At 41.3% G+C, this 116769-nt stretch overlaps 8 protein-coding genes and 1 long non-coding RNA gene across 10 annotated transcripts; 3 read left to right on the forward strand and 6 right to left on the reverse strand.

Moving 5' to 3' along the window:
- The first annotated feature begins 9010 nt into the window (after window positions 1-9010).
- LOC128502554 (caveolin-2-like) lies at window positions 9011-10994 on the forward strand. Its single transcript, XM_053472372.1, has 3 exons — window positions 9011-9350; window positions 10239-10426; window positions 10697-10994. Exons 1-3 carry the CDS (start codon window positions 9201-9203, stop codon window positions 10851-10853), a joined length of 495 nt encoding a protein of 164 aa, XP_053328347.1. The 5' UTR covers window positions 9011-9200; the 3' UTR covers window positions 10854-10994.
- A 2751-nt stretch (window positions 10995-13745) lies between these two features.
- Window positions 13746-19250, forward strand: LOC128502555 (caveolin-3-like). Its single transcript, XM_053472373.1, has 2 exons — window positions 13746-13918; window positions 17682-19250. Exons 1-2 carry the CDS (start codon window positions 13799-13801, stop codon window positions 18021-18023), a joined length of 462 nt encoding a protein of 153 aa, XP_053328348.1. The 5' UTR covers window positions 13746-13798; the 3' UTR covers window positions 18024-19250.
- A 1748-nt stretch (window positions 19251-20998) lies between these two features.
- ARHGAP4 (Rho GTPase activating protein 4) lies at window positions 20999-61588 on the reverse strand. 2 transcript variants are annotated; one of them, XM_053472371.1, is made up of 23 exons: window positions 61273-61588; window positions 35387-35582; window positions 34995-35157; window positions 34585-34647; window positions 32919-33101; window positions 32485-32613; window positions 32080-32301; window positions 31864-31965; window positions 31209-31403; window positions 30807-30891; window positions 30254-30281; window positions 28177-28279; window positions 26570-26630; window positions 26128-26205; window positions 25441-25575; window positions 24843-24948; window positions 24209-24442; window positions 23813-23889; window positions 23527-23707; window positions 23115-23207; window positions 21948-22100; window positions 21734-21830; window positions 20999-21642 (listed from the first exon to the last, which is right to left on the reverse strand). In XM_053472371.1, the coding sequence occupies exons 1-23, from the start codon at window positions 61331-61333 to the stop codon at window positions 21430-21432; spliced, it is 2958 nt and encodes a 985-aa protein (XP_053328346.1). In that variant the 5' UTR covers window positions 61334-61588; the 3' UTR covers window positions 20999-21429. The 2 variants fall into 2 exon arrangements, with proteins under 2 accessions (XP_053328346.1, XP_053328345.1); XM_053472370.1 differs by lacking the exons at window positions 20999-21642; window positions 21734-21830; window positions 21948-22100; ... (5 more) ...; window positions 25441-25575; window positions 28177-28279 and adding an exon at window positions 26974-27001 and having other exon boundaries at window positions 26084-26205; window positions 61273-61580.
- On the forward strand, window positions 61039-63421 carry LOC128502556 (uncharacterized). The gene is made up of 2 exons (XR_008355150.1): window positions 61039-61130; window positions 62967-63421. It is a non-coding gene; the product is annotated as an uncharacterized LOC128502556 (long non-coding RNA).
- Window positions 63422-66963: 3542 nt separating this feature from the next.
- On the reverse strand, window positions 66964-68788 carry NUDT16 (nudix hydrolase 16). Its single transcript, XM_053473047.1, has 3 exons — window positions 68586-68788; window positions 67624-67896; window positions 66964-67453 (listed from the first exon to the last, which is right to left on the reverse strand). The coding sequence occupies exons 1-3, from the start codon at window positions 68760-68762 to the stop codon at window positions 67265-67267; spliced, it is 639 nt and encodes a 212-aa protein (XP_053329022.1). The 5' UTR covers window positions 68763-68788; the 3' UTR covers window positions 66964-67264.
- Window positions 68789-70444: 1656 nt separating this feature from the next.
- Window positions 70445-74328, reverse strand: NAA10 (N-alpha-acetyltransferase 10, NatA catalytic subunit). Its single transcript, XM_053472951.1, has 8 exons — window positions 74224-74328; window positions 72413-72511; window positions 72192-72254; window positions 71808-71849; window positions 71557-71672; window positions 71431-71475; window positions 71226-71310; window positions 70445-70937 (listed from the first exon to the last, which is right to left on the reverse strand). The coding sequence occupies exons 5-8, from the start codon at window positions 71625-71627 to the stop codon at window positions 70692-70694; spliced, it is 447 nt and encodes a 148-aa protein (XP_053328926.1). The 5' UTR covers window positions 71628-71672; window positions 71808-71849; window positions 72192-72254; window positions 72413-72511; window positions 74224-74328; the 3' UTR covers window positions 70445-70691.
- A 1171-nt stretch (window positions 74329-75499) lies between these two features.
- Window positions 75500-81174, reverse strand: RENBP (renin binding protein). Its single transcript, XM_053473287.1, has 10 exons — window positions 80914-81174; window positions 79869-79944; window positions 79171-79246; window positions 78301-78473; window positions 77612-77836; window positions 77211-77292; window positions 76952-77127; window positions 76527-76658; window positions 76300-76387; window positions 75500-75898 (listed from the first exon to the last, which is right to left on the reverse strand). Exons 1-10 carry the CDS (start codon window positions 81018-81020, stop codon window positions 75819-75821), a joined length of 1215 nt encoding a protein of 404 aa, XP_053329262.1. The 5' UTR covers window positions 81021-81174; the 3' UTR covers window positions 75500-75818.
- Window positions 81175-81862: 688 nt separating this feature from the next.
- Window positions 81863-84136, reverse strand: LOC128502659 (actin-associated protein FAM107A-like). Its single transcript, XM_053472535.1, has 4 exons — window positions 84041-84136; window positions 83191-83338; window positions 82755-82896; window positions 81863-82126 (listed from the first exon to the last, which is right to left on the reverse strand). The coding sequence occupies exons 1-4, from the start codon at window positions 84117-84119 to the stop codon at window positions 82007-82009; spliced, it is 489 nt and encodes a 162-aa protein (XP_053328510.1). The 5' UTR covers window positions 84120-84136; the 3' UTR covers window positions 81863-82006.
- Window positions 84137-92885: 8749 nt separating this feature from the next.
- Window positions 92886-111241, reverse strand: NT5DC2 (5'-nucleotidase domain containing 2). The gene is made up of 14 exons (XM_053472765.1): window positions 110937-111241; window positions 106300-106484; window positions 105767-105841; window positions 104584-104639; window positions 104202-104295; window positions 103274-103402; window positions 99280-99340; window positions 98320-98422; window positions 97971-98072; window positions 96396-96477; window positions 94611-94697; window positions 94386-94526; window positions 93807-93871; window positions 92886-93448 (listed from the first exon to the last, which is right to left on the reverse strand). The coding sequence occupies exons 1-14, from the start codon at window positions 111214-111216 to the stop codon at window positions 93187-93189; spliced, it is 1722 nt and encodes a 573-aa protein (XP_053328740.1). The 5' UTR covers window positions 111217-111241; the 3' UTR covers window positions 92886-93186.
- Window positions 111242-116769: the final 5528 nt, after the last annotated feature.

Genomic DNA, 116769 nt, shown 5'->3' on the forward strand with positions numbered 1-116769 from the left:
TTCAATCTGTATAAACAAGACAAGGGTTTTGGACAACTCCACGGAGAAGATTTTCCAAAATATATTATTTTAAGGCCAGGGTCTCCGTGTATATGGATTGTGAAAGGAAGAGACATGGGATACGGTATAATGCCAAAGGCACTGTTCAGTGACCTACGTAGATGTGAAGGCAATTAATCAAGACTTGTCACACGTACTAAGATATTTTAATGGAAAAAGAGGAATAGCTAGAGATTGTCCGAGATGATTGTTTAATACTGGACAGGAAACTCAAAAACAACTGTCATAAAAGGGATTATTGGTACAATGTATTGTTCAGTGTCAGCTCAATAGATGCTAGTAATATGACTAACATGGTTTCATTGAGAAGACCTTCATTACATATGACAGGGTTCTATAATTGTATAATTATGGTGTTGGGGAATTCCGTCTATCATGTAGGCGAGAAGAGGCAGAAGATTATTATCATCTGAACGGGTCAGGATAGATGGGCCGATGGGTTCTTATATGCCGTCAAATTCTGTCTTGCACTAAAACACTTAAGAAAAGATTGCATGAGAGCCAAATCAATTGTACTTAAGTACTTTATAATATACTATATATAAAGTACTGTAATTACTATGACTGAGGTTAAGAAATACAAAAAAAAGTACAAAAATAAGTATTGCGAAGCAGAACGACACATGTTTCTAATAGATAGATAGATAGATAGATAGATAGATAGATAGATAGATAGATAGATAGATTTCAGCCAAAGGGTTAATGAATCCATGATGTGCCCCTTTTGCCCAATAATAAGTTCAGTTGCTACTGTCAACAGAAACTATGTAAAGTGATTCAACAAAGTAAGCTGCATTACAAAAATAATTACTTTAAAAATATAATAAATCCTTGTAATTCATTTGTGATCCTAATTCCCATTTCATCAAAATCTTTCGAGCAAATATTGTACATTTCTTTGCCTCGACTAAAACGAGCTAAACAGAAGAGAACGACGTCTGTCAGTTGACAGGGTATGTTTGCCACAAAAATTAAAAGCATTTTGAGCAGGCATTTGTCTCACGCTAAAACAATATAAAGTCCTGGGAATAAGAGTGCCAGACAAACCAGTTATTGTTTACAGTAAAAATAAGACTCAAGGAGAGATACTGGCAGAGAGTCAACTGAAATCGCTGATGAATCCAAAGATAGATTCTGCCACTTGGTCATTCTCCAAACCAGATGGCTTCTTCAAAAGTGGGAACAAAAAATGGCGCCACTTGTTTTGGAGGAGCACACACGTTATACACCTCTGACCAACCCGTGCCCATTCCTTTATACCAGGGGTAGTCAACAGGTGGCACTCCAACTCCCACTGAACTCTAACTCATAAACCTCACCCAGCCTACGCTAAGGACGTTGGACGTTACCATTCAGCTGGGGTGGAACACCAAACGTTTAATGGCCTTCTTGTCTACTCCTTTCTGGGGACTGTAGTCACCATCATGATGTTGTTGGGGAAGGCGCTCTAGATCTGTTTCAGCTGTGAAGATATCTGCAGTTAGTTATACGCTCCTGGGGACGGAATTCTAATGTTTCCCCAGAAGTCTCGCGTGTCCAATGAAGCTGACCTTTGGCTCCTTCACACCTTTGCTAATTGAATAGCATTGACTCGAACACTCCTAATCAACACCCTCAGGTACACGTGTCCAACAGATGCATCAAACAAAGCCAGTCGTGTAACGTATGTCTCCTGGCCATATTTTATCTCAAAGAGAGGTGAACCTTGTGAAGCCTCTGCGAGAATATTTGTGGTTGGATGTTGTGTCTGCATTGTTTACCTAGGGGCCCAAGTGCCTTATGCATTTCATACCACAAATCTCTTTCTAAAAGGCTTTGGCCACAACTAACTCCGCGTGTAAATCAAGCAGCCAAATGCTTTAGTCGTCCAGAAATCCATCTAAACTCTGAATGCCTCCATAGGAATCCAGATAAATAAATTACTTAGTAGTATTAAATTATCAAGGTACTCCAGAGGAGGGATTAGCCTTCAAATGCCTAAAGTTAATAATAATAAACGATACTCTTAGGACATTTAGCAGAACAGGGAGTCTATTGTTTGGGACCCAACACAGAAGGCCCTTTATTAGGGTTATTAAAAGAAAAAAGTAAACCAGTATTCATAAAACTCCATAGAGGATTTCAGAGATCTCCCCTGAAGTCTAGGCATGTTTTGGATTCTAGTATGGAGTGCCGAAGTATGGCTTCAAGAAGCCTGGGCCCTCGTGGGATGATAGGCCTGGGTCAGGCGTAGGGCAGTGGCCCCTGAACTCCAGGCATAGACTTTGCAGGGCATGAATTCAGGATTGGGATCCAATTAGTTTTATAACTTGAGCCACAAGTTAGAAACAATATAAATGACGGGTCTGGCTTAATGTAAACGCCTCGATATAGGAAGAATGTACATTTATTTATTTGGGGATATAAATAGAGTTAAATGAATAGCTGGGTCATGGGAAGTTAATAGGAACAACCCAAGTCATGTAAATATGCAAACTCCTTCCCAAATTAAACAAATTGGAGGAACGCTGCATAGTACTTACGCATTATTTATCAAGGGTTCTGGCTATACAGACCACAAACAATTATAAATAGTAGAATACTGAAGAAAGATGTGAAGGATGATATTCCTGGAAAATCTGATAAAATCTATATTTTCCTAATTCTAAAAAGTTGCATTTGTAAAACTCCAAATATACTTGTTGACACTGTGTAAAATAAGCAATTTATTCATGTACAAATAGCCATTCTTGGGAACTTCCAGGTATGGGAAACGTCTGGAGATGTAATGCCAGGTCACGCAGGGCTATCCATATGGCGGTGTGGCTTATCACAGGTGGGAAGGAAACAGAAGCTCTAAAAATTAGGGTCCCTGGGCCAGTCCTGTCAAGTAATATACCTGTATGCGTTCAAGGGAAGCAATGCCACAAAAAAGAACCCTGACATCATAACACAACATTCATTCCTGCTAACCTGTATTTGAGAAATCAAAGGACAGATCTGTGTATTGGGAGAGGGAGAAAGAAGAAAGACTGAAGAATGGGTTAAGGGACAGAGACGGGAAGGAGTACAGAGAGAGAAAACTTTGAAGGAAGATGGTATAAGAGAAGAAAGAGTCAATAGAAGAGTGATGAGGAAAGGTATGTTTAGGGAGTGGGAGAAGAAAAAGTGATAGTACTAGAGATGGCTGCAGGTTTCAGCACAAGTTATTTTCACCTTATAATTCTCTCTATTGTCAAGAGATATGGTGAGTTTGTCCAAAAAATCCCTAAAGACAGGTGGCAGCCACCTGAGTTAACCCTGTTTTTATTATTTGAGTTGGCTAGGCCCACACGTTTGGCCGGTTGACAGGCAGCCGCCCACCTTAAGAATGACATCATAGAAATATCATGATCCAAAGAAGCATATGTTCATGTAAAGAGTAAATATAAAGTTATGACTTTCAAATTCTGTGACTATTGATGAAACTATTAATTCCAGTTTTCGTAGTAACTTCAAAACATTTTCCTGTCCGGAATTAACTTGGACTGAAAATGGAGGTCACCATGGCTTTTCAAATCAGTTTATTAAACCAAGAGTAAGTAGCAAGTATTACCACAACATACTTACTACTGTTGGAGTCCTTTGGCCAACTACCTTGTTATACATTGTCTTGGTTGGCCCAGCCTGTGAAGATGTTCTAAAGAGAGGGTGATGTCACCAAAAATGCTCCGTTACACTCAAAAAGTCAGTGAGCATTTAGTGACTCTGCTCATTGCAGCTTTCTCTTGAGCCTTCCCAAAATCCAATAGCAGGAGAAATCAGTGGCGTAGACGTGCCAGCACCCGCACAGACCACTAGCAGGTACAGCCTGCCTAGGGACTACTGGGTTAGGTTTGCCTACTGACACCTAACGTCGGTGCTTACTGTCTTTTATTAGTTGTAGTAAATTCACAGCTGCCCACCAGGTGACCTGGAAGTCATCAACGACTCTTCTAGAAGAACGGATAGCGATATGTGTATATAAACTTAGAGAGAGAGAAGAGGTAGGAGCCACATGTGCTTTCACTACGTTCCCACCAGCCCGCTTGGCTTTATCCTTTTATTGAGTGGATCTTGACAATTCCCTCTTAATGCCCTCATCCATCACAAATAAGAATGCCGGATGCCAATCGGAATGGGCTACTCTTGTAAAGAAACACTCGAAAGAGGACTCTATTAAAGTTTCAAGAAGAAGCTGTGAGGAAATCCAGAGGGTGGTAGATAAGAACAAGTGGAGGCCAAAACAGTGAGGGAACCTGTGTTATTTCATCCTGTCTCCATCAAACACATTGGTTGGCCATTCCACAACAAACGGTGATGGTCCTCTCTGGACCAATTGGTCTGGGACCAATATGGCGATCTACATTTTTATGTTTTAGCTTTGAAAAGATAATCAAGTCCAGGTATATGTTAGCAGTGTTAAGAAGGAAGCATAAGTACATTAAAATCATGTTTAATGCACGCTGCGAGGGTAATTCAGCATGGAGTGATGCGCTTATTCCATACATCAAAGCATATCTCTCATGAAATGAAAACCGGGAATGCAGTCAGCCAGGAGATATAGAAGGAGGCAGCAGTAACAAAGCTACTAATGCAACGGGTCAAACCAGGGAACACCAGTAACGTATCACGTTGGGACATCTGGAACGCTTGTCAGCGATGCATATTTTGTTTTAGTGAAAGGGGGAAAAAATCCATATTTTACATTTTTTTCTCCTTTTTTTACCATAGGAACATGATGATGTAAGCAGTGCATTCAGCCCCCACTGTCATAACATACAGACTTTGTGGATCTCGGTTTGCTTTGAGACGGTCTATCGATGGATTTATTTGCCTTCAAACTAGTTATTCACGTCTGCCGCAAATCTTAAGGATGCCAACATCTGGGTGAGCTTAATGGATCCAAAATGTAATGCTTTTCTTGGGATCTTGCAAAAGCGTCACTGCAGGAGGTGGAATTTCTGAGGTTGTTTGTAGAATTGAATTGACAGTAGGGCAACAGATTTACATACTAATATACATGTGTTGAAGTTTTCAAGAAGTCATAAAAATCCTCTTCATTTTACACGAATAAGGTTTGCTTTATCATGCAGCTTATATCATCATGACATCCTACATAACTGCTATGGGGCATTGTTGAGTACAGAGCTTGACAGGTAAAGGACATCATCCATATACCTGTATTATCGTACCTGTTACATTATTATTAGGGTTAGATGTTATAAATGTATACATTTTAGATATTGTTCTATTTATTGTTTTAAACAAAAGAAAACAGAAGTCTAATCACAAGACTCTTTGCAGTCATTGGTCTCCCTGCTCCAGGAGTTCTCCTGGGGACGGAAATTTGCCTTTGGAGGTCAATGAAGACCAATGAAGGAGCTCCCTGCCGGCGACCAATAGAGTCGCTCGTACAGACCTTTAACTCCTGACGCTGAAACTTGGCCTGGGGAGGGAACCAATTGGTTGCTGCCAGAGGAGGCTCCTGCAGGGGACCAATAGAGTCGCTTGCATGGACCTTTAACTCCTCGCGCGATCCTATGGATTTCCGCTCCCGTTAACCCCTGCGATTCTGTGTAGATAAGGTAGGCTAAAGGGGGAAGAGGCAGGACAGAAGGACAGCGCCCCGTAGCTGGTTGGTTTAAATACTTTGGACCTTCTATTAACACCTGGAATTTTATGTATAGCTCAATAAGCATCCCAAACACTAATATATCCAAGATAAAAGAAAGCATTCCTTTTTTATACAGATCTAGTTTTAGGGTTGGAGAATAGTGGCCAGATAATCTTATTGCTTATATTATTAAAACCAAAGATTTAATCCAACAGGTCACAGACCATTTTCTTTCACAGCATGATGAAAAGGAACAGATATTTGTTGGTCTGAATGCAGTGTTTTCAAGCGCTTTGGCATTAAATTAAAATGAAAATTATAAGTATTGGATTCGATCAGTTTTTACTCAAAACCTAGCATATCCTTAAGTCCCCTCTAGCGTTTAAGCTTGGGAACAAATCCTTTACAAACCAACCGTGCTATTTTAATCTCATTAGAAATTGTGGAATTTTGTCATTGACCTTAAAAATGTATTACTAAACATAAATGACTCTCCCGGGAGCTAAGAACACAAAGTGTGTCCCTTTGGAACAGCAGCCACAGCCAACTAATGGTCATGCCTAATAACGCGCCGTAGAATTCCTTCCTGCCTTTTAATGTGGGCAGAAACGTTGACGCACTTGAGGACGGAGAAAGCAAAGCCGGTAAACAATGGACTGTGCGACATTAACCTCTATGCTGCCATTGAAGTGTTTCATTGTAGAACGTTAATAGGTGGGGGGTGTCAGGAAATGTAACTAAATGAATGGCCGTGGACTACAATTCAATTGCTTGAGCACATTAGTCCAGTTGAAGTGTACCTGGACTACCTTTTGGCATGCTGCAGGCGTTCCTCTTTGTACCTGTGCTTGACGTACGTCTCCCTACCCTGTATTTACGTCAGGCACTGCTCATGACCTGACATAGGGCAGCACCCCCTGCTCACAAAGCATATATATGTCCCTTAAAGTATTAATTGTGCTGCTATATATTCAGAATTGAAGATGAATTGTTTCAGGCTCCTGTAAGCGATCCTTGGATTATTTGAATTATGTTCCTTCAAAACCTCAACTTTTCAACCACTCTATGTAAACTATTTTTTTTATGAGTGTAGTTCATACAAATATCCACAAGAGGGCAGCAGATTATCATATTCCTTTGCACTATGAAGTCCATCATTGCAATCGCTAATGGGATTCTTTGGAGAAGACAATATAAACCAAGTTTTAATAATGCTTTTTGAAATTATCCCTGTTTAATAATATGAATCATCAAAATGCTATATCACATCGCATACAAATAGCAAACTTACTGGTATGAGTATGATATATAAATACACATCAGGGGATGTGAACCCTGCCTGTGAGCTGCCGTCTAGTCTTGTGATACTTTTATACAAAGTTTCAAGAATGGTGGGCTTTTGAGGCCCCCGCTCAAGAGCTTACAATCTAAAGTAGGGGAATAGGAGGGGTGAAAAGAGGGAGTAGTAGCTCTCTTGCAGCAGTAATTAGGGGTAAGTGGTTTTAGCATGCAACAGAAGCAAGAACGGGTTGGTGCTTGGCTTGAGATGGTAGTAAGCAGGCTGTTTGTTATGGTGCAGGAAAGCTACAAGAGGATAAAGAGAGAAACTTTAAAGTTAAAAAGAGGAGGAATTATGGCTTTAGGAGACCAGAAACTGGAGGGGATCAGGACAAAGGAATGTGCAAAAATGTAAGTACCAACATTTGGCCAAAAAAGAAACAATCTCCCCAAAATAATATTTAGTACATATACAGGAAAACAAGCAGAATTATACTAAATAAGAATTAATAAAACTTGCTCGCAGATAGTGGTCCAAATGAGTTTGAATACCTTTTGTATTTTGCAAGCGCTTGGCTTGAGTTGGTAGTAAGCGGGCTGTTTGTTATGGCGCAGGAAAGCTTTTCTGTCGTGCAAGAACTTGGCCTGAGATAGTAGTAAGCAGGCTGTTTGTTGTGATGCATGAAAGCTACAAGAAGAAAAAGATGCCAAGAAATCTCCTGTATTCCTGCACGGAAGACTCGCAAACCAATCAGCAACAAGAGAGCAGGTGCCTGTATTAATTCATTGTGTTCTAAGAGTCAGAAAATATAATAAATGACCGTTCTGCACTCATTTTATCATTCATTTAACATGAATATACATATACATTTTATGGAAGGGTGTTGACTGTTGTAGCATCGATCTTCCGGGCTAGGCTTACTCCCCCCTTAAAAAACCCCAATAATGACACCACACCATAGAATATGGATAGAAAAGGCCACAGCCAATTTTATTTATTAGAGTCATTGTCACGCCAAAACCTGAAACAAAACATAGGTGCGTTAACAAGGACAATGACTCAAACACCAACATGTAAATATTTACAATAAACACTCAAGCTTGCCAAGTAATCCAGGTAGCATAACCCAATACCACTTAAGGAAGGGACATACCGAGATGCCCCCACCCTGACCTGAGGTTCCCAGCACTGACAGCCAAGAACCTACCACCAGATGTTACCAACCATTCACTTACCACCACATTAACCCCCTGGATACCTGGCAAGCTGCCGCCCCACAGACTGTGACAAACGACACCAACCCTCAAACAAAAGAAAAAAGGGGAGGGAGGGTGGGACACGCAACCAGGTAAGCTAACCACAAAAATGGTTCCTGAGCCCGGGAAAGCAGGCACTTATATAATCTACCCCTAACTCCACCCCCGAAATTCCCGCCAAAAAAGCCTACCCCTCCTCCGCACAACAGTCAAGGCCCACTATAGCCCATGCTGGCCCCCCCGTGGGCATCATTCCTATCCTAAGTAATCTTGTATTGATTTCCCCAATACATGATGTGTTCGGCCGACACATCTCTTGCCATGCAAGATACTTACCCCCGGTCAATTCTAGCGCTGGCTTGGTGACCATCATGGGTGGGGCGTCTCATTAGGCCCTTTTTGGGCATATATGAAAGTGATCGCATTGATGTCAATGGCAGCACTTTCTTGCCACTTATTCTCTGCTTGAATTGGTGAAATGACACCATAGAGGAGCTGGAGAGCTGCAGCTTCTCCATAAGGTAAGAACTTTTAATAATTTTTTAAGCGTGTTAAAGTAGTCACAAAGTTTTTAAATATTTATTCCCCTTTGGCTGCGCCGTCTGTGATATGAAACTGAATTATACGCGGCCCCCAATAGTGATACCGCAATCTCCCCTGGGTCTGCAGAGGCAGTTAATCCAGCACAGCTGGGGTGCGAGCGACGTATTGCAAATAGCGGTTGCCATATTTATATCCCAGTGACAGTTGGGTCTGGCATGTCACAGAAAAGTGTTATGGCTCCAAGAGAGGGTCTGAAACTGTATCCACAGCACTTCTCAAAGGGAGAGGCACACACAGCCAGAAATAGCGAGAGATTTACAGCGTTATAGCGACCAACTGGGGAGAACCACGCACACTAACAAAGACAGGGATATACAAATCCTGCCTTTTGCGTCCTCGCCGAGGGAACAATTCAGCGCAAGCAGAACACAACTGTGAAACTGACAACATGATTCAAGACCAGTATCTAATAGAATGTCCGATGGACGCTGACTATGATCAGAAATATCTGCAGAATCCTCAAAACACCGCACTCTATACAGAAGTCCCCCCAAGACAAGACACACGGGACCCCCGGGGCATCAACAAGCACTTGAAGGTAACATCACACGCACGTTGCACTGCTTACAGTAATGATGGAGGAGAGTTTGCTTAATTTGTGATTAAGATCTTAGGTGCTAGAAGTATACTTTATGTTGCCATGCTGGTGGGTAGAGGGCTTCACACGCTCTTGATAATTTTATATGGATGGCCTCCTAAAATCTTTGATATACATCCAGCCTCCAAGTTGGGTTATCCCCTTAAATAGAACTCATAGAGTGTTGTTTTTTTATGAATGAAGCCTGGCTTAAAGTTGTCCTGTGGGCTCGTCCTCATTTCTTGACACCCTAATAAAGCATTTAAAAAACTTATAGAGAGGTGCGTGGAATCCATTAGAGTCAAAGAAGCTCCATGTGATGACCAGAAGAGCTTAGGGGCAACTCCCTATGGCACAGCCTTTGGGACGAGATGGAAAGGGACAATAGTGGAGAAAACTGGAGCGGTGTGGTTTCTGTTGTGTTTCTGTTGTGTTTCTGTTGTGTTGTACATGAGCTCCTGTTTATCTTCTCTTAGATATCTAGAGATTAACATTAAAATTAAGTAAAAATAATTAAATGTAAGTAAATTGAACCTTTCATGTTACCTTTTTATCCATATATATATAACAAACAAAAAATATACAAACAAAGGCATAAATATTTGGGATTCCATCACACTATGTTGCCATATGATGCCTAGCTGACCACAAAGTAAACTTTGTGTACTTTGATGTAGTAGCGGGCTAAGCAATATATCGCCATACAGTGTGAAGGAATCCCCAATTCGCTGGGTATGCGCTGAATTCTTGCTTTGTTTTATGTATGTGTATATATATATATTTATTTATTTATTTTTATTTATTTTTTTACGCTGGGAGTTATTCTCTGTAACCTTTTTTTTAATGCAGGTGGACTTCTCAGATGTCTTGGCAGAGCCTAGCTCATTTCACAGTTTTGACAAGGTCTGGACCTGGAGTGACATCTTGTTCGAGTCGTCAAAGCTGTGGTGCTACCGAATCATATCCCTCCTGTGCGCCGTGCCAGTTTCTCTGATTTCCGGCATCCTCTTCGCGTTCCTGGGATGTCTGCACATATGGTAACCCTGATCACATTGTTTTAGCAATAGGCTTATTAACAAGAGTAATGACAGTAATGATGGAGTCCATTGCACCGTCCATCAACAGAGAGATCTGTGTTGAGTCGGGTACCCAATGCACCAAGGAAATAGGAAAAAAGCTAATTTCTTAAATAAATTTTGTAAATTGTAAAAATTCTGATTAAACCACCTTTTATACAGTAATACAATAAAGCTAAAGTGTCAAGGAAGCTGACCGGGAACTTATTAGATTTCTCGTATTTTCTACAGGTGTGCCATGCCGTGTATCCAGCTCTGCAATGTCTGCATGCCCCCCATTCGGACCCTGTGGGCCAGTGTGTTGGACATATTCCTTGCCCCTCTCTGTGCCAGCTTGGGACGCTGCTGCAGTTCCATTTACATACATTTTGCCAAGCAGCGGGAATAGCTGAGCAGAGATCAACGTACACGGGACACGAGAATGGCAGAAAGCCGGTTACTTGTCAGGCTGCGCATTCTGGCATGTTTATAATTTCTATAAAGTGCTGCGCGAAAGGAGCAAATGCAATAAAACGGCTTTGGATTTTCATCTTTTTTTCTCTTCATTGATAGGCATTGTGTCGGTGTGACACAGTAACGCAGGCTGTACATTCTATCTTGGAGGAGCCGTTGTATGACATCACCCTGAAAACAATGGCAAAATAATATTGCGCTAATCAAGATATGAAGCTGGTAGCTCATAATATACCTGGTTTTTTTTTACCCTGCCACTCCTTAACTCTTTCATGAACAAATCACATAGATTATATTGCAGTAACGATGGAAACGGAAGGGTTCTAAAAATGGTCCTTCTAACTGGCTTGTAAACATATTCTGAATGAATTCACCTGTATTCAAGGAGGGCTTTGTGAGGGGCATAGACTGTGATGCTCAGATACTATTAGAGTAGATTATGAGTTTTAGAATGTGTGCCCATTTACCCAGTACCTGGGACTGGGGTTAAACCCCTGAGACTCCGAGGTAGACTCTGATAGACCTAAAGCTGCCATTGTCACAATATCAAGGTCTCTATGCTGGGTTTCATTAGGTCAGGGTTTTAGGGGTTTTTATACCTCACCCCTCTTCTTCCCGGCAGAAGAAAGCACGCTTTGCCAACCAATATTTACCGGTCAGAGAAACATACTTTTCCAGCGAGGAAATAAGAGGACCCATATAAACGCTTGCAGATGGGCCCCAGACTTTTATCCTCACCACTGCTCATGACTGCCATAATCCCATTAAATAATATACTATTCAATGAATTATCCACCTTTTAAGCATACAATCAACCCTCTATTAAGGGAAACGTCGGAGGCAAACCATAGCTGTAATCAATATGAACAGTAGACATTAGAAGTAAGCACTCACTACTCACTTCGGGCACAGGCGTAGTCTTCCCTGAACCCCAACATAATCCATGGGACGTTGTATGCACTCCACAACATCAAACCTTCCCAGCTAGAGATACTAGTAGATCTACGATACTCCGAGTTACCAGGAAAAACGTTCCATGCTACCCTTTTGTGTGACTTTTGTGCAACCCAGAATTTCCTGAAAATCCTGACAGTCCCAGGAAAAGCTGAGGAAAACCATATTTGCCGGCTGGAATGATAATACAGATGGGCATGACGTCCGTGGCCATAGCCGCTTGTGTACCTCGGCTCCCGTTTGTAGAAGTGATGATTCTTTTTAAATTAAAACATATACTAATGCTGACACTTCCCTTTATCAGAAGCATATGCCTTCTTTCAGCATATATTAAAAAATAATTTAACAACTGGTGGGTAATTCAATCAAAACCATATGCATGGTTTGCCTACAATGAAAACAGTTACAGTTTTTTAACATACATCTACTGCTCAAAGCGTTAAGGGTCCAAAGCCGTGTCGGAACTATGGACATCACCTCAGAATGATGGTAAAGGAGGTGATCATCAAGCGTCTCATACCAATGTTACTTAATGATCAACGTGAATGATGTGAACAATGTCAATTATTACTAGTGACAGTGATTTTATATGGGTTGGAAATCGGTATTTGTGTGATAAGAAAATGAAAATGACAAGGGGCATATAGGAAATGTCCTTAAACGTTCTCATAGGGGGTACCATATACAGGTGGGCAAGGGAGGGCAGGCACCTTCTGGCTCAGGAGGGCAAGTAAAGCCAACTGGCCCCATCAGCCCCTTGTGCGTAACCCCCCCTAACTCATATGCACTGGCACACAAATTTACACACACTCTTACACATACACACCCACGCTAACACTCAAAAACACACACACTCTGACACCAGCACACATACACTCATGCTAACACACACTTCCACACTCCATCTCACAACAGTTACACATACACATTTATGCTAACATACAAACACTTACACATGCACATTCATGCTAACACACACATACAAACTTATTAATTCTGAGAAGAGCAATTAGACCCCCAACAGCACCCATGGAGCTGTCTGTTGGGGCCCATCACTGATCCAGAGGCCGATCCCAAGTCAGCAATGTCGCATGAGAGTGAAGAATTCAAACCATTCCACGAGAGGTGGAGAGCAATGAGACAAGGCTCACATTTCACGTGGGAAGACCAGGGCTAAATAAAGCAGATAGCCGCAGATAATCCAAATAATTAATAATATAATGCAGTAGCTTCTGCTACAAGTGTCATACAGAAAGGTTTACTTTCACTGCACCACGTATATCACTACTAGGATCAATAGTAGAAACCTGTAAATGTGTTCCCCTATAGAGATCAACCACCTTCTACAAAGTATAGGTATTTAAACCTTCTTCTGATGACATCATTAGTTAGAGCGATGGATAATGGGGATATGATATATGATATATGTATTACTATTAATGTTTTTTATCTCCGTATTTTTCAATATAGTCTATTTTTGTAAGTTTGAAAATTGAAACATTGGCTGAATTTGTTATTCAACGATTTAACCAAAATGTATCTATTTTCATTTAAATGTAGATATTGAACCATGCTTATTTTTATTGGTTTGTTAACAAAAGAACAAACACTCCCAAAAGGGGCCAGTCAGAAATATGGTTTTTTTTCCAACGTTCCTGGGCATAAATTGTGATCTTTTTATAGATTTATAGTGCAAAATAGAAACATAGATAAACATTAAAATAATGTACGATAAATTAATATGTACGCCTTGAACCCCTCAACACTCACACACTTCTCTTTTTTGAGGACAAGAAGGGGTTAAATAGAGAGGGAGGTTCATTTTGGATATTACCAGCCCCCTGGTCAGCTACACATAGAGGGAAGCAAGTAGCAGAAGAGTGACAGAGAGAGTGGAGACTGCGAAGACGAAGAAGGACACAGGACATGGCCCAAATCCAGCAGCCCGAGCCGGCGAAGGTGGATAAGTCCCAGGCAGACACCCTGACAAAGGAGATTGACCTGGTGCAGAGAGATCCAAAGAAGATCAACCAGGATGTGGTCCAGGTGAGGTGGGCATGCAAGAGGGGCGCCACTCTTTTACCATTGTAATATAAAGCTAAGATATTTGGTGAATTGTATGTGTGGACTGGATTTGAAGGGCTGTGGACAAGCCACGTTGAGATATTAAAGTTGAGTTAGTGGATAGATTGCCTGCTAATTTGAGAAATCCTAAAGCTCTTGTAGAACTTAGAACCAACAAACCAAAGAACATGTTTCCTTACTGCAGATACTCTACTCATGTTCATGGTTGGAACGGAGCAAAATCCTCAACCTCATTGACAGCTCTAGAGCCAGTAAACGTAAGAATAGTGCGTCAGAATGTCAACACCAGCCCTAAGTTCTGATAGATGGTGGACTAAAGGTTGGTGTCACTGGTGGCCATAGGAAATATCTTCTCCTGCCTAATTCTAGATCACCCATATGTGTGAGCTTAGGCATTATGGAAAACTCATCATCGCAGGTCCCAAACAATGCCTGAAAGGGATCCAAAGGTTTCATAACACGTATGAGACAATCAACCGTCTAATCCCTACAATTCTGCCCCTAAGCTGTACTGTAATAAAGTCTAAGTGAAAAAAAAAAAGGTCTTCAGGCTGCCTTTGGGATCCAAACGTTTTCAGGTTTCCATCACACCTTAACTATGATGACTGCCTGCCTTATAAAGGTAATTACACAATAATATTTTAAAGAGCTGATTGACTGTCTAAATACTTTCACGCTAAAGGATGAGATTCAAAAATTTGACAAGGCCTCCGTTTGGAAGCTATGGACATGAAACAGCAGTGTTTTTAAGTTTTGTGTAATTAGACAAAATATTAGATAACATGAACGCATTGGTCTGTGCGCTATACAAGGAGACATCCCGGTGTGTAAGTTAACACATATATGTAAATTATTTACGCCTCTAACGTTCATCAGCGAAATGGTATTTTGCACGTCCATGGCATCAGAATATCGGGGACCTTCCCCAAGTAAACATTTGTCAGAAGATGCTGAGGGTACAGAATGTCCAATGGTATATTTAACCCTTTTTTCATTGGATTGCGCAGGTGAGATACGCACGTTTGGACTTCCTTATCCATTTTCCAGAGACATGATGGCGCCATATAGATTAATAAATAATAATAATAATAAAATTAAAGGGACCATAACTGGTATAGAAACTAGTCACGAAACATGTTTAATATTAATATAGTGCATGTTTGTTAATGTGAGAATTTTACAGACTAAGCATAAAACACTTGTGTTTTATACATTTTAATAAACTAGTGAATTTTTTTAAGATACTTAAATTATATTACAATATTTCACCATAACTTCTGTAAGCACATTATAATAGAATCATTTTCTCCCGGAAAGTTTGGTAGGTCAGAGCTTTCCTCCCTTCTTCTGCCCGACTGTCCACTTGGACATCTTTTTTGTCATCTCTCACACATGATATTCTTCACTCTCCTCTCAGGCTCTCATTCACTTCATTCACACACAGTACCTAATTCACTGCTAGACAGGTACAAAGCAGTGGTAGAAAGGCCATCTCTCTGGACAACTTATCAGCAGGACACAAGTGTGGCTTCCTGGCCAGTCCCAACCAAATCTTTACTATTCACACCTATGTTCTTTGGCATTAATCAGAATATATGATTTCTGTAGTTACTACAACCATATGGCGACAATTTGTAACATTGCCCCTGTCGCTGTATCTTCTGCAGTCCATGAAATGTCATCAGGCATTTGTGAGAGGGGGCAGCCTTAACAAAAGGAATGGATTTTAAAAGTCCATTATAAAAAGTGCATCAGGTCCTGGGGGTGGCAGCTTCTATGCTTACATACTGGGGAACTTCTGAGAGCGAGCCACCAGGAGCTTTCCCTCTTCACATGGAGGCAAGGCATGGGGCGCGGTGGGCCTAGCCCCAGTATGTCTTAAGTGCACAGAGAGTAGCAGCCGAGGTGGGATGGGTATGGGCATGGCCAAATGCCGGTCCCATGCCCGTAGAAAGAGGAAACAGGGCTTTTTTCCCAGAGACTCCAGGTAAAAGGTATCCCTTTTCCCCTTATAACCTTCTATGGTGGTAGTCTACGTGAGGTAGGTCCTGGAAGCAGGCTGGGGTGCCGCCTTGGGTTAGGCTTAGCACCGCTCCCCACATAACTACACCACTGGTCACGCTACATTTTGGGCAACATACCCCTACAAAGCAAGTAATAACCCTAATAACTTTGTTACCTAACGGGAAAAAAGCCAATAAATTTTAACCTTCCTAAGGCATCACAAAATAAGTTGATCCAAATGACAAAAACAAAACCCCACCTAGACGTGCCAAGAATCCTACCTAATTTCATGGACAGTCACAATCATATGATCGTCCTTTATAACAAGTAACATATTTTAACCCGTTTATTTCCCATTTTGCGTAATGAGCTGATGATTGTAGTGTCCGAAGAGTGAACGTCCCTTTTCCCGGAGCATTGTGTGGCGTATTTTAACCCTTTACACGGAATAAGGTTCAGATCCACGAGAAGCTGGTGAGAGGCAATGTAACTTTAGCTTAGGAGGGAATGTTAGACTGTCAAGCACGACAGAGTAGAGTAGACAGCTGGGGCTTGTGCATTTATCCGCCTCTGCTTGTGGTAATAAATACATGGAGGGAATTAATGTTATCCCAATTTAAATGCGGAGGAATTTCTCCTCTAAAAAACCGTAATAGCCTCTCTTCGATTGTTTTGTTATGCCCCACTTTTTTTTTGTGGCCCTCCAATTCTTACACTCCTATTCACAGAAGATCAAGTAGAAAGTAACAAATTCTTAATTTACAGCCTTAAAATCACGCCCAGTAAAAAAAACACTTATTTTACGGAAAGAAAGGTATCGATGGGGCAGGGTATTACGGCTCCTTTGGCCTGGTGAAATATAATGAAATATAATATGGTGAAATATAATGTTACAGAATGTACTGCTATTTGAAATGGCAGTCTAGAGTCCCATGCAGCCACACCAATAAATAATGCATATTAAAGTACTTTGTAAGTGCTTTAATGGGACATTCCAGATATTATATGCCCGTAACCCATCTGATAGCTGAGCAGTCCCTTAAAATGTATGTGGTGTCCTCTTTGCATGAATGGAAATTCGTGGGACTGCTATAAGGTATTAAAGTATCGCTTTAAAAGACATGTGGAAGTTCTGAAAGGTCATGTTTCCCTCCAAAGAGCAACCAAGTACCGAAATCGAACCTAATAGCAACCACATACCATATCACACCGACTACGAAGCAGGTATTGATGTATCCTCTGGCTGTTTACATGCCACAAGTAGAGCAGCTATGATATTGGGACATATAGTTTGTACTTTCTCTAACTCCGTGTTAAACAGCTCTTAGTCCAATAAACCAGACTGACTACAGCAACACATGTTTTAGGGGCGAGGTGGGGACTACAATATAGAGGACTAAATTCAAGATGTCTGCCAGGTTCCATTAATGCCCCAACCAACCCTTTATGCACCGCCTGCTTGTTTATGCCTTGTCCTGGCCCCGTCTTACCCCAGTCTACCAAGTCTTACTGTAATCTTTCAGCTTAGGATGCCATTTGTGTTCTAAATCTGGATATTTTTACACAAAGCCACCCAAAGTGTACAGGACTTCTCGACTATGAACAAGAAGAAGTCTTCATTAAAGAAACCTAATTAAAGTTTTTTTCTTGTGCTGTTGCTGAGGAACCCTATAATGCGCCTTCTGGCTCCTTCTGACCTGGTTTTGTGTTTGCCTTGCAGGTGGATTTTGAGGATGTGATCGCTGAACCGGATGGCACTCACAGCTTCGACGGGGTGTGGAAAGCCAGCAGCACCACTTTCACAGTCACAAAGTACTGGTGCTACCGCATCCTTTCTGCAGTTCTTGGCCTGCCTCTTGCGTTGCTCTGGGGCTTCTTGTTTGCTTGCCTATCGTTCTGCCACATCTGGGCGGTGGTTCCCTGCGTTAAGAGCTATCTGATGGAGGTGCAGTGCGTGGGCCAGTTCTATTCTCTTTGCGTCCGTACGTTCTGTGACCCTATTTTCGAGGCTGTGGGAAAGGCACTAAGCGGGATACGAGTGGCACTGAGGAAAGAAGCCTGAAGACAGAGGATCCCAGTTATTTCCTAATCGGTGTCCAATCCCTGAGGTGTTGTACTATGTCCACTGAAGGTGGCTTCTCTGATCATCCCCAGAGGGACCAGCAATGCATTCATCTTCAAAGCATTGCCGCTCCCTCTGGCACCATAAGGCCATGGACATTGAAGCCCCTTGGATTAGGCTCACCGGTTGCCTTCACCATTACTCGGTTGTGAGAGCATCGTCTCTTCACCAGTGATACAAATAAAGACTTGGTCAACAATAAGATACAAATACCACATTTTATTTGCACGGCTCTGTGTGCACCAGTAGCTGCATTTCGATGAGAATTGGATCTGTATTAAAGAACACACGGCCTTTTATCAGATCGTTTTACAATGGCAGAAATTCCAAGGAAGCAGCGATCAGCTTAGAATGGGTTTAAGTTCCCCCCAAATCTTTACAGAGCCAGTAGGCCCAAATGTATATGCCCTTCTTCTCAACGTTATCCACACTCATCAAGTTCATGAGAAGGAAAGACAACTGAAATACACGGCTTTTCTCCTTTGATACAGAGAGATAGGGTCGCACGCAGCAGGGGGTTACGTGTCTCACGGTGAGCAGGTAACCCAAGTGCTGGGGTGCTTCTGAATAACTCAACATATAGCAGTGACAAAAGGGATGCAGCACGGACACGGAGACAGCAGAAGAAACAGCAAAATATTTATTACGAAAGCAGAGGGTTGACGCAAGCCACAAGAGCAGACAAACATGTAAGATCTGCGGGAAGCTCGGTTGCCTTTTGTGCCATTAAAGTGGTAAAATAAGCTGCCCCGCGGACCTCATTCCTCTAAAAACAAACAACTATTCTTAAGATGTTGCTGGTGATGTTGCGGTGACCCCTTCTGGACAAATGGTGCATTACATCTTCGTAAAAAGGTGAAGACGTTCACAATTCCATTGGGGGGGGCAGAATTTAATAACCTTAAAGGACCAAGATCCATTCATGTGTGACGAGCCTATGATCCATATTTATATGTTTAAGCAAATCTCATACCAAATGCTAGAATTCAGTAAAATATTATTCTTTTTCTCCCCAGAGTTGTTACACGTTATCTACTTATGTCCATCAAACTTTTCTTTTTCTTAGTAAATGTGATCAATGCCTTTTTATCGACTCCAGGTTTCTTTAATCTAGACCTAGCTATGGTTTAAAACAACTTAACTAGCAATGCGTATCCATCATAAGTTTTTTCCCAACTCTTTAACTTCATTAAAGGTGCCGTTCCATTTAGACATAACATTAAATGATAAGTATGATAAGCCAAATAGCATGCCTGTGGTTTTATTCTTTCCCTTAAAGGTTGTTTAGTTACACAAAAACGACAAGAAGACTTTTAGGAATTATTGGTCAATTACTATGGCAACAGCCTATAAAATCTTGCCTTTTTGTTCACGTTGACAGGACATGTCTTTTTCCCTCAACCCATTTAGAGTTCAGTGTGCACGGATCAACTGGAGCCCTGGCAAAGCTTAAAAGCATCTCCAAACGGGTCAGGGCCACCCTTACACCTCAAGCCCTATATGTGTCCCCAGTGCTGCTGCTTACTACTCTCCCCCTCACACTTGCGGCGTTCGCATTGCTGAATGAAGCACAGCATAAGACATGACATCATACTCCAATGCTCCGTTTCACTCAGTGCTTAGCACTAAGCACGAGGTAGATAAGACCCCATGTGCCCCTTCCTAAGGACAGAAGCCCTGCAAAGCCAATATGTTGCAAACAGAACAATCGCACAAGTATTTTGGGTTCTAAAACACACATTGAGACAGAGTACATTACAAATGGGCAATGCAGCTGAACCATGTCATGAGGCCACTTAGACCCTGGACTGGCGCACAATGTTGGCACACAGGTTGAGGTAGCCTTTAACTAATAATGTATAACCAGGAAGTAATGGTGTGAGGATAGTCAGCGTTCAATGACTAAGTCGTTTATTGTCGGACATCTCTTCCAGCAACTTAAGTCACATGGAATATTTCCGTTGCCGAGTACCAAAGAGTTGCATTCAGGATATCACTAAAAGTGCTTAGTGGAAGGATATGAATGGGCATTCACCATTCTGTGTTAAATTGTAGCAAATATAGTTGTTATCACGTATTCAGGGAGGGGGTATGTATGTTTGTATGTATAATTGTATGTGAGCATTAATGTCTATGTATAAGTGTATGTGAACATGAATGTGTATGTATGTGTGTGTTATCATGAATCTGTGTGTAAAAGCGTTTGTATGCATGAGCATGAATGTGTGTTGGCATGAGTGTGTGTTTGTGTGTAAGCACGAATGTGTATATATAAATGGTGTGAGAGGGAGTGTGTACAAGTGTATGTGTAGGTATGTGTATTTGTGCTGGCATGTGTAAATTTGTGTAAGTATGGTTACGTATATGAGTGTATGTTGCGAGGGCAAAAGAAGGCACAAGCAAGCTGTTTGGGGGCAATGATAGCACAGACAAGCTGTTTGGAGGTCAATGATGGCACAAACAAGCTGTTTGGGGCAAGAATGGCACACATGCTGCTCTTTGAGGACAATGACGGCACAGACCAGCTGTTTGGGGCAAAGATGGCACAGGAAGGGTGTTTGGGAGTTAAGGTGGCACATATAAGCTGTGGTTTCTGGTTATGCCCCTGCCTGTCAGCTATCTATTTTCCTTATAGGAAATTACTCCTGGAGTTAGGTAAAAATTTAACCCTGGGGAGTTCCTTCGCCCATTGCTCAAATAAGCTGAAAAGTATTCCAAACTCCTTCTACAGATACATAGTGGGTATCTAGTATGTTGCATCCATGTTGAGCTTCCTATGCTGGCTTTAAGGCGATCCCCACCCACAGGGCGTTGTGCTTTTGATGTTGGATACCTTGTTGGGTTCACTCTTCATTCTACGCAGCAGTCAAGGTCAAAAGCTTGTAGGAAATGAACAGAAGTAGAACAAAAGATGGATGCTTAATGAATTGGCTATTTAAATGATGTTCAACACTTACGTGTACAGCAATCAACAAGTATTTTTTTTTAATAAGGACACCTGTACCCTTCACTCTCAGATTGGCTAGGCCAAAGGCCTCTGCTGGTTCCTTTGACATAAAGAGGAAGGATAAGGAGCCCCAGCTGGCGTCATACAGCTGTGCTTATATTTATGACAATAACAAACACGGACACATAATAACAAAGGACGTGTTAGGGGAGCTCGGGGAACACCGAATCCTTTACAGCGCGAATGTTCAGTACGCGTCCTAATATCGTCAGCGCGGTTAAAACTCTTGACCACAAAACCATTGTGCTCTAGGCCGAAGGAGAGAAAAGTGGGGTCCCACGGAGAATTAATCTGTTGGGGGCTCATTTGTATCCCAGGCTCAAGACAAGAAGTTTAAATTCATTTCCTGGCCCCAAAACCACTTCTTCCCTGAGCCCCTTTTTTCCCAGCTGGGCTCCCACGAACTGGCTCACAGGAGCTGGGTGCCGGGGGTTTAGTTTCCCGTGGCTTCCCTGCTTTTGTGGGATCTGCATGTTCCTCCAGTCCCACCTGCCTTTGAATCGTTTTTCCCAACAGCTCCTTGAAGACACTGTCCATGTTTTTTGTTACATCCTACAAGAATAGAATAGGACAAAATAAACGTCTTCTGGTCGTTTCCCTTACATCAACAGCGTACACGTTCTGATATTCTGTCATCTCTTACCCTATCCACTTCTATACCCGGACGGTCGCTTTGCCAGGATTTTGTCCCCTTTTGCGTGCCGTCTGTGTTCCTCTTTTCCCCTGCTGCGCTGGAAATCCTATGGAATCAAAACAGAGTCATTTTTTTTCATCACCTCCACTGAAATTGTACTATTTTTATTATATTTATAACCTGAAGCTCCCATTGGGACTTCAGAACCTCCGCTCTCACTTACCTTTCCATGTGCCCCAGGAACCGTATGGGTCCAGGGTGACTGATGGCGAATGGAAGACGAGCCGGTTCTATGATTTGGTAGTTCAATTTCCTGATTGGGCTTCCCTCGCTGCGTTTTCGGGGAGAGCAGGCGCTGTCTGAGTTTACGCGTACCCTGAGAATTTAATCAAATGTTATTCAGTATCCGTTGACCAATGCTGTTTATTGTATACGGTTTTTAAAGATGGAGATTCTGGCTATGTTATCATCTGCATCATGAAAAGTTGAAAGCCTTAATGTTTCTGGGAGTGGAGCAGTATCTTAACACTCAACACTCAACAAAAAAGGGCCGGATGACCCAATTTTCTAAATTCTATCTTTAGAATTTAACAGGAGAAAAAATAGATTTTTTCACCTGTATAAGAAGACACATTTCTAGTCACCTGAGTTCTATAAAGTGTTCGTTATGTGACAGTGTGAACCCCAGGGAGATGATTAGCATGGCATCTGAGTACAGCTGCTATGCAGATTATACATATGGGTCCCTGGGGTGGAGCAATTGGAGAGCAGGGTGGGCCAATGCTCCATTTCCCCATTTTGTGGAAACTCCATGCCGGGTTTTCCATGAGGCAAGAAGTCCACAGGATCCGGTCCGGGATTTCTATTAGGCTGACATCAGGCACAGGTGCTGGACATTAAAAACCCCTGGAGCCTGATACTCAGGAAGACTGTTGGGGGAAGAGGACGTTTCCCAGGGCAAGGAGAGGCCCTGAACAAGATCATCCCTGAGCCAAGTGAGGCAATACCTGCCTGGACTCTTTTGTGTGCTGTCTGGGGGAGGTTTTCCAGAGCCTGGCGTAGCTGGGTCTGGCTGGGAGGTTGAGTTAGTGGGTGATTAGGCTGGTCAGTCTGGACCAGCGTAGTTTAGTTAGAGAGGGCTCCAATTGGGAGCTAGGTTTTCGTTTTATGATTTGGTTTTGGGGTTTGAGCGATTAAAAATAAAGCGCTATTTTGTTCACAGCTGCTGTTCCTAAAAAGTGACATGTGTGGCCCTCATGCTACAGGGTTTGTCACAGTATGTAAAGAAGGTTGAAGCTTTTCAATCTAGAGCTACCTTTCTTAGCCATTATACTAAAAACCGCCACTCAATTTGATCCACTTGCTGGCTCCCTGTCTATCCCCATCTTACCTGCTCGGCTCTACAGTCGGCTCATCTGGGGTATGTGGTGGGCCAGGCTCTCCATCCTTCTTCAACCCTCGTTGCTCCAGTCGCCTCTCTGCCCTACAATTAGGTCACAGAATCACCGTGTGAATTTTTGTGAAATCAGTTCTCTTCCAAAATCAACAAACTGTCTGTTTAGCCCCTTCCTAGCCTGAGCCCCGCTTTGTACCCCTTCCAGTTCAGAGCGTACTTTTAACCCATAGCACCCGTGTCAGACCATTCGAGAGCCTCACTTTTTTGGTACACTATTATCCTGTAGTTAACCCAGTGACCCCCTCACTATTGGAACATAGGTTTTCCATTTTTTGTAAGGTACCTTGGTGTGACCTTGTGACCCTTGGTGTGACTCTCTGCAAATTGAATTAAGTTTTCCACTCACCCTTCAGGGACATTGATGTACTTGTGGGGAATGAGACCTCGATTCCCAGCTGCCTCTCCTCTCCACCAGTCACCAGATGGTTTGCCGTGGAGAATCAATGTGTCCCCCTTTTTAAATGACAGTTCCTGGGGGGTCCGAGCTGTGTAGTCAAACCTTGCAATTCCTTCCAAGAAATCCAAGTCTGGGAAATATACAGGAAACAAGAGAGCTAAGATGAGTTTGGAGAAAACAATCAGCTATAGCTTATAGCATGCATGGCTAAACATGAGTGTAAAACGTTTCCGACCTTCCTCTCCTCCAGCTGCGTCATGATGGACCTCTTGGTCGCACTCCTCGATTGTGGGATCCAGGGCTAGAGCCTCACTAATAGTATAAAGACAAAGGGTAACTTCAGTGATCAAACCTGTGCAGAATAGTTAGACAGTGACACTTAAGGGATTTTGAAACCAATGACATCAATCCTTACACACTCAACATATTTAACAAAACCCAAGAAAAAATTCTAAATATCCAGACAAAATGCATCTAAGAGCATTTGATGAGGTATATGTAGCCAATGGCAGATTTGCAGCCATTATATGACCAAACTGGTCCCATAAAGCCACTTGGATTTCGAGCAGTTCTTAATATGTGGAATCTCACAGCGACAAGGACCTTTCCATCATATGTTGCTTTGCCTCACCAGTACTCCTCATCTTCCTCCACAGTCATGCACTTCTCGTATACCGGACCCTCCAGTTCTGCGGGCCCGGGGAAAATCCGCTCCTGGTAAATGATGATGGTCTTCACAACCTCGTTCACACGGGCCTGGACAGAAACAGGGTCCTGTCCTTCAGGGATGGAAACCAGGGTTGGACCAAAACACACAGCCAGATTATAAGGGTCCATCATGTTCTCGTCACTGTAGTGGGACAGACTGGGAGAACACAGTGTGAAGGTTTAGAACATCGGCCATTAAAGCTCGACCGGTATCAACAGATAACTGCGGAATTCAATACAACGTTACAGGCTAAAGTGAAATGATCAGACTTTGCGTCCTTATTCATGCGTTTCTGCTTAGAACCCTCAAAGTGCACTGGAAAATTAGCAAGTTTTGGATTTTAAAGCAAGATTCGTATGGAAATACCTATAGAGGCGTTTGTGTATTTTTTTGCATGCCACATCTTATAGGGAAGAACACATCTCTCTAGCACAAGAAGATAACGTAGCATGTTATTTAAGATTTTTTTTACGTGTCTGAATACACTATTATACCAAAAAAATGAGTATGAGAGTCTCTCAATACAATGATGTCAACAGATCCATATATTACTCACTGATTTAAGAAGGCAAAGAGGTATCTGAGAACTAAAGTGACGGAGTGAGGGAGCTGAGCGACCAGTTTCTTGAGGAGTAACACTCTCTCCTGCGCAGTCTCCAGCTCTGTGGAAAAGATGAAAAAAAGTTAATATACTTGGCAAAGATGCAGTAAGGGAAATGTACAAAACATATACCATTCCTAGAATTAATCACGGTCCTTTTTTTTTTTGCTTCTGTTAGTTTGTTCACAAAGTAGCGCAAAAGTTAAAATGGCAACATTATTTAGACTGTAGCAGTAACACTATGGATACGTTGGCATAAACCTTTAAATGTGATACAACATAAAAAAGAGGATTGTCACCCTTTTTAAAATGTATTAATTTATTAAAAATAACAAACAGGAGTTTTCAGGACAATGCCTGATGCCCTCCAAGCATTGTTAAGGGGCAGCTCAACACATTTTATTTTATAGATCTCCCAACCGTTCTGGACTTATCAGTACAGTAGACGTATGTATGTTAAATACTAATTCAGCCATTGAGTTATTTCACTAGCACGATGTATAGAACATACGGCTTGCTCTATAGTATAGCGAAGCCGCGTCTGTGTACTTACGGATACAGGATAGCAGGTCGTTAAACATTTCATTTGGGAAGAGTGGCTTCTCTAGACCTCTGAAATAAAGCTTCAGAACCCCAGCCACAGAATCCACATCGTGCCCAGAATAGCTGTCATCCAGCGGATCCTCACCTACAGGACAGAGCGACTGCAAATTACACCTCCTTAACTGCCTCTGCTTTTATTCTCCTGGGTCATATACACTTTGAGAAAAATGTTGCATTATACACACACATACACACACACACATACTTACACAGTATACACACGCAAACACCCACACTTATTCCCAATGCAAGTCATCATCTATTCAACCAGCAGAGGGCACCAAAGCGCAGAGAAATATATATTTTATATCATATTTATATATATAATATGTGACTTATAAAGACAAAGATCTCCAGTTTATAAGTGGGCATACAATAAAGTTCACTGCCTCAGTGTTCTATCATGTTTATTGCATCATATATTTATAATGCAACATGGCAATCCATCATCCAATTCTCTTGCCAAACCTATTAATGTAATGGACCCAGCTGTTTGTTACACTCAATGAGGGTTATAAATAAAGGACGGATCTGGCAGTTGTTTTCTGGTTGCTATGGTAATAGCGCCTCTTCTACCGTCCTGTACCATAAATTTTGTATGGGAACCCCTATATATTTAAGTAAATAATATACTCGCCTTTCTCAAACGCACTGCGGATTTCATTCACCTGGGCTTGCGATCCGGGAACACGGAAAATACCCTCATGCTGTAAACCTGCAATTCAGAGGACGTGGTTTTTAATAACAGAGTTGATCCGAAAACCCAGTTCCAAAGGAGATGTTTTTCTACAATGCTGGTCTACGACATCTTATTCTCTAAGGAGCCCCATATGTGATGATCCTTTTATTCTTTCTATTAAATAATTATTTATTGTTTTATAAAGTGCCATCATTCCGCAGCGCTGTACAATGGGTAAACGCGACATAAGAAGTAGCATATAACATAACAATTTGATTTTGATGCCTATGGGCATTCGGTCTACCGCCAAAGCTTGTTGACGTTAATCTCTGATCTGTTAAATCTCGCAATCTCAGAAGGGAACGCAAAGACCCCGAGTCACATCACTATACCTACTCACCATGGAGATTGATAAATCGGATACAGCTGGACACAACCCGGGGAATAGATTCTCCAGAACTCTGTGGGGGACAGAGACAAATGATCTGCTAAATATACCCCATGCTCTTATGCCACTCCAATTCAGATATATACAAAGGGACATGTCCTATCATGTTTACTCATAAGGGCAAATAAAGAAAACCTAATGTGACAATACATTCATTGTATATGTTACGCTATGCTATATCAAAAAGTATTTAATATTATAAAAAATATTTATTTTTTAATGGGAAATTCCTTTACCGATCATTCATCTTAAAAGGGTTGGCGATCCAGTAGTTAAACGTTGGTGTACCTTTCCAAACTAGGTAGCTAATGAGGTTATATTGCACAATTTGCATTAAAAGAACCATTGAATTGTACCTGAGCACGGGAAAGATACCGCCGTCTCCTGGCAGCATTGAAGAGGAGCCAAACACAAAAAGACAAAACGAGAAGGGTCTATAAGGGTGGACAAGCAAGCAAACGCAGCAGGGCCAGGCCTGGCCAGAGAAGTAACACAGGGGGCACAGAGGAGCAAAAGCCGGAATTGGTTTCTAGAAGTAAGCATGGTCAGTAGTAATGGTTAATGCGGAGTTGTGCAAAAGTCTTGAGTAGGTCCACAAAACTTTGAGAAAAATGTCTCTCGGTACGTGATGTTCACCAAAGTTCTAGCGTGTCTTAAAAAAATGCAACTCAAGAAAAGGAGTAAAGGAGATGAAGAACATCTAGAACAAAACAAGAACTGAAATACAAATTAAGATGAGAGGCTAGTCAACATCAGAAGATGAGAGAGGGGAGTATGAGAGCCCTTATGGGAAAACTCAGGTGAGTGCTGACTTCTTGCTCTGTTTTGTGTACATATAGGAAAACTATAGAATGAGACAATGGGAGAAAGACAAAAGATTAATTAGGACCTACTGTGCCTACAGAGCTAAATAAATGCAAAGGTTCTTCTTTTTGTCAGTCAAGGAAACAAATGTTACCGGGTACCTGAGCTCCTGGGCCCACATGGAAGTAAATGGGGGCTCAACTCTGGACACGTCAGAGCCATGGATTGGGAGATTAATGAGTATTCTAATTTCAGGATGTGAATTCCGTTCCAAGTTCAACAATAACTGTTGTGGCAATAGCCCGGCAATCATATCCCAAGTATTCACAAAGCTCAACAAACTAAAAAGCACATCAGACATAAAATGGGGCTAAGATGTGCTTTATGGGATCAAAGTTCAAAATGGGTTGTTTGGTGAATAGACTTATACACAGAGGTTCTGGAAGGTAGAACAGAGAGCGTAAAAATAATTTAATCAAAATTGTTGGGAACCTTGGAGATGTTTGCACAACTCTAGTCAGAATAATTATTTGAGAAGCAAAGTGTGAGGCTTACAGTATAATCAGAACATCGTGAAAACATAGAAAGCAGAACAGATTGTAAGTTCTTCTGGCACCAGGGTGAATTCCTACAGCTTGTCGTTAGTATTTACACATCAGAGGCTTCCGGGGAAGGAAAAACACTGCGAATTGTGTCACCAATTCATCTCAAGCCAGCTCAGAAAGCAAGGGAAGGGGCAGCACACGGTGAGGTACCTGAATAAACTCCTCCAAATCCCCGTTAAACAGTTTGTAGTTATACTGGGATGACGACCGCTGCCTTTTCACACGCTGAGACTTACTGGTGCTTGACTGCAGCCTGAAACCAACCGTGTGACACACAATTCACACAAAACCCAGTTCTGCTTTAGTAATGCTTTAATAACGGCGATCTGAAGTTTGCATTTGAGACATTTCAACCCCCTGACCCCACGAAGGTTCAACCTTGGTGAGCTTCACCAGCAAGAAGGGCTAAGGAGACGAGGAGATGGGATATTTCATCTCTATGCATTGCGCAGGGGCACTTTTTGCATAAGATTAGTAGGATCAGTCCTTCATAATAGTGATGTCAGGGAGGTGAAATGTTCTTCCGTAATCTTCTAGGATAGTAAATAATATAACTTGTTCTCCTCTTTGGAAAACATTAGGCAGTTCAAGATATTTAACAGGACAATCAAGTGGTGCGTAGAAACCTTGGTAAGATCTATGTAGTAAGAAAATGACATGATTAAGTATAAACACGGAAATAATGTGCCAATAAAACCATTCTAAAAACTAAACAGTGTCGTATCACCCATTCCACCCTTCTATCTTTTTTTTAACTATTACTATCAGAAGCACAAGCCCATTAGAAAAATATTTCTCTGTTTACATCAAATTTGAGCCTATTCTTATTTTCGTACGGGATGCTTAATTATATCTTACAGTCATGTGGCACAAAAGGAATGCACTGATAGGTTCGGCTTTGTTGCATAGAACAGAAAGGATTTCTTCGGTTGAGTTTTGTTGCCATGGGAACAGAAACGGTTGCTATGTGATTATTTTGAAAGAATATATCGACAGCTATGGCTCGGTTTCTTTGTCTATCAATCACAATTTGATCCAACAAATGAATTCTTGTTGTAACGGTCAAAACAGGAGATGAGTAGAGTCCTCAGGGGCCTCAGTATAAACACAATAATAAACCAGGGTTGGATTTACAATTATGGTGCTCCAAGGCAAATAAAACCCCACAGGAGCCATCTACTCCCCCCAAAAAATAAAATGTGTCGGTTGGTCATATGCTTGAAAACATGAGAAGTTTGAAAAATGATTTGAGATAAGTAGAGCCACCATGTATCCCACCCATTTGGCCTCCATGGGCATGACTTGTTTCATCCATTTCCCCCACGAGCCACACATTTTCCCCAACGAGGGAACAAACTAGAAAGTCGAAGATCAAATAAAATTATTATTATATAAGGGACGGACACTCACCACTTTTACAGAGTTATCTCTATCTCTCCTCTCACCCTCTCTATCTCTCTCTCTCTCTTTGCTTATTTGTCACATGATATTAAATTATTCTTTGAAATGATCATTTAATTTATTTAAAGCTAAACGATTAATCAAAACCTACTGCATATGATGTATACTCATGTGAAAAAAGTTATTGACCCATAAACCTCATAACTGGAATTCCACCCTTGGCGACAACAAAAGGCAATGAAAGGTTTGTAATAACCGGCAATGACCCTTTTACTTCGCTGTGGAGGAATTATGTCCCACTCTTCTCGGTACAATTGTTTTAATTCAGCCACATTGGAGGGTTTGTGCGCATGAACTGCCTTTTTGAGGTCATGCCGCAGCATCTCAATCAGCTTCAAGTCAGGACTTTGAATAGACCACCCCAAAACCTACACTTTGTTTCTTTTGAGCCATTCAGAGGCGGACCTGATTGTGTTCTGCGGATCATTGTCCTTCTGCATAACCCAACTGAGCTTGAGCTTTAGGTCACAAACTTTTCACATAGGGCCAGACAGAGCTGCATAGCTTTTTGTACATAAAACCGTCATTTTAAAGCTGCAATTTGTGTTTACTCTGGTTAATATTAAAAGTAATTTGATGACCTGAAACATTTAATTTGATGACCTGAGACATTTAAGTGTGACAAATATGCAAAAAAAGAAGAAATTGGGAAGGGAGAAATACTTTTTTCAACGCAATATATATATATATATATATATACACACACACACACATATACATACATACGTCATCAAGATCTACTCCCCCCATCCCAGGAGGTACATACCCTGATACATTACTCTCCGATATTGCTGCTGTAGAGGAACAGAAAGAAGGATGTCAGCATTAAACGTGCACGCGATTAACGCGATTAAACAGTTACACCATATCAAATGGACCCTATTTTGTCTGGACATGTATGCTATAGGCAAAGTGTAATATTCACTTGACTCCAAAGTATTTAATCTGAACATTCTGCTTTGTTTAGGCATTACAAAGGCATAGCCAAAACATGAGAGTTGCCCTTCACGATGCAGATACAATAATCTAAGCATGAAGAAGCAGAGGAAAGGAGCCAAACTCTTCTATTTTAACTTCGAGAGTTCCATGTTATGGTCGAAAGTTAGCAAGGCTTCATACTAAATGATGCTTCGGTTGAATAGTTTTGATATGCGAGTCTGTGATGTAAGAGTTGTTGGTATTGGATATACACAATTCATGCACATTGACAGGATTTCCTTTGTATAAAAGAGTTTCCATGGCGTATCGAAAAGTAAATGTGCACGGTGCAGGCATTTTTAAACACTAAAACAACCTAAGATATTCTGTACTAAACTGACCTTTGTCTATGGCCTCCTTCAGTTGGTCGCGCTTTGCCTGCAATTTGCAGATGGTGCTTCTCCCAGCGAGATATTTCTGGAATTTCTAAAGGAGGAAAATGATATAATTTGCATTAAGGGATATTTAATGTATGATGGATGAAAAGACTCAAAAACACATCCCAGTCCATTCTAACCAAACCACTGTGCATTCTGCTCTTACTACATTCAGTGGTCACAATGTCCAACTCACATACTACCTAACAGAGGCTATAGTCTACCCCGCTGTGCTACATTGTGTCTTCTTCTTCTCCGGGATTCTCTTGTACTCTTTATGGTTCTCTCCCACATTATTTGGCGTGCACTATACTCCATCGCACACACACGTTCATACTGTTCCCTGCTAGAACACAATTTTCTCACAGTGACATAGAAGTTTTCTGTGTCTTGCTGGTTGGCTCGTCGCTTTGCTGTGCTCGTTTTACTGCTGGTGTCCGATCCTGTTGACTTAAGCGATTCCGTAGACTGACTAGACTGAAAAGCATCCAGCACATCAAAATCATCAGCTCCAATAATGTCCAGCAGGGCTTGAAGGGTAGCCTTAAGTGTCTTGTTCACCTGGTAATAAGACAACAGAACAGCTATACTGAAAACAGTCAACAGAGTGCAGCAAAGTTCCAAGTCTAATGGAGACTGCAGGGTGGAAATGGCTATATTGGTCATAGCAATAAAGGGTGACGGGCAATACAGTGGAACATCGTCTTAAGTGTCAATAGCTAAAGGCCAGGCTCTGGATTTCTTGATAGGGCTTAAGCCTCATATCCAACCACGTAATGCATAACAGACTGATGTGGCCATGGGATAAGGTGTGGGAACTGTTTATGAGCAGTTACATGTGAAATTTGTTCTAGGGAGAAATGTCTTCCCTTAACCTGGGTGCTTTGAAAGGTTCCTTTTCCTCACAGGTGCCCCTGCCTTGCACTAAATTCGATTTCACAGCTTAAAAGTGAGTGAGGTCCGAATTCTTGCTATTTGTTGCTGCCATTAATAGTAGTGAGGCTAAAGCCTCAAATGTCACCTCTTCAGTTTCCAGGTTTTCACTTGACAATCTGGACTGAATGTGCTGGAAGCGAGTAACTAACTCTTGGTGTAGCAAAGGTTCCGATCGCACTTCGGACACCTGGGGAAAAGAACAGAATGTGGAAAAATTATATGTTTATATATAAACTCCAAGATTTAGACCTTTAACCTCTAGACTTTAAAGATAATTAACAAAAACAAAATCCTCCCGTACCTCATCCCCTTCGTGTGGCTGGAATTCAAAGCGTGGTGGGGGACAAAACACATCACTGCGCATTTCCATCATCTTGTTTTTATCTGCCTGGGCATCAAGGTTATCAACAGCCCCCTCAATGGACTGCAAGCCCTGCTGCCGTGAGGCCTGGACGCGTTCCTCAGCCTGGAGGTAGATGCGCAGGGTCTTGCCCATGGAGAGATGGAAGCCAAGATCACAACACTGCAGTAGAAAAAAAAGAGATATATCACTGAGGAACCATGCCATTAGCTGGACATATAATTAGGATAAGCAACTTCTTCTAACACCTGTCATCATACTAAGGTTGTAGGTTGGTGAAGTGCCAAACAGTTGAAGGTTGCCTACTCTTGCCACAAAGCCATATGGAACGTAAAGTTCACTTACATCAATAAGGTCACTGACGTCATTTATATAGTAATTATTGATGTTGGCGTTGACAGTGTTCAGGTTGATGAGATATTCGTTTCTTGCCTTGCTGCACTTCTGGCTATTCTCCAAATATTTCTTCAGTCTCTGAGAACAGAACATAATTTGTAAGGGTTCAAACACTTTACCTTCCGTCTAATTAATGGGTTTCAGATCACATTAACATTCTATGTGACATAACCACTTTTGGGTTAACTTTTGTTGAGAACAGAGGTATTCCCATTGGAAGTTCCTTGCAGAAAGAGGAATTCCCCAAATATTCTCCTTCTCCGTGCCGGTGGGTTCCCCAAACGTGCCACGTCTTTATCTTAAGCTAAGCTTATGTACATTTTCAGCTTTTTTAGAGTATAGCAGATCCAACTGAAACATAAAACTGTATCCACAGGCCTTACCTTCTCTACAAGTCTCTCAGTCTTCTTTAGGGAGCTGCGCCTCTGTCCTCTATCAGCGACTGGGGAGCTTGCAGTCTGCTCGCTGACTCTTCCTGTCCTCTTTTCTTCTTGCTTTTCTGCTTCCTTTAACTTATGTTCAGAATTCAAGCAGTCGTTGTGATACAACTGGTACGTCTTCATCGCCTGGGGATGGATGGGAAATAAGGGAATGTAAGGAAGGAACATGATGGTTGGACCATCTACTTCCCAGGCGTAGGCAAAGTGCTCGTACGAAGACACTAGTGTCAGTCACAAGTCATGCATTTACCATCCATCTTAAAGCCTGTTGGTGCCTACTCATTTCCCGCTCTTTTAGTGGCTCCACAATTTCACTTTGGTCCTCCCCAGGAAGGCATACCTTTCTCAACATCTTTAATGTCCAAAGAGGGACACTTTTAGTGGGCGTGTTAGAGGTGTGGCCAGGGCGGGGCTTTATGAAGACTCCATACATTTTGTGGCATATTGATGGCTACATATTATGGATTTCTTAAGAGAATGGTGTATTTTATTTTTATTATTACAATTTAATATATCATTACGTTTTTCTTGTCTATAAACATATATTACAGTGAGTTTTTAAGGCTGTAGAACACTAACAAACCTTTTTAGCTTTTAGAAAGGAGAGACATCAGGGGAGGAAAGTGGGACGGGTCGATTTTGGTTCCAAAAGCGTGACTGTTTCTACTAAAGAGGGACACTTGAGAGGTATTTAAACGTTAAACCCATTTCCCCTATTACTGTAAACAGAGCCTTCGACATTCAGCACCAAGCTATTACCACGTCAGTTATCGCCAGGTTACTTGTCTTTTTGCTCACCCTGCTTCTTCCTCATTTCATCCCATTGTTGCAACCCAAAAAAAGGGAAACCGTTATAAAGTGTAAACCCCACCAGCGCCAGGAAGCTGCAGCGACCAGATATCCTTAAGACCACTGGGCGCCTGTGTGGAAAGTCCCCCCAAATGATTTCAACAGGAGCACTTTCCTGCCACAGTAAACTGTATATATATTTAAGCCTTGTCAGCATGGAAACCGTCAATCACACCGGCCGGGGTATAAAAGGTAAAGGTTCAGTCCAGCATTGCAATTCAAAGCCACTAGCCAAAGACATGTATAAGGTCCCTCGTATGCATGTGAAGTGGGAGAGGGGAGGCAACGGGTGGAGGGCCCCGGCATGAAGTGGAAGAAGGTAGTCCGGTGGAGGAGGACTAATATGAAGAACGGAAGAAGGAGCACTCTGGTGCTAAGGAGGAGAACGTTGTGGAGGACCCTGGTGTAAAGGGGAGCTGTTAGGTAGGAGTATGAGGAGTATGGAGACAGAAATGAAAAATATGGTTTTTAGAAACAAATGGGCAACATCTGTTTTAGTATATATATATGCTTCAGCATTCTGAACAAGCCAGGGGACGTATGAGTAAGCGCCCAGTGATGCGCGAGACGCGTTACGCTTGCACAGTTTCTGTTTGCTTGCTTTCCCACGCTGATCGAATACAGATAGACTTCATACCAAATAAAATAAAAACATAAAAAATTAACTAATATAGTAATCTGTATACTGTCTGAAACACCATGAAACCCAACCCAGGGTGGCAGAAACTCTTTTCTAGAACGTCTTTTTGGAACCACTCACCCCTTGTAATTCCGACACCAACTTCAGCAAGTCTTCTTGTTGCTGCACTCCAACTTCCTTACTCTGCGGGGAGACACAATAAACAGAACAAGAAGGCGTGAAGTCAGTATTATCGTAAATCAGTGATACTTTGTAATCTCTCTGTATTGGGAAGTAGGTTCTATATTTAGGATGTGGATGAGAGCATCTTGTAGCGGAATGGCATATAGATCTGTATACTATCTGGAACAGTATAGATAATCTGTGCTGGGAAAATTATCCGACGATCTTATTTATAGAGAGACAGACATGGGGTATCAGAATATGAAATATCCCAATTCACATAGAACCGGCTCAGAGCAGCCAAGTCCCTTGATTGGTAAATGAGGTTGATTCCTGCCATGAAATGTAGTTAATTTAGAGATTCCAACCTTCTTAGCAAGGCGCGTTATGTCTTCTCCAATATGTGCGAGACGTGGGATAAGGTGCGAGGTATACACATCACTCAATGAAGCGTGATCTCGACTCTCTTGGCGCGTCTGATTTAAAATCATGTACCAACAATTTACGGGTGATAACAGGTGCTGTTCCTTCCTAAAGAGAAGACGGGAGAAAAGGTATATGAGGCTTGCACAGCAAGATAAGAAGAAATGAGAAAGGAGGCAGGAGAAAAAAGGAGCAAAGCGTATCACTGGAGAAGATATGACTGTAAATAGGACAATAATAGATATTATTATAAAAAAAGACTAATTGCGTATATTTTAAGTACAACTAAGAGCATAGAAACATACAATTTGACAACAGATAAGGGGTCCTTAATGACCTGAAACTGTGGTGCTCCTTGGAGTTGCGAATCTTGGAGGAGAATCGGTCGCTCAGCTTTTCCAGGCTACGGGAGTACTCCAGGTTAATCTCTGCTTTCCTGCGCAGGAATTCACTCATATCCTGCAGAAGCTGCTGACGGAAATCCACCTGGCCATCGATGCACTTGACTTGCTCCACAAGCTGAATGCGGATCTCTGCAGGGAAGAGAGGCATCGCTGCTTTTAGAATAACTACATTCATTCATTAAGTTCCTTATAGCTTGTGGTTCTTGTGGTTCTTTTGCAAACCAGCGTGACTGTTTTGGAGATATTCCGCTTAAAAGGTCACCTCTTGGAAACTGAAGTCAGTGGCAGCCTGTGGCAGGGCCAGTATGACCTAATCAATTTCACATCACAAAGTTCCCTATCCTTACAAAGGCTGCCTGAACCAATCAACAACAATCACCATACCGGTGAACTTGTGGGCTCGGGCTACCTGGAGCCTACCTTTGAAGGACGCGGCCAGGACTGCCCACTGACGTCAGCAGGCGGTCCCAATGATGATGGTGGACGGTCCTGCTGACGTTGTAGGAAACACCCCCATTTAAAAGGGAAATGGGTGGGGAGTGGAGCGTGCCAGGGTCCTGCGGCACTTCTCCCAGAGTTCTCTGGGTCAGACTCAGAGAGTTTCCAGGTATCACCAACAATAAGTCGCCGACCAGCTGTCGGGACTCTGGCACACTTACAGGAACGTCACTTCCAAGTTCCAGTAGAGATCAAGTTATCCATCAGTATACTAGCACTTACCAGGTAAGCTGAATAGATATTGTTTTTTTCTTATTCTAACCGTTCCAGAAGACGAAAAGGAGGTAAGTGTGAGAATCAAAAGAATATATATGTGCATATCTCCCAAGTATCCCATTTTAGGAAGGACAGTCCCTCTTTGACAGCCAATTCTTTCTCAACTGATCTTCTTATTATGTAGGCAGTCAAAATCTATGGAGAATGTGTGTATATCAATCTGTAATACCAAATATTGACCAATACTATTACTGTTTTTGTCACTGTTGTGCTTTTTTTGTACATGTAACCCCAGATCTGGTATCGGCTGTATTGTTTCCAGTACAAAGGTTTGACATACACATTACAGATTAAGTAGAGATCCTAAATCATTTCTACCGATTTAAAGCCTAAGAACCTACACCATATCCACCCAGGGCCATATTCGCCAAAGTCGCTTGTCACTTTCCATTATTCTGTGCCATAAAGATGCTGATTAGCAGAGCAGTGTCACCCTGCAGGGAACAATGTAGCCTCTTTCGCTCTCTTTCACAGAAACACGGCTGCAAGGAGACGACATGTTTTGTATGTATGAAATACACTGCCTTTACATGCCTATCCCAGGGGCATATATCACCAGGACTGGGGTGCCATACCACATTTCATCCACTGGCCATTCAGGCTTAAACAAGGAGCCATTTTATCAGAGGCACAATCCATAACAAGTTCTCATTTACACACCCACAAGCCCGTTATTATTACCGGTATTTATTGTTTTATATAGCCCCATCATATTCCATAGCATTGCAGGTTAGTATTGTTGCCAATTACGCATCACTACCTAGCAGCCATATCCAAACCATATGGTTGGTCCCATATAATCCACCATAACCCGGAGCTCCCTGCGTTTAACCCAGAGTCTCCGATTGAAGCGCTGCTTCTCTGAGTCTCCAGGTCAGTTTCTTCTTTTTTCGGGCAGGGAAGAAGCGAGTGATCTCACCCACATTATATCTTCTCCCCGTATATTCTCCCTGCTCCCCGTCCAGTTACCCCCCCCCACTCATCCCTACATGAAGCCACTCATCTAGACAATTCAGCTCACCCACAGAAATAACCTTAGAACTCAGGTGCTACCTGAATCAAAGAAGTACATTTTTGTATATATCTCAGCATTATTAAGTCAGGGTCTTCACAGCTGCAGGTAACAGAATTCTGTATATAAAACAAAACGTTTGGTTTATTAATTATCAAAGGGGGTAAATGGTTACTCAGGCATAAAGCAATCAGTCGGATCTCACTACCAGCTCTTAATGTATACACAAGATGGATTTTAAAAACAGAGCACCTTAGGGGTTATGGTCGCAACCCATGGCTCATATTATTCAACAAAGAGCAAAACTAAAAGAGCAAATGCATTCATCTGTATTAATGCATCACATTAATAATTTATGACTCTCTATGAAGGAAAGATTCAAATGAATACCAGTACACTGTCATACTGGTCCCCAGTGCCTCCTTGTTACAGTATTGAACAGGTACATCACCAGGTGGGTATTAACAGGCGCACACCTTCCATCATCAGAAATGGCCATAGACGTTTGTTTAAGGAGTGTGTATTTTCTTTTTTCATCTTTCTTTCTCAATTCTGAGATTTGGTAGGGGCTTAATTTGGTAACCTTTTAAGGTTACCAAATTAACCTTCACTAAATACAGTATTTATGTATTTGAGCAATGCATTTAGAACCAGAAGAAGAATGTATTTTATCCACACAATATGATTTATAAACAAATTTTAAGCTGTTTCCATACACATAATTGTGACTTTTAGTTGTGTAGATTACAGTCAAGCCCATACTTGGAAACTCTTCATGTTTGACCTGGAGTCTCTGGGTGAAGTCCAGCTTTCCCGGGTCTCCGGGTCAGTTTTCTTCTTTCTATAGGAGGGGGAGAAGGGTTTGGCCACTCCCATTTCCTGGGTAGTTTGCCTACCCCCACCCAATTATATCCCACTAAAAGATGTCTGGGTCAGCACTACCTTTTCTTGAAGCCACTCTCCATGAAGAGCCCAGGTATGGTGATGGTGTAAATCACACCGCCACTGGATTCTGAAGCGATAAATCACTCTTTACTATCTGGAAGTCTGTTAAATCTGGGTTTGGCAGATACCAAAAGGAACGCTAGGCCTTTTACTCAACATCAGTGCCTGACCACACAAATGGTCTTTTGGCTGAATGGGCACAAATTCCCACAGAAACACTCCAAAATCTTGTGGAAAGCCTTCCCAAAAGAGTGGAGGCTATGATATTCGCAAACTAAGAACCTCACCAGGATCTAGAATACTGAAGAAAAATCCAAGATTCTCTAGGGCTTGGCCTGAGCTCCCAGGATGTTTAACAAAACCATATACCCGATAGAGGGGGAATATGAAGCTGCCATTGCAAACGATGGGGTCCCACCATGAAGTACTGCTCTGTAGAAGGAGATCTTAGACAGGGAAACCTTCATAAGAAATCTACAGGGGTACTGCTAAATATCTCTGGTCCACAGTAATGGATTTGACCGTTCTATGTACTCACAAGGACTGATCAAATAATGAATTTATTCCATAATAACAGATCGCTCCATTAAGTCATTAGCTAAATCACAATAAGTATTGACATCTGATCACTATATTCCATCAGGTTAAATACTCTATTCACCAAGAGCTGAAAGGGCTCATCTCTAGGGATAAGAAAGGACTTAGCCTGACCCATTTAGGACTGTGAGTATTCAGTAGCATTTCTATTAAGTCCCTTGGGCCATAAATGTCATCTTGTCTTAAGTGCAGGATTCCCCTGCTCTAGGGCATTGACTTCTAAACCACATCCCCCATCTTTCCTCTGACCTGTACTTAATGGAGTCTGATGTCAATAAACTTACTGTAGCTAATTAACTGAAGCAGTGGAGACGATCACCAATTTACATCGGTTTCAGTGATTTACTTCATATCTTGTCTCTACGATCTCAAGATACATTATGGCAGAAACTTACATCCTTTCTCCTTCTCAAGATAATTTTTCTTGACCACTATGACTTATACTGTCCCATGTTTCCTTCCATGTGTTCTCTAAACAATACAATTCGGCCATGTTTTACTGTCTGAACCGAGCTGATCAGTGCGCTGCATAGCCTTTTTCAGAACCAAACAACATGTGAATATAAGCCAATAAGATCTCCATGTATTCATTCCTTACAGCAACCCTAGGAAGTTTCGATCTATGCTTATCGGAGAAAAGTCCATAAGAAGTCCATGGCTGGGTTTTGCAATCCTCTCTGGTCAAGTATGGTTTATTTCCCGTCACTTCTAAAAATAAAATAATTACTTCCCTTCTTAGAGACAGTATCACACTATAATTTAATCTGCTGCACGGTAAATTTAGCTGTGGCTTGTTTCTGACCTGTACAAGGAACAAGACTTAGTGGGAAAATAATAATGGTGCTCTCTTCCCTGACCTCCCCCCAAAAAAAGAGATTAAAAATGTATCAAAACTAGTAAAATGGTACTTCGAGCACCTATCACTAAATCATATTATCATAGGAATAACAGGTCAACCATGCTGTTTAAAGACAATAGTACTGTGGTGAAGACATGAGCTTGGCTAATCCTTCACAACCTTGCTTACTTGGACGGGGATTGTTTGACGATCACGCCAAGGGTAGCACCCACCATATTAAATAAGCCATAAATCCATCATTACAGATTTAGTTTGGTTAACAGCTTCATTTACAATACAGTACTTTGGGGTAGGAATAGAAAGAAATAAAAAAAGTAAAGTACTTAAAAAGTGCTTAATATACATTCTTTAAACTAGCGAGTAGGTCATACTACGTTACATCTGCATTCTGTAAGCTTAAATTGAAGGAGGAGATAAATTAAACTCAGAAAAAGGATGTGAAAGTAAATTTCATAACTTTATTTCCCCAGAGAAGTACATAATAATAAGTCCTAAGCTCCTTGCAAATACCCAAGTATTTGATGCATAATAATATTTATGGGTGTTAAATGCAAGGAGTCTTTTAAAGGCTACCAAATCAAGCCCCTGTTTCTACCAAATCTCAGAATTGAGAAAGAAAGATGAAAAAAGAAAATGGAAAAACAGGGTGGAAAACAGTGTTTGCAGGTTAAATCACTCAAAGTAACAGAAAGTGAAAATGCTGATTAGGCTTCATCTGTTTCATAACAGCCTGTGGTTTTGTAGAATTAACTGCAATTCTTCTAAATGTAATTCTCGTAATAATGCCCAAATGGGAACTACCAGCTTGCTTTGTAACTTAAAGTTCATATTTTCTGCAGCTGTTAAAAGAGGGTAGCCTAACAATGGAATGAAAAATATTATATATATATATATATATGCCCATGAAAATGTTGATTCTTCTTATCTGTTGAATAAAGTAAAGACCTGTTAGTATGAATCTCTATTTCTAGATATTGTATTTGTATATATATATCTATCTATATATATATATATATATATATAGATAGATATATATATACACATACATATATAAATATATACACTATATGGGAGAAAGTATTGGGACACCTGACCATTACACCAACAAGGACTTGGGAATGTGGGAATTTTTGTCATCCAGTAGAGCGTTTGTGAGGTCAGGCACTGATGTTGGATGAGAAGGCCTGGCTTGCGATCTCCGTTCATCCCAAAGGTTTTCAGCAGGGTTGTGAGGTCTCTGTGTGGCCCCTCGAGTTCCTACACAACAAACCTCGCCAAACCATGTCTTCATGGACCTTGCTTCACGCTGCAATGGGAAAGCAACTTCCCCAAAACTGGGGCCACAAAGTTGGAAGCATACAACTGTCTAAAATAACTTTTTATCACATGTGTCGTGATGACGTGACGCACGGACGTCCACGCGTCTTGGTGTGAGTAGGGAGGGGGGAGAGGAGGAGGAGGACGCCGGCTGCAACTTTAACAGCTTCCCCGCGTCTTTGAAGTCTTCGAAGTTTGAAGCTTCCATCCTCCGCCGGCATTGCTGAGCATTACTGAGCCGGAACAGAGAACGAGCGGCTGCATCACAAGCATAAGCTGTAAATTGCAAGCTGTCATACGAGACCGGGTAAGGCTCCTGAAACGTGTAGCCTAACCACTTTACGACACCTGAACTGAAGCGGCCAAACTGCTCGGGGAATATCCACAGAATCTTGTGGAATGTTCGCTCTGCCTGAAGAGCTTCCGGAGGAGAGAACAAACTCTCTTTTTACAGAAGGCTTATCAGACCAGTCTTGATTTGACACGCTGTGGTGAGCTTTAGTTCTTCCTCCTTAAAGCTGTTAATGCCTATGAATCTCAAGTTTTGTGCTCATAAATAAGTTATTTTGGAAACTCAAATATAAACTCAAATATAAATATATTCTACACAAACTTAAGCCTTAAAATAAGGACACGTGAGGACTTTTGACTCGCAGATTTATTTAAGTAGCAGCCTATATACTATATTATATATATATATATATTTTTCTTTTTTTTTTTTTTTTTTTTTTTTTTTTTGTTGAATAATCTATCCTAAAGAAAATGCCTCCCAAAAAGGATAAAGACAAAGAAAAAGAGAAACTAGAAAGGAGCAAACCAATAAATATTTTTTGCTCTCCCAAATTACTTCCATACTCTACTGACCATAGACGATCAATATCAGGCGAACTGAAGGATACAGCGCCTGTAAGTAATATGGAGCTAACACATTCAGACGCACCTATTCCCCCCCACACTGAGACACAGCAGCAGATTTCACAGGATTTTATTAGAGACTTGATGGAGGGGTTCTATAAAAAAATTAAACAGGATCTGGTGGATAACCTTGCCCAGATCAGAACCGAGGTCTCTCAAGCTGCTGAAGTCCTAGTGAAGCATGACAAAATCATTACAAGCTTACAAAATGATAACAAAACTTTACATAACATAAATGCGGTCCTTTCAAAAAAAGTTAAGGAACTTGAAGTAAAAATTTCAGATATAGAAGACAGGTCTCGAAGAAAAAATATGAGGCTAAGAGGCATTCCGGATGCATTACAAAATCAGGCTCTGGAACACTTTTTGCAAAAATTTTTTTTGACCTTTATTTCATCAGAGGAATTGGGCCTACACCCATTCGAACGATTCCATAGGCTGCGCAAACCTAAAGCCCAAGCCCAAGAAGCCTCCTATCCAGCAGATGTTATTGTAAGGTTTTCAAGCTTCTATCTTAAAAATCGCATCACACAGGAACTCAGAAAAGATAAACCAAGAATGGATCAATTTAAAGAAATTCAAGTTTTTCAAGATCTCTCTCAAGCGACAAGAACTGCTAGGAAATCCTTCCAAGAACTCACACAAATTCTTAGGAAAAAATCAATACGCTACAGATGGGGATTTCCAATAGCATTAAATATTTATTATGAAGATAATGTATACCAACTCAAGGATCCGGCTTCCCTCAGAGAAAAGATGCTCCACTGGGGATTATTAGAAAGCTAAACAGAGATCATTTAACTTTTCATTTTATTACACATATATATTACATACAGCTTCTGTTTTGTTTGTCTTTTTTTTTTTATTTTTTTTTTTTTCTTTCCTTTTTTTTTTTTTTTTTAATTTTTTTTTTTTTTTTTTTTATTTTTTTTTATTTTTTTTGTTTGTTTTATCTACTTAACTCTTAACATTCTCAACTAATTTTTATAATCTTTATACCTCACAATTTAGACCCTGAGTCTTTATATCTGAGTAAGGGACTCACTTATAATCCTTTTTTATTTTTTTTTTTTATCTTTTTTTCTATTTTTCTATACGTCTTGTTTCTCACATAATACACGATTGTGAATGTTCAAATGATTTTTTACACTTCATTTATTTTTTACACACATTTAACTAAATAGGTAATTATCTAACGTCTCACTATGATATATATATATATTATATTACATTTAAAGATTTTTTTTTTTTTTTTTTTTTTTTTTTATATACACTTATAAGGGGAGCAACAAATATACACTTATAAACTTCCACACCCACACTCATCTCTTATTTCACATAATTCATGACACTTAATTATTATTATATATATATTTTTTTATTTTTTTTATTACACATTTTTTGCATAATTTCAACTAGTTTTCCACTTCACTTAGCTAACACATATTTATATTTATACTTACATAATAATAATTTTCTTTCTTTTTTTTTTTTTTTTTTTTTTTTTTTTTTTTTTTTTACACTTTTAATTGTCTGTTATTCTATGAGTCCTCTCTTCCCTCTAGAATATCGGTATACCTACGTTACGCTGAGTTGAGGAGTTATGGGATATTTCGAACTTATTTATCGTTACAAACGTATTAATTAAGTACCTGACTGCCTGTTATTACCTAAAGTGAAAAATACAACACTAAGCTTTGACCTGTTTAGATACAGACCACCAGGCATATTTTGTCACACATATTATTGTTAAATTAATTTTTTTTTTTTAATATCTATATATATACTCTTTCTTTAGTATAACTTGAGTATACAGTTTGGATCTAACCATCCCACTATGAGCTTCTGTAAGACAGTAATAGGATCTTACTCTTGTACAATCGTATATGGGTGATCGTCCCCAGCACAGAATATATTGATAGAAATTAGTTAATTTTGGGTAGATTAAAGGGGTCCCAAAAGCTATACTTAGAGACGATTCGGAACATATTATGTTGAAACTTACGAATCTGGTTAGCTCTCGATATGCGTGATTTTTTCATATATATATATTTTTTTTTTCTTTCTTCTACTATTACTATTGAATACATAGCTCAAGGGGTTGTCCATACTGAATGGCATACTGTGAGATGTGGTATGATATAATCTGAATATTATGTGCTGACTTGACCATGTGTTCATCTAGAATGTTATATTGTGGTGATGCTATGATGCAATTTGAATATCACGCTTTGACTTGTTTACATAGCGTGAACTTAGCACGTCATTAAGAATCTGTATGATATGTATTGAGCTCTTTGAAGGGCACACTGTGAGGTGCTTCACGATACAATCTGAATATTAAGTCTTGACCGGACCTTATGTGCATTCAGAATGTTATACTGAGGAGATGCTATGATGTAACTTGAATATTATGCTTTACTTGTTTATATAGTCTGAATTTAGGTAGACCAATTTGTTTTTTTTTTTGTTTTTTTTTATTTTATTTATTTATTTATTTTTTTTTTCTTTCTTAATATTTAATTACCTCCTCTCTCTCCCTTCCTCCCTACATAACTCCTGTGGTGGAAACAGGAACTTTTAGAGTCAGCAACATAATTAGTTCGCTTGAACTCTAGAGAAGATGAATGTATGTGATGATTGTTTTGTAAAATTGAAATATGAAAGAGGGAGGAGAGAAACATCAGGGGCAACATACCACTTTCTATGACTATTAGGGTCTTTACCCTAAACGCCCAGGGACTGAATTCTCCGCAAAAAAGAAGTGCTTTATTTAAATCGTTACAAGATAATAATATTGATCTTGCTTTTATCCAAGAAACTCACTGGATTAAACCACCTACCTCCTTATGGAAATTTAAAAAATACCCCTATATTTATGCGGCCAATTTAATAGGTGTAAAAAAGAAAAGGGGAGTGGCAATAATTTTTTCGAAACAACTTAAAATAGACCTTATATATGAGGAGGCAGACCCCAATGGACGCTTCCTGATATTAATAGTTAAAATTAACGACATTACGTTTACACTAGTTAATGTCTATGCCCCAAACAGGATTTCGGTTCGTTTCTTGGACAATCTTATTACTAAAATAGACTCCCTTCAGATAGGGACCCTCTTATTAGGTGGGGATTTCAATTCTGTTCAGGATCCCAAGTTAGACCGTAGTCATTTTAAGCATCACACTAAAAAACATACAAATACATCTTATGGGATTCAAGATTTTTTATTAAGAAATTCTTTGTTTGATTGCTGGCGTACTATTCACCCATTAGAGAGAGATTACACCTTTTTTTCAAACATGCATCAAACGTACTCGCGAATTGACTTTTTTTTGACAAAAGCAAATTCTCTGAAAATGGTGAAGGACTCCAAGATAGGAAATATTACTTGGTCGGACCATGCGCCAGTTTTCTTAGATATAACTAACAATCCCGACTATAAAATAAGAAATAAATGGAGACTAAACGAATCCTTACTTAGAAACACAACAATTTCAGATGAATTGTTACAGGAGGCTAAACAATTTTGTCAGACAAATGACAATGGGGAAGTATCAGATCCTACTCTTTGGTGCGCTTTTAAGGCATACATGAGAGGCGTTTTGATAAGAATAGGCACTAGAGAGAAGAAACGGAGGGGCTCTACGTTGACAGAACTTCACATAAAATTAGCCGAGTTAGAGAGAATTAATAAAAATAACATGGACCTTCCCTTGCTTCATCAGATAAAATTTATTAGAAAGGAAATTGTAACTAAAGAACAGGAAAAAATTAATTGGATGCTTTTACAATTACGCCAGAAATGGTACTATTCTAGCAATAGGGTAGGAAAAATATTATCTAACAAACTTAAAGCTAAACAAAAAACTGAAACTATAAAAAAAATTATAGTTGGAAATAATCATTTTCTTACCCCTAAAGCTATATCTAACGCTTTCGCTAATTATTATAAAACCTTATATAATCTTCCTGAGGTCTCACAGTCGGACCTGGAAATAAACAAATTTTTACAGAATTTAAAGCTTCCAAAAATTTCGACTTCACAAACACAATTTCTAAACCAACCTTTTTCATTATTAGAAATTAATAAGTCTATAAAAGAAATGAAATTAGGCAAGGCTCCTGGCCCAGACGGATTTTCTTCTCTTTTTTATACATCACTACAGCATATGATTGCCCCGCTATTACTGCGAGTATTTTCCTCTTTTTCTTTAAAGGCACAACTACCGGCAGAACTTCTTCAAGCGGCAATAATCCCAATCCCCAAGGAAGGCAAGGACCCAAGCTCAACACTTAACTATAGACCTATCTCTCTAATCAATTTAGATATCAAGATTTATTCTAAAATTTTAGCTCAGAGACTAAAACAAGTGATACCACATATCATTAATAAGGATCAGACAGGATTTGTGGAAGGCAGAAGTCCTACGGACAATACCCGTAAGATTTTAAACCTTATACATAAGGCTAATTCTCTTCGAATTAAGTCTGCTTTTTTGGCGCTTGACGCCGAAAAAGCTTTTGACCGGGTTAACTGGAGATACTTAGAAGCGGTGCTCATAAAATATGGTATCGTAGGAACATTCAAAAATTACATCATGAACCTCTACACTAATCCAACTGCTAAAGTGGTCGGTCACTTACTGGACTCAGATTGGTTCCCTATAAGGAACGGAACCCGCCAAGGATGCCCACTAGCCCCTTTACTTTATATCCTTAGTATAGAGCCTCTTGCGGAATTAGTGAGACAATCGTCCGATATATTTGGCATACAAATTAACTCAGAGTCTTTTAAAATCTCTCTTTATGCAGATGACGTTATTCTGTCAATGACGAATTTAGATTCTTCTCTTCCTGCACTTTTTAAAATATTAGATAAATATGGTTTAATTTCTAACTACAAAATTAATCTTGGCAAAACGCAACTCATCACGACTTGTTTTACGCAAGACGAAATAACTGAGCTTGGGTCTCTGTGTTCACTCGATTGGAATTCCCAAACTATAGACTATCTTGGAATCTATATTACAAAAGAACTTCCTTTGCTTATTAATTGTAATTACAAAAATCTAATTGATAAAATAAAAGCACAGCTCTCAAGGTGGAAAAATCTAGAAATCTCTTGGCTTGGCCGAACTCATTTAATAAACGGATACTTAATCCCTAAAATTCTCTATTTTTTTAGAACAATCCCTTTGAGAGTTCATACCTCTATCTTGAAATGTATTCAGCAAACCATCGACCATTTTATTTGGCAGCAGAAAAGACCAAGGATAACAAATAACATTTTAACTAAGAAACCAAATAAAGGGGGAATATCCTACCCGAGTATTAACAAACTTCATGATGCTACAATGTTGACCCATTATTTGGCTTGGGATAAAAAATCTAATAATTCCCCAAGATGGTTATATATAGAGGAATCAGACATGGGCCACGAGGAACTATATCTTCTCTTTTGGGCTGACACACTTCGATTGAAAGATATAAAAATCTTGAATCCCATAATATATGACACACTTAAAACATTGCTTAAACTCAAACGAAGTATGGGGATAAAAAGATCTCTTATGCCCTCTACTCCAATGGAGGCTATTCGTTATTTTATTAGAGATATAGACCTGACCAGATGGCAAGGATGCGGTATTTCCTGCATTGGTAACTTGTTAAACCAAGATACCATTGTGCCCTTTCCCCAGATATGCAAATCTTTTTCTCTACCACCATCTGAATTATTCTCTTTTTTGAGGATTAAAAATCTTATTAATCAGGTGGGAATCGATAGGAATCCGGAAGTAGAACATTGGCTAACAACTCACAAAAAAAAGAAACAAATCTCAAGTTCAACTAAACTTTTATTAATTATGCAAAAAGATGAGAAAGATCCACCAATCCTGAAGTGGGAAAGTGAGCTAGGTTTCGAGTTTTCCTTGGATCAATGGCGTCAGGCCTTGGTTCTCATAAGAAAGCACGTTCACTCAATAAATTTAATAGAGATTTATATTAAGATAATTTATAGATGGTATCTGGTTCCAACTAGACTCAATAAAATCAGTAGTACACATTCAAACAGATGTTGGCGATGTCTCTCCCACATGGGCACATTTGCCCATATCTGGTGGGAGTGCCCGCAACTACTAAACTTGAGATATAACCTCTTGCAACTACTTGGCTCACTTCTCCACTTTCAGGACCAACTAGACCCACAGATGTTTCTTTTCCATTTGGGACTTGAGAAATACCATTTAAATCATAGAATTTTAATTATCCATGTACTTATGGCCGCAAAAATATGCATTGCTAGAAACTGGAGACAGGCAGGCCTATTTGACTGGGGATCAGTTATTAATCAAACTAATCATCAGTACTTAATGGAAAGAGGATACTATATTAAAATCAACAAGCTTTCTAAATTCGATAATATCTGGCTACCCTGGAAACACTTTCGAGACACTGATCCAGAAAATATTTTGAAATTCTCTACCTGAGGTTTAATTTTTTTACTTCCCTTGCTTTTTTTTTTTTTCCCTTTTTTTCCCCTGGGCGGACGTTACACTATACTGCACTATGAACTACTTTATGATTAATAGCTAGCTCCTAGATGCTTCTCATTGTCTCCCATGTATGACTGCCTGTTGGATGAATGTTATGGGTGGTGTTGTGATTGGCAATTACTTGCCACAGTTACAGCTTATATTAGATAATATGCTGTAATTTATTCTCTGCTTTTTTTTTTCTTTTATTCGGTTCGGGTAGCAGTCTACTGTTTTCTGTTTATAAAATTCTTAAATAATCATATATCTTACGGTAGAACGGAACATAATAATGAATGGACGCATTGTTCGTTTTGAATAAGTGTTTAATTGCTTATAATTCCATTCAAGAATTTATTTTTTTTTTTTTCCCTTTTTTTTTTTTTTTGTTTTTGACATTGTAATACCCTACCGATGTATTCTAAATCTGAGAACATAAAGTATAAAATATTTAAATAAAATAAAAAAAAAAAAAAAAAAAAAAAAAAAAAAATAAAATAACTTTTTATGCTGTGGCATTTACCCTTCACTGGAACTAAGGGGCCCAAAACCTGAAAAACAGCCCCAGACCGTTATCCTTCCTCCACCAAAGTTTGCGGTAGGTACTATGCATTCCATAACGTAGAGTTCTCCTGGCATTCGCCAAACCCAGATTCATGGATCATATTTTCGGATGGTGAAGCTTGATTGATTACTCCAGAGAACACGCTTCCACTGCTCCAGAGTCCAGTGGCGGTGGCATTACACTACTCCAGACAACGCCTGGTATTGCGCATAGTGATATTCGGTTTGTGTGTTCAATTCTATGCACCTGTTAGCAATGAGTGTGCCTGAAACTTTTCCCTATACTTTTGTCCAAATATATATAATAATACATTTATCGCCACAGAAGAAAAGGTGGGATAATGCGTGTTTATATACATAAAAGTGGTCTTATCACTATCACATATCACTAGTAACCTATGGAATCTTCCTGCTGACCAGACCATTGTATGAGTTACTATGGTGATAAGCCCAAAACATTTATTATTTCACACAAAAGAGTAAATCTAATGGGGTACTATAGTATGAAAAATAGCGATTTATAAAAAGAAATTTGCTGAGGCATTTCAAACTTGCCTTACTAGAGCGGGTGATGAAGGTATGAATGTAATTGCAAAAATATTAAATATCATAATTCCTAGCTAGGTGCTCCTTTTTATGCATTGTACAGCGCTCCAGATTCTGTCGGTGCTCTTTAAAAAATAATAATAAGGCAGGTAGCAATCGCAAGTACTTTGCACTCTCATATATATGTTTATTATTATTATTATTTATTGTTTTATATAGCGCCATCAAATTCCGTAGCTCTGTATATATATATATATATATATATATATATATATATATATATATATATATATATATTATATACCCCAAAATAATTAAAAAAACACTTTCAGAGAGGTCGTTCCACAATCCAGTGCTAAAAGGGCTGTGATTTTTAGCATTGTTTATGAGACTAGATGGCTGTTCTTAAGGGAGAGGGGGAAGGGTACTTAATCCCTTAGGTCACGCCAATGCATTTCCTACACTAACTGTATAGCGGAGGCATGGAAGACAAGGACCCCCTTTATGCTTCGCAGCAGACAGCACGTCCAGGTACAGAGCGCTGGCTGGGGGTCTCTGGTACCCGCCATAGCCGGTGGATTTCACCGCTTCATATCATCACTTTTACGTGATACGGTATTCAGGTGAGCTGCTAAAGCATCTGGCTCGGCACTGAATGGGTTAAGAGGCTCTTTGGCAGTATTTTTGCTGCTCCAGCGGTGCTTTTTCGGCAGGTATCCTCCCCGTCTCATACAGACCGGGCCTTGTGTGCGCGTACAGGAAGCCACTTTCACCGACATGAATAAGGCATTGATGGCCTAGACAGGCCGGCGGTTCTGGCATCACCCACAAGTTGTAGTAACCGAGAAGGGAGGAGGGGGGGTAAAAAAACAGCCTTGCTCTCTGGTCCTGAAGGGGTAATATTATATGGAAGCAGGGGTTGCCGCATTTTTTGGACATAAAAAAAAACATAAGCCAAATATTGCTGCCTTAGGGTTATCTGTGGCCATTGGCTTCTGTTTAGTGACCACTTGATAGATGACCTGTTAAGAAACCCTACATGGAAGGGAATATGCTAAATATTGCCATTCTACAAAGCTACAAATGTGATACATGACTGCGGAGCAGCGGGATAGGGTTAAATAATCACACTATATGAAAGAGTTAAAATAGCCTCGCAGGTGGTGAATAAAGGGTTATAAATATACGGTAAAATTTTTAGTCTCAAGCAAGGAAATGGTTACAGAGTGACACCGGCAGGGAAATTATTGTACGCATCCGCAGCTGCACCTTGGCAGGCAAAGGGTTATACGGTAATATGGATGCAGAGTCTGGCAGAGACTTTAGCAAGGAAAGGGTTACGCAGTGAAACTGCATACGGTGATAACGCTGAGGCCAAAAGAAAAGCCATTTAGTGGCACCACAGAGGCATGGCATGGAAGGTGTTAAGGAGTCACACTGCACATGGATACAATACACTGCAGATATGGGAAGACTAACCATACGTACACAATGACTCCCCGACCCTCTGCTGAATACCCCCCAAGGTACCTTCTCGCCCCCACCCTCCATGTGCAATATTATTGTTATTGAACCGTCGGGTTAGTAATTCTGAAAATATTTGCAGCGTGATGCCTCGGTTGTAAACATTCCAGGCACATCGTACCGCTGGGTAGTCACACTGCTGCATGCCAAGAGGTTTCCATAGTGCTGGGTGGCGTGGATCCCACAGAAAACCTTACAGAACACATACAGAGCCGCGCTTGTCTAGCAGAGCACAATAAATAAGCAGAGTTATGGACACAGGGAACGCTTCACCAGCCCTGCTTACATCCTAATTTTTCTTTTCAGATCTTAATCTAAGAAGCCAAAATCATTTCCTGTATGTATATATATATATATATATATAATTCCCTCAAATACAATAGGTAGAAACATTTCTCATGATCCAGCGAATACATAAACCGAAATAACACATACATAATAAATAAATGATTTCCCAGTAATATTTTTGGTATTTACATATGGGGGCACCCTCCTCGCACTTTAGGAATGGGCCAATCAGGAGAAAGAGTCCAGAACATCCCAGCCAGTCGGAGATGTCGCTGGTTAGACTGAGTGCTGATAATTTCACTGCCTGGCAGTGGCTTGGTCTGCATAGAATCCAATCACAATGTACTAGAGAACGAAGAAAGAGATTCATACAGACCCTGCGGCATAGAAACATGCATCTATTAATAAATACGTATGCGCTTACACAGGTTAAGAGCACCACTCTTTCTCTCTTATTATATATATATATATATATATATATACTGTATATAAATTGTAAGGACTCTCCTTATATACTACTTGTTATCTCCTGTTGTTTACTCATTGTACAGCGCTGTGGAATATAATGCCGCTATATAAAACAATAAATAATATATATATGTATATGAATCATCGCACCAAATATAGCTTTATTCTCTCTGGATTTATATAAAGTTTATTTATGGAGATACCAAGCTGTGTATGTGTTTATGACCTTGTGTCGTTTTATAAGGTTATGCAAGGAACAGAGCAAATGCATTAGAATACTGATTAAACAGCTAGAGTCCTCGCAGAAGAGCATACAGAATGCCCTTTGTTCTCTGCAAGTGCCTACACGAGGGTGACTAGAATGAAGACATACTCCAGGACCGGCCAGAAGCACAGTAAGCGGCCAGGACAAGTTTGTACCCGAATTTTAGAGTGAATAGGAAAATTCTCAGGTTCGCACGGTCTGGAGTTCATTTAGATTCTACTTTCATATGAAGATATCTAAGCAACCAAAAACTATGCTTTTCTTACAAATAGGTCACAGTTGTTATCCCAGCTTGAACACAGGCGACCTAACAATGTCTTCACCTGACAAACTTATTAGAACAATTTGGTTGCCACCATTGTGATAAGTTATTAGTTGGTTAATATTTGCAAGAGTCAGCTCAGGATCAGGTCACTTAAAAGGTTCCTCAAGCCCAAGAGGTCTTCTTCATGGACCTTCGTGGGAAAATGGGGAACCCCTGAAGGCTTCAAGGGAAGGTGGTGACCCAAAGCCCAACCTGTTTCCCCCATCAAAACCTCATCTTCAGGGACAGAAGAAAAGTGCTTCGAATCCATATCAAATAGAATCATATACAAACAAAAACAACAAAACGTGTTGTGTGAAAACATATGAAAAGGGGTCATAGGTCATGCCAGTAAGGAAAAAATATGACTGCTCAATGCATCCTCACAAAGAACACCACCGTGTGAGCCCAAATGCATGGAGGCTGGGGGCTCCAAAACACACCACCAGCTTCAAAGTCTTAAGGCCAGAGGACCAAGCTTTCCCCTTCTCACAGTTACTCTTACACTAAGGTATCATGGGAGATGAGGGTAACATACATGTCCTAGCTATACATCTGGTGGATATAGAGTTGTCATATTGGCCTTTTTTTCAGGACATGTATAAGTTTTACAGGTTGCTGACCATCCGTCAGAGCCCTTGTGGAAGGAAATCAATTACTTCATCTGATACATCCTCCATAATCATACCTGGGCAGTCTCCAGGTTTGACCCAGAGTCTCGAGGTTGAGCCCTGCTTCTTTGGGGCTCCGGGTTAATTTCTACTTTTCTCCAGGCAGAGGAGTGGTCATGGAAGTGCTAAGAGGAGACCCACTGAAGTCTTGAAGGAGGGATGGTGGCCAAAAGGCTCAACCATCCCTCCCACCAAAAAGTCTTTGAATCTAAAGGTGCACAAAACAAGTGCTAGTTTTGTCTTCGGACCCAACCTTTCCCTCTCTCACAGGCACTCACTTTATCTCTGCCAAAAGGCAGCGTCCCATCTTATGGAAAACAACAGAATGTCTCGGTCTTAAAGAGCCACACTATCCATCAATTTAATGCATATGATAGCTAAGTGGTGCCTTTAAATATCCATTCCCCCTCTGCAGAGTCTTCCCGCCATGTATGTGCCTCTTCCCCATTGCCCCTCTCCCAGGCTTGTAGGTCAGCCAAACATATCTCCTGCTGCCTGCACCCACATGGTGTACACACTGCCTGTAAGCTCAAGAGTTCCTGGGTTCTGATGACTCCCCTATGCACATGAGTGGAAAGCACCTCTACTGATGCTAATGTTAGGACTTTTTGCCCTTGATCAGCTGCTTTAAACTGGACCACCTGGGGCGGGTAGCTGCAGCTCTGGAGCTTCAGCATCTCCTTAAGGTGATTTTTTTTTAACAGGCTGAAGAATGACTTTTAACTATTTCGCTCCTTTAATCTCACACACGGACCCTCTGACTGCTGGAAGTCTATGGAGGAAAGGACCTCATTAGATAAACGGGGCATTAGCACTGCAATAAATTCAACGCACAGTGGTGTTTGTATAAAGAAAGTCACCTTCAACATCACATGACTGCCAACAATGGTGACCTCCACGCTGGCAGATAAAGGAAGTCAAGCCCAATTTCCCTTAGTGCGAAACTGCTTTACTCTCAATAACACTGTATGCGAGGAGAAAAAAACATTTATTTTCCGTGACGCTCCCACTAAAAACATTGCTGCCTTCAAACGATGCAACTTCCGTACCCATCCCTGGGCAGAAGTGCCACGTGGACATCCTGGTAAAGGTTTCTGGAACAATACTATTATTTAGTGTTTCCTTTGTTTATCACAAAAACTATACAAGCTAGGGGACCGCACAGCCTTTAAAGCGTGAAAGGCATATACATTCAGATTCCTGGGGGCTGCTGGAATAATAACGGCCAATTAATACACAAAACAAAGCAAGAATTCAGCGCATACCCAGCGAATACCATTCAAAAAAATGTCAAAGTACCCCAAGTTAGGCGAGTCCCAACCTTGGCAAGCAATATAGCCATAAAAAATTTGATATAGCTTGGGAACTTGTGGGCTCCGGCTACCCAGGGCCTAACTTTGCGGGACGCAGCCAGGACTGCCAAGTGATGTCAGTGGATCAGTGGGAATTCCAGGCGACGTTAGTGGGTGTTCCCGCTGACATCGCCGGAAACACCCAAATCGCCGAAATGGGAGGGGGCTAGGCCGTGTCAAGACCCCACTCCTGCAACCTGGAGGATTCAGGTGTTGACCCGGAGAACCGGAGAGTTCCCATGTATGGATACAGTGTGACGGAATGCCCAATGTTTATGCTGTAGATAGGTGTTTAATGGTATTCACTGGGTATGAACTGGATTTTTGCTTTGTTTTGTTTCCTTTGTTTATGCTAATTTTGTATAATTCACAGATACAATTTTACCGGCCGATCATAAAGTCAGACAGGTCCATGCAAGTGAATCTCATGTTCTAAGCACGGAATAATTGTGTACTACAAATACTCTGCTACAATCTTAACACAGATCAAACCGGAAGCCGCACAAACCACAGAGAACACTCTCTGCAGAGTAAACTAAGGGAAGATACCAGTAGCATCATCAATGGCTGATCTTAAGAGAACCAGCATCACCACCCAATATGAATGTTCTATTTTCACTTTTGATACCTTCCTACCAGTCCCAGTTCTCACATGACAGTCCCAATTTCCGGGCTCTGTCCTGATGTCCCAGGTAGCCTTCTCACAGCTCCCCTGCAGCGGAGAGCTTGGGCTGGTTGAGGAGCTCCCACTTTGCCTCCCTGCTACACTAGCTAACTAGGTGACTGTTGGGGTAAAGCAAGCGAGTAGCCAGAGAAGCAGGGGTGATACAATGGCTTTTATTGGTTAAAACACCATACTAAAGCAATATTTACTTTGTGTTTACTACTGGAGATTTAGTCTTAGCTTTCTGTTTGTATTTTTTTTAGAATATGAAACATGGAAATCTGAAATATAAATTCCAATGAAGAATATCAATAATGCTTTATAATGAGATAGTAACCAGTCTTATATTACTTTATATTGTGCAAATTGCACCAAATTGGTTGTGTATAAATTACAGTCGACGGGTCATAAAAAGAACACAAAACTTGAGTTCTGTGTTACTTTCTTTTACTAATAAAAATAAATAAATACTTTATGCATTTATATGCCATACATATTATATATATATACATATGTGTGTGTGTGTGTGTGTGTGTATGTATGTATGTATATATCTGTGATATAGATGCATGTATATGTATATATATATATATATATATATATATATATACTAATATGGTACTACAATTTATATCTAAAAGAATTAAAAACGAAATCATCAAAGATCAAGGGCTTTGTGGGAAAAGCTGCTTAGCAATAAGTTAAACCTGGCTCTCTTTCAAACAAAGGGTTAAAATAAAAAAAATGTCAAGTTGCATTTCCTGATGTTATCTCACTCAATGAAATATACTTCACTGACATCCTTCCTCTCTGGGGGATTTAGGCAATCATACCAAAAAAGTAAAGTAAGTAGGACTTTTGCTTGACATTGAGTTGAGGAAACCCTGCAGAATAAAATTGTAATTTCAGTTACATAGTTATACAGAGTATATTAATGGATTGTAAGCTCACAAGAGCAGAGAGGGCCTTCTACTTCTTCTGCACCAATTTAAATGTTAAAGTTATTGTCATTTTGACATTTTGTTTGTAAAATCTTTTACAGCCTGAGAGTTTCCAATATTATTATTAAGTATTGTTTTATATAGCGCCATCATATTCGGTAGCGCTGCACAATAGGTAGGACTGAATCTAGTATTCTTTGCTGCCTAAGGATGGAGGGATTCTGAAGAATTGCCCCAAACGCATTTGCCCCTTTTCCGCCCCCCCCCCCAGTTGCCATACAGGTGATGTGGTCGGTCGAACATGCATGTGATATACTTACCTCCTGGCACAATCAGCACTGGCTTGGCAAATGCTGCGGTTGTCTGTTAAGACCCCCATGCACATGTGCGGTCAATGGGACCACTTTTCTGCCACTGATTGGCTTCTTGTGCAGAGTCCCCCACATGCATTTGCCCCCTTTACCTCACCTCCCAGTTACTGACAAATTCATCTCCGTGCATGTGAAATACTTATCTCCAGTCAGTTCCAGTGCTGGCTAGGAGAACGCTGCAGACACCCCACAAGTAATACGCTACAAGTGGATACACATTGGCTAAAATCCCATACCTTCCAACAGTCCTAGTTTTTGGGGACTCATGATTTGGGGAATCACGTGCCGGTTAGGGAGATCCTCTGATTCTTCCTGACTGGCCCCGGAAGCAGTAAAATCATTAGAAGACACAAGGCTTACTTTATGGTTTTGCTCCAGGACTTAAGAGCGGCGTTGAGCAGATGTGCATTCACTAAACAATCACCAAGGAGTGAAACAACCCCCATGGGAGAGTTTGGTCTTAGAGAAGCAATCTGACGGTGCTAGCCTTAGGCAAACGGTAAACATGTGTACCCTACACGCTCATTAACAATCTTCATGTTTGGCATGATAAAAAAACACAATATGAAAATCAAACAACAGCTGCTGATTGGCTTTTTAGCATAGAACCGGTCATCTCAAACTTGATGGACCACATAGGGCTTCTCCTACTGCCTTGAGTGACAAAGCCCTGCTTATGTAGGCAATTTTGGCAACAAGTTATCTTTTAGAGTTTAAATAGTAACCATGCACCCCAGTGATTAATAACATTTTGTCTACTTAAACACTTAGGGCTTCAGCAACCTTAACCCTTTAATTGACACCACTACCCTTAAAGCAGCAACCAACCACAAAATTATAATGCAAAAAGGGTCAGAGCTTGTGCATAAACCTGTTTAATCTTGACTATAATACATACCAGAGTATACCTATACGCTCATCATTTAACTTCATGGGTGCTAAAACCACAGGCAGCCGGTGGCAGAGCCAGCATTACCTGATCAATTTCCCATCCAGATGTTCTGTCTCTTCTCCTACAACGGCTCCTTGAACCAATTAACAATAATAAGCAACTTAACAACATGAGGGATAATTTAACAAGAGGAATGGTCATAGAGATACTAAGAGCAGGAAGCAATGGCACCTTTCCCCATGCTATACGTTTTTAGTAGGTTTTTAATATATATATTTTATTCCAAACACCATTACATTTGCTTATTTAGAGCACACAAGAAAAAGAAGCATGATTTGGCAAAAGTGACGGATCTGGCGTATAATACAGCCTATCAGCATACCACATGGCCATACGAGGAAAGCTGCCTCCTCCAAACTACAGGGCAGTTTCTCCTTTTATCCAACTGGGGTGCTTCTGTGGCCACTCCCTCTGCCCACCCCCATACCACCCACTTTTCCCAGCTCCCTGCCCAGTTCCCTCCCACTAAAGGGGACTAGCCCCCCCCCTTATGTAAGGGGGAAAGCTCCAGGTAACCTACCCTGTGAAGTTCGCAGGACTGAACATGATGCATTCATAAGGATTGGGGGGGACATATCACCCCCATGTGCTTTATTGTTCCTCTCTCTTGTAATATATTGACCCCCTTTCCCATTTATGCTTTTTATTAAACCCGCTCCCCCAACCTTTCAATGTTGCCCCTCTCACTGTTGTGGCTCTGTGTGTTCTCCCTTTCCATTTTTGCTTCATTTTGTTTTGTGGTTTACAACTGTTACAATTATTAATAATTCATTAACAGGATGGCAGCTCGACACATAGTTATTATTATGCGACATTTCCTGTAATGAAGAAGTGTTGTAGCCAAAAAAAATTCTTTCACTTCTTTTATGAGACAGCAGATTATGGAACATTTGTTCAACTGAATGTCCCACGTGATAATGAACAATGCTTGTTCTAATGAGTCCAAAGTTCTAGGTGAGAGGCATAATCGTTGTGTAGGAAAGGTGTGTTCAAAACAAACATATTCCCCTCCCCCGGTGCAAAAATATGTTCATTCATGCACAAAATTTGCCAGTCGATACATACAAGCCATCTCCAAATATCTCAGATACTGTCCATGGTTACAGTATACTGACCTATGGCCATACCTCCTTACTGTCCTGGTTGTGCAGAACAGTCCCGTTTTTAATAGAAATTCTTAATAGATATTCATGAACAGAATCAGACTGGGATTCAAATTTGGCCCTCGCACATTAAGGTCAGTAGCCAATAAATAACATCTGCTGCATACGTGTGTCTACACGCTATACTTTTACAGCATGCGGTCATGTGAAGGTCCAATCCAGGCCTGCTTATGAATTCTACAAGTTGCAGGTCCGGCCTTAGCGAGTGCAGCTGAACAGACGTCAAACACCAGCTGAACTAAATGCAACGGGTAGTAATGCCTAGAGCTAGAGATCAATAAAGGAAACTATATTTGGTTCTCTGACCCCTTTGTGGCAGTTTAAAGAACGGGCAGTGTGAATGCCTGCAGTGGGACCTCCAGCTGAGCAAATGCTTTGCAGGCAAGGGCCTACTCAGACCCCAGGGCGCATGCATGGTGAATTTATTTCAACGGGTGTGCTTTACTTCCACAGATTGGCTGCTTCAAGCAGCCAATTACTGGCAAGAAATGTCAGAACATAGAGGAGGGCAGCTGCAGCAGCAGGGCTGCAACTTCCAGTTCATGGGTTAAACGGTATTTATATTAAACAAATTACTTACAGAGGGTTGGGGTTACTCACAGAGTACCTTTATATGCATACTTCTAGTAGGACTGTCAAGGACATTAAACTGTCCCTTAAATACACAACAAAGAAATATCTTTCCACAAAAGGTGTGAGTTTCCACAATAACAGTTTTCCTATTTGCGGAGCTATCACATGGCCAGAGAGTTGCTTAAAAATAGAGCTTTCATTCTTCCCAAATCCTACATTTTATATTTCAATACATTTATGTAAAGGTATTTTTACAAGTGCGGTAGATGATTACTTCAAATAAGACATAGGCTACATTAGTTCATTCACTCACGTAGTCACATTTTATGCATTCAATTACTTACAAATATTTGGTCTATGTGCCATACACACACAGAGACACACACATACACATAAACACATACACACACACGCTTACTCATTCATATGCACTGATTCAGAGCCCTTAGATGCTTTATAATTAAGCGTATTTCCTAAGCATGTCCAACCCAAGTCTCATTCATTCACACACGTATATACACATTGGAATCGTTTACTCAAGCCCACTCATGTCCTGTGTTCGCCGAGACATATACCCACCACGGGCGCATTTTTTTTTCCTATGCATGTACAACTGGCTCACTCGCCAATGCATCCCTGGATTTGATGCAAATAAGCAACGCAGAGCTGAGCAAAGGCAAAGATGATGCAATGAAATTTCAAAAGCCAGTAAATCTCGAGTGCATCTGCAGACCACAGAGGAACAGGAAGGTTCTACTGTAACCATACACAGAAACATAGAATTTGATGGCAGATAAGAACCATTCGGCCGTCTAGACTGCCCATTTTTGCTGATATAAAGAATCTTAATCAGTCCTTGGTCTCGTCTTAGATTCAGGAGCCATACATGACTGTATTAGTCTCTACCACTTCTGCTGGTAGGAGATTCCACTTATCTACCACTCTCTCTACATAAACACGAATCTGAATGACCAGCCATGGAATAGCAGAGGGTACTGTACATATTACAATGGATTGCTGTTCATAGAGTGACAGAATGGCCCCTTTAAATGATAACTAGCTCATAAAAAATGCATCATGCAGGGTAGCAATGATTAAATGCATTCTTCCAATATACATTTCTATATGCACCCCTGGTTAAAGGGGCAATAAGGTTTCCCTAAACTACAACAGTATAGTGTATGGCCAAACCAGCTAATTTTCTTTGATTGATCGCAGCAGATCAATGATGTCAGAAAACACAGTTTATGTATTTATAGGCACTGGAAAATCCAGGTGTTTAAAGAATGCACACTTGTTTGTACCAGAGGCGAGATGCGCTTATGGTATAGCTGGTGTCAGAGGTCACCTCTGCAATACCAGAAGATGCCCCCAGGGAATGCAACTGGGTAATAAAGCACAAATAACCAGTGTAAAAGGTCAGGAATCAGAACAGGGAGACATATTAGACCAGTGCTTGAAAATGAACATAAAACCAACACAGAAGGATAGAATCTGACGACAGATAAGAACCGTTCGGCCCATCTAGTCTGCCCTTTTTACCCTGCTGGACTGACTCAGACCTAAACCAGTCCTTGCGCTCGTCTTAGATTCAGGAGCCATATGCCTGCCCCGTGTTTATTTAAATTGCCTCGCTATACTAGCATCTACCACTTCTGCTGGGAGGCTATTCCATTTATCTACTGCCCTCTACACAAAGGTGCGGGGCTTTAAAAAGCAATGTAAAAGCAAAGCAGTAATGTTGCACTTTAACTAAACAAACCACTGCATGAATATATCAGCGCCAGAATTATTGTGTAGTGTAATGGGAATCAGACCATTGTTGCGCTGTAGCAGCCAGTGCTGGACAATGCCTGCATAATGCAAGCACTGAGCACTGGGTTAATTCTGTGTCAGTACTGGGCTATCAGAGCCTGCAGTGCCTAGTTAGAGATATAGTGTCACCACTGGAGATATAAATGTGCAGTGCAGCCAGCACTGGAGAGACGGCAGTGCACCAAGTCAGCTATAGGCAAGCAGAATGCAGTGACAGGAAAGCAATGCACAATAGAGTGTAAGATCTACAGGCGAACTGCACGGTAAGCCAGCTGTATTGCAGTGACTTGGGTTTTGCAGCGCACTCTCACTGTAGTGTCTTTCTTTTCATTCCAATAACATATTCACTAAGGATTTTAACCCTTAAACCCCGAGCGCTCCGCACCATCTCCGTCTCTCCATTACCTTTAATCTGACTTTCGTAGTCTGAGCCCCGGTCTCTCCTCGGCTTCCCATGAGATGCCATAGTATGCCCAGGTCCTTGGCACTCACAGCTTCACTGTCATACCACTGCCAGTGCCACCAGCAGCCATGGGACACTTTCCTGGAGGGAGAAATGTAGGAAGTGGGGAGAATCCCGGGGATAGTATCCAGTGATCGCTGGAAACGCCGCGCTCCCGATGATGTGGATGGCCAGACACAGGGAAGACGTACTGTCCAGGCTCGATCGCGCAGGGGTTAATGTGTCCTAGGAGAGACTCCAGTCACTGGGTGCAGCATTGCTTCTGGGTCCAGAGAAGCCTTTCGTTCACACCCCAGCGCCTACTGCCAGTGCAGCCTCAGATGTCCATGGGCTGCAGTGCCCTGATCCAAAGGTGCTGCCTCCCCAGTGCTAAGGGTTACAGTGACTGCCCGCAGCTACGGGGGCAGCAGTCAGTGTCCAGCGGCGTGAAGATGCATGCAGTGCCCTCTGACATCTATCTGCAGTGAGTGCAGTGATGCTGAGTTGTTGCACTGAGATCCGGAGAGGACACCCGGGCGCCGCCCCCTCCTCCCCTCCAGCTGTCTCTGAGCTCAGAGAGTGCTGTCTGTCTCTAGCTGTAGATGTAGGTCTCTGCATGTGCGGAGAGGCATCAGTATAGCTGCATCTGTCACTGAGCAGGGTACCTGTCTCTCTATTACTGTTCTGTTTGGCTCTTTTCATTCATCATCTCCCTTTATGCACATTATTCTCTTTTTCCTCCTCTCCTCCTCCCTGCATTTACCCCCCCCCTCTTTTCCCCGGTTATAACACCCCCACCCAGATTTCACACACACACACTGTGATTTTCTTCATCACTCTTACACTTCCCCATTTCTGCACCAATCATACCCTGGGTAATGTGGTCTGATCATCTGTAGCTTCTTCCAAGGCAGTCTGCAGGCAGCAGCACAGTGGGAGCCAGTGCATTGTGGGAATTGTAGTCTTTATTGACAACACAAGCCTTGTTATTTCTCACTGGGAACAAAAAAAAAAAAGCAAAGCATTTGGAATCAAAGGGTGTTTTTTTTCTAAGCCGTGAAGTCCATATCAATTCACATAAACGGTATTAATAAAAGGTCTGCCGGCTCATCTTCTATACATAAAGATTCCTTTGTTACGGCCGGTGATAAGAGACACGTTCAACGCGGAATCAATGCCATGGCTCTTCGCCAGCGTACAAAAAGAGATTATAATATCAGATGCTTTCTGTCGTCTTCAGGTCCTTTTCCCCCTCTTTATTCATTTATTCAAAATGCGTATTTTATCTATAAATTCTGCCCCTGTACTATTTGTAGAATATCTTTTATAAGCAGTGCGACCGTATAAACATACCCGGGAGCTATAAGGGTTTCCATGATTCATTTTATACGCCCGATTCAGGGTGTATGGCCATAGTCACATGGCCCCGTAGTTCTTGACGGGCTTCATATCCTGCTCTTATTTACCGACGGATTAGTATCTCACGTTGTTGAATTTCTTATTGGTATATCACAGCTCCCTGCTTGAATACAGGTGGTACAGTTGTCATGTAACCGTGACATCATCACTATTGCATCACTTACTCTCTGCATGATACCGGATAATATGTATCACATTTCTCGTTTGTGTTCCATTAAGTCTACATTTCTTGTTGCAGGTTGGATCTTCCGAATCCTTGGACGATGGACGAGTGACATTGGCCACCTCCGATCTAGAAAGATCAAGTCACCGGGGCATATTTTAATCTAGTTATGGCAGCAAAGGAGACACAAAATTACCGATTCACAATGAGCTCCAGGTCACAGGCTCCCACATTTGTCACATGAACGTGTCATTATTCACACTGATGGCTCCATAATCCTCTAACCCGGCCTGCGAGTGCTTTATGGTCTTATCAGCGTTCAGAGCTCGTTCCTCTGCAGATAGCTCTTCGGTTTATTGCCGCTGTTACCTTGAACTTAAACACAGACCTGCGGCTCATTAACCACCTGCTTCTCTACGACGGGAACAAACTGCAAAGCCGCGCACTAGGCCTCGATGACATAAACCTGACAATCGTGGATAGTACCGTAGGGTCAGAACAATGAACAATAAATATGACATCATTTTCATTAGATACACTTGGTCCTCCAGGTTCCAGCCAGCGCGTTTTCAACAATAATGTGCGCTCTCGATCATTGTCTGACCTATTCCTGATATTTATATTCGCAAAGGGCCGTGCTTTTCACTTTTTTTTTTTTACATTTAGATTTTGAACATTAAAAAATCTACTTTTAAAGAGATTTTTTTCCCCAAAGCCACATAAATATTAGGATTGATTCATCAATATGCAGAGTCTCACATCATTAGTTTCTTTTTACTGTGCATAGCTGCAATAGTCTCTTCCGTATAGCCATAAGGGGCAGCCATTTTTACTTTGGGGGCCAATTAGGATACTATTGTGTTCTTCATAGACAACATTGTGTACAACACATTGTGTTTCATGATATACATCGCAGAAGTAGAATTTCATTAAAGCCTTTCACACATACGAAGATTCACACCATGATTATCACCTTCAGACATAACACCGCGTGCTGGAGTTCCGTTTCACACCCACCTACAGAAAGTTCCATAGTGGATTTAAAGCTACAGTCCCTCCAGAGAAGCTGAGGATATATATATATATATATATATATATATATATATATATATACCGGTATATATATATATATTGCAATACTAAGCACAGCCTTTTCCAGCAACCAGCCTTAAAGTGCCAGGACCACCCCGTTATCCCCAGCCCAGACCTGAAAAGAATAGTTATTATTGTTAACACTATTGTAGTGGTTTCTGTTATTTTAAATAACTTTCCAACGTTGCTGACAAGCACAGGTAACGTGCTGCCCCCTGTAGTATTTGGAATGCATAAACTCATGAAAGGAAACCAATTACTAAGTTATATAGGAACTGAACACCGCCGAGAAGGACTTTACCTGTGTTGGTCTGTACTATGTAAAAGACGTGGTCATCATGGTCACCCTAGTCTGATGCAGTTTCTGGCATGTGAATTTGTAACAGGTCTGAAAACAGACACTAATGTCCTGCAACTGCAACATTTTTTGATCCTAGTGACCAAACCTAAGTGTTAGTTTTGGAGGGGATCTGTTAAGCAGTTGGTATAAATTCCATTTAAATATTTTAAAGGGACACTCCGGTCATCATGTGCACCTTAATGTTTATGATAGCTGCGAGTACGGGGGATTTAGCACTTGCATTTGGTACTTTCCTCACTCCCAAGCTAAATGCAATGCAGGAGATGGATTTGGCCAAACACGTGGTATACCTACCGCCAGGCAGGGATCTATTCAGACGGAAAACACTCCCAACCATCTCAACTGGAGCATTTTTCTGCCAAGCAAGGACCACGGAGGAGCTGCAACTTGTACATCAGGTAAGTGCATTCTTTCATTTATGAAGAATGCATATTAAAGTGTTTAATCTAACGTGCATTCTTCTTCAGTCGGATGGTAAGATGTCCCTTTAAACCACTAAACACAGTCCACATTGAAAATCTTGTTTATGTGAAGACAGAGTTGGAGGATGCTGATGAGCGGCTTATATTTTCCAAGAGATCACAATTTTTCTGGAACACGGACGCACGTATGTTTGCCAGCTGTCACATGAAGATTGTGTGGGTGAGAGCACCTGGTCTCTTAGACATTTACACATTTAAAAAGGAAATAGTCATTAACACTTGTCACAGTCTTATTTACTTTCAACCGCATCCTTAATTAGTGCAGTATATAATTTAGCTTTATATGGGTGGTGAAATTACATGTTTTTATCTACTTCAAGAATAAAATATCTGTGTTGTGTTTTCTTGAGGTGTCAGTCTTTATCTAGGGGATCTTATGATAGATGCGTCCTGTAGAACAATGTAGGCGATTTGTTTTCTAAAACTATTTTCATTTTTTTTTGCAGCTATAACAGCTTCCACTCTTCTTCCTTTTTGTGGGTATTTTTGCCCATTCATCCAGTAGAGCAGGGGTGTCCAACCTGCGGCTCTCCAGCTGCTGCATGACTACATCTCCCATAATGCTCTTTCAGCTAAAGGGCTGGCTGAGGAGGATGGGAGATGTAGTCCTGCAGCTGCTGGAGGGCCGCAGGTTGGACGCCCCTGCAGCAGAGCATGTTTGAGGTCAGACACTGATGTTGGATGAGAAGGTCCGGCTCGCAATCTCCGTTCCAATTCACCCCAGAGTTCCAAAAGTATTAATTCATGCATTACAAGGAATTAAATGGCTTTGCAGTGGGTTTCTATTAGACTTGTTCATTCGTATTCTGGAGAACATGAAAATGAACACGAATGGTGTGTTTTTGTTGTTCAAACCGAATACCGAATAAACTAATATGGCGGTGGGTAAAAGTACACTAAGACAAAAAGAATCCTTAACGCAGGAGTTAAAGATTCATAACAGCGACTCTGGTGCCAGGGGGACTCAAACACCCGATCTTCTGAGGCCAAGTTGCTCAGAGCGGGTGTCTCAGACCTAGACAACTGCTGCTTTGAGCAACTTGGCCTGGGGAGACCATTGGTCTCCCGACTCCAGGAGTTAAAGATCTGTAAGAGCGACTTAATGTCCAGAGGGAAGGACAATCCTTCAAGCCATGGTTCCCCAGAGATTTCCTCCACATTGAGGTTTTTTTCTCTCCTGAAGGGTGATTCTTCGTGAATCCAAAGGTAGCTGTCACTATGGCCAATTAGCTGGGTTTCATGTTATAATGTATATATATATTATATATTAGTTATTAAACCATAACAAGCATCTGATATATTAACCATTTCCTAAATGCAGCATTATATATTAGTTTTGTCTAATGGTTTGTCATTTTCCCATTTAGAAACCTAGACATTAACATAAGAAATTACACAAAATGTTGTTTTTTCTCAATATGTTTCATCTTTCATGATTTACAAATTTGTGAATCTGAACAAACAAGTAAAACAAATAAAGACATTGTATCCAAGTAGTTCATTATATACTTTATATACACAAAAGCTGTATAGCACAAAAAAATAAAGAATATATTGGAATGTCTTGCGCTGGAAATGCAAGATTTTTACAGTGAAAATATATTAACATACTAGTTTCTTTGTATGGCAGACATATTAGAAATTGAATCTGTCAAGAAAACCTATTTTCTTTTGCTTTATTCACTATACATTAAAGGGATAAGGAAAAAACAATTCAGTGTGAAAAAGTAAATTGATTTCTCTTTTTTGACAAACCACACATGCCAATCCCTAAGCATGCTTAATGTTTAGTGCGACAGAAGCTTGTAATTACAGTTTCCTTAGAAAGAAAAAATAAAGAGCAGTAAGAACCCTAACCAAGCAGAGAAAGGATATTATTGTTTAGTGGAGGAGCCGAGTACCTATTCAAAAATATATATGGTACAAAAAAAAAACAGGAAGGCAGATCACCCTGGTTAAACCTGTACATACAGGCATAGTTATTTGACAACTTACACAATTAAGTTCATACATTAAAGTTTTAAATCATAGTGCATTGGGCTTTAGAAACAGCAAAAGCAAACAGTGACCTATTGAGTCAAGATCAACTTCAATTGCATGGGCTGCAAAAATCAGGTCATAGATATTCTACATTCTGGATTTTAACAACAGATACCAGCAGTTAGAATATAACTCATAATCCTGTTTGTTTTAAATACCTGTCCTAAAGGTATCGAGGCATGTGCGCTAAGGGAGACTATTAAGTGCTTAGAATTGGCTAGTGCTTTAGGAGTGCAGACATATTACTAACTGTATAGTTTGGTGCCGACGCTGCATTTGAGCAATAATATCTTAAGTATCAGCCGCAGTCCACTGACTTAAGGGGAATTATTTGGTACAGTACAATTAGGAAGTAAAAGTCATTTTCCCCCTAGACACAGATTCCTCAATGATCAGCGTCAGTACTGGATATTCTGACTAGCCCAGATGGCATCCTGGATCTGATCCTCCCGAAGCAGACGCAAAGTGCGAAGTGCATAGAGGAGCTGACTCTTAGAGTTTCCAATAAAGTTGTTGCTCAGGAAGGCTGGCAGACCTCCAATTCCATCACGCAGGGTGTATAAGGGCACACGAACAAGACCCATGACCTAGAACAGAGGTTGTGCATATTAGAATAGAGCACTTTCCGGGAAGTAAACTCTTTATCCAGAATCTCTTAGGCAGACAGCGACACGTGTGAGGTTACAGCAATGACCTTGACTGTCCTTGTAATTGCTTTGTTTTAAATAAATGTAAAAACGAGGGATTTGGTACAAACCTCTAGTCCGTGATCTTTGGCTTTCACGGAGTCAGCCTCAACCTGCTGTATGTCTTCCAACTCCAGTACCTTGATGTAGAAATGCGTGACCACTTTCTGCGGATGTTCCCGGGCTTGCGCACTCCTGTAATCCTTTTCAGTCACCTGCATTTTACTGAACGAGCACCCTATCTCTTCCAATAACTCTCTGTTCAAACCTTCTTCCAGGGTGGCATCTCTGACATCCACAAAACCTCCAGGGAAACCCAGTCGCCCATCGAAACGCATCATCATCTGTCACCAAATAATAATAAAAAAAGATAAATATGGAAATGTAAAGGTATAACCAATTCTCTAATTGAATTATTATTATTTGATTTATACGGCTCCAGCATATTCCATAGCGAAGTACACGGCTAGACAGGACATAACAAGTAGTATATAACATAACAATTTTAATTTGGAGAAACAACAGGTAAGGAGGGGCCTGCTCAAAGGAGCTTACAATCTAGCAGACTGACAGATCTTGTACGCGAAAGCTTCACATACCAGAAAAAACCTGGCCTTCTCTTATTATGGTCCAATAACCTTCCTGCAAGGCTGCTGTCAGTCATAAGATATGTTTGGTGACATTTCCTGCTCACACACAGCACTAGGCTGATTCTTTATGGCAATGCTAATGGAGTCCGTTCATCCATAGACTTCCATTAGTCATAGTTTTGACTGGGTGATTAACACCGAGTCATTCTATTGTTTACCGGAATAATATGTTGTCAGGGTGTTTGTCTAGCAGATTGGGATAAGATCACAGATCTAGAACACATACAAATAGCTGGTATGTAGCTGCCCGGGAACATTAAAGTTGGCAAACCTAAGCTGATGCTAGTAAAGTGTCACATGCTGCACATACATGTAGGGCTACATCCAATGCATGTGAGACAACCTGCTAATAATACCAACATGCACGGTAAGTGACAGCTCACCAGTAGCACATGTCTGATGGGGACACGCTCGAACAGCTTAGCCGGGGTAGGTGCGTAGAGCAACACATGGCAAGCATGCTTGTACCCTTCCAACTGCAGCGCCTGCTCCCTGGTAACATTTCTGGGTCGCGGACGATCCTCCGGGGGTCCCCGGTTCGTGCGCTCCGCTTGAGCCATCACAATCTCGCCTACTACCAACACGCATGCGCAGATTACCGCACTCTGTCACCGGAACTGTACAACCAATCAGAAGCGAGAGATGCGAGCGAGGGCTGGAACGCACGTGGATCAACCAATGGAAAGGGCCGCGAGCGGTGCTAGGCTGCGTCACCTGCCTGCGACATCTTACTAAGCCGTCTATACGACGGGCAGTTAACACTGTGGCTGGTTGTCTTTATGACTGAGAGCCCAGCGGGGTCATTTCCTTGCTAAATGCCCCATTCAGCTGGCAAGGGGTCAATTATTCTGTGAAATAAATTCTGTATGCGTGGAAAAGCGCTGGCAAATAGAGAGGGGGGGTACGCCCCTAAAATGTGAAGCTTTTTACAAACAAAACTTGCACTTCCGGCTGAAGCTTGGGTTTCCCTTATTGGGTAATGATGGACCCCGCTAGACTTGGGTAAACCAGTCATACTTTCCTTATCTGTACAGCTGGTAATAAAGTTTATGTGGGATGCTGGCATTGTATCTACATGAATCTCCTAAACATTCTTACATTATTTCCTCATCTTTATTTTCCAGAAAACAAACAGCTGATGGGGTTTCAGCCATTTTTCACACAGGGTATCAATTATTTTGTTTTATGTTTTCACACCATTTCCCTAGTTACTAGTCTTTATTTATAGGGGTGCCATTACTCACAGACCCCTATATTCAATACGTCGTATTTGAGTCTGGCTGAGAACCAGAGTTTCCACTGACAATAAAACGAACGCGGCCAAGTTGTAATTTTACTAGCCTCTTGGGATGTTCAGGAGTACCAATGCCATTTATCTGCATTGATTACTTCCGTGCTTGATTTTGGCGCACAATGACGAAGGCGTATACTCACAATTTTTAAACAGCCCAGAGCCCTCTTTTTAAGAAGTAATGCTGGTCGACTAAAAGCTTTTTAAACAATTGTGCAGAAGCGGGCTCTCTCATCAGTCTGTAGGTTATACATATCTTTCTTTTGTGTACAACCCTGAAATCCGTATATTCTGCATCACTAATTGTCGCATATTCCTATTGTTTGACCATAGAGTAAACAAACAGGAAATTGTCAAATATGTTTATTGGAATACTGCCAAAACTAAGGCGGGTGTACGTGTGTGAGAGAAACAGAACATGCACACCGTTTTGCCAAAATCACTAGCCTTTCGAAAGCTCTAATCTTTGGCTGCATATAATGCAGGCATTAGGTGGCTCAGAGAGACTGAGGTTTTCTCAGTGTACTAGAACACCTGCATTACACCATTATAAAAGTATATGACATCACTGTTCTAAACCGAGTGACCATGAATTGCATACTTTCCTAGTGTTTAACCCCAATAAAAGCTTTTTTTGTACTATGAGTAGTGCTTCTCTGATGCACTGTAGCAGCACCCACTGCCTCCTTTATACTGCATATACTTCCAATATATTTACCCTTAGCTTAGTCTTGGCAATTTTCAGGACCGACACCACCCTAAAAGGGTCGAAGCAAAATGAAATTGGCAGTGCACCACAATTAACTAGATGTAGAACGATATGCTCTAAAGGGTCTATTGTCTCACATAGAGTTGATCTAATAACGATAATACCTTCCGTAAAAGGCAAATTAAAACTCACTTAACCAAGGCTTCTGTCAAATTGTAAAGGACATAAAAATAATAAAGGAATTCCTGTAGATTTAGTTTTTATATAATATCTCATTTAAATCCACAGAAGTGTCCTTAAAAAGAACTTTCAGTGCACAAATGTCTAGTACTTTATGGTTGGACAGCACTACGGTTTAAAGAATGTAGAATTTAAAAATCGAAGTCTGATCAATGAGGCACCACATAAAAGAGGTGAGAGCTGCAAACGCAGAAAGAGTTGATCCTTTATGATGCTATTCAGACATTGGAAAGGTCTTAATGAGTCTCTTTAAGAGGCAGAATCTGACGCCTCGGAACTGTCTTTCACATCGGTGCTTTCAGTGGCCTCGCTAACTTCGCTCACGTCCTTGCTGTCGCCACTATCCTCTGTGCCATCTCTTTTCCCGGCATTTCCAGCACATTTTTCATCTCGGCAACATTCTCCATGCGTAGACCGGTTATCAGACTTATTTTCAATGGAGGTCAATGGCTGAGGACGGCTCTTATCCTTCATTTCCAGATGCTTTCTCAATTGCTGTGGAAGTGAAATCAGATCACCAAGAGGTGCTATTCAATTATTCAGGTATTTCCATGATAATTCATAAATAAACCTTAAACCTTGCATATATGCTTGTATGTGTGCTTCCTCTGCTTAGCAATGTTTTGCCAAGGTGGAAAGGACTAAGAGCCTGGTATAAACATTTCCTCAAACATGGTGGAGCAGAGGCTGACAGTCATGTGACTATGGAACATAAAAGCCTTACAAAACAGTGTTATGAAAGTCATTGTGCACGCAGTGCATAATGCAAGATATCATACAAACCTCATCAGCCATTTGCGTAAGGTCTCTCTTCATGGCATACGCGTCTTCTCCATCTGCATAATATTTTGGTTCCACCTCGCTTATTCTGTCAAGAAATTTTACAGAATATCTAATTTCAGCATCACAACCCAGCAGGTACTCAAATACGAAGTTTTGCTTTAGTAATTTCTAATATGGACAAGCATTTGTGACTTTCAATACTTACTGGAAGTTTAAAGTGTTTGAATAAAGATGCAGAGCAGCTCGGTTGCTACAAAACAAAAATAAAAGTTAGAAATTTTCACATAGGCAGCAGGGAAAAGCCAATCAGTACATAGCGCATATCACAAACCTTTTCCGCACATGTAGAGACACATATTTTGCATTGAAGTTCTCAATCATAGCTCGAGAAGCTTGGTCCATGAGTTTTTGTGCCAAACCAAGACGCCTATGAGAACGTTTCACAGCCTATAAAACAAAAAACATGTCACAGCTCCAGTTTGGAAAGAAAGGGTCGATTTCTTCTCGAAGTGGCATGTCAGAACACTCTGCATGAGATTACGGGTCTAGAATCAAGCGTAATATGAAAAAATGTTCTCTTACCAGAGAAGTGATATGACCATGGGGTACATCATCTGGATCTTCCTCCCTGAACAAAACAACTCGCATCATTACAGGGTGCAAGACAAAATTCAACTAACACTGTGCTGCCAAAAATAGACAAATTTAGATTTTCCTTAGACAATTTTCCTTTCATAGATATTCAAGAATTCCATTCCCTAGAAAGGTGCTTCGCTGAAGACATCCTACTCAACAACTGATGGTATTTTATTTTTTTTTTTCAGATCTTGTTTCAAGCTTCAGGATTTTAGTAATCAAGAAATCTTAAGTATCAATGGCAATGTTACACTATCCTACACAACGGGATGTCTTTTCTTTCAGAGAACTTGTATGTAAAAAACATGAACGGGAAAAACAAAAAACAACTTACATTTTTGCAAGGACATATCCAACTATTTTACCATTTTCATCTTCTGCAATGTAAGATAGCTGTAAACAATAATACAAGATCATGAACAGTCTTAATTATTTAGGCTATGGCTTTTATCAATAAATAAAAAAGAAAAAGGTTTGGACCGGCAGCGACAGATTGCTAAAATGTTTTGAAAACATTAGCCGTCATTACACTTAGGTTAGCCGACGCGTACCTGCGGCCAGGAGAGTCCATGGTAAAAGTAATACTTCATCTGGTAGTTCTCTGGCAAACACAGCAAGTTGCAGTGCTGCATATTCATTAGATCCTCTGGCTGCAAGAGAACGGAGAGCGGATTAGACCAGGATCAAAAACATTTCAGATGTTCTTCACATTAAAGCCATGAAAATGTATCACAAAGCCTTGACTTGGTTTGACTTGGATAATGAATCACGCTATTGGTTTTTGAGGGATTTTGTTTTTGTCAAAGGCCTCAATTGGTACGAACGGTAAATATGGAGCAGGCAGAGAGTTCTGCATCAGAATATCAACACTAAAATCTCAGGTAGGAAGATGAGGCAAGATCAGGCTCGAAAAGGAAAAGAAAGAGATCTTTTGGGACGTGTGTGATGTGTGAACTGACTAGTCCAAGTGCAGTGAGGGATCCGTAAACAATATGCAGACTTTATATCCCTTAAAGAACGCAAGGCACTTATCAAGGGATATCTTACAGAATATTAACCTCCGGGGGTCTCCATGCAAAATAGGTTTTTATTTATGCCAGTCCCAATAGAAGCAGATCCTACAGCTTTCCACTGTCAGCTACACTGCCCGCAACATCACCCGGACACTTTGTTTCAATCTTTGTTTTCGTATTATTGTTTACCCAATTATTGCTCAGTGTATCGGATTTTACAGCATTATCATCATTTGATACAAAACAGACACTGTTGAGACAACAAATTCTCTTTCAATCATTTGGTCAGACAGCACTACACAAAGGCTTGCTGCTGTCCTTTAACTCTTGCGCGGCTGGATCTGGTCAAGCCTATGTCACCTGCACAGTCTGAAAAATATCGAGGGCTTGGTCATTAACAAACCAGACAACAAATCCCAAGGACCATTACAAAAGTATTCTAACAATCTCATTTTGCCTACAGTCTCAGACATTAGTAACTCTAAAGGGGGCATTATTTATTATTAATTATTATTAAATTCTCTTAGATCACTATAATGAAGTGTGAAAATAATTAAAAAAAAAACAGGTTTTTCCAGGAGGAATGACTGGGCTGGATCGGCATAATATGATTGAGAGCTAGCTTGCAGAAGCAAATGAGGGATGGGCCTTTATAATGTATAGGAGATGAAGCAACGCTACCTTTAGTGAATAGGCCCCCATGCACCCGGCACCAAAGGCACCTCTGAGAAGGGGTGCAGGAAATGACATCATATCCCATTAGAGAAGACAGCAACTGTCAAGGTAGGTTCTAGGTCAGGCCTAGGCCAGCTTCCACCCAAAAGTTATTTGTTTTTACAGACGATATGGCAACTTCTAGAGCTTTTATAACATAAACACACCCAGCAAATGTTATGAGCTCCTAGAAAGGGGAGATCAGGGGAGGAAAAACAGGTATTTGGGCCTCAAAAAAGAAGTGTTTCTCCTAAAGAGGGACATTCCTAGGCACAGTTCCTGGGGTATATGTGGGGGCAAACATGTGCCATTTCCAAACTAAGTGAATACCATGAGAACCAGGAACAGCATCCAAATGAATAAAACCAATCAGTGAGATAGAAATCGAGTAACGCGAATCACAGTGAGAAGCAGAACACCGATGTCACCCTAGTGAGTTATGGCTAACAGGAACCATGCTTACCAACTGCTACCCATTGCATTATGGGAAGGGAAGCCATTACAATTGGCAGACAGGAGAGGGGGTGAAGCGTGCTTTTAACTGGCATTACTACCATAGCCTGCCCACCAGCTAAGCGTTAAACTCACTCCCATGACGTTCACCCCACCATAGTGACCCCGTATTGCCCGGTTACCCGTGCGTTCCGGATATTCATGGCGCCGGTTTCACTGTCACACGCCTTTCTCTCTGCAACCACAGACCAAGTCGCCGAAGCTACGATGACTACGTCACGTTACAAGCAACCAATCACAACCTAACCGACTTGAGATGCGTCGCCAATAAGAATCTCTGCGTGGGTAGGTAGCGCCTTCTCTGTGACTGACCAATCGTAATAACTACCGGCTAAGTGATATCTTATTTAGCCAATTGCAAATCGACAATCCTGGCTTGGCCGACAAAGCCGGAAGTCAGGTATTGGTTGCGACTTAGGTTTACTTCGTCGCCATGGATACCGCCTCATTGCATTTGGGGTGGCACGAAATGGTGTTTCTGAAGTATCTGTACCAGCATTGTTTTGTCTAATAAGGTTCTCCCCACCCGAGATAGGATCAGTGGTTTTTATTGGAGGCGCAAATCCAGCGATTGGCCCAGTAATATTTGCTAGCAGTCCAGAGTTCCGGGTGGGTTCCGACAACGTCATATTCTCAACGACAATACGTCATCCAGAGGAACAGAGGAGTCCTTAAGGTTCTAGAGACTGTCTCATACCTCCCAGGTTTCCCGTTTAAGAAAGGACAGTCCTAACCCGCTCTGCCTCCCCTGAGTTTAGTATGTTTGCGGAGGATGAGGTGTATCTACAGCCATAAAAGTCACAATAATGTGTATAGAGGCACAGCTGGCAATATGTGTATACCTCTATATGTATAAATTAAATAGTGTAAATATAAACATTGTTCCTTCTAAACCTTATGCACAGGTGCGTTATATAGGAATTATAATTGTGGCCTATAGGTTAAGGTGATGGACTAGGATCTGTTGTGGGCTCCCGTGTCCAGATTTGCATTCTCCCAATTACATTAATAGGTCTCGGAAAAGCTCAGCCGCGAGCCATACTCCAAAAACAGTCCTCTTTAGCCATTTCAAGTGGTGGGAGGTCAAGTGGTCTAAAGTGTTCACTCCACCCAAAACCCTCCAGATTTCACGCTTCTGAGTAAATGCGCCCTTAGTCCTAATCTTATTACACTTAAACGCAAGCCTGATGTACTAATCTATTTTGTAAGTTTCTGCAGTATTCTGCAGTACAGAACCCAGAGTGAGAAGACCTTCTACTGTTGATTGCCACGGTAATTAAACCATTTTCAAAGTTTGCACCAGAATCAGTACATATTCAATTAGTAAATATCCAATGTCTCAATTTTGTCTTCTCTATCAAACCAACCATGAAAGCCAAAATAATAGAATTTAGGATTTCTTTAAGACAAGTTGCAGACATTACTGATAAACAGAAGTAGGTGAAGCATTACGCTCTACTAAATGAGAGGTAGGGGAAGCAACTCATATGATACAATTAACCAATGCCGTATCCAGCAATAGATTTAACACATTCAGTGGGGTGTATAAAATTCTTTGTAAGCCCACTTTGCTCTCACAATATAACAGTGTTAATATTTCCAAGCTTTAGCTGTTGAAAGTAAGTATTACAAGATAACAAAGCAACAAAAGGGGTGACCATTTTTCATCCATCCACTCTCGACAGTCCCCGTTGGTTGACCTTGATTGGGGCAGTTCTTACGCCATGTTATGCTCATTCAGCAGCTTAGAGAGGATCTCTTCACACATGTACAGACATCTTGGAACATGGAAACATCCTACAAGAAAGTATAGTGTACATTTTAGCTGAATAGACGCCATGTTTTTGTTTGTTTCCATGAACAGTGATGTTGCTCATGCAAACATGTTCCTAAAAGGACCTACGTCTTCTGTCTCACATGTTGAGAAAACGAGCCCTTTTATAAGGAAGAAGAGCCGGGTTAAGGGTAGTCTTTTACTTGATGCGTACATTTTGACCATGTACATTGCAGCAGTACCACTTTTTGCAAAACAGTGATATTTCATGTTTACGAATTTCAAATGGTCCTCATTTAAAAGATCTTACCTGGACCGCTGACCTGACAAGTCCTCGCTTACTTAAGAGTCTTTCACTCTAGCAACAGGTATCTTGCTATCAAGCTCTAGCTGTTCTCACTCAAGGTGTTAAGGTGCCACTCACCTTTAAATGGACCTCCTTTAATACTAAGTTCCACTTTGCCTTCACGATTCAGGTAACCAAACCATTCCCCATGCTCTGGGTCAGAGAACTGAAATCCATAAAAAGACATGTTACATATAATCATTTGGAAAGCTGAATAATAAATCAGGATTGTAGCTGCATGGCAGTGATATGTGCGCTAGACAGTAGTCTCATAGAGGTCTTTTCCTCCCCCAGAGTGCACGCACCTTGCTGAATGTATAGTCAAACACTTTCTGAAAGTGTTCCAGGAGCTGTGAGTCCTTGGTCTCCAGGTATCCCAGAAGGAAAGCAATTAGAGCTTCTGTGTGAGGCCACCACAGCTTCATGCTCCACTCCAGCTGCACAGAGACATATTATTAAAACCCTCACACTGCAAGCAGTACACTCTGTGTATATCCAGATCATCCTCTTCTTCCATGCTTCCCTCCATTACAAAGAAAATACACAGATGGTCCATGTAGATCCTGCTAAAAATCACCATTTCATCTACCTATATGATATAGGCATGATTACTACCTATTTTTGCTTGCCACTCTTGCCAAATATTTTTGTCATTACAGACTTGAGACTGGGAATGTAAGAAATAATGATGTGTAAGGTACCCTCAAGGTCTACAGATTTGTGTTTTTACCTGTGTAGGACAATATCCATCCACGTCTTGGAAGTAGAAGAGACCGCCATATTCTTTATCCCACCCTGTTTGGAAAGGTGGAAGCACAAACTTCTCAAGGGCAGTTTGGGCTAATGTTTTGTTGGCCTGTGCAATGGCTTGACGAAGGAGAAACCACCCAGCCTCAATGGCATGACCTGCAAATTGAGACGTAAACATGAGCGGCTCCACTTTATTTGGGCCAAATAATACTTAGCCAGGGCAAGCAATTTAGGCCTACCTGGATTCTGATGCCTCCCTATACAGCCTGGAAGCTCTGTTCCATCATCAGAAACGTTCTCCAGAATAGCTTTGCCATCTCGCTGACCATAAATAAGAATGAGCAAACAAATTATGACAAAATGGAAATACAAATTCTTGTGTTTTCCTCATAATATTGCCATGAAACACGTTCTCCTCATGTGTCCCATGGCTAATTTTTATAATAGTGATAAGTAATGACGTATTCAACACCTTCATTACCTTACTGATAATATAATGCATTCTAGATTGTCATCTCTAGATGAACGACTTACCCCACCTTATTTTCCCCTTTAAACCTCGCCTACATTGTATAAACGTTGCCACTTGCAAACTGTGCTGGCACTTTAGATTTTTATTTTAAAGCACATTTTTGGACACCTGAATATGTTGTAATATCTTCCCCACACTCCATGTTCCCAGTTCTTCGTATTTCCTTGCCGCTTCTTCATTGTCCTCACTGAGCTGATCCACCAAGTTCAGTAACATCATCGGCACGGCCATGGCGTTCACAGGACCGGCACCGGGCAGTTCCGGTCTCCCTAGCCCAGATGGGTCTTCTCTGACCCAATGCACAATTTGATCCATCGTCTTCCAGGCCTCCATCTGCAGACCGAATTACAAAGATTACACATTATAAACACTGAATATATTAGTCTGCCATTACATTTACAGATCAGATTAATAACTAAAGAAGGGCCGTACCACCCGATGCCTCTACTGAAAGCAGGGGGTATTTTTACATGCTCATTAGAAATCCCATTCTATTCAGGGTGTCCAATAAAATCAGTTATGGTTATGCTATCCGAACATTGATGTTTTGCCAGCAAACATGCAATTGACCGCTGCTAGAAGTCTCATTTTCTAAATCCAATAACCAAAAACTGGCTCCAACGTCCATTTAAAAGAAAAAAAAGTATTAATTTAACTTAATCATGTACAGCATTCACTCTACTCTTGACAAGGGATTTGCTGATTAAACGCTATATCTTTATATGCATATTAGATACATTTTTAAATAGCTTCTAAACCCATGCTGTTTAAAGAGGTTCCCCACCTCTTTATTTCACCTTATACCGCTCCTCCTGGGTGGTTCTCCACAGCTCATCCATAGCCATTATGAAGAAGCACTCACTGAAGATGGTGCGCTGGATTTTGACAGCTCTTCCATCTCGTGTGACAACAAATGCACATTTCAGGGATCCAGCAGTAGGACGACCATGATCCATAAGAAACTTTCCTCCTGTGCACAAAGAAGGTTTCCAAAAAGTACTTCTACCCATTCCAACACCTAATATTGACCATATTACTAATTTTGACCATGATTTTCCCATTTTGTACCGTTATTAGAATGTTGAGATTTAATAGTCCTTGGGCCTAGAATATTATCCAGGTGGCTAAAAGTATGTGGATACCTAACCATCAACTATGATGAGCTTGTTGGAAAAACTATGCCCATTAATATGGACCCCCCCCCCCTTGGAGCTATACCAGCCTCTCCACTTCTAGGAAAGCTTTCCACAAGGTTTTCCACTCCAGATGACATTTGGTATTGCGCATAGTGATCCTCGGCTTGTGCAGCTGCTCAGCCATGGAAACCCATTCTATGAAGCTCCTGACACAATGTTTGTGCTGATGTTGCTTCCAGAGGCAGTTTAGATCTAGCAGGGCAGAAATTTCATGGACAAAAGGTGGCATTCTATGACAGCGCCATGTTTAAAGTCACAGAGCTCTTCAGTACGAACCATTCTACTGTCAATGCTTGTCTATGTGCTTGATATTACACACCTGGATGGGGCTGAAATTCAATAATTAGGTGGGGTGTGCACATACTTTTTGCCATATTGTGTAACTACATATAAAATGTGAATTATGGACTCTGAGGTCTACATTATGGAAGTGAGAAAGGAGGGAAGGGAGGATTTGTGTTCCAGACTTACCTGCTATAGCAGCGCTAAGAACCTCCTGCTTACGAAACCTGGGTACTTTCCTATAGAGACGGCAGTACATCCATACCTAGACAGGTGAAGCCAGAGTGATGTTTCTAGCATCTTAATCATACATCACAGAAAGGTTTATTCACTAAAGGGAGGATTAACATGCCAGTTTGCACAAATGTTGTGGTTTTTCTCTCTTACTTCACTATTCACCATTATGATGGGCTAACGCTGGTGGGTTTCTTCAGAAAGAAAGGCTGGTCTTGTATGATGCAGATTTTTTTGTACAAGGAGACTTTGAAGACATCCCGTTGATTGATTTAACTATGCATTACACAGGGCCAGCCGAGCTCTGCCTGCATCAGAAACTCACTGGGGTTTGAGTTTGAGTTTAATGGGGAACAGGGTTGCACAACAATGAGCCCCCAAAGGTACGTGGGAGGAATGTAATAAGGGAGGATGAATATAAATAAAGGTATTGCGATGGGTTGTGTTAGGAACCATGCCTGTGCATGCGTGGCAAGGATCTCTATTTTCCTGCCGGTGGAATCACACTTGGCACCATCGCTAGCAGACTGAATGAGACAGATCCCCTGCTTCTTCTTCTAAACATCACAGGGTCCGCACCAGGCAGAGTTTGGGGGTGTTGTATACCGGAAGGGGTTAAACAATGATGTGCTATAGAACCCCACATTCATTACCTGTCTCCCTTGCAGCCAGATATACTTCAGATCGTCATACCTTTCACCGTTCTGACCGAGACAAGTGAAGAAACCTCTATGGACACAAAGGAAAAATCTGCATAAATAAGGTAGCTGAAATAAACACCTCACTTACTATATATATATATATATATATATATATATATATAAAATGTAATCTATATGTCCTTCCTTTGTCTGTCGAAATGAACAGAATCTAGATAAATTCCATCTTTAATCTGGCGATATGGCGATATACGAAGCTGCGGATGCTGCCCAGCACCTGCCCTGTCATATAGACATCTAGGCTGTACCGTATGACATAATTTGGGGTTCTTTCCCGCAGTTTGCCCAGGGTGCTATAAACCGTACAGCGGGCAGAGATGCCTGTGAGGTCCAAACTGGTTCATATTCCTTTAATACAAGCCGTGTTAACTGTGGGGGTAACAGTAATGGTTTGTCCACATCAACAACACGGTGCTCAGAGATCCTTACGTTTAAGAGATTAACCATTGCCAATAACATTGAGGGATTACTTATCTTGAAGTTTAAGTGTACATGAAAAGGCCATAAACCTCAATGCTAAATTATAGGGTGGTGATCACACATATGAATAAAAATGTTGACGGGGTATGTACAGTATGTATTAGGTTCCACAAAATGCTATGGCCTTCTGATTATTGTGCTGAATTTATGCTGAATTTATGCTAAAAATTGTGCCCCTCCATGCATGTTTCCTGCTTTGAATCTTAACGGCCGCGTCTCGGGACATACTTTCCGAAAACGTCCAAGAAAAACATCAACTTTGATGACGCCACAAATAATTTACTCTAGGAAAACTTCCTCAAACATTCTATAGCTGTCCCACAGATCCTACCAATTTTTTTTAACCTTTAATAGCCCATTGCAGAGATGATAGCTACCTACTTTTTACACTGTTACACACTATTAATAAATGTGCGAATCACGCCGGTTCGGGGATCACTAAATCACTGTATAGTCTGCTCTAGGCTGTGGAGGGAAAACTCGTGAGGCGCTTAGTTACCCGGATTCTTGGTCATGCGAGTGCTCAATCCAGAAGTTCATGACCCTGTCCAGCTCCTCTCCGATCTGATTCCTCCAACGCTGCAGGCGATCCCGCTCGCTCATCATATTCCACGCCTAGTCACAAACTTGCAATCTTAATAATTATCCTTCATAAAACTCTGACGGCTCCTGTTTAACCCTAGCAGAGAGCAATTTAATTCCTCTGAACACAGCGTTCCTTCTTCTGGACCCGCTGCTAAATTTTCTATCGCCTGCAGCTCCCTGTTTACACTGAAATTAATAACTGGGGAGGAAATCAGCTGAGTGACAGTCAGCTGACTGAGTCATGTGACCGCTGGCTAACTTATTCAGCTAGTAATGCATTTCTAGCTGCACAGGATGCATGACCCCCGTGATTCAATGAACCGAAACACAACGGATACCATGTAACAAAACCTGACATCAGCAAAACAGATCAGGATGTTTGTATCAAAACAAAAAGACGTAAGAAATACTTTCTTTATTTGTAAACAGATTAAGGCGTATGGCAGAGAAAGGCAATCGCAGAGCCGCGGGGTCCTGTAAAGCCTCTAATGATTGTTTTCTACATGGTGATGGATCAGGGTTAGTGAGATGCTCTACAGAATCCAGGAGAAAGGAAATTAAGAACCAGCCTAACCCTCCTCAACTGTATACGGTATTATCTGTTAACCCCTTAATGACAAAGCCCGTACATGTACAGGCTCCAAATGCATTGTTTTCAATGGGTTTTGGGACCGCCCATTGTCCTTAAGGGGTTAATGGGACATCCTCCGTTATTCTCAGGTTTCTCAGGTTTGGTGGTCCAAAAGCTGGCTGAGAATCATGGGTGTTGTGGTTCAAAAACAGCTGGACAGCAACCTGTTGGCAATCCCTGCATTATGCAGCATGGAGCGGATTATACAGAGTGTTACCCGAAGATGTTGCTTTGCATGGGTTTTTGGTTCCTACTCTGTCTTTAATGTTCTTCAGCATACAGAGTGCAGTCACCCAGGATCAGCACAGTTTGTGTCCCTGAGGAACATGGAAACCTGCATGACGGGCCCGCAGAGATGAGGGCATCTTCTTGGACCTCAGCTGACAGGGGGTGGGGGGCTCTGCATATCCCGTGATGTGGATTTTCGGAGATTCTCCCTGACTCGGAGGAACTCGTGGACTCCAGACGCATCCTTTCTGGATGACTCCTGCTCCCTCTGCAAGCAGAATAGCGTCACAAGTGAAATCAAATGCAATCTAAAGTGACTTCTATAACTAATGGCGACTGACACAAAAACAATTGGAACTTAGTTTTATTTTCCATGAAAGTCCTTGTGTTTAGCTATGGATGAGATAAAATAAATTAATTATGAGTTAGTATTTACTGTTTATTAGAGTGGAACCCCCAGTAGTCCCCTTCACACTTCAAGATGATCCTCAAGATGATATAGCAGGAAGGAAAAGTTATAAATAGTGTATGAATTAAATTGGAGCTATTATATGTATTTTACTGTTTTGTGATTGCAGAGGTCGTCTATTGCCAAAAATGGATCCTTAAAACAAATTTGTTGGAGAACCTGGGTATTAGGCCATATAATGAACTGTGTTCAACTAGAGGTGCGTTTCAAGTTATTCCTGCATCCCTTCGCGATTGCTTTGGTTATGCTTCGGGAGTATTTTTCAGATCTGATCACATTTATGAAATGAAACAATAAGGCGTCAGTAAGTTTGTGACGTGTAGTGTCTCCCACTACTGGCTAACGGGTGCATATTAATGTAACAGAATGGATCATGTGCAATGTAATGTGTCCCGGTGACGTGTGCTTGGCATGTGATAAGGGTTACCTCTTCTCTCCGCTGCTGCCACTTCTGCAGTTCCTGCTCCAGGGGAGAAGACGGCAGCTTTGGGTCCTGCCCTTCTTTCCCCTGACACCTTCTCTTCTCCAAAACTCTCAACAGCTCCGGTTTACTATGAAGAGCAAGTCCTCTGCGAGACAAAAAGGAGATTGGGAGATGATTGGAAAAATGAGGCAGGCGAGGGGGGGTGCTGTCAATTACAGGGGAAATTCAGTCCAGAATTCAGGCCTGATCTACATCTACACTGATGGTGGCAACCAAATAGTTCTAATGTGAGAACATATGAAAAACATGACTTGTTAGGAGGTGAAGATATATTAAAGCTGGAATTTGGTATAATGTGAGAACATCACCTAAAGAAATCTCAGATCTCATTAAATGAGACTAGGATATATGAGGCAGCTCCAAACACGCGCACGCATACTTCTTGTAGGTGAGGAGAAGTTCTTTGTGGAGTTCTTGGTGCGTTCGAGAAGACTTTATGGGGTTGTCGGATTTGCACGGAGACGCTGTTTTGGGAAATGTGGAATTTTGGACGGTGTCACACTTTACCTCCTCCCCTGCAGCTGCGGCTGTGTAAGAAAGCAAGAGTCAGCCATACACCAAGAACCAAACCTTCTCTTCAAACAACGCAGACATGTAGAATGCACATACATGATATATGTATATGATTTGGGTTTTAAAGCATATGAGGATACGCGCATACTCTCCCCATCAGGGACACCATTCCAAACCCCCAACTTTTCAGCTTCTCAGATAAGGACACGTGTATTGGGTAATGCAACGGGTGGTGGAGACCCTTTTGTTTTGAACGTGCCATAAGTGGGGAAAGTTACGTATGGCCGCTCATCCTTATTACTCGCGGCACTAAGCTTCAGAGGGGTTGTCTCAAGTTGAACATGTGGGGTCTGCAATAGAGATCTGTGTTCCATTGACTTTACAGTTCCCTGGGCCAATAATGGGAGATCAGAGGGTCTCCCCAGCTCGTCAATGATTCCCACTGCCCACAAAAGCGAGACAGGGCTTGAAAGTTGGGACTGTACTGCAAAAATCATGACAATTGGGAGGTATGCCATTCCTACCCTTTTGGATTACATCTCCAGCTTGCTGTTTCTCTTTGGAACACGTGCGCATGCACAAGTACATAATACTGTTAGTTCTAATGTTTTATGGACCTAATAACAATAACATTTAACTCACAGGATATGATCAAACCTTCCATTTTAAAATGAAATAGTTACATTCAGAAGGGCAAAATAAAACAAAATAAATACCTTTCTTTAAAGCAGGCAGCATGGCTCCAATTCCAAAAGGCAACCTCAGAGAGGAGAAGACCTGACATTTTGCCCACATCCAAAGCTCCTGTGACATTCTGCATCATAAAGGAATAACGAGGGATATAGGTGTCCCAGAATCATAATTCCTACTAGTACTGCTAAATGTCCAAACCCTTCCCAGAAATAGTTCCAAGTAAATACTTTTTTTTAAAAAACTTTTTTTTTGTTGGAAATACTTAATTTTAATGAGATACAAAAACAGCAAATATCCCCCCATGTATTTGCAAGGGAGGCACCATGAAAATTAAATGGTGACATGCATCATATGCGTTAACCCCTTAGCGACCAATGATGTACCTGGCACGTCACTGGTAAAAATGATGGCGGTGTCACCACTGTTGCTTACTGCTCCATGACCAGAGCAGTCAGTCTACAGCAGATCCCCATGCGATTATACAGCGTTATATATATTTATATATATATATATATATATATATATATATATACGGTAAGTGAAACAGAGAATAATAGTTGTATGTAGATTAATAATAATGCCAGGAGGGTATTCATTAGGTATTGTGTCACTTTCAGACATACTTCAGTAATTTGGTAAGATATCATTTTTGTTATTATTTAATTAAAAAAAAAAAACATTATAAATCTGATGTTTTTATACCTAAAAATAAAAATCCCCTCTTAATCCTTTTCATTTTGCTGAATAGATTTACATTATGAGATTTCATTCTCTGCCAGCAGATTCTGCAGCATTATTAGAGAGATAGCAGTAACATTAAAATAGAAAACATGCAAAATTAACAATAACAAGAATACGTTAAGGCGTACTGGTACCGGTGGGGAAGACGGATCTGCTCTTGTGAGCTTACAATCTATTAGGACGGTGACTCGTGAGGATTACAGAAAAAGCGTACTATTACTTAACACTTTTCCAAGGGTTTTCCTAAAATCCCAGAGGGTTTGTGGACCTCAAAGGTTGCAAAATGAACACATTTGAAACGGACGTTTTACCTGCATTGAGGAGGAACTGGGGGCTTCAGTCTCCACTGCTGGTCTCTGCGTGGAATACACAAGGAGAAATTGAATTAATAGAAAAGTTGCTACCTGATTGAAAAAGACAGTAACATAAGGCGCTAATAAGATGAGATCTGGTTTCAAACCTTTAAGAGCAATCTGTCGGAGGGAAAGCTACACAGAATCTATGGGGATTAAAACTAAGCTCCGTTCCAAATCTGTCTGCTTGGAGGAAACCTTATTCCTTCGCTTAATAATGGATTCCGTGACCCTGATCTCTGGTTTCATGGCTTTTCGCTGGCCATTGATAAACACCGTTAGAGGAGCAAGCGAATAACGCTCTCTCTGCCGAAACATTGCCCACGGTCCACCTGATCCAGGTTTAAAGGGACCCTGAGGGCAAGCAGAGAATAGGACCCTTGCTAATAAAATCAGGGGAACTTGAATACAGTGGAATACATGCCATCTTTAAGTAATTTGCCTTCACGGGGCTGCCTCATCCACATTATATGGGCAATGTTGTCATATTACATCATGCCCCACTGATGTCAGATTCCCTCCATAATGTTAGTTCACATACATTAATTTCACGTGTTCAATAACATCTTACAAGCCATTTAGGCTACAGGATACACCGTTTGCAGGTGGGGGGGGCATGATTTTATGTTACGCAACTGTATAGTTACTGGTTTAAAGCTTTCTAAATAAATATTGCCCAATTTTGCCAATGCCACCTGAAGCCTGGTATACCATATCAAAACAAAATAACATACAGGCCGTTCAATTACAGTAAAGAGAAATAGTTAATGTTCATGAGAGGTAATTATGTATATGTAAACATTTTCAGATCCTGACGGTGCAGTAAGGGGTATTTGAAACACTATAGCTGGTTTTTACTTTAGCTTGCTGGGGGATGACATTTGGCTTTGGACATAGTCGTAAGAGCACTTCCTGGGGACAGGAGGAAGTAGAATTCTACAGAAAATCACTAGAAGAACTTTAACGTATCTATGGTTCTGAACTATGCTAACACACAAACGTATTTAGGAATATCTTCAAATGTTATTTTACATAAGAATAACTTGTATTTTATCTATTACTTCTTTCTAAGGCACTGCGTTGCTATGAACATGCTCCCTCTAACACATTTGGTAGTCACGAAACATAGATCTGTTGACAGCTAAAACAAGCTAAAATATCAAGTTCTGTGGTCTTACATGGTCTGCATGAGGCTGCTCTGCTCTTCTGGGGTCTTTGACATCACTCCGCAGACCGAGACCCTCCGACAGGACACGGTGTCAGGAAGCCGCTGAGGTCCTTTGGTAGAAATTCTATGCTGGCTCCGGTTTCTTGCTTGTTTCCATTGCGTGTTAATTATTCAGCATGTCTGATTGTCTGTAATAAACACACGCTGGTCACCGGTATGTATGGAAAGGCTTAATGTCACTGTGAAAGTACGATTCTTAAAAATGGATAATTATACATAAATGAAGGAACATAATACTTAGCATCATACATTTTTATTTTTATTATTATTATTATTATTGTGACATGAACGCTGGTCGTTAAAGGGATACTCCAACCATCGTATCTGCTTTTAATGAGCATAATAGCTGTATGATGCTCCTTTTGCATATGCATGGAGTATTCTCCAAAATCCTCTTTTTTTGCCAGTTTCCCTACCCCTCCATCTATTTTCTGCTAGCGCAGGCTTGGCAAACACTGTGCCAATGCACGGAAAGCACCCCTACTCATTTCAATTGAAGAGTTGCCAAACAGTGGCAAAAATCATCAGAGTGATGCAGAGGGGGCAGCAGCAGGGATGCAGCTTCTATCTCTTATGAGTTTATTTTTTGTTTCTTTAAGTACTTTAATATGCATTCTTTTTTAATGGCATTCCTTTAAACGCGATTCTCCATCTGTAATTCCATGGTCTGGGGGGAAATGCCACTCAGAAGCAATAGGCAACAAAGTATTAACGACAGCATTATTACTGCACCTTCAGATTTTCCAATTAATTCTGCATAATACTCAGTGGGTTGTAGAATAACACATTCATTTTTCCCAATTAGAATGGCAAAAAAACGGACAGAATTGCTCATTTACATTGTCTTTGGTGTGAAGTTCCTGGTTGTTTTAAAGAAAATATTCCAATCAGGGCATGGTTGTCCATCCGTGGCCTACAACCTAAATGGTAAGCTCATCTGAGCAGGACCCTACTTACTTTTACTTTCTGTGAGGCACAAATTGTTATATCCTTTTTACCCGTGTACGACACTGTGGAATATGTTGGTGCTATATAAATCAATAAATAATAATAAGAAGAAGAAGATGTAGCCTAAAACAGCTGGGGTTCTACATCTGCGCATCCATAAACTGCTGAATCATTGGAATGGAATGATCTATTGGGTGTCCATCAGGAGGCATCATAAAACGTATCATGACAGCCCTTACAGATTACATTTTATAAGAAGGCAATTGTTACAAAATTCTGGATTCTTTATCCAAAAGAAGTAAATCCTTCCAATTCAGATGAATATTTGCATTTGTGTAACAGATATACAGGGGCATTATGTTCGGTAAGCATTGTCCTCTGTGAAGCCTGTGTGGAGTGAAGACGGAGACACACGCTTACACCACGCCATTTTTTTTAGTAGTGTGTATTTGTAGTTCATAGACCTGAACACAGGGTGGCAGCAAAACATTGTGGGGTTTTTTTCTTCTAAATTGTCCCTTTTTTCTCTGTACTGATTATAATATATTCCAGAACAGCCGTGGAATTAAGAATCGATGCGAGGGCCGCATGGCTGTGAATAGAATGGTCAATACATGTAGCTGGTTATAGTTTTAGGGTAATAGGCATTACAGTATAGCTTACTAAGTCGGCTTCAATACAAGAGGTTTGGGGGCCAGTAGGATAGTTTGAATAGAGAGCAGTTATGTAGTCTGGGTTTGTCAGCTTAGAATAGCAAATTAATAGCAAGTTAATTAATAACAATAACATTATTGTTTTTTATATTAAATTGTTATATAATTCAGAAAAGAATAACACGTGGAGACATATATTTGGGCGCTCAATATTATTTCTCTCCATGCCCCCCCCAACATTTTAATTTTCTAAAATTCAGTAAACTTTTCATGGCTGTTGACCCCCATGCTAGACTACCGTTAGTTGGTTTCATGCTGTTGAGCATTAATAACCTTCAGGGGGCGCTAGTGTGCAAGAAGTCGAATTTCTGTTTTTAATTAACCCTGAAGCAGGGGCGTAAGACAAGCCCCCAAAGTCTCTGCTGTCTAAGGGGCGCTCCTAAGGGTTTTTGTTGCAAAAATAGGCCTGTAACAACCACCCTGTAAGATTTTTTTACCGGCCATAGATAAGACCTTTTTTAACGCACAACTGGCTTGTATTTTGAGCAAAATTGTGTGTTTTTTTTCCATAATATAAGTGAGAGCTAAAAAAAACAGGCAAAAACAAGATATAATTACATGGAGAGGGGCCTCTCAACATGACCTCCAAGAAGGGTATTTTGGGTAAAGTTACTGCCCTAAAGGATCTGCAAAGACCTAAAGGCTAATGCAATCTGCTGCAGACTATAACAAAATATAAATATATGTATGATTTTCCATGGGGATCCTTTACCAGGCATATTATATTACTTATATATAATCTCATTATGCCCTATGGCCAAATGCAGTTGTTAATAGGAATCGGCTCATGGTCGTTATTTTAGGCTAAATATTATTATTATTATTATTATTATTATTAACCCATCGTGTTCTGGATGGGATTAGTTAAAGCTAGTACTAACAGGCGGTGTTCCCATTCTGGTTTTAGCAGGTCAGAGTTAGGAGCGGAGGAGATGTTCAGCACCATATGTTCATGAAATAAACACTCAGATTTCGCTTTGCGGTCACCAAGCCGGAATGTATATGGAGTATTTGGAAAGCCTATATCCTACATATACGTGACTGCATACCTCCAACAGCCCGCTAGTAACTTTTCATGCATTCTTTATTTCGCTGTTAGCCTTAATATTTTGCCTTTTTTTTTTTTTTTAAGAACGGTAGAGTACAAAATATATTAATTATTCCAAAAACAAATTATCCTTTAAGTATCAAACAGGCAGAGTTTTGGTTAAAGGGGTGTTTTTTGGGGTGGTTAGGGCGTGGCTGTGCGGCGACTTTTCGTGGTAATGAGTAACGGGTTTAAAAGAATAATTTACAAACACATATACTGCTGTTTCTATACTCATTATTGTGGCAGGTAGTGAAGGAAGGGCAAGAAGGAACATGAAGTGGTGGTCCAGCAGGGCTATTGAAAAATACAGGACGGCCTCCCTGGACACCCTCTTTTTCACAAGACAGCAGGGGATTAACAGCTTACCTCGGAGGTCTTTTCGGAGGTATTTTCTTTGTTTTGTTTGTCAGTTTTGGTGTTTGGCGGCTGTTGTGCGGTTCCTGTTAAGGAATTTTGGGGACAGATTGTGAATAAGTGGTGTATTGTTTTCCCAGGGGGTAGAGTCCCTTAGAGAACGTAATTGTATATATGCTGGTCCGCCTGATAGTGTAGGGTTACAGCAGGCGGGGGTAATGTTGGCATGTGTCACAGTGGCCTGTTGCCATAATTTGGAATATGAGTATATATATATATATAAGTTGATTGTTGATCCAGTAGCATACCTAAAGGAGGGGCGGTCTGCACACTGCATGAGAAAACTCTTTCCCCGCGCAGGGGAAGCAGGAATCTGGGCCCGGAAAGAGTTTTGTCACACAGTGCGCAGGCACCACAGCAGTGATCTGCAGGCTGGCGTTAGGCGGCCATCAGGCTGTATAGACGATCCCAGTGATGATCGTCCAGCCCCCAGACCAGTGAAATCTACAAGAGAGGTAAGGGGGTGCGGGAAATTGAATGAATGAAAGAAGTGAGTGTTTAGGGGCAGAAATAGGACAGGTAGGCTGTTTAGGGGGCAGAGGAGGCATAGGCAGGTTGCCTCAGGGGCAAAGGAGGCATAGCAGCCTGGTTGTGCCACCTCTGCCCTTGAAGCAGCCTGGTTGGGGCACCTCTGCCCCAAAAACAGCCTGCCAGTGCCACCTCTCCCCCTCTAAACATCCCGTCTGTCCCATTTCTGTCCCCCCTGAAGCAGCCTGGCTTACCATATAGCGATAGGTGTTATGCTGCACTACCATCAATGTCTGGCTCAGTATATAGCAATGGCAGTTATGCTGTACTATGTCTGTTCAGTAAATATTTTTTATTTAAACTTTATTAAGTTAATTCATTTTTTCAGATTTCAATTTTTTTCCAGTTGACATACAGTTTACAAATTTGTGAAATAAACAAATTGCCAACATTCATTTTTTTGGTGAGTGGGATGCCAAATACTCTAGATACGCCCCTGTGTTGATCTGATAAGGTTGTCCCATGATGTAATCAAGCGCTGTCGCTATACACATTCCAACTGAAATATAGTTTTCTGTGTTTTTCTTTCATGCGAGGAAGCGTACACGGTCATGTAGTACCTTGTGACATTCTGAGCTCCTAGAAAAAGCATCAGGGGAGGAAAAAGGGACATTAGTAAAAGGGGTGAATGGAAGACTGCTTTTAATACGTGAATGGGACATGAAGAATACAGTGATGCCGTTTCAGGCTCTGTAACACACCAGCAGTATTCCAGGAGTTTATTAATGATGCTTTGGGAGATATAACCCTTTAATTTGTATATTTAGGTGACACTACGTGCTTTAACACCTCTTCGACGGTTCCTAGAATTAGCTAATTATTACAGGAAATGTATCCAAAAATAAACTTTTTGTTTGTTTGTTTTTTAAATTGTGGCCTAATTCACCAGCATGACCACGAAACGGGTTGACTGCAAACACCGGACAGAAGAAGCTATTCATTGAATACAGACTATTTTACATTTAAAAAAAAAGCATCAGCTGTAGGAATCCCATCACGTGGCGAGGTAATGAAGGAAGTCCTGAGAAGTGAAAATGTCTGCTCCTGTGTGGGCTCGTACCTGGATCTTCATCTTAATCTGTATAAATCATCACATTGATGTTGGAAAACAACAAAAAGGGGCCTAGAATCTGACAGCAGATAAGACCCATTCGGCCCGTCTAGTTGCCAATTTTTCCTGTCCTAAACCTTAAATCAGTCCTTGGTCTTCGGATCAGGACTGTTACTCAGTTACCCTTCTTTTTGTTTCTCGTAAGGTTAAACGGCATTGACACACTTAAGGAGTATTCTGTTCCTACAAGCAAAGATGTACGATTCATTAGCCGCCTCTCTTCTCTGCTTACGTGGTTACATTCTAGGATTTTATGTTCACTGCGAAAACAAGAACGAGCCCATCTCTGGGCTGCGGTGTTCCATGGGGCAGACTTATTTCTCCAAGGAAGCCTTGGCATTCCGCCCATCGTTCACGTATTGATTCCGCCAACAGCCCAATCGGACGCTTGAAGCATGTATCCAAGTTACAGGAATCAACTCGGTTACAAGATAAATGCTGCAGATTGCTTACTGGCACCTACCGCCTATGGGTTAAAAGGTACTGGTCCTCCCCGACGAATAATACTGGTCACAAAACACCCCGTTCCGTGTGACCGTTTATGTGCGTCAATAATAATATTATTATTACGCAGCTTGTAATACTTTCAGTTCATGGCCACGTCTCTGTACATCACATAAAATCCCCTGTTTATTGAAGATTTACTCAGAGCTTTTTGTTTTTGTAACAGTGACAATAATAAAAAAAAAAAATAAGCATTTTATACAAGCTACAAATTGCATCCATGTTATACAGACAGGGTATCACAAATGTATCAGTTCATTCCTCCCATTGTAACCATTGCCAACAACCATAATCATCCTCGTGTCAGCAATCCGAAAAAGCAGAAACATTTTGTCTGTTTATTTTAAGTTTACAGCCTCATTAGGCCAAATAAAAAAAAAATATGAAAAAACAAACAAGTTCAGTAAAATATGGCAGGTATGTAATAACATCGTATTATCAAAAATCACGTCCGCAGATTATTCAGCTTCTTATACTTATTCCCACACTAAGTTCCCATCGGGACCCATCAACTTCGATATATTTACTTTTCATGGGACGCAATATTACGTCTTTTCTGGTTTCCCACCAGCCAAGCAGATAACATCTCCTGGGAAAAAGTCATTGACTTCCTTACCAACACATGCAATATCCCTCATCTTAATTGCATTAGAAACCGCAGCCCACCTTATCTCTCTACCTGCCTCACCGGAGAACAGTTAGATTAAAATTAAAATAAAAAAATAAATGTGCTTTTAACATCCTCAATCTAAAATGACCATCAATTCAAGATCTTGCTTACCACTTAATTAGCGTCCTGCTTGAAAATACCATCCCTGGGGAAATGAGTTGCCCCCATGATTAACAATCGTAAGTCTGAATGGGGGGATCCCTGGCAGAACTATCCAATTTGAGCTGTATTACCCCATAATAGGATCAGAACCTCCCCTTGTAACAGTTTCAGAAGTCTGTAAGCCCCATTACAGTTTGTACAAAACCCACAGATTTAATACGTTAACAGGTGTTGGTATGCCGGGTGCGTGACAGATCCGACACTGAATTATTTCACGCTTCCAGATAACAAATACATCAGGCGCCCTGAAAGCACACAGCTGTGACTGCCGCGGGTGTTAGCGAAGGGGGCAGCGTAAATTAAAGACACACGAGTAACATATCGGACCAAGTACACGCACAGTGCACATTAAGGCAATGCATTACAAAGTATGCTAATCCTAACGATCCAGCATGGAATCTGCTAATTTGTTAACAAGGACACAATCCTCTCTTTATTAAGTGGACAAAATAGGCGGTTTAAGGTTTATAAAGAGTCTTGTGTGACCAGAAGAATTGTTCTTGCGTTAGAACACCCTGCTATCCAGAACAGTTTATCAAAAGTTCAGAGCAACCTTTTCTTGCTTCCTCTAGAAACTGTGGTGTGCTCTACGCCGTGCAAACAACGCTGGTAAAGGCCAACTGAGCTTATTCTCACTTCATTCGTCTTCGTATTTCCACATTTCAAGAAACTAGGAGGTCCGCGCCGGGAGAGACGGGGGGGGGGGTTTAGCGGATATGAGCCATCTCTTCGAGGAAGGGAGTCTTCATGCAGCCCGTGCAGAGCTGGTCCATCCAGAGCGGAGCCTCGTGCTGCAACGGGGTGCGTCGGGGAAAGAAAGTGTAACTCAAATCATAGTTCAGGAGGCAGCTGATGGATGCCATGTAAACATCCGAGAAGCGGCAGAGACGGCGGGAGAAGTAGGTCGGGTTATGGCAAGTCCGGAAGATGCTGCCGAACTGAGGGTTGAAGAGGTTCTTGGTCATAGCCCTGGGAAAAAAAAGAGGTCAAATCCTCAAGAAATACATTGCTTAAAGAGGAACTTTAAGTCAGATTTTATTTAAAATAAGAACACAATAACTCTACCATATTCCTTATTTATTTTGCTTGTTCGTGCAACATTCAAGAGGAATAAGAAGCCAAAACGTATCTAGACCCTCCAAGCATTCTGCTTCTAGAATCAGGAAATAACTTCACACAGAACAGGCGGGCCATGCGATGCTATAAAACAGGACCGTTTCTAATGAATGTTCCGAAATGTATCCTCTAGAATAGATCTAAGAAACCGATATGATATCACAGCACCCTGCGTTGTCTAGTATTCACCCACAAGGTGTTTTATATGTACCTTAATTCATGTCTCTCCTTCATCCAGTCTTGAAGGACCTGCTGAGACTCCGCATCATGAAAGTTCTGCAACAATTAGGAAAAGATTTGAGTCCGGGCTTAGATTTCCAAAGCGTGATTAGGACATGGGATATGCTGTAAACCGTTATGAATAATTTGTGAAAAGCTGCATATTTCAAACGATGGAGAACCGTGCCTGTATCATATTAAGTTTTATTTTTGGAATGACAATGTCCAACACGTTTCCCGTTCTCAGCTTGACATGCTGAATGGATGAATTTAGGTGCAAAAGTGCTTGATCTGATGCAATCAACAAGAATATTTAGTTTCCATGACAACTGCTACGCACTTGGAACTCCACGGTCACTGATTGAATGGCATCCCTTTGGTCAAAGATTAATATTCCTAAATCTTAGATTACCATAAAACATTGGGTATAATATGCAAAATTAAGAGTCCTTAAAAAGGGGGTGTATATTATGAAAGTAAATAAATATTGCTCATGCTGCATGAGAGCGATTGTGTAGCGTTAACCCCTTCGATGGGCTGATCATAATTGGGGGGGGGGGGGATAACTCACCTGCATGCGTTCCAACAGGCCGGTCAGAGCCTGCAGCCAGGTCAGCGACTGAGAGTACTGCTCGGTGTTCACAATCTTAGTTTCTGTCTCCAACTCGGGGACTATAGCCCCCGTCCTCCAGCCGTGCCGCAGCATCAGGTCCTTGGGGGGGGGGGCAAACGCTCATTAGATGAGGTTTTATTTTCATGGGAATATTAAGAATCACTTAGTCTGAAAAATACTCACTGCGAGGTCACTATACAGGTGATCGCCAAAATAGAGCACCTTGGAACCCCGCCAGCCGGTCAGTCTTAAGAAGTCAAACAAATTACCCTGAAGGAGGCAAAAAAAAAAAAAAAAAAAAAGATCTTGAAGGTGTCCGTTTTATGTTTATATTTCCACTAAGCATATAACACGGGGTTTCCTTCTTGCACATTAACATCACTTAATAGACTGAATGAAGTATTTAGATTTGTTTAGTCTACAAAATCACGTAATAAGAATCCTATAAATACAGCTTCAGTAACATTTAAAGCGCTTTGGTGTCAGACGCTTTTCAGTATATTTGTTGGTTCAAATGTATGGCGTGGAGTAGTTTATTAAACCGGTAGGGGTGAGTTGCTTATAACCTGGTCATAGGGGCCAACATCCGTTTCTAAATGTATCCTCAAAGTACAAAATGCATAGGGGCTTGGAGATTATTCCTCCTTAATATACCCTGTTGGGGTAAAGGAAAATTAAAGCGGGGTTAAGTAATATGATGGGGTGGCAGAGTACTAGGAATTACCAAATCAACTTGTATTCCAGTTAAAACCGTGCAGAGTTGGGAAAATAGTTGGACAGCGTTGTTAATTGGTTACAAAAAAAGAAAATAAACCAGGGCAGAATATTTAAATCTAAATAATACAGGAAAATGTATAAAGTCCCATTAACTGGAGAGTCTGTCTTGGAGAAGCTTCTGCTGCAGCGTAACAGTATACAGATTCAGCAGATCATTGCGGCAGATCAGACACGCTGCAGTTTCAACAAAGCCATTGTCCGGGTCGTGTATGGGAAGCACGTAGCGGGGACACGGCTTAGCTGGGTGTCACAATGCTGCTGCTGCTCAATGACGAATCTTAATCTTCCCTGCCTCCCAGCACGGTGCGAATGAAAGCCTTTACGCATGTGTGTGTGTGTGTGTGTGTGTGTGTGTGTGTGTGTGTCGAAGAAACGGCAATGCAAGACGCAGAGCCCATCAGTCATCACTCGGAACGGACACCGAGCGGGTAAACAAAGCATGGCAGCTAGCGGGTGGGATCTGCAAACAGCTCACGTATAGCGAAGGATACAGAGAGCATTCTGCGAGCTACGTGCAAAACTGCCTGTACAGGATACAGTTCATTGTGCATTATGTTTGTGTACGGCAGATTATAGTTTTTTATAGAAAAAAATAATGCCTGCTCTTTAAAATTGTATGGATTAGCTAAAATAAAAGGAATAATAAAATAAAAAGAAAATAAAATAAAGTATTTCAGGATTGCATGTAAAATATCTGAGCCTCGCAGGCATCCTGAAAGTTCCTCCCACTGTATATTTACAGATAGCTTTGCCCATTAAAGTCTTCCTTAAACAACCCCCTCTACTCTTTCTTTTTGTGTTTCACAAATGCATTTGGAGGTTCAGAAAATCATAAACATTCCGCGTAGAAATTATTTCACGCACTATAATTGACTGCAGCCTCCTAGTCCCCGGAGGGTTAGATCACATCCTCTGAAATACAGGACGCAGAAGCTTGGCCACGTATACAAAGCAGACCTCCTTTTCCTGAAACCCTAGTCTGGGATTAAAATAAACTGCCTGCCCGTCCAGTACAGCAGCAAATAAAAGTTTTTTACATTTTGCGGAGACTGTACATGCTCAGCTATTCACGTTTATACTTTTTAGTTGGTTCCGGGTGGCTTGCATCGACGTTCCTTTACTCTCCAGATTTAGGAGTTGTCTGGTTGCTGTTGTGGCAATAGCTTTGTTTGTGTCATTATTTGTGTGTACCTGTTTATAAACTTGTCCTTTCTCCAGCTTGGTGATCTTGTCCCATTTCAGATCTCCGTTTCCATCCATTCGGCGGAAGGGCCTGTTAAGTGGAGAAGGAACCAGAGCCGTTACTTTTATGTTAACATAAACCAAACCTATACATACAGCGACATCTGTATTTGTTATCTGTCTACGCCTAGTCTCCTGCCACACAGAAACAAGTAAGCCCGTCCTGTTTCAGAGACAGGGAAAAGCCCGTTCACTATTTAGACATGTGTAGGAGCAGGAGATGGGAGACCCTGAAAGGACAGAAGTTTAGAAAGGGTAGTTTCCATCCACCAACTTTGCCCCAAAAGTCCCCTAAAAGACCTGGTCCCTCCTGGTGTTCAGCAGCCATAGAAGAGCTGCACGTTGTCTATGGTCGTGTTACAGGCAATAGTAAGGCTGTCACAATAAGCAGAAAGTATGCTATAATCCAACATGCCTCGGATCGTGTTGAAGCACACTAGTGATGAGCCGCTCTAGAACTTTGCTCAACCCAGATAGGGGTCATCGTAACATTAAACGTGTCTTGATATGCAACGTGGCTTTAGTTTATGAATGAAAACGCTCATCATGAAGTTTACATCAGTTGATTTCTCCTTTTTTTAACCAATGAGTATTATATTTTGTATATATATTATGTAGACTCAGAAGTATACAGAATAAGCAATGGGTGACTTATTAGTACGGCGTCTTCTTCCATGTTAGACTTTTTAGTTTTTAAATTACTTATCTAAAGGGCTTCGAGTGGCAGCATTCACATAAGATCTATTGTCGCTCGGAGCGCACTCATTTCATTTAAGGAACTAGTACAGGATGCCCTTTGCCAGGCAGATGCTCACGTCCTGATTGCACAATATCAGACACAGGACTTTAAACATTGGTTTACTTGCTGGGTAATGTTATTAACCGGAAAACCGTTAAGAGGAAAAGATGTTGCGATTATGCAACTCGGCCTTATACAACGTGACTAGTTTTGGCCTGGGGCAGGGTCTGTGTTAAAATGCAATTCTGCAATCGGTAAACTTTCCCAGAGTGACTGGGGCGGCTATTAAGGGCACGTCGACTGAACGCAGCTCACAAATAAATCTCACTGTTTATAGAAAGTAAAAAAGTTAACTGCTAACTTCAACACTGGTGCTTTCCAAAAAGATTCATTCTAAATCTCTCCACTTGGATAGCGGATCACTTAAGTCATTCAAAGCCTATTAATGTAATATCGACCAAAGTATTCTTAATAAGCTGACTTTTCACCAGTCTTTTCAGTTACAGGGGAACTGCAGCTACACTTTTTTGTAGTCCCTAATTATCTGTGTAGAAAGTGATAACTCGATTAGTGGTTATGTCTTCAGCCATCTGTGAATAAGAGGTCTGGTTTAACAAGCCGAACAAGTTGAGGGGGACTCTCTCCTCCACGGTGGCGGCTTTGTTACAAGTTGACACAAGGGAGATCTTGTAACCAAAAATATATGGCCGGTATGGCAGGGATCAGGTTCTGTAGTCCAACGTAAAAACACATCTGTAGGTAGTATCGGTAAAGGGACAACTCACTTGATGCAGTCGTTAAAGAAATGAGGTTTGTCAGCTTGAACGATCACCACATCAAAGAAATCTCTCCAGTCCTTGCCCACCATGTATTTCATTCCTTTATCTCTGTTAGAGGGGAAAAAACAGAACAGGAAGCCTGTTCAGCTGATCTAAGCAATACAATACATGTGGTTCACTTATAATAAAACAAACAAAATAAATAAAAAAAAATATATAATTAATTTGTAATCCTGAAATATTATTCCATACCTCCTAAAATGTCAGATCACTAAAATAAAAGCCTTCTATTGTCTTGGAAAAGGACCCCTAGAACTTTGAAAGTGCATACATTGCATTGCTATCCCAAACTTACACAAAGCTAAAAGGGCTGTTGGTGATAAGGAAAAGCTTCTTCCCGTGGCTGGCCAGGCGGTGCAGAACTGCGTACGTCTCATCCCCACGCAAAATGTATTTTTCTAAAAGATGAATAATAATAATAAATAAATGCTGACAGAGCTAATTAAAATAAAAAAACATTTTAATGAATAACATTAACTTTAAACACCATGGTCATTATATATATATATATATATATATATATATATATTTTATTATTATTATTTATTTTTAAGTGATTTTCTTTTATGGTTTTTCTTAAAATGATGTTGAGAGGGTGATGCAGAGAGAGATGCAGAGCAGTCATTGTGCTACATAAATAGTTAACACAATGTAAACCGACACGCTGTTGATTTCCCTGCACCCATCCTCAAGTACAAAGTTACGGAGAAAAGATGTTAACGTGTGTAATACGGCTCTTCTATGCATGAATACATTATGGATAAATGTTATTTTATTAGGATAAAAACACACGTCTGCAGCATGAGATTGCATTAGAAGAAGTGTCCGTATTTAACTGGGCTTTAGCGGCCGCTCTCAATAATAAGTTTTGGCATTAAACCCCAGGACAGGGTGTGCTCGGCTGTCTAGGATTCCTGAGAAAATCAATCTTTTGTTTGGAGAAGAGACCCTCCTAGCTGATGACAAGTTCAGCCCAGAGGCTCAGAGATTGACCCTCCGGGGCACCAGTATGGCAGTCATGTTCACGTATTCCAGAAAGGGAGTATTGTTTACAGAATTCTGTGAAATTCCCATCCCCCCCCCATCCACGAAAAGTACGTCCAGTGCTCAGGGAACACTGCAAGCAATGTTGGCAGGCAGCAGATTACATCGAAGACGTTCAAGACCAGGCACGGCTTCCTGGCAAAACAACCCTGCCACGTACTCTTGCTGCCTGCGAAAACATTCCGCCGGCCACCCGGCTCGACGCACTCACCAAGGTCTTGCATGATCCATTTGTACATGAATCCCTTTACGTGCACGTCTCGGATCGCATCCTGGAAGGAACAAACAAAAAATAAACACGCTTAAAAAGGCAAAAAAACATAAAATTTAATGCAAATTTGCAAACAAAATCCACAAATTGGAACTGGCCCATCGACTGATAGACGGAGTTACTAAGAAAACCTGGTTACTGGCATTTACTTTCAAAACAAGATCAAAATGTTTTTTGTTTGCCCTACAAAATCTCTTTGTATATAGATAGAGTAGCTGTTATAAACTATTTATCCGGCCAAATGCTTTGAGATAGCGCACTGCGGCTGATAAGTCTAGGTCCGCAAGGAGGAATCGCTGGGTAAATCCGATCACGTTTTGTCCTTGCCTTAAGTTGACTTTGTAAATGAAAGGCGAGGAAAAAGACAACAATGTCCGCGGTTATCACAATGCCGCATTCACGCCTCCTGTGAGGCTCGGTCATGGGAACGTAGAAAATAAACAGAAGAAAACGAGACATCTAAAAATATAGTGCGGGTAGAAGAATGAAAAAGCAAACAAATGCATGAATTAGCGGGCCCTGCTTGGAATTTGGATAAATTATGAATGCATTCCCAGACTACGAATGGCTGCACACGTAGGTTTAGACATTATATAGAACGCGTTATCCTTAAACTCTTTAAGGACAACGCATTGTGAGCCCGTACATGTACAAGAATGAAAGGTTCGGTAGAACTAGAAAGTTCTGACATAAGGTTTTTCCTATATATTTTAGGTCTGTTTCCCATTAAATCAGTACTTTAGGACATGATCAGGCTAAAGAACTGGCAGCATAATCGTCGGGCAAACAAATAACAATCCTCGTCTCGGCTGGACCCGAAACGCTCTGTTCAGATTTTTGATCTATACATTTGTCTGGAACATATTGGTACATACGATGCTCTTTAATGTGCACTTATGCAAGCGTAGCCCAGTAACCTGCACAAAGAAAACATTTATAACCCAGATTGTTTCTTAAATTGCCATTCAACGCTCTAATTTACTATAAGAATCACAGCAGAGATGGGCTAAACCCTCTGAAGCAACCCTTAATACATTAACCAGAAGGGGGAGGGGAATGTATAGCAGAACCAGTAGTTATTGACAGTTTACTGGTTGTTGATGTCACTAACTGGTAACACCGTGACATTTATAAAAGCAGATTTTGTTTTGGAAGCACGGATGTTACATTTGGTACACAGCATGCTTCGCACTTTCATGTACGTTCCGAGACGCTTCCTGTTTGCGTATTCTGTATACACAAAAGTGCGTTTAATCATTTACCGGGTAATCACAACCTCAAATAACAACACGATAATTATTAAGTGGACAGATAACGGGACAGTTTATTTGGGAAACACTGCCATTTGCAACACTGCTTCTAACGTGACAGACTGCAGTGCGGGAAAACAGGGGAAAAACCCTGCATTGACACAGGTGAGTGACCCAGACGGCAGAATAAGAGAACTCAGAAGCAACAGTCATGCTTTAATCATTTCATAACTTTTTTTTTTTAATATACAAAAAACACACACAGGACACTTTTTTTGTTAGTTTAAAAAATAAAAAAAAATTACAAAAATGGTCTAATTTGTACCACCTCTAGATCGTTAGCTCAGTTGAGCAGGGCCCTCATCACCGGTTTCTTTATTTTATGTTATATACTACTTGTTATGTCCCATCTACCCTTTGTACAGCGCTGTGGAATCTGATGGCGCTATATAAAGCAATAAATAATGATTATAATAACTTTGTGGAAGGAGATTCCGTTGTCCATTCAGGTAGCCAGAATGTTTTACCAGCGAGCCCGAATGCACTGGAAGTATCAGAACAAAGATGAAGCACGTGAATCGGGGCGTGCGTTAGATCAACGTAACGTTAAAGCGTCGCAACGGAAAAAGCCCACAATATGCGACCCGCAAACAGTGGTTTTGTTGGATTGCCAATGGCGTTTTTTTTTTTTTTTTTAAACAATTACAGAAATCTCTTCAGTTCTGGATGCACTGAGCTCTCATGCTTAAATCCATTAATGACAAACGCCCCAGGTGACAGCGCGAGCCTTTGTGCTCCCCGGGCAGATTGACGGTCGAGATATCAACACAGGTGTGTTAGAATATAATCCAAAAATCCACCCCTTAAACCGCTCTCAGGTGAGAAAAGGGTCAAAGGGCAGCGTATACAGCTCAAAGGCAAATCCTTCACCGGAGAAGGGCTGAAGACACACAGATGTGTAAATCCCGGCCATACCACAGCGGGATGCGCTTATAGATCACTTAAAGCAGAGGCTCCCAACCTTTGACACCGCAGCTGCCTTGGAGTAGAAACCTTAGTCTGATCGGCCGAATAGACGTGCAATCTGGTTAAAGGGTTAATTCCCTTTTTTTAAAAAAATCCAAAACCCCCCTAAGGAATCTGTGTCTAAAATAAGTTAGACAATACAAACCACAAGATTATTTAAACGCTATGACTATAAGCATTAAAGAACAGAGGCTTCGATACTTTGTGTCAATAATATAACAACAACAACAACAACAACAACGTCAATATGTTTTCATAATTCTCTTTTTATAACAGGGGCTCTACTTATCGCGTAGCTGCGCATGCCGTAGGATCAGGTTTCCCCAAGTAAAACAAAATAAATAAAAAAATAAAGACAGCGGCTGCGGAAAACAAATTGAGGATTAAGGCTGCCATAGATGTGACTTTCCACCCGGAATTCATTCATTCATTCGCAAAATCTCTCTTTAGTAGCAGTTTTTTGTGAACAGACCCGTTAGCTACCCGGATTTCATGTATAATTTTTTTTTTTGCCATGATATCTCTATAGTACACACACAACTAGTTGGGACTGGACTCCCTCCCCTTAAAGACATCATACTAATCTCCCTCCATATGACTTTGCCATGTTCAAAACATACGTACAGAAACCCCACCTATCTCCCCAGCCCCCACCCTCCAAATCTAAAGAGAAGAGTCAGCCAGCGCTCGTCGTGAGATAATAGACATCTGCGAGAGTGTTAGATCGCACAGGGCAGCCGGGAACAAAATGTACAGCACAGTTACCCACGCAAAGAACGGGAGGGGAAGCCCAACCACAAAAATAAAAAATTATTCCCCTTCTCACTTTCTGCCTAACTTAAGCCTAAGCGATCTATTTTTTTTTGTTTTGTTTACATTCTCACACGGTCAAATATTTGAAGAAAAAAAAAAAAAGAAAAAAGCGGAACGGGAGAGCAAAAAAAAAAAGTTTTAACCTCTACTATAAATATCACCGAATGTACGGACACACAGGAGCACACAATATACCTGCCGCTAAAATAACTTTAGTTTAGTGTTCCAAGTTAGTTCAGTAGTTTAAAACTATTTCACAAACACCCAAAGTATATTTATTTAGAGGCTTAAATGTCGGTGGAAGACTGGAACACAACGCATTCCCTGACCCTGCAGCAAGTTACCAACACAAAGCTTTCATAAACAAGAGAACATCAAGATTCAGGGACGTTACTGACAGATCGCTGGCAGCTTTAAACCCCCATGAGAGTTTCGTCTACACAACAGCTCGATAGCCGAGTGTCCTGCAGGTCAGGGCAGAAGTAGCTGAAAAAACAAACAATCTATAAAAGCAAACACAAAGGTTACAGAACCAGAACAGCCAGACTTGGACTCTTCCAGCGCCAACATCTGAACACTGGGGGATCGGCATTAGACTCTTAGAAAGCAGTATATTTAAAGCGGATTATGAGAGCTTATTATATACTTTACTCTCCTATTATTGAAGTGCAGCAAGACCATCGATTTCTGTTTGTGGAACTCTGCACCATTTTTGGGAAAGCAGGTCCCGGCAATGTCCATTTAATACAACTTCATAAAGCGAGAAGGCTCTCCAGCCACCACCAGGATCGACATTCCCCATCCCCAAAGATTAAAGAGAAAATAAAACACAACAATGAACTTACTGTGACGTCCTTGTAAAGGTGAACGGGGTCGTAATCAATATCATTGGTAAGAAAGAAGTCGTTGGCCACGGCCAGTAGATTCATCTCGGGCAGAGAGAATATGTCCATGTACTGCTTGACGGCAGGACCCTGAAAAAAAAGAGATAACGTCCATTATTCTAGAAGGAGCAACGAGAGAAGTGTCCCGGAGCAGTGAGATAATTCAGCAAGGCAGGATTCGTGTACAAAATCCCCACAAGGTACAACCAGTCTTCTCGCATCTACAGCAGCTGGAGGGCCAAAGGATACCCATCACCAGCGCAAACACCCCAAACCGCGAGTTCAATGGTTACGGTCAACTGCCTCCTACACCCCATACATAGGGGCATTAAGTTATTGGGTAAATTTAGCAAGTTGATATGCTGAGGAAACCAAGCAACTGGACACAGGTTAGTCCTAAGAGTCCTCTCTCCCGGTTCTTCATTGTAAATAACATGCCAACATGCAGAAATGCACACATCAATGAAGGCGGGAGTACATATTCGCTTAGGAAACAACCAAAATGAAAGAGTCGAGTACAAATTAAAGATTTGCAATCGGAGGGGCATTTGAAACGATTAAACGCATCTGTGTCAAGGAGCCTTCCGGACTCCGCAGGCATCCAAGGGGGTTTACATAGTTACTGGAACAGGAAGATATTCGTACAAACTAACGTCGCCCATTTCTCTTCCCGCACACAGAGCTACCAAAACTACCACAAACTACCTAAAATATGGCTGCCCCAGCCATGGATTTTCTGAAGCAAGTAGAGGATGCTCCTTATTCCATAATGGAGATCCCCAGTCGTAGTCAGCTTGGTTAAAGGATCTGGTATAAGGGGTGAGACACCAGTTCCCTTAATTCAAACCGATTACCTCAGAAAAGTACACAGCCCACGCGGGAGCCTTACCTTGCCGTAGAACCCGCTGACCTGGTGAAGCGGGATGTGGTGTGTTCCCTGGTACAGCTCCATCACCTCCTCATCTGGGACCGGCTTCAGGCCCCTAGCGAATGCGGAGGGACGAAGATCACACATACGGTTATTGTTTGTAAGAGAAGGCGAACACACCACAGTATACATACAACACTTTCTGGCTATGAAGACCAACAACAGTCAACAAAATCTCAACCTTCTTAAATAACTATAAGACTACTATACAAGCCTTCCAAACACAATCCACGGTAAATTACTTTTTACTCACAATACATCCAAAAATGGTCGTTTTAAAGTAAGACACCCCGAATAGTCTATTTAAGGCAGGATAATTAAATGTATTGCTTGTTTCACTTACCTGTACACCGTGCCCAGCTGTATGTAGTGATAGGCATCGATCTTCATTAGCAGGCCCTGTTGAATAAACACAGAGCGTGTCGCATGGTTACGGCCGCAATACGGACATCTCAGTTACATACGAGATTGCTTGGCTCAACTTCCCCAAATCATCCCTTATTGCGAACCAAGATAAGCCCAAACAAATTCCCAAAACCATTTTTCTCTTGAGCTGTAATGAAAACCATCTGTCGTCAGCACAATTCCCTTACCTGGGTTTGTTAGCCAACTTAATCACCCGTTGAAGGCCACAATGACGTAACAATACCCCAACTCTTAAAATATCAATAGTAGCATTAGAAAGGATTTAGTAGTTAATTTGGAGTGGCAGATAAGTCAACAACCGCTCCCTCCTAGCATTACTTTACTTCTATTTAACTATTACACCTCCTCGTTCTTCTACTAGAAGGCTTCTCAACCCCCATAAGACTTTCCAAAGCATGCTCTTGATATTCAGTTCTAGCCTCTAACACACCCTTTCCCCACAAAGCGTTTACGGTCCGACGCAGAGATCACTTCACATGATTGAACTTTCACCTCCAGACTAAATAGGACCCCTGTTCTGGACAGATCATCAGCATGTTCAAACAGAGTCCTCCTCACGTGTTCCATATCGAGTATAAATATCCGCAGTATTCATAAACTGGATATTATAAATTACAATAAAACGGACTACAGGAACTGCCTAGGCTACAAGTTCTTAAAAAAGGGCAATGCGATTTATACAAATACTAAATTAAAACGCATTATGTAAAAATGAGTGTTTCTTTGTAACAAAACACCCACAGCTGTTAATTTTTTATACTCTGTTGCCTTCTCTTCAATGAGTTCATGGTAATTATGGTTTATGGTAGGCAAGACGAGCAACTTTCTCTCCATCAAAAGCGTACTGATCTGCAAGCATTGAGTGGGGCTTTTTCCACCAAAGCCTACATTCATTACCAGCCTTTTCTTTGGCAGAACGAGACGAGTGACCTCAGGACTCACCGATATGAAAAAAAATACACAAAGATAAACATCAATAGGGTGTACGGAATTAGAAAGATAAAATCCCAAACGCATGGATTGGGTTAAGGAAGTAGACACGTTGCCTGGAGCATCTCTCCAGATCCCACACTCCAGGTCACCAATGTCTTGGGATTTACCTTATTGATGTCGTAATGAAGGCCTCTTACAGCAAAGTTGGGTAGGTAATCATACTTGAGGATTCCTGCTGGGTACTAGAAAACAAGAGACAAAGGCTAATGCACAACAGAAACTGAAAGAGGGGGGGGAAATCGCACAAAACAATTAAAAAGGGCTTATTACACAAACACAGGATAGTTAAAACATTAATGTTTATTAGAAAGAAAAAAAAAAAAACTAAAAGTAAGAGTCCCTCCCAACCACGAAACCGGTAGTTACTCCAAGTTATCCACCTTGAAGGAACAGTGGATGAAGCTTTCACTATTTTATATGCGCTAGCTTCATGAGTGCTGAAATAACCTGTTTTTCCCCCAAAACTTGACTCTACAGGTCACAAGCTGGAACGGTACAACAGGACAACAACTAAAGTTACCTTATATCCAAAACTTTAGCCTCAGGGATATGTATTGTTACGCTGGATGAACAATATCATTCCATAAAAGCATTTGGCAGTAAATGGCCAAATGAGTCCAGTTACTCGAATGCAGCTCACCTTATATTGATCGACCAGGATATCTCGGGCAGTGTTGAATATCATAGAGTGAAGGGTACTCGAGTACAATGCCAGGGTATAGTCATAATCAAATCCATAGATCTCTATGTCTCCTAGACACACTTCGTTGTTGGCGTAGATGGTGGATGAATTTAGAAGATTGCAGACTCCGGGTGGCAGAAGGTCTACAAAAGTTAACAAAAAATGCATATTTATTTATGAAAAAACAAAACATTCTATATTGTGTCTGTGTGTATTTATATTTCAGCAAAAGTGCTGAAAGTAACAAAGTACCAAAGCGCATCTCTAATACCTAGAGCTCAAAGATCAAAAGGAATGACCAATTATAACTTAAGCAGAGCACTGGAGTGTAAATATACATTGACCTTTAATTATCCTTAATTGAAGGGTGTCAGTACTTTACTAATAATTGGCCATAACCCTATTCCGTGTTTTTTTTGTTTTGTTTTATTTTTTTATATAGCCACTAATCAAAATTGACAATTAAAAAAAAAAAATATATATATATATATATATATGAAACCAAAGAAAAAAAATGGGCACTCACAGGTCTTTGCAGTAAAGTGCATTAAGCACAAGTTTATTTCAACCAGCACAGCTGGTAAAACTTGATAGTGACTGTGTTCCTTCCTACAAGATTTCTATTATTCCCAATTAAAAAAAATAAATTAAAAAAAATTCCCCTGGAAATCCATATGGAAGAAGTATTTGGATTGTAGGAATTTCCTTTGAAGTTTCCAGGGTCTGGCTCCGCTCCCCTCCTCCATCCAGAAATCCTTTGAAAAACAAGCTTGCGCTGAGCTGGGGGAAGGAGGAACGGGCTAGTTGTTTTGATCTTTTGGTTGCCCTACTGTAACGGTGGGGGGTTGGGGGGGGTGGCACCTAAACACATGCTCCCGGGTCACTGTTATAATCTGCCATGCCATGAAACAGGAGTTCCTTCCAACTTTCTCTGTGTTGACACAGCTCACATGGTTTCATTCGTGGAAGGCAGAGAACAATAAACAAGAACAAGGAAAGTGGATTGTTGGGTATGCAAGGATATGCCAATGTGTTCCAAAACATACACCACTATTTACCGGGGTTAAGATGAGCCAAGAAAAAAAAAATATTAAAATAATAATAATAATTAATATTTAAGGTTTTTTTTGTTTGTTTGTTTTTTTTTTGTTATTCCAACTTTTCCCTCAAATTCTAGGATGCCTCTGGGATTTGGTCCAGGTTATAAGTATCTTTAATTCATACAGCGACAACAATTTCCGCAGCGCTTCTTACAACAAATACATTAAAAGGGCCTGACAAATCCAGAACTAAGAATAAAATCGAAACGGCATACCATATAAAGAAGGCCCGGCTGACAAGCTTACAATCTAACTTTCTAATAGAGGACATCTAATGTTTTGTTTGTGCTTCAATAAACAAATTATCAAACAGATTATATGTATGTATGTATATATAAAAATGTTTGACATATATATATATATATATATATATATATACACACACACACACACACACACATACATATATATATATACATACACACTGTATATTATGAAAAAATATATTTTGTTACATGTGCTTAGGAGTATGGAAACATGCAGTTTGGAGTTTGGTTAGGAACAGAAATATTGTTGATACGTCATTTATGCTGAAAATGCAAAGTTTTAATTCTTTATTAGTATTATGTATTCTTCTATATAGCGCCATCATATTCCGCGTCGCTGTACAACGTGTAAACAGGACATAGGCAGCATATATTTTTTTTATAAATAATTCGCTTAGGTAAGGAGGGCCCCGCTCCAACAAGCTTACAATCTACCCAAGCGAATGACGAACACCGTTTGAGAACTAAAAACAGCTGAGTAACGTCTCACTTCCATTTTTACTCATGTTTTGGACACAAAGTCCCAATCTCTCACCCTCCATCTGTCCAAAAAAAAAAAGTGTTGGGAAACTCAGGCTGAATCGCTGGCACAAGATACCGAAGCCTCCACGTCACAAGACGCCCAAAGGGACGCCCAGATCATCGCTGCGCCAAACTTGGCTCGTGTGCAACCATGTGATAAGACAACGAGCCTCGTCTGCTGCTGAACATCATGTACAGCCAAGATTGAAAACGATATCCCGACTGTACATGGTGTGCGGCCGTCATCCGCGTGGACTCCGCGCATTATCAGGAGGGCTGAAGCCCGGTGCAGACAGGTTAGCAAATTAGATGCCTGCCTGCCTGCCTGCTCGCCAATTCACTAACAGGGGAGAGGATTAGTGGCCGCCGTGGCCTAGGATCACACAGCATATATAAAGTACTACTTTATGACTTTATCGAATGTATCGGTTTGTCTTCTCAGACCCTTTGAATGTTTGGACTGTAAGAATATACAAATAATAATAATAATAATAATAATAATAATAAATGCTCCACAGCATGCAATTGGAATGAAGCCCAAATATATTTGGTTTGATTCACTGAACAATGAATTTTGGGGCGAGCTGCAGTGAGATTATGATGCACCAGAGGACCAAGTCATGGGGTAAGCCTTTCATTAAGCTTAATAAAATCACCGATCGCTCGCCGTGCATTAAAGGCGGCGGTGACTCCCAATCAATTAAAATACGTTAAATAATTTAAGCTATAACTTTCCTTACTCACTCCTGGATCGGAAAGCCAGCCGGCCCTCCCAGCGCCTGTACGTGCAGCGCGAAGCATCCCTGCCAGGCGTGTGCCGGGACACGCAGCGCTGGAGGATTATGCAGCTACTGCCTCGGCCAAGCACGGCGGGAATAACCCTTTAACCCCCGCTGGGGAGAAAACCCAGGTGCACTATAGAGATTATTCACTCCACATTAGATATGTCAAAAAACACATAAATAAAAGTTTTTGAATAAAGCCCTGGAGTCTGTATTTGCCATTCATGTCGGCAGTTCAAGGGGCCACCTGGTCACCCTATAAAAGAAAGTCCATCCGGTATATTTACAAGGACAGCTGTCCCTTTAATGATGGTGCTTGGTAGCAGCCCGACGCTCCGACACCAACCCTCGCAGACTGCGGCAAAAGAACAATAGCATTCCCGCCGACAGCTTATGCTGATGTCCACTCATTCCTGGGCTAGGAGTTCAATGCAGATGACAATGGACTGATAATAACGGGCTAATAAATGGGCTTGCAGCAAGCCTCAGTTTGGCAACTGAACTTGACAGAGGGCAACGGACCCCTTTCGACTATTTCACAAGCATCAGATATGATTGTCACTTAAAAGGCCCTCAATCTCACCCAACATCATCGGTTGTTAGGCCAGATTGTTATTAATATTTATTGTTTTATATAGCGCCATCATGTTCTGTAGCGCTGTACAATGGCAGATGTGCATCACAAGACACCAGTAGGCCGCTTGATCTTTTTGCCGCTGCAGGTCCCTTTACACTAATGATCCCAATCAACAAGCGCCAAGTACCAGGAGGAACGTGCAGCTCGGTGCTCGGAGAGCCGGGATTTACAATGGGTGGAAATCAGTGGGATGTAACGGCTCGCACGGAGCGAGCTGGTGAATACAGTGAGTCACCGGGGAACGTCATCCTGTCTGGAGCATCAGACACCAAGATCCTCGAGTACCTGCGATCAGCCACATACACAGGGCTCGCCACGAGAGGAGAACGGGCCAGCTTATGCCCGCGGGTAACATACCTGCCAGCATGACCCAAGAGGGGCATTTTCAGCTTTGAGGGGCACAGTTGGAGGCAGGGCTTTAGATGTTTGAGACCCATTATTATGCAGCTTCTATACACATTATTGGGAAAATTAGGGCAATAAAACCTTTTCATACCCTCGTGCCCAGCAAACATTCTTTTAGGAAAGAGGGGCATCGGGTGAGGGAGGAGGGGGAGAGGGATTTGGTTTCTAAAGAGGGACACTTGGGAGGTATGGTTTAAAGCGTAATCATTCAGGCCAATGATCCTTCTAAAGAACTGGGATCTGGGAAAGCCATCAGTACTGATGGGGAAGTCTGTGAGTCAAATTGTATACCTGTCAGATTAACTCTATGCCTGCCAGATAGTGCCGCGCCATTGGAAGCCTAAATGCCTGAGCCAAGTGACTGGAGGAGGCCGCCTCACCGCTGCTCAGCTACAGGTCCTGAGGTTTAGGAGCCCAGACAGCTTCTGCCATCTAACATCTCCCGCAGCGCTGATCCCACTGATCGCGCTGATCCCACTGATCGCGCTGATCCCACTGATCGCGCTGATCCCACTGATCGCGCTGATCCCACTGATCGCGCTGATCCCACTGATCCCACTGGGAAAGGCAAGAGCTGGCACACACCTCAACACAGAACTCCAAACAAGTATCAGAATCCATACCACATCCAACACTTTAAAATAGCTACAAATATCTCCCTCCTGCATGAAAATGCTGGATTTAAGTCAATACAGATGTGTCATCGGTTCAGAGGTCGCAGTGCATGTGCTGAATACATGCAAGATATCTGTAGATCAACGCACAATGCATGCAACTTCTGAGTCTCATACAATATATATATATGCGCGCAGGATACTTGCACACGCATATGTTTCGTATGTAGGACGCACATACATGTTTAGAATATGGATGTAACGCATACCTTGCACCAGTTTCTTCATCTCCCAGTAACGGGACCATAGGAAGGACTTGTTATCCATTTTGGGAGCGGAAGAAGAGGAGGAGAAGCGACGGCCCTGTGCAGGAGCCCCAGCGGGATGAATGTGGGGAGGGACCGGTGGTACCGGAGGGGTGGTGGTTGATACCGGGGGTACCTGGGCACTGGCAGGTGACGGGGCCGGTTGCCCGCCATCCCGAGCCGTGCTGTACGCGGCAGAGGCGCCTCTCCACACAGAGCTGCACAGAACCCTACGGACCGCCATCTCCGAGCCGCACTGAGCTCTGCAGCACGCGGGCAGCACAATCACAACAAGCTCCAGAGCCAGACCCGCCCTCACGCATCCCATTGGCTTACACAGCAAAAAATGGGTGGGGAAACTAAGGCGGCCAGTAAGTTTGATAGGGGGCGTGTTTTCGCCTGCTTTGTTTTGTGTGCCTGCTCGGCACACCCCAGGCGCTGCCTACGTGGTGATGTCGGGGTTCTCGGTCCAACATTCGGGAAGCAAGTTACGTCATATTTTACCCCCAAGACACCCGACTCTGTCTCTTAAAGACTTAAATGCTCTCCTCTTAGATTAAGGAGCCATATGCCTATCCCATGCACGTTTAAATTCCCTCACTGTATTAGCCTCTACCCCAAATGCTGGGACGCTGTTCCACCTATCTACCACCCTCTCAGTAAAGTAAAACTTCCTTATATTATATCTTAGTTTACATCCAGCGCAACAACAAATGCCAAACCCACATTGAAGTATATGTCTCTCCAGGTAATTTGGAATAAATCAGTACAGAGCATCTGTAATCCTTATGCTAGGGTGGTGAGCCGATGGCAATCACTAGCCCCAGAGTCTCTTATCTCTTTAAAATAACTCGAGCAGAACCAATAAAGTGACTGCCTCCAACCTGGGCTGACAGTAGAATTCTGATACAATTGATTGGGAAATGAAGGGAAGCTGCGTGGAATGCCGTGGGGCCAAAAGTATCTAAATCTGAATCCATATAAATCCATTCTCTTTAATGTGTTTGTTAAACATCAGGGGACTTCAGTTTTAGTGGTTCAAACTTTAATTTGCTTAAAACAGTACATTTAATAATAGATAAATATCATGAAGCATCGGATTAAACAAACTAACTCTTTATTTGAAAATGTTACAAATCCATACCTTCAAAGGGGATCGTTATTCAGGATAGGGGGTTGGGGGACACCAGCACACCTGGACTATCCATTAAGGCACTATGGCCAATGCCCAGTGGGCTACTGGCAGCTATGGCCCCATATGTACCTGATCTGCCACTCTTTCTGGCTGGATATGCCCCTCTGCACGTCATGCTTATGTCATCAGGTGGCTGCTGGTCTTAAAGTGCCAGCGTCGACCGCCATTCCAGCCCTGTACAGGGTAAGACGGTGAGGTCCCGGGGCCCCTCCAGGCAGCCCTAGCCGGAAGGAGCAGGGCCGGCCCAAGGCAAAATGCAGCCTGGGGCGAATTTTAAAATGCCGCCCCCCCTTATCTACCCTTCCTCTCCCTCCTTCTCTGCCGCCCCCCCCATTATCTACCCTTCCTCTCCCTCCCTCCCTCTTATCTACCCTTACACCCCCCCCTTGTACTTACCTTTCAGCAGTCCTGCGGGGAGTCACTTCCGAAAAAATTACTGCCGTTTTTCTGAAGTAATACTGCAGTTTTTTGGACATGAAAAAACTGCAATACTGCACTTTTACTGCATTATTACTGCACATTTACTGCAGTTTTACTGCATTTGTACTTCACTGTACTGCAGTATTACTGCAGTTATTTTTGTAAGGAAGTACAAATGCAATAAAGCTGCAGTACATTGAATTACAACTGTAGGTTTGCAATATAAAAAAAAGTGCAGCAAATGTGCAGTAAAACTGCAGTACAGTGAAGTACAAATGCAGTGAAACTGCAGTAAATGTGCAGTAATAATGCAGTAAAAGTGCAGTATTGCAGTTTTTTCATGTCCAAAAAATAGCAGTATTACTTCAGAAAAACTGCAGTCATTTTTTCGTAAGGGACGTCTCCCTGTTCGGTCTCGGTGCCGGCTTGTAATGCTGAGCGCCGGAAATGAGGTCATCTTCCGGCACTCAGCATTACAAGCCGGCACCGCGACAGAACAGGGAGATTCGCCGCAGAGGAGAGAGGGGCACCGAGCGGGTACTGACAGCTTGCTAATCGAAAACCACTCGGCGCTCCTTTCTCTCTCTTTCGCTTTAAAAAAAAAAAAAAAGAGGGCATGGGGCGGCTAAGTGCCGCCCCTTCAAAAGTGCCGCCTGGAGCGGTTGCCCCACTCGGCTCCATTGTCGGGCCAGCCCTGGGAAGGAGGCTATCCTGACAGTGAATAGGGGTTTCCAGAGCTGTAACAAGGGCTCTCGGGCTCAGCGTCAGAGATCCTGCCCCATGTCTTGGAACAGAAGCGGGTGCAGGACCCAGGGCCGGCCCTATAATGGGGCAGACTGGGGCAATTGCCCCAGGCGGCACTTTAGAAGGGGCGGCACTTTGCCGCCCCAAGCGCTTTTTTTTTGGTTTTTTTTTTTGAAGCGGAGGAGAGAGAGAGAGGGGCACCGAGTGGTTTTCGCTTACCCGCTCGGCGCCCCTCTCTCTCTCTCCTCTGCGGCGAGTCTCCCTGTTCGGTCCCGGTGCCGGCTTGTAATGCAGAGCGCCGGAAGTGACGTCAATTTCCGGCGCTCAGCATTACAAGCCGGCACCGTGGCAGAGCAGGGAGACTCGCCGCAGGACTGTTTAAAGGTAAGTACCGGGGGGGGGAATCGTAGTTTATGGCGTCGGCGAAGTTTAAAATGCCCCCCCCGGCGTCGGCGGGGGGGGCGGCGTTTTAAACTTCGCCCCAGGCGGCGTTAAGTCTTCGGCTGGCCCTGGCAGGACCATTACTGCCCCCCTCGTCCTGCGGGTTTGTGCTAAAAGGGGGTTAACATGACGTAACACTTGGCATTAGGAAATATTTAAGATGACATCAGCCCTGGCGTGGGGGGGGGTGGGTAATAATTCCTTATGGGACCGGTTATTTGGATAGCGGCTGAACTGATATGTAATGCCGCAGATGAAAACATGGCACGACTGTCCCTTTAACTGGTATTTCTGTCACCGTTTGCCCAACTCCGTCTCTGTAGGGCAGGAAATTGGCCGAGACGTTATTAATATAATTAAGTCTTTTGTGCGGCTCGCGTAGAGAACATCGATGTCTTAATTACACATCTGGTGTTTCATAATAAATGGCCAGCATTCAGCCTGATCTGGTTTTAGCTGTTAGCCAATTTCTGCTGGCCCTTTATACGTTTTTATTCAAAACACTACAATCCCTCTACAGCCGAACATCAACCACAGCGTCTTATTATTAGTGTTTTTAACAATTTAAAATGATTTTTTATATATTTTTTTAATAATGATTACTGTTTTTCCCCCAGTAGTATATTTGCTCGGTGTGCCAATTGCCAATCCTATCTGATTATTGGATTATGTTCTATCGGTGAGGCAACTAAGTTTAAAGCTCTATAGGTGAAGGCGAGCTTGGCTGACCCGGTTTTCATGGTTCCGACCCCATCCAGATGCGTTTATGATACCAGTACTATTCTGGTCCACATACAGCCATATGAATTGTAATGATCCATCAAGGCCTTTATTATGTATTATGTATCTATGTATATATGTAGTTGTGTGTGTGAGCATGAATGTGTAAGTAGGATGAGATGGAGTGCGCGTTAGTATGAGTGTGTGTAATTTGTGTAAGCGTGTTTACATATGTTGTATGTCGGTAGGGGGCAAGGGGCAAAGAAGGCATAGACAAGTTGTGTGGGGGGCAATGATGGCACAGATTATTTCGCACCAAGGCCCCGTGGTTTCTAGTTACGCCCCTGGTCCAGGCATAATATATTTTAGACTCAGCAGATATCATGGTCGGCTTTACTGATCCCTGCGACAAAATTCTCTTGGCATTACTGTCCCTTTAAAAAAAGGTTTTTCAAGCGCCAACACAATTTAAAGGGAAGTCTCTTTTAATGATCAATACAGTTCCAGGTCTTCAATTTTTCAACAGTGTTAATGAAAACATGAAATGACATCACAGCGAAGTAATGCCGGACCTCAATGTTCAAAATGCTTTAAGAACACACAAAAAAAAACAAAATTGAATTACTTATGTAGTCCCAAGTATAATACATAGACATAGGTAGAACAAACCGTACTTTCTACGCCAAATTCCTAGAACACAGGATTCATATAATTAATGGGTCACAAACTAATTGCACAGCTATAATAACAAAGAACAGTTATTGTTCTGGAAATCATGCGCCCAGAACAACCTCATTTGCTGAGAAATAATAAATCCTGTGTTCCAGAGCGGTTACATTGAGATTTATTTGTTTCCTATATGGGAAACATAATGTGTCATTTTATAATCATTTTATTATTCTACTGTATTTCATGAATGAGTCTATTTAGAAAGTTGTGATTTTTGTTTGGCAAACATATTCAGACAAAAAGCCACAGTCGCTTTCAAGCTTTTTTTTTTTTTTTTTTTTTTTTAAAACTCCTTTTTACCTGAATTTTTGGGTTAATAAGACAGAATCATAACTTATTAAATGTCGGATACTAAGATCGATGGCTCTCTTTTATATGTAACGAAGGTTGTGACCGTCGTCTGCCTTCCTAAGTGGCCAAGACACACCGTTTTGCCTTCTGAGAAAATAAAGCAATTTAACCAGAACTGGCAAAAATCTGTCGAGGTCTAGATAATTTTGTGTAGCGTTGATGGTCGCAAAACATGAGTATATGGAAGGGGATGGGTTTATGTCTGTATGTATACATATCTCGGTCATCTCAGTGGAGGGATTCATCAGTTGAGACCTTTTTATGTCATCAGTAGGGAGAAAGTATTAATTTTGATCATGGCATCTGTTACATGGTGGGTACTATTTGCTGCTGTCGGACACATTGTGCTTTAAAACAGGTTAAGTAGGAACAAGTTAAGGCATGTCCACGGGTGTTGTTTCTCCTGTAAGTTCCACCAGATGTAGCCCCATTGGCTGAAGGATTGTCTTGTATGACATTAGGGGCTCAGTAAATACGTTAAGTGGAATCTGAAACCGTTTTCATATTACATAGCTCCTGCAAAGTGTCTTTTTCCTCCCACGATAGCCCTCTCGCTTTTCTAACCTTGGTGTCACAATGTGTATAGAAACAGTACTTACAATTATGAGAAATAAAGAAGTGGATATAAAGTAGCTACCGACTATCAAGTGTATATATATGCATGTGTGCGTGTATATATATATATATATATATATATATATATATACACACCAGTATAAAAACCAGAATTGCTTTACAATTCAGTCACATCTTGCTTCAGCATATACATGCACAATCCGTTGTTTTTGCAGCAGATATTACTCTGAGGACATGATTGCATTTCAGAATTCTTCTCTTTCAGAATTCTTCTTTTTACATTCCATTAAACATGTCTTCAAACAAGACATCAACTCAAGAAAAACTCAATCCAATTTAAATCGGGTGGTTAGAAAACCTGGTTTAATGATTAAAGTTAGCGCCCTCTATTGACAGCATTGAGTAAAGACACCGTATTCATCTTACAAGCCTCAGTTTCCAAAGGTCATAAATCTAATATATCGCTAAATACAACTCTTCCATTCTAACGCATTCCGCATCCAAGCATTCAGCTTTAACTGTGGTGTACTAATATAAGGATATGCAAATACCCAAATCTACCAACTGCTTGTCTGCTATTTCTTTATGGATGTCACGCTACCTGAAATCTTTCTAAAACTC

The sequence above is a fragment of the Spea bombifrons genome, chromosome 8 (genome assembly GCF_027358695.1).
Source record: "Spea bombifrons isolate aSpeBom1 chromosome 8, aSpeBom1.2.pri, whole genome shotgun sequence".
In the NCBI taxonomy this organism is placed as follows: Eukaryota; Metazoa; Chordata; class Amphibia; order Anura; family Pelobatidae; genus Spea; species Spea bombifrons.

Coding starts and splice junctions, on each gene's coding strand:
- LOC128502554 (XM_053472372.1), top strand. CDS start 9,201: ATGATTCAAGACCAGTATCTAATAGAATGTCCGATGGACGCTGACTAT. Junction 9,351..10,238: donor GCATCAACAAGCACTTGAAG/GTAACATCACAC, acceptor TTTTTAATGCAG/GTGGACTTCTCAGATGTCTT. Junction 10,427..10,696: donor CTGGGATGTCTGCACATATG/GTAACCCTGATC, acceptor TATTTTCTACAG/GTGTGCCATGCCGTGTATCC.
- LOC128502555 (XM_053472373.1), top strand. CDS start 13,799: ATGGCCCAAATCCAGCAGCCCGAGCCGGCGAAGGTGGATAAGTCCCAG. Junction 13,919..17,681: donor TCAACCAGGATGTGGTCCAG/GTGAGGTGGGCA, acceptor TTTGCCTTGCAG/GTGGATTTTGAGGATGTGAT.
- ARHGAP4 (XM_053472371.1), bottom strand. CDS start 61,333: ATGGCATCTCATGGGAAGCCGAGGAGAGACCGGGGCTCAGACTACGAA. Junction 25,576..26,127: donor CCGCAGTGCGTTTGAGAAAG/GCGAGTATATTA, acceptor TCTGTCCTGTAG/GTGAGGATCCGCTGGATGAC. Junction 22,101..23,114: donor CCGACTGTAGAGCCGAGCAG/GTAAGATGGGGA, acceptor TTAAATTCTCAG/GGTACGCGTAAACTCAGACA.
- NUDT16 (XM_053473047.1), bottom strand. CDS start 68,762: ATGGCTCAAGCGGAGCGCACGAACCGGGGACCCCCGGAGGATCGTCCG. Junction 67,897..68,585: donor CCATCAGACATGTGCTACTG/GTGAGCTGTCAC, acceptor ATTTGGTGACAG/ATGATGATGCGTTTCGATGG. Junction 67,454..67,623: donor CCAAAGATCACGGACTAGAG/GTTTGTACCAAA, acceptor CCTCTGTTCTAG/GTCATGGGTCTTGTTCGTGT.
- NAA10 (XM_053472951.1), bottom strand. CDS start 71,627: ATGGACCAAGCTTCTCGAGCTATGATTGAGAACTTCAATGCAAAATAT. Junction 71,311..71,430: donor TCAAACACTTTAAACTTCCA/GTAAGTATTGAA, acceptor ATTTCTTGACAG/AATAAGCGAGGTGGAACCAA. Junction 70,938..71,225: donor TTACGCAAATGGCTGATGAG/GTTTGTATGATA, acceptor TCACTTCCACAG/CAATTGAGAAAGCATCTGGA.
- RENBP (XM_053473287.1), bottom strand. CDS start 81,020: ATGATGAGCGAGCGGGATCGCCTGCAGCGTTGGAGGAATCAGATCGGA. Junction 76,659..76,951: donor ATGGATATTGTCCTACACAG/GTAAAAACACAA, acceptor GTCTCTGTGCAG/CTGGAGTGGAGCATGAAGCT. Junction 75,899..76,299: donor TAAAGGAGGTCCATTTAAAG/GTGAGTGGCACC, acceptor ACTTTCTTGTAG/GATGTTTCCATGTTCCAAGA.
- LOC128502659 (XM_053472535.1), bottom strand. CDS start 84,119: ATGTGGGCAAAATGTCAGGTCTTCTCCTCTCTGAGGTTGCCTTTTGGA. Junction 83,339..84,040: donor GCTGCCTGCTTTAAAGAAAG/GTATTTATTTTG, acceptor TTTCTTACACAG/CCGCAGCTGCAGGGGAGGAG. Junction 82,897..83,190: donor CTTCTCCTCACCTACAAGAA/GTATGCGTGCGC, acceptor TTTGTCTCGCAG/AGGACTTGCTCTTCATAGTA.
- NT5DC2 (XM_053472765.1), bottom strand. CDS start 111,216: ATGGCGGTCCGTAGGGTTCTGTGCAGCTCTGTGTGGAGAGGCGCCTCT. Junction 98,423..99,279: donor ATGGATCATGCAAGACCTTG/GTGAGTGCGTCG, acceptor TTCATCTTTTAG/AAAAATACATTTTGCGTGGG. Junction 98,073..98,319: donor AACAGCCCTTTTAGCTTTGT/GTAAGTTTGGGA, acceptor CCCCTCTAACAG/AGATAAAGGAATGAAATACA.